This window comes from Lepidochelys olivacea (assembly GCF_965140295.1).
Source record: "Lepidochelys olivacea isolate rLepOli2 genome assembly, chromosome: 3".
Taxonomy (NCBI): Eukaryota; Metazoa; Chordata; order Testudines; family Cheloniidae; genus Lepidochelys; species Lepidochelys olivacea.
In genome coordinates this window covers 1,074,828-1,199,414 of record NC_140413.1, presented here as the reverse complement: position 1 = coordinate 1,199,414, position 124,587 = coordinate 1,074,828, and the positions used below count along the sequence as shown (strand labels likewise).

At 59.1% G+C, this 124,587-nt stretch overlaps 1 protein-coding gene across 5 annotated transcripts; it reads left to right on the top strand.

The window, feature by feature from the left end:
- The first annotated feature begins 11,490 nt into the window (after positions 1 to 11,490).
- Positions 11,491 to 94,789, top strand: CAD (carbamoyl-phosphate synthetase 2, aspartate transcarbamylase, and dihydroorotase). Of its 5 annotated transcripts, none has more exons than XM_084622773.1 (49): positions 11,491 to 11,658; positions 13,006 to 13,145; positions 13,980 to 14,109; positions 14,493 to 14,635; positions 16,295 to 16,436; positions 16,687 to 16,858; positions 17,408 to 17,593; positions 17,825 to 17,937; positions 18,563 to 18,705; positions 21,487 to 21,618; positions 21,826 to 22,059; positions 22,569 to 22,790; positions 23,117 to 23,305; positions 23,722 to 23,846; positions 24,371 to 24,504; positions 24,714 to 24,826; positions 25,017 to 25,267; positions 25,940 to 26,186; positions 26,282 to 26,380; positions 26,767 to 26,991; positions 27,265 to 27,447; positions 28,075 to 28,293; positions 28,863 to 29,030; positions 29,111 to 29,293; positions 30,505 to 30,609; positions 31,106 to 31,354; positions 31,906 to 31,987; positions 32,699 to 32,865; positions 33,231 to 33,395; positions 34,127 to 34,258; positions 35,736 to 35,937; positions 36,330 to 36,520; positions 36,906 to 37,046; positions 37,176 to 37,271; positions 37,534 to 37,675; positions 38,366 to 38,410; positions 38,847 to 39,001; positions 39,115 to 39,189; positions 39,452 to 39,664; positions 39,944 to 40,069; positions 40,307 to 40,462; positions 40,556 to 40,657; positions 47,744 to 47,831; positions 77,268 to 77,383; positions 87,493 to 87,585; positions 88,302 to 88,397; positions 91,023 to 91,055; positions 91,509 to 91,561; positions 93,749 to 94,789. In XM_084622773.1, exons 1-49 carry the CDS (start codon positions 11,577 to 11,579, stop codon positions 93,816 to 93,818), a joined length of 7,068 nt encoding a protein of 2,355 aa, XP_084478899.1. In that variant the 5' UTR covers positions 11,491 to 11,576; the 3' UTR covers positions 93,819 to 94,789. The 5 variants fall into 5 exon arrangements, with proteins under 5 accessions (XP_084478899.1, XP_084478901.1, XP_084478900.1 ...); XM_084622775.1 differs by lacking the exon at positions 93,749 to 94,789 and adding an exon at positions 92,033 to 92,132; XM_084622774.1 differs by lacking the exon at positions 91,023 to 91,055.
- The last annotated feature ends 29,798 nt before the right edge of the window (positions 94,790 to 124,587 follow it).

The window sequence follows — 124,587 nt, the reverse complement described above, 5'->3', positions numbered from 1 at the left end:
CCCTGTGTCCTTGCCCCCCCCCTCCTGCCTGGAGGCACAACACCGCAATGCAGGGGGCAAGCACAGGGGCTCTGCCCAGGGCGCTCAGTGCTGCAAGCTCCCGGAGCAGGTGCCAGGGCTGGCTGCACTTGGCATTTCTTGATGCTTCTAAGTAGCACGAAACCCCAGGCTGAGAACTTCTCCCCAGACACGATGGCAGCTGGGCCCCCTGCCCTGGGACACCCGTCAGCCCCCCACTCCACTGCTGGCTGTTGCAAAGGGCCTGGCTCCGGGAGTGCTCTGCCCCACAGGCCCACTCAGCTGATGTGCCATGGACCCGGCTACACAGAAAGCAAGGCCCTGTATCGCGCTAGCTCTCTGGGAAACCCGGCTCAGCCCCTCCCCGACCCCTGGGAAGAGAGTCCAACGGGCAGTGCCCAGCAGCAGGCTGTGCCCGCCAGCCCACCAAGAGAGCTGGCCTGGCAGCATGGCCCGACAGCCAGGAGCCTGTGGCAATTTCACACTGGGGGGCAGGGCAAGGCCCAGCTCTTGGCCCCTCCAGGAGAATGGGGGCCAGCAGCTCTCGCGGTCACCCTGCTCCCCAGGAGCTGCAGAGCTGGGCCAAGGCACCTCTCCAGGAGGCAGGCTCCAGGCCACCCAGCTGTGGAAGTGGAAACATCTGCTAGAAATCCCGCGTCCACATTTCCCTGCGCACGGCATTTCCTCTTCGTGCATGCACGGCATGGGGCTGGTGGCACGGGCCCAGGCTTCACCCCCGCATGCAGGCCGCTGGCTGGATCCTCAGCTTCCCGGCCCAGGCAGGGACACATGAACGCTCATCCACGCCCCCGCCCGCACTGCAGCCCCAGGGCAGGGAAAGGGACCAGGCTGGCGCTCACCTGTAGAAAGCTGGCCCACTGCAAAGCTTCAATGCAGATGCTGCCTCAGCTGCGGGGCCGCTCCCCGGCCGTGGGCAGCCCCCGCCCCAGGCAGGAGCTCCGGCCTTGGCAGAATTCTCCCCTCCAGCGAGCGCCGGCCCAGCTCCCCCCACCCCGTGCTGCTGCCCCCAGCCCAGCGCACGTCTCCGGCCCAGGCAGGCATGGGACCTCTCTCATAAGAACGGCCTGATGGAGTCAGACCAAAGATCCATCGAGCCCAGTATCCTGTCTGCCGACAGTGGCCCATGCCAGGTGCCCCAGCGGGAGTGAACAGAACAGGGAATGGTCTAGTGATCTCTCTCCTGCCATCCATCTCCACCCTCGGACAAACAGAGGCTACGGACACCATTCCTTACCCATCCTGGCTAATAGCCATTAATGGACTTAACCTCCATGAATTTATCCATTCTCTTTTAAACCCTGTTATAGTCCCAGTCTTCACAACCTCCTCAGGTAGGGAGTTCCACAGGTTGACTGTGCGCTGAGCGAAGAAGAAGGTCCTTTTATTTGTTTTAAACCTGCTACCCATTAATTTCGTTTGGTGGCCCCTCGTTCTTATATTATGGGAACAAGCAAATAACTTTTCCTTATTCACTTTCTCCACACCACTCATGACTTTATAGACCTCAATCCTATCCTCCCTTAGTCTCCTCTTTTCCAAGCTGAAAAGTCCTAACCTCTTTAATCTCTCCTCGTATGGGAACCGTTCCAAACCCCTAATCATTTTAGTTGCCCTTTTCTGAACCTTTTCTAATGCCAGTCTATCTTTTTTGAGATGAGGGGATCACATCTGTACGCAGTATTCAAGATGTGAGCGTACCATGGATTTATATAGAGGCAATATGATATTCTCTGTCTTATTCTCTATCCCTTTTTTAATGATTCCTAACATCCCGTTTGCTTTTTTGACTGCCGCTGCCCACTGCATGGACGACTTCAGAGAACTATCCACGATGACTCCAAGATCTTTCTCCTGATTAGTTGTAGCTAAATTAGCCCCCCATCATATTGTATGTATAGTTGGGGTTATTTTTTCCAATGTGCATTACTTTACATTTATCCACATTAAATTTCATTTGCCATTTTGTTGCCCAATCACTTAGTTTTGTGAGATCTTTTTGATGTTCTTCACAGTCTGCTTTGGTCTTAACTATCTTGAGCAGTTTAGTATCATCTGCAAACTTTGCCACCTCACTGTTTACCCCTTTCTCCAGATCATTTATGAATAAGTGGAAGATGATTGGTCCTACTACTGACCCTGGGGGACACCGCTATTTACCTCTCTCCATTCTGAAAATTTACCATTTATTCCTACCCTTTGTTCCCTGTCTTTTAACCAGTTCTCAATCCATGAAAGGATCTTCCCTCTTATCCCATGACAACTTAATTTACATAAGAGCCTTTGGTGAGGGACCTTGTCAAAGGCTTTCTGGAATCTAAGAACACTATGTCCACTGGATCCCCCTTGGCCACATGTTGGTTGACCCCCTCAAAGAGCTTGAATAGATCAGTAAGACATGATCTCCCTTTACAGAAACCATGTTGACTTTTGCACAGCAATTTATGTTCTTCTGTGTCTCTGACAATTTTGTCCTTTACTATTGTCTCAACTAATTTGCCCGGTACTGACGTTAGACTTACCAGTCTGTAATTGCTGGGATCTCCTGTCGAGCCCTTCTTAAATATTAGCCTTACATTCGCTATCTCCCAGTCACTGGGTGCAGAAGCTGATGTAAAGGACAGGTTACAAACCATCGTTAATAGTTCCGCAATTTCACATTCGAGTTCTTTCAGAGCTCTTGGGTGATGCCGTCTGGGCCCGGTGACTTGTTACTGTTCAGTTTCTCAATTCATTCCAAAAACTCCTCCAGTGACACATCAGTCTGTGACAATTCCTCAGATTTGTCACCTACAAAAGACGGCTCAGGTTTTGGAATCTCCCTCACATCCTCAGCCGTGAAGACTGAAGCAAAGAATTCATTTAGTTTCTCTGCAATGACTTTATCTTCTTTAAGTGCTCCTTTTGTATCTCGATTGTCCAGGGGCCCCCCTGGTTGTTTAGCAGGCTTCCTGCTTCTGATGTACTTGAAAAACATTTTGTTATTACCTGTTGAGTTTTTGGCTAGCTGTTCTTCAAACTCCTTTTTGGCTTTTCTTGTTATGTTTTTACACTTAATTGTCAGTGTTTATGCTCCCTTCTATTTACCTCACTAGGATCTGACTTCCACTTTTTAAAAGATGCCTTTTTATCTCTCACTGCTTCTTTTACAAAAAAAAAAGGCGTACTTGTGGCACCTTAGAGACTAACCAATTTATTTGAGCATAAGCTTTCGTGAGCTACAGCTCACTTCATCGGATGTGAGCTGTAGCTCACGAAAGCTCATGCTCAAATAAATTGGTTAGTCTCTAAGGTGCCACAAGTCCTCCTTTTCTTTTTCCGAATACAGACTAACACGGCTGCTACTCTGAAACCTGCTTCTTTTACATGGTTGTTAAGCCACGGTGGCTCTTTTTTAGTTCTTTTACTGTGTTTTTTAATTTGGGGTATACATTTAAGTTGAGGCCTCTATTATGGTGTCCTTGAAAAGTGTCCATGCAGCTTGCAGGGATTTCACTCTAGTCACTGAACCTTTTAATTTCTGTGTAACTAACCTCCTCGTTTTTGCATAGTTCCCCTTTCTGAAATTAAAGGCCACAGTGTTGGGCTGTTGTGGTGTTCTTCCCACCACAGGAATGTTAAATGTTATTATATTATGGTCACTATTTCCAAGCGGTCCTGTTCTAGTTACCTCTTGGACCAGATCCTGCGCTCCACTCAGGACTAGATTGAGAGTTGCCTCTCCCCTTGTGGGTTCCTGTACCAGGTGCTCCAAGAAGCACTCATTGAAAGTATTAAGAAATTTTGTCTCTGTATTTCATCCTGAGGTGACATGTCCATATGGGGATAATTGAAATCCCCCCACCATTATTGTCCATTGTCTTCTCTCCAGGTAAACAGGGTTGCCTGGGCCTCCTCTCCCCTCTTCTGTCCTCTGGCTGGAACCGGCTGGTCAGGTCACCGGGGTCCCCTCTTTGCAGCCCATTGTCCTCCCGCTGGCCAGAACCGGCTGGGACTCCTGAGCTGGGCCTCCTGGTCGCCAGGTCACCAGTCACTGGGGTCTCCATTCTCCAGGCCATTGGCTGGGGTCCCAAGTTCCCTCGCCAGTCCTGTGTCCCAACAAACTTCCTCTCCCATCACCTCGTTAAACCTGTAACAACCAGGGAAACTGAGTGTCACCCCCTCTGCATGCAAACCATTGGAAAACAAGGAAAAAACAAGAAAATCCCCCACTTTGTCACACCCAGTAAAAGAAAAAAGGTTCTCTCGATCCCAAAGGACCAAGCCCCAGACCCAGGTCAATATACAAATCTTACCCACAAATCACACTGTTGCCAATCCTTTAGAATCTAAAATCTAAAGGTTTATTCATAAAAGGGAAAAGATAGAGACGAGAGCTAGAGTTGGTGAAATGGAATCAATGACACACAGCAATGGCAAAGTTCTTGGTTCAGGCTTGCAGCAGTGATGGAATAAATGGCAGGTTCAAATCAAGTCTCTGGAGAACATCCCCAGCTGGGAGGGGTCATTCAGTCCTTGGTTCAAAGCTTCAGGGTAGCCAAGTCCCTCCAGAGGTAAGAAACAGGATTGAAGACAAAATGGAGGGGATTCCAGGGTCTTTTATATTCTCTGCCATGTGGAAGGACCCCTTTGTTCTTACTGTGGAAAATCACAGCAGCAAGATGGAGCTTGGATTCACATGGGCAAGTCACATGTCCATGCATGACTCAGTTTGCAGGCCAACGCTATTGTTTACATGTTAGTTTGAAGGTTCCCAGGAAAGCTCAGATGTGGATTGGCATCTCCCAAAGTCCATTGTCAGTTAAGTGTTTCTTGTTTGGGCGCTTACTGAGAACAGTCCTTTCTCAAGAAGCTGACCAAATGCTTCACTGAGGCTCCTTGGAATCAAATACATTTGAGATACAAATACATAGCCCATATTCATAACTTCACATACAAAAAAGATATACACATACAGATGGCATAATCCTAACCAGCAAACCATCACCTTGTCATAGACACCTCACATGACAACTTTTGTACAATATTTGCTGCAAATATATAACAGTGGCTGCAACAATGCTGTATACGGTTACAGTTTATGTCAATAACATCAGTTGTATATTAGGAAACACTATTTCACTAGGAGGTTGGTGAAGCACTGGAATGCGTTACCTAGGGAGGTGGTGGAATCTCCTTCCTTAGAGGTTTTTAAGGTCAGGCTTGACAAAGCCCTGGCTGGGCTGATTTAGTTGGGGGTTGGTCCTGCGTTGAGCAGGGGGTTGGACTAGATGACCTCCTGAGGTCCCTTCCAACACTGATCTTCTATGATTCTATTTAGTTGCCTTAAAAGTCTTTGCTGAGGGTCCTTGTTTCCATTTTTGCTGACACCCACAAAAATTTTTACTAGGTTGCTGGGGCACAATTCCCCTTTACAAAAGCTGTGTTGACTCTTCCCCAGCAAATCGTGTTAATCTGTGTGCCTGATAATTCTGTTCTTTAATATAATTTCTCCCAATCTGCCTTAAACTGAAGTTAGATTTACCCGCCTGTAATTGTCAAGATCACCTCTTTTTCAAACTGGCGTTACATTAGCTACCTTCCCAGTCATCTGGGACAGATGTGAGTTTCAGTGTTTGGTTACACACCACAGCTAGTAGCCCTACAATTTCAGATTTGAGTTCCTGCCAAATTCTGAGGTGAATCCCATCTGGTCCTTGTAACTAAATTAGTGTCTAATTTAGTAATTTGTTCTATAATCTCTTCTACTGACACATGTGTGGGGCTGTACTTCAGATGTGTCACCCAGAAAGAACAGCTCTGATGTGGGGAATCTCCCCCACATCCTCTGCAGTGAAGACTGCTGCAAAGAATTAATTTCACTTCCCTGTAATGGCCTTGTCGTCCTTGAGTGCTCCTCTAACACCTTCGTCATCTAGTGGCCCCACTGCCTGTACTTAAAAAAAACCTTACTGTTAGTTTTTTGTCTTTAGCAAGTTCCTTCATGGCCTGCCATACTATACTTTCAAACTTACCTGTCAGAGTTTGCTTTCCCTCTTATTAGCCTCACTAGGATTTGACTTCCAGACTTGAAAGGATGCTCTTTTTTTGCTTCTAGTGGCCTCTACTACCCATCTGTTAAGCCATGGTCACATTCTTCTGGTCCTCTCATTGTCTTTGCTGATTTGGGGTACACGTTTAGTCTGAGCTGTTACTACGGCGTTTGTAAATAGTCCCCAAGCTGCTTGCCGGCAAGCAACCCTTGTGAACAGTGCCTTTTTACTTCTAACAGCCTTCCTAAGTATCAGGGGGCAGCTGCGTTAGTCTGTATCCTCAAAAACCACAGGGAGTCCGGTGGCACCTTAAAGACTAACAGATTTATTTGGGCACAAGCTTTCATGGGTAAAAAACGTTTTTTACCCACGAAAGCTGGTGCCCAAATAAATCTGTTAGTCTTTAAGGTGCCGCCAGACTCCCTGTACCCTTCCTAAGTTTTGTATTGTTCCCCTTTTCCAAGTGAAGTGTTACCATACTGGAGTTTTTGTATTATTTGCAATACAAGGAGGTTAAATTTAATTACATTGTGGTTGCTTTTACCTTGTAGTTCAGTTATAGTCACTTTTTGGTCCAGATCCTGTGCTCTACTTAGGACTAAATCAAGAATTGCCTCGTCCCTTAGGGGTTGCAGGACAGGCTGCTCCAAGAAACAGGCCTTTATGGGGTCTAGAAATGTTCTCTCTGCGACACGCCCTGAGATAACATTTACTCAGTCATTATGAGGATAGTTGAAATCACCCATTATTATTGCACTTTCTGCTTTTGCAGCCTCTTGGACCACTCCCTTTGGCTCTCACCATGCAAGTTGGAAGATGGCCTGTCCAAAAATGCTGTCTCACCTCGTAGCTGGTAGGCATTCTGGCCCCTGCTTTTGGTATAAGACAGAGCAGAACTGGACTGCATCATTTGTGGTGGGGGGCTGTGTTTGCATTTCCCCCCAGCATTTGGTCAAGGGAAGAAAGAGAAAGCTGGCTTCTTGCAGCAGTCCCTCTGCATGCTCTCCCATCCTCAATGTAATTGTATTGGTTTTCTTTCTCGTGGTAGATGGGTGGTGTTTCGATGTGCACAATAAAATCTTTACCATAAATGACCTGGGGAAAAAAATAGCATGTACAGCCAAAAAATGGGGCAGGACGGCCTAGGAAGGGGCACTGCAGCAGAGAATCGAAGGCTTAGAGTGGCTCCCAAACGAAGTATGAGTCTACAATGCAATACTGTTGCGAAAAAAGCAAACGCTGTTCTGGGATTGTTAGCAGGAGTGTTGTAAGCGAAACCTGGGAAGTAATTCTTCCCCGCTTCTCCATGCTGATAAGGCTGGAGTATTGTGTCCAGTTGTGGGCACATTACAGAAAAGATCTGGAGAAGTTGGAGAAAGTCCAGAGAAGAGCAACAAAACCCATTAAAGGTCTCAAACCCATGACCTCTGGGGGAAGATTGAAAACATTGGGTTTGTTTCATCTGGAGATGACGGAGGGTGGCATGGTAACAGATTTAAAGTGTGTAAGAAGTTTTTGTAATGCCAACAGATGCCAGTGGGTGGGATTGAACCTAGGACTTCTGCAGCTAAATGCATGAGCCTCTACAGCAGGGGTGGGCAAACTTTTTGGCCCGAGGGCCACATCGGGGTGCGAAACTATATGGAGGGCCGGGCAGAGAATGCTGCGCCTCCCCAAACAGCCTGGCCCCTGCCCCTATCTACCCCCTCCCACTTCCCACACCCTGACTGCCCCCCTCAGAACCCCTGACCCATCCACCCCCCCGCTCCTTGTCCCCTGACCACCCCCTCCCGGGACCCCCCACCCCTAACCACCCCTCCCTCCTTGTCCCCTGACCACCCCCTCCCAGGACCTCCCACCCCTAACCACCCCCCCGGACTCCACCCCCTATCCAACCACCCCCTCCCCAGAACCTCTGCCCCACCCAACTGCCCCCCAGGACCCCTTGCCCCTATCCAACACCCGCCCCCTTACCATGCAGCTGAGAGCAGCAGGAGCTCGCGGTCCTGCCGCCCAGAGCCAGCCGCACTGCCCATGCAGCGATGTAGCTGCAGGGGAGGGGCCGGGGTAGCCTCCCCGGCCAGGAGCTCAAGGGCTGGGCAGGATGGTCCTGAGGGCTGGATGTGGCCTGTGGGCCGTAGTTTGCCCACCTCTGCTCTACTGCATGAGCTAAAAGCTGTGGCAGACTCATTACTCTCTAGTGCTCTGGGTGCCCCAGCACCATGCCAGGAGGTGTGTGGTTACACTTTGAAGAGGAGGAGGATAAATTGTTCTCCTTAACCACTGAGGACAGGATCAAAGGCCATGGGTTCAATTGCAGCCAGGGCGGTTTCGGTTGGACCCCAGAAAAGCGTCCTGCCCGGGGGGTGACACAGTGGGACGGATTGCCCAGGGAGGCCGTGGAGCCCCCGTCCCCACTGGAGGTTCCCCAGAGCCGGCTGGACACCCCCCCGTCAGGGCTGCCCAGACAGTCCGTGGTCCTGCCTCGCTGCGGGGGACAGGAGCAGATGCCCCTGCAGGGCCCGTCCAGCCCTAGGGTGCTGAGAGCCTCTGGGAGACGCTGTAATGCACTGGCCCCGACGGGCCTGCCAGGGGATGCCCACTGCCCAGCCTGGAGCCCCCTCCCGCACTCCGAACCCCTCAGCCCCAGCCTGGAGCCCCCTCCCGCACCCCAAATCCCTCACCCACAGCCCCGCACCAGAGCCCTCACCCCCCTCCGCACCCCAACCCTCAGCCTGGAGCCCCCTCCCGCACCCCAAATCCCTCACCCACAGCCCCGCACCAGAGCCCTCACCCCCCTCCGCACCCCAACCCTCAGCCCCAGCCTGGAGCCCCCTCCTGCACCCCAAATCCCTCACCCACAGCCCCGCACCAGAGCCCTCACCCCCCTCCGCACCCCAACCCTCAGCCCCAGCCTGGAGCCTCCTCCCGCACCCCAAATCCCTCACCCACAGCCCCGCACCAGAGCCCTCACCCCCCTCCGCACCCCAACCCTCAGCCCCAGCCTGGAGCCCCCTCCCGCACCCCAAATCCCTCACCCACAGCCCCGCACCAGAGCCCTCACCCCCCTCCGCACCCCAACCCTCAGCCCCAGCCTGGAGCCCCCTCCCGCACCCTGAACCCCTCACTTCTGGCCCCACCCCCGAGCCTGCACCCCCAGCTGAGCCAGCCGGGTGAAACTAAGCCAGTCAGTGGGGGGGGAGGGCGAGCGATGGGGGCATGGCGGGTGGGCCCTCGGAGGAGGGGCGGGCAGGGGTGTCTGGTCTGAGCAGAGAGTTGGGGGAGGGCAGAGCCAACAAGGCTCCCCCGGCACCACTGGGCTCCGGCAAAGCAACGTGGCCTCGCCCGCGGGCCCTGGGAACTCCCGCCGTGCCCGGCAAGGCGAGCTCGGAGCCGGGGCGGGGCTCGCTCGGGGCGGGCTCGGAGTCGGGGGCGGGGCTCGCTCGGGGCGGGCTCGGAGTCGGGGGCGGGGCGGGGCTCGCTCGGGGCGGGCTCGGGGGCTCGGAGCCGGGGCGGGGCTCGCTCGGGGCGGGCTCGGAGGCTCGGAGTCGGGGGCGGGGCTCGCTCGGGGCGGGCTCGGGGGCTCGGAGCCGGGGCGGGGCTCGCTCGGGGCGGGCTCGGAGGCTCGGAGTCGGGGGCGGGGCTCGCTCGGGGCGGGCTCGGGAGCTCGGAGTCGGGGGCGGGGCTCGCTCGGGGCGGGCTCGGGAGCTCGGAGGCGGGGCGGGGCTCGCTCGGGGCGGGCTCGGGAGCTCGGAGGCGGGGCGGGGCTCGCTCGGGGCGGGCTCGGGAGCTCGGAGCCGGGGCGGGGCTCGCTCGGGGCGGGCTCGGGAGCTCGGAGCCGGGGCGGGGCTCGCTCGGGGCGGGCTCGGGGGCTCGGAGTCGGGGGCGGGGCTCGCTCGGGGCGGGCTCGGGGGCTCGGAGCCGGGGCGGGGCTCGCTCGGGGCGGGCTCGGGAGCTCGGAGGCGGGGCGGGGCTCGCTCGGGGCGGGCTCGGGGGCTCGGAGCCGGGGCGGGGCTCGCTCGGGGCGGGCTCGGGGGCTCGGAGTCGGGGGCGGGGCTCGCTCGGGGCGGGCTCGGGAGCTCGGAGCCGGGGCGGGGCTCGCTCGGGGCGGGCTCGGGAGCTCGGAGGCGGGGCGGGGCTCGCTCGGGGCGGGCTCGGGGGCTCGGAGCCGGGGCGGGGCTCGCTCGGGGCGGGCTCGGGAGCTCGGAGCCGGGGCGGGGCTCGCTCGGGGCGGGCTCGGGGGCTCGGAGTCGGGGGCGGGGCTCGCTCGGGGCGGGCTCGGGGGCTCGGAGCCGGGGCGGGGCTCGCTCGGGGCGGGCTCGGGAGCTCGGAGGCGGGGCGGGGCTCGCTCGGGGCGGGCTCGGGGGCTCGGAGCCGGGGCGGGGCTCGCTCGGGGCGGGCTCGGGGGCTCGGAGTCGGGGGCGGGGCTCGCTCGGGGCGGGCTCGGGAGCTCGGAGCCGGGGCGGGGCTCGCTCGGGGCGGGCTCGGGAGCTCGGAGGCGGGGCGGGGCTCGCTCGGGGCGGGCTCGGGGGCTCGGAGCCGGGGCGGGGCTCGCTCGGGGCGGGCTCGGGGGCTCGGAGTCGGGGGCGGGGCTCGCTCGGGGCGGGCTCGGGAGCTCGGAGCCGGGGCGGGGCTCGCTCGGGGCGGGCTCGGGAGCTCGGAGCCGGGGCGGGGCTCGCTCGGGGCGGGCTCGGGAGCTCGGAGCCGGGGCGGGGCTCGCTCGGGGCGGGCTCGGGGGCTCGGAGTCGGGGGCGGGGCTCGCTCGGGGCGGGCTCGGGGGCTCGGAGCCGGGGCGGGGCTCGCTCGGGGCGGGCTCGGGAGCTCGGAGGCGGGGCGGGGCTCGCTCGGGGCGGGCTCGGGAGCTCGGAGGCGGGGCGGGGCTCGCTCGGGGCGGGCTCGGGAGCTCGGAGCCGGGGCGGGGCTCGCTCGGGGCGGGCTCGGGAGCTCGGAGCCGGGGCGGGGCTCGCTCGGGGCGGGCTCGGGGGCTCGGAGTCGGGGGCGGGGCTCGCTCGGGGCGGGCTCGGGGGCTCGGAGCCGGGGCGGGGCTCGCTCGGGGCGGGGCTCGCTCGGGGCGGGCTCGGGAGCTCGGAGGCGGGGCGGGGCTCGCTCGGGGCGGGCTCGGGAGCTCGGAGCCGGGGCGGGGCTCGCTCGGGGCGGGCTCGGGAGCTCGGAGCCGGGGCGGGGCTCGCTCGGGGCGGGCTCGGGAGCTCGGAGCCGGGGCGGGGCTCGCTCGGGGCGGGCTCGGGGGCTCGGAGTCGGGGGCGGGGCTCGCTCGGGGCGGGCTCGGAGCCGGGGCGGGGCTCGCTCGGGGCGGGCTCGGGAGCTCGGAGTCGGGGGCGGGGCTCGCTCGGGGCGGGCTCGGGGGCTCGGAGTCGGGGGCGGGGCTCGCTCGGGGCGGGCTCGCCCAGTCCGCATCCGGCCCCTCCCGCGCAGGCCGGCGTAGTCCCCGCACGCGTCCCCGCAGCCGCCGCAGCCTCCCCGCCCCGCGCCCACGTGCCCGGCCCCGCCATGGGCTGCCTGGTGCTGCAGGACGGGGCCGTTCTGCGGGGCCGCCCCTTCGGGGCTGCGCGCTCCGCCGCCGGGGAAGTGGGTGAGTGGGGCGGGGGCGGCCTGGCGGACCCCGGGGGGATGCGGGAATGGGGGGCAGGCCCTGGCGGAGCCCGGGGGGGGTCAGAGCCGGGTGGGGGGAAGGAAATGGGGGGCAGGCCCTGGCCGAGCCGGTGGGGGGATGCGGGAATGGGGGGCAGGCCCGGTGGGGGGATGCGGGAATGGGGGGCAGGCGGGAATGGGGGGCAGGCCCGGTGGGGGGATGCGGGAATGGGGGGCAGGCCCTGGCGGAGCCCGGGGGGGGTCAGAGCCGGGTGGGGGGAAGGAAATGGGGGGCAGGCCCGGTGGGGGGCAGGCGGGAATGGGGGGCAGGCCCGGTGGGGGGCAGGCGGGAATGGGGGGCAGGCCCGGTGGGGGGCAGGCGGGAATGGGGGGCAGGCCCGGTGGGGGGCAGGCGGGAATGGGGGGCAGGCCCTGGCCGAGCTGGTGGGGGGCAGGCGGGAATGGGGGGCAGGCCCCGGCGGAGCCCGGGGGGTCGGAAAGGCTCCATTCGATCCTGTGCCCAGCCCCGCACTGCTCCCCCCAGCACTGCAGTGTGCCCCAGCGGCGCAGGGTCTCTCCTCTCCCCAGGCCGGGTGCGGGGGGTGCCCCGTGCCTGGGGCAGGGTGCCCAGCGGAGGGGGCAGCTCTAGAGCCCAGGGGAGGGGGTTCCTGGTGCTAGGCTGCAGCCTTTGGCAGCATGCTCCAGTCGCTGGGGACGCTTCGTTTGCTGTGCCCACCCTGGCAGAGCCGTGCTGTGCCAATACGGCCGGGGGGGGGTACGGTGCTGTGCTCCGGGGCCCTGCCCACCCTTGCAGAGCCGTGCTGTGCCAATACGGCCGGGGGGGGTACGGTGCCGTGCTCCGGGGCCCTGCCCACCCTGGCAGAGCCGTGCTGTGCCAATACGGCCGGGGGGGGGTACGGTGCCGTGCTCCGGGGCCCTGCCCACCCTGGCAGAGCCGTGCTGTGCCAATACGGCCGGGGGGGGTACGGTGCCGTGCTCCGGGGCCCTGCCCACCCTGGCAGAGCCGTGCTGTGCCAATACGGCCGGGGGGGTGTGCGGTGCCGTGCTCCGGGGCCCTGCCCACCCTGGCAGAGCCGTGCTGTGCCAATACGGCCGGAGGGGGGTACGGTGCCGTGCTCCGGGGCCCTGCCCACCCTGGCAGAGCCGTGCTGTGCCAATACGGCCGGAGGGGGGTACGGTGCCGTGCTCCGGGGCCCTGCCCACCCTGGCAGAGCCGTGCTGTGCCAATAGGGCCGGGGGGGGTGCGGTGCCGTGCTCCGGGCCCTGCCCACCCTGGCAGAGCCGTGCTGTGCTGAGTGCAGTTTCTCCTTCCTCCCCTGGGCTGCAGTCTTCCAGACCGGCATGGTGGGTTACCTCGAGGCCTTGACAGACCCCTCCTACAAATCCCAGATCCTGGTGCTGACCTACCCTCTGATTGGGAACTACGGCGTCCCGCAGGATGAGCCCGACCAGTGCGGCCTCAGCCGGGTGAGCGCCGGGCCAGGGGTGGGGCGCGGGGACGGTTGGCACCTGGGGGCTGCTGCAGGTGCCTGGATGAAGCTGCGGGGTGGGTGGAAGTTGCTGAGGGCCGGGCAGCAGCCATGCCCACAGCCATAGGGCAGAGCAGTCCTGAATCCCACTGGGGCCCCGTGGCAGCCGGCACAGCCGACTTCCCCTGCGCTGAGCGGTGGGGCTGGGGGCTGGCGAGGCCCCGGACTCTCCCGGGACAGGCGGGTGGCTAGCGTCTTGCGGGGGGGTAGGTGCTGTAGCAACTGAGCCTGGCGGGTGGGGCTTGTGGGCGCCCTGTGCCCATGCTGTGCCGGGGCCCAGAGCAGCCTGCTGCTAAGGAGAGGCTGGGGCCCCAGGGGAAGGGCCTGGGCAGCCCAAGTCCCCGCCCATGGCTGTCTGCCTTGCAGCTCTGCGACAGCAGGGCCCTGCCCGTCTCCCATGGGGCCACCAAGACAGAACATGGGCCTGGGGCAGCCCCGCATCCAGAGCGCCCTCTGGCAGGGGGCTAGGGCCAGCCTGCATCTCTGTAGTGTGCCAGGCGTGGGGAGGGGTTCCCAGAGGCTGCCATGGCCAGCATGCAGGGGCAGGTGGGTGGGAGCCCCCCCGTGACCCGGTGTTCTCCCTCCCCGGGGCACTCACCCCAGCTGGCGGCCCCCTGTGAGGTGGGAGTGGGGCCTGTGGGTGACAGGGAGTACTCGGTAACGGCAGCCCTTGCCTGGGGTGGGGGCAGCCCCCTGCATGCTCGGGCATTCGCTGGGGTCCCGCAGAGCTCGCCCTGGCTCCCACCTAGCTCACCCCTCTCTGCGCCCGCAGTGGTTCGAGTCCAGCAAGATCCACGTGTCGGCGCTGATCGTGGGCGAGTGCTCGCAGATCCCCAGCCACTGGAGTGCCGCGTGCTCGCTGGACCAGTGGCTGAAGGAGCAGAACATTCCCGGGCTGGAAGGTGGGGAGCAGGAGGGGGCGAGGGCTGGGGCTGAGCGGGTGGGCGGGCTGGGGGCTGGGAAGGGGGTGAGATGGGAGCTTTGGGGTGGATGGTGAGGGGGCAGGGGCTCTAGGTTGGAGGAGGGGGGGGGTTGGGGACAGGAGGCAGGGGCTCCTGGCTGGAGGAGGGGCCAGGCTGGGGGAGGGGGTGGTGGGAGGAGGGGCTCCCGGCTGGGGAGTGGGGGCAGGGGCTGGGGGGAGGGGCTCCCGGCTGGGGAGTGGGGGCAGGGGCTGGGGGGAGGGGCTGGGGAGAGCGGGGGCAGGGGCTGGGGGAGGGGCTCCCGGCTGGGGGGCTGGGGGAGGGGCTGGGGAGGGCTCTGGCACTCACGCTGGGATCCCTGCCAGGGGTGGACACCAGGGCTCTGACGAAGAGGATCCGGGAGAAGGGGACGCTGCTGGGCAGGCTGGTGCTGGATGGGGGCCAAGAGAGGAGCCTGCCCTTCGAGGACCCCAACAAGCGGCACCTGGTGCAGGAGGTGTCATTGAAGGTACAGCTGGGCCCGCCCCATCGCCCCTCCCTGCATGGGGCTGGGTCTTGGGGCACTGGGCTGGCCGGGGGAAGGCGATGGATGGGGGCAGGGCTGAGCCTAGCCTTGGGGGGGGCGTGGGGTGTCCAGTGTAGGAGCCAAGGACTTCCCCCCGCCGGGGGTGCCGATGTGGCGGTTTTCTGTAACGCCTGCCGGCCTCGCCCAGGGCTGGCCTGTGCTGGGGCTGGCCGTGGGCCGAGGTATGGCGCTTGTTGCGGGGGGGAGGGTGTTACTGGGAGTTGGACGAAGCCCCCCACCCCTCGATGGCTGCGCTGGTACAGACGTGCCCTCCGTTCCCCTGCGGGGTGCGTCATGTTGGCTCCTGGGGCCACGCAGGACGCCAGGGGCGGGGGGCTTCGTCCAACACCCGGTAACACCCTCCCCCCCGCAACAAGCTGGGGGGGCCGTGGTGAATGGGGTCCGCTGGCACGTGCTGCGAGTGACCCCGTGGCTGCGGGGAACCCGCCGTAGGAGACGCTGGAAAGCCCCGGTGACCTGGACACGCATGGCCCTGGAGGAAGGTCCCTCCCCCTGCCCCCCCCCCAGCGGGCGCCTGAGTAAAGCCCCCTCCCCCGGAGAGAAGGAAGGGCTGAGGGAGTGTCTGTGCTTCACACGGGGTGGTGCTTTCCCCTCGGTCTGGCCAAGCCACTGCCCGACAGGCAGGAGCAGGGCCGGATTGACCTCGTGTGGGTCTCGGTCCCCTCCCTCTGCCCCGCCGTGCTGCGCCCCGAGGCCCTGCCTGCTGCTTGTGGGGGTGGGGGGTTGGTGGTGGAGAGCAGTGGGGTGGGCGGGGCCACGGAAGAGGCTGAGCGGGGGCGGGGTTTCAGTGTGGGCCAGGGCCCCGGTCTGGGGGCCAGGGCCCTTCTGAGTCTGGCCCGGGCACCACGGTGCCATGGGCACCATTGCAAACCCAGTGCTGGCTGGGAGGGAGAAGCCTTTCGCTGTCTGCGCGGGCGGCTGGGTCGGCAGAGCTGCGTCTCTGGGTTTTCCACGCCCCGAGAGACGCCGCTCCGCCCAGGGACGTTCCTAGTGCAGACCAGGCCAGGCAGGGACTGAAGAGGGGGATGCCAGAGGAAGTGGGCACTGAAGCAGGTGTCCGAGGGAGAGAGGGGGGGCCCCAAGCAGAGTCCCTCCCGTTTGGCTGGCGGGTGGCTCTGGCTGGACCAGAATGGACCGGTTTTAACCTTGGTTTCTCCAGACTAAGCTGAGACCTGCTGATGCTGCTTCCGGGCGGCGAATAAACCCTGCTTGGTTTGCAAAGTGCCCGGTGGTGTCATTCCAAGTCCTGGCTGGGTGTCCCTGAGGAGTGGGCAGGTCTCTCCCAGGCGTCTGGGTCACGCGGGCTCAGCTCCCGGGGGCTGGAGCCAGGGAGGCCGCGTGGCCGACCCTCAGGAAGAGTGGGACCCTGGGGGCTCTGGCCCATTGAGGGGGTCCCCTAAGAGACTGTTCCCAAGCTGGGGCGTAGTATCTGTCCTGTGGATCTGTGACACTGGGCTCCTCCCCTCACCCCATCCCCTTCTCCCCTCCGCTCTGGGGTGGGGCATGGAGTGCGCGGGCAGTGGTTGCTGTGGGGCTCTTGGCTGGCCTGCCAATGGCCTCCTTTGTCCCATCTCCCCGCAGGAGCCCAGAGTGTTCAACCCTGGCGGCTCGGTCAGGATCACAGCTGTGGATTGTGGCCTGAAGTACAACCAGATCCGATGTCTGTGCCAGCGGGGGGCGGCTGTGACCGTGGTGCCCTGGGACCACCCCTTGGACAGCGCAGGTGAGGGGCACCAGTGGGAGCAGCTGAGAGCGGCGTGCCCAGTGCGGGGCGCCAGGGCGGCGTGCCCGGCATGCGTGGGGTGCTGGGGATGGCTGAGGGTGGGGTCCCTAGTGCTGAAGGGGCAGGGAGCTGCTGAGGCAGGGGCAGGCGGGGGCTGGGGCGCTGTGGGGGAATGCGGGAGTTGGGATATCAGGGAGGCTGCGGGGGACCATGGGTGCTGCCCTGCTGCTGACCCGTCCTGTCCCTGCAGAGTTTGACGGGCTGTTCATCAGCAATGGGCCTGGGGACCCACTCTCGTGCCAGAAGACCATCGCCAGCCTGCGCCGGCTGCTGGGCGAGCCCCAGCCCAAGCCCGTCTTCGGGATCTGCCTGGGGCACCAGCTGCTCGCGCTGGCCATCGGCGCCAAGACCTACAAGATGAAGTGAGTGTGTGGGGGTTGGGCCCCGCAGGCAGCCCTGCCCCCGCCCCACAGCGCGCCCGGCGTGGAGCTCCCCTGCTCGTGCCAGCTGGGGCTGCTGGAGCAAGGTGGGCTTGGCAGAGCTGCCGTACACGGAGGCAGAGCTGGGCCAAGGCCCGCACAGCGAGTCCCTGTGAACGGAAGGGTGTCGGATGGTGGGGGGGGGGGGTCTCCCGTGGGCTTCCGCAGGGGTCTGTTTTTGTGTAACAGCTCTGCCCGTGCCCCGGATGTAGGAATAGGGCATCCCGGGGGAGAGCTGTCGCAGCACCAGACTCTGGCACGGAGCGCCGTCTCCGGTCTGCCCCGGACACTGTACCCAGCCCGTGGGGTCACTCGGCGGGGGGAGGCTCCATCGCGCCCCTTGCTCCCTGGGCGGAGCCTCGGGCGAGCTGCCCATTCCTGAGGGCAGGGGGCTGTCGCCAGCTAGTCGTGAGCTCCCTAGGGCAGGGGCCGTGTCTCCACAGCCCATGGTGGGGCCTGGGCCCTCGCTGACCCCTCCCCTCCCGCCCCCAGGTATGGGAACCGAGGCCACAACCAGCCCTGCATCCACGAGGACTCCCGGCGCTGCTTCATCACCTCACAGAACCATGGCTTCGCGGTGGAGCCGGGCAGCCTGCCCCCGGGCTGGGCCGCGCTCTTCACCAACGCCAACGACCACTCCAACGAGGGCCTGGTGCATGACACCCAGCCCTTCTTCAGGTGGGAGTGCCGGGGGGGACCCTGGGTGCCCCAGGGGAAGGTGTCAGGCCCAGCTGTGCCTGGGGGCCCCCCCAGCGATGTCAGAGAACAGAGGGGGCTGGTTGTGGCATGGCTTGGGGTGCCGCGTGGCAGGGTTTTATCAAGGGCAGGGCAGTGCATGTCTGGCCCAGGGGGGTGGGGGGATGGGGCGGTGCATGTCTGACCCGGGCTGGTACTCTTACTCCCTTGCAGCGTTCAGTTTCACCCAGAGCACCGGGCTGGCCCCACAGACCTCGTGGGCCTCTTTGATGTCTTCCTGGAGACTGTGCAGGACCTGAGCACGGGCAGCCAGAACTCCAGAACAGGTGGGAGCTTGGCCTGGCTCTGGGGGGCGGCTGTGGCTGGTCAGTGCCCTTGGTGCTCTGAGCTGGGTGCTGGCCCATGGGCTGTGCCCTGGGAGGAGACTCCCCCAGGCTTTGCGGCCCAGCCAGTCTCGGGTGGTTCGTGTCGGAGCAGTGCGGGGAGGGTGCTGCCCCCATGGGTGTTGCTATGCCATGCCACCCTCTGAGGCAAGAGCAGGCTCCAGATGAGGGGCCTCTGGAAGTGACTAGAGCCACGTGGGCACCTCTAGGGAATGTCTTTCTGAGCCCCTCGTGATGCCATGGGCAAAGGCACCAGATGCCCCCCTGGGCTGCTTGCCCCGGGGAGCCAGACCCAGCTCCATGGCGGTTCCTGGCCTCTCCGCCTCATCAGAAGCACTAGTCTCAGGCTGCGGCGTGTCTGCCCCATCTTCCCCGCTGGGTGGCACCATCAGGGGGTGTGGTGATGCTAGCAGGGGGGAGAGCCCAGCGCGAGGGGCCTGGAGGGAGGCTGGGTGCTGCCCAAGCTGGGTGTCCACAGTGGGAGTGTGGCCCGAGCCTTGGCCATGCTGAGGATGCGCCTGATCCACTGGCCAGGCTAACGGCAGCCGGGCCTGGCTTTTCTCCCCAGTGCGTGAGAGACTGCGGGAGTGGCTGGCCTACAAGGAGCCCCCAGCGGACGGGGACACAGCCCGGCCCCGCAAGGTGCTTATCCTGGGCTCGGGGGGCCTCTCCATTGGGCAGGCCGGGGAGTTTGACTACTCGGGCTCGCAGGTGAGTCCCCTGGCTGCTCCCAGCCCCTGGGTCATGGCCTTGCTTGGGCCCCAGGCACGGAGAGATGGTGCAGGGACACAGTGGGGTGGCAGAGGGATATGAGAGCAGAGGGGTTAGTGCAAAGGGGGCGGGGGTGCTGTGACACCCCCAGAGTACAAACTAGACTGGAACTGCTGTGTCCCCCTAGCCCTCTAGCCCATGCCGGTTCTACTGCTGCTCTCCTAGTGACCAGCAGTCCCTCCAGGCTTTGCTCTCGAGCCATCTGCATGGAGAGGCTCCCCAGTGAAGTGCCGCTCATGACCAGTATACGGGGAGACGCCCATAAACCCCTCCAGCCTTGCACCCCAGAAATGTGCGTCTCCACTGCTCAATGCGGGCGCATTAATTAGTCTGTCCCAGAGCAATGGATATTCCCCTGCTCACGCTGTTTTTGATCAAACGTTGAACCAAGCGTATTAACTGGGGCCCGATAGCGGGGAAGTGATTATGAGCAGTATACGGAGTCCCTGGGCGATGCTCTGGAACTGCTCCCCATGAAGCCAGGCAGGACTCTGGGGCAGTTGCCTTTCTGTGAGCAGCCTGTCTGCAGGACACACAGCTCACACAGCTTCCACCTTCCTGGGTCTGACCTCGGAGCATTCAGCATCTCCTCTTCACACCGTGCACTTCCCCCAGCGAGTCCGCTCAGGCGGGGCTCCTGGGGAAGCCAGAGGGTCCTGCACCCCAACTTCGCAGACAGACGTGACTCTCAGCCAGCCAGTAAAACAGAAGCTTTATTAGATGACAGGAACATGGTCTAAAACAGAGCTTGCAGGTGCAGAGAACGGGACCCCTCAGCTGGGTCCATTTTGGGGGGCAGTGAGCCAGACAACCACGTCTGCACTTCACTCCATGTCCCAGCCAGGCCCCAAACTGAAAAACCCCCTCCAGCCCCTCCTCCTCTGGGCTTTGTTCCTTTCCCGGGCCAGGTGATCACCTGATTCCTTTGTTCTCCAACCCTTCAGCTTTCACCTTGCAAGGGGGGAAGGGCCCAGGCCATCAGTTGCCAGGAAACAGGGTGTTGGCCATTCTCTGTGTCCAGACCCCTGCACACACCTGCCCTCTAGGGCTCTGCAATGATCATACACCCTTACCCCACCCCCTAGATACTTAAGAACTGCATAGGGGAAACTGAGGCACCCCCACAATATTTGGAGGAAACATTAAGAACAGGCCCACTTCGTCACAGGGCCTAGAAGGTCGGAAGTGGTTACAACAAGAATAGAAGCCAGAGCTGCGATCTAGTTCTCACGCTTTGCCAAGGCGAGTCATTGGAAGAGCAGAACAAGCTGCTTCACCGTACGCTGCGATGTCTCCTTTTGGCCCGGGACCCCTCCCACCCCGTTCAGCATTAGCTCTTTGCCTTTCCGGGGTCACATGGCCTGGGCAGAGATTCCCCCATTTCTACTCTGACGCTTTGTCCTGGAAAAGTCTCCGCTGGGTCATAGGGCCAGGCAGTGCTGTGGCCTGCGTGAGCTGCCAAGTGTCCTTCAGGGGAATAGTCAATTTCTTGTTTCCAGATCCCCTGCTGGTGGCTCTCTGGTTAAGCAAAAAGAACAGGAGGACTCGTGGCACCTTAGAGACTAACAGATTTGAGCATAAGCTTTCGTGAGCTACAGCTCACTTCATCGGATGCATCTAATGCTCATGCTCAAATAAATGTTAGTCTCTAAGGTGCCACAAGTCCTCCTGTTCTTTTTGCGGATGCAGACTAACACGGCTGCTACTCTGAAACCTGATTAAGCAGTTCAGTTTCTCAACACCTGCGTTCAGTCCCTTTGTTTGTCAGGGGCTAGTCAGCGTCCCTTCCCCAGACTCACAACACGGGTCAGTAACAGAGCGGATTTCACAACTTCATAGATGATGCTGATACCCACGTATTAGCAGGACAGTGACTCTCAACAGATCAGGTCTTCTCAAATCATGCCTCGTGAGGCATGATTTGTGCAACACACACAATCGTATACAAGTGGTGAACCATGGGGATTAGAGGGGGTTATTTTGAGGTACAGTGTGTCACGGAGTTAGTGCAAAGGGGGGAGAGGGGATAGGTGCAAAGGGGCAGAAGGTGGCGGAAGGATATTGGAACAGAAGGATTGGGGCGAAGGGGAAGAGGGTGGTGGAGGGATACTAGGGCAGTAGGGTTGGGGTGAAGGGGCAGAGGGTGGTGGAGGGATACTAGGGCAGTAGGGTTGGGGTGAAGGGGCAGAGAGTGGTGGAGGGATACTAGGGCAGTAGGGTTGGGGTGAAGGGGCAGAGGGTGGTGGAGGGATACTAGGGCAGTAGGGTTGGGGTGAAGGGGCAGAGGGATATGGGCGGAGGGTTGGGGCGGGTGGCGGAGAGATACGGGATGGAGGGTTGGGGGGAAGGGGCAGAGGGATACAGGGCGGAAAGTTGGTGGAAGGGGTAGAGGGTGATGGAGGGATACGGGGCGGAAAGTTGGGGGAAGGGGCAGAGGGATGTGGGTTGGGGCAGGAGGGCAGAGACACATGGTGTTGCGGCAGAGAGTGGCGGACCGATATGGGGCGGGAGGGTTGGGGCAGAGGGTGTCGGAGGGTTATGGGACAGGAAGGGTGGTGCGAAGGGACAGAGGGTGGCGGAGGGATATGGGGCAGAAGGTTGGGCAAAGGGGCAGAGGGTGGCGGAGGGATGTGGCGGCAGGAGCGTTGGTGTGATGGGGTGAAGGGTTACGGGGGGCGGAATACTATGGGCTGTCACGGTGCTCTCCTCCCCCCTGGCCAGGCCATCAAAGCGCTGAAGGAGGAGAACATCCAGACGGTGCTGATCAACCCCAACATCGCCACGGTGCAGACCTCCAAGGGGCTGGCCGACAAGGTGTACTTCCTGCCCATCACGCCGGAGTACGTCACGCAGGTGAGCCCCAGCCTCGTGGGGAGACTTGTGCACTGGCCTGGGGCTGATGGGAGCCGCCCTGTGGGGTGCAGGGTGTGGCCAGGAGTCCGCGGCTTCCCGAAAACCATTTGGCACACCGCCCATGAGGAGCTGCCCTGAGGTCAGGGGGCTGGGAGGGATGCTGGCTCTGGGCCGGGCCCCCAATCACAGCCCCTCCCTTGCACCCAGGTGATAAAGAACGAGCGGCCGGACGGCATCCTGCTGACCTTCGGGGGCCAGACAGCACTGAACTGTGGGGTGGCACTGACCCAGGGCGGGGTACTGGCCCGGTACCGGGTGCAGGTGCTGGGCACGCCCATGGCCTCCATCGAGATGACGGAGGATCGCAAGGTCTTTGTGGAGAAGATGGAGGAGATCAACGAGCACGTGGCACCCAGTGAGGCAGCCTCCTCCCTGGAGCAGGTATGGGGGGTCCCTCCCCGGAGGGGCGGTTGTTGGGGATCCCTGCTGTGCTCCAGCTTTCAGACAGTCCCTCGGAGGAACCCTCCAGTGAGCTAGCCCCCAGGGGGTCCCCCTGTCCCTTTGGGGCTAGCTCCCCAATGACTCTGAGCCCCTGGGCTCCTGCCTCACCCTGTGAGCTCTGCCTAGCGAGTCCAGCTGAGCAGACTCACGGCCCCCCTGCCCCCCTCCCCGCCATTGGCTCCCCCATCCCCCCCCACCGTCCCCAAGACCCCCCACTGCCACTGGCTTCCCTGTCCCCCCCATAGCACAACCCTGACACCCTCTGCTCCCCCATCCTCCCCGAGCACCTCTTTTCCCCCCCCCCCGCAGCACAGCCCCCACCCTCACTGTTCCCCCATCCCCAGTGCCCCTTGCTCCCCCACAGTGCAGCCCTGGCCCTGCTGCTGCCCTGTGTGGCCCGGCCCGAGCCCTAGTCGGCCCCCCTGACTCCTTGGTTGTGGTCCTGGCAGGCTCAGGCCGCGGCCTCGAGGCTGGGCTACCCGGTGCTGGTGCGCTCGGCCTACGCCCTCGGGGGCCTGGGCTCCGGCTTTGCCAACAGCAAGGAGGAGCTGACGGCGCTGGTGAGCCAGGCCTTCGCGCACACCTCCCAGGTGCTGGTGGACAAGTCCCTGAAGGGCTGGAAGGAGATCGAGTACGAGGTGGTGCGCGACGCCTACAACAACTGCATCACCGTAAGGAGGGGGGCAGGGGGCGCTGCGGTGGGGAGGGAGTTGGCGCGTCCCTAATGCGCCCAGCGGGGAGCTCAGGGTTACAGACGCCCCTGGGCTGGGGAGCCGCCCTGCCCCTTGCAGTGCCCCCCATGCCCAGTGTGCTGGGGCTGTGGGCGTCAGAGGAAGGCAAAGGCCCCAGAGTGCACTGGGCTGCTCGCGGCCAGCGGCCCTTGGAGACCAGCCTGGGGCTGGGGCCCTGCGGCTCTGGCCCAGTCTACGCCAGGCTGGGGCGGGTGGGCAGCCTCCCCGCAGCAAGGGGCAGTGGGGTGAAACGCTCCCTCCGGCAGGTCTGTAACATGGAGAACCTGGACCCGCTGGGCATTCACACGGGCGAGTCCATCGTGGTGGCTCCCAGCCAGACGCTGAACGACCGAGAGTACAATATGCTGCGCCACACGGCCATCAAGGTGGTCCAGCACCTGGGCATCGTGGGCGAGTGCAACATCCAGTACGCGCTGAACCCCGAGTCGGAGCAGGTGAGAGCTGGCCAGCAGGCCCCAGCATGCACGGCCTGGGGCACGGCATTCTGGGACAGCCCCAGCCAGCTGCCTGTGGACCGCCCCGCTCTGGCAGAGCGCCCCAGCATCCTTGGCCCGGCTCTGTGCCAGGAGCGGCCGAAACTTCCTAAAAGTGGGGGCCATTGGTGCCTGAACTGAGGCCCTGCCCCCGGGACCCCTTCCCCTGAGGCCCTGCCCTCTCCTTGCTCCTCTCCGCTCCTCCCCCATCACTGCTCCTTGCCGGTAAAAAGTGGGAGGGCATAGCCCCCTGACCCTCCCCCCATTCCAGTGCCCCTGCTCTGTGCCCCTGCCCGGCACCGCAGACGGAGGGCAGCTGGAGGAGCCGGGGTCTGGCCAGCTGTAGCAGCTTCTCATGCCCTTCTCTTCGCCCGCAGTATTACATCATTGAGGTAAACGCCCGGCTCTCGCGGAGCTCTGCCTTGGCCAGCAAGGCGACCGGCTACCCACTGGCCTATGTGGCAGCCAAACTGGCTCTGGGCATCCCCCTGCCCGTCCTCAGGTAATGGCTTTGGGGTGGGGCCTGTGGGCCAGCTGCTGAGCGTGACATCCCCTGGCAGGGCGTGGTGCAGACTCCAGAAGGCTCCCGGCCTGCGGGGTGGGCGCTGCTCTCCTGGCTTGCGAGCAGAGCAGCAGCCGGGCCGTGAGCCACTGTAGCCAGGCCCTGGGTCCAGGCCTCCTCAGGGGGTGCTGGGAGGGTCAACCAGGCAGCGGGGGACACGCCTCAGGCAGTCACTGCCCCTTCCAGACCGTGACCACCCCCAAAGCCCCGGGCTTGGTAAGTTTCCTCTCCTGGGGCTTTGACCAGTTCAGCTTCAGATGGTACCAGCCGTTGGGCTACCCCTGCTGGACCCGTCTCCCGGAGAGTCATCCTGGGTCCCCGGGCTCAGTTGCCCTGCCCCTCCCACAGCGAGGTCTCCATCTCCCTTTTCCCCCCGGGGGTTTGCCCCATCCTGGGTGTCTGGCCCCTGGGGTGCCCGCTGGTGGGGGCTGGCTGCTGAACCTGCTCTGTCCCCAACCCCACAGGAACTCTGTCACCAATTCCACCACGGCCAACTTTGAGCCCAGCCTGGATTACTGCGTGGTGAAGATCCCGCGCTGGGACCTCAGCAAGTTCCTGCGTGTCAGCACCAAGATCGGCAGCTCCATGAAGAGCGTGGGTGCGTGGCACAGCAGGCCCCGTGGACCCAGAGACGCCAGGGCCTCCTGGGACCCCACCCCGACCCAAGGCGCCTTCCCCGCGGCCTTTCCGGCTCGGGCGGTGCCTTGGGGGCTTCCCTCCCTTCCCGCCGGGGGGCGGCTTGCTGAGGATTGCCCCCTCGCAGAGGCCGGGCCCTGGCCGCTCACTCTGTCCCCTCTCCTCCCGCAGGGGAGGTCATGGCCATCGGGCGGAACTTCGAGGAGGCCTTCCAGAAGGCGCTGCGCATGGTGGATGAGAACTGCGTCGGCTTTGACCACACCGTGAAGCCAGCCTCTGACGTGGTGAGTGGGGGCGCTGGGGGGGGCTCTGGGGCGTGGGGCGCTCCCATGAGCTCTGGGGGCAGGAGGCATGTCTCCAGCTGATGCTGCCTGAGCGGCTCCCCGTGCTGTCCTGAGTGCCCTGGGGTCCCAGGCTGGGCCCCCCATCAGGGCTGGGGTCTTGGATCCTGACGAAGCTGCTCCCTCCCGGCAGGAGCTGGAGACGCCCACTGACAAACGGATCTTCGTGCTGGCGGCCGCCCTGCGAGCCGGCTACCCCATTGAGCGGCTCTACGAGCTGACCAAGATCGACCGCTGGTTCCTGCACAAGATGAAGAACATCACGGACCACGCGGTGCGGCTGGAGTCCTACCGCGAGGGGCAGAGCCCCATGCCCCCCGACGTGCTCAAGAAAGCCAAGCAGCTGGGCTTCTCCGACAAGCAGGTGGCCTTGGCCGTGCTCAGGTAATGCCTGGGGCAGGGCAGCGGGAGTCAGCCTGGCACTGAGGGAGGGGGCAGGGCATGGTGGCGACCTCCAGCAGCTGCTTCTCTGAGTGGGCACAAGCTGATGGCAGCCGACAGCTCCCAGGATGCGCTGTGGCCTGCTTGGCAGGATCCGCTGGGTGCCAGGTGTCCGGTCGAAAGGGGACCTGTTCGGTATCTGCTCTGGTGTACTGACCGGACACCAAACCGCCCAGTGGGGGCGGTGGTGCTGGGTCATCAACCGGCGCCAGTCCCTGCTCGGCCAGGGCTGCCTCCGACCCACATCTTGTGGTTAGGCACCAGGCTCTGCCTCAGGCTGCAGCCCCTGTCCCAGGCCAGCAGCAGAGGGAGCCCACTGGGGGGGGCAGGGGATGGAGGTGGAGAGTGGAAGGGGGGAAGGGAGAGAGCAGTGGGGGGGAGGGGTGTGAGGGGGGGGCCGGGGCCTGGAGGAGCATGGGCGTGGAGGGCCCTAGAGTGGAGTGAGCGGGGGGGCGAGGGCTGGAGGGGCGTGGGGGGGCCATGGGGGGTGGGGCGGGGCTCCTGCTGCAACGTCTGGCGTTCAGAAACAAGAGAGCTGCTGCCCCGGACATGCGTGCCGGGGTCGTGGTCTCTCGGGGCTGTCTCTGCCTGCTCTCAGCCCTGCCCTCCCTGCAGCACGGAGCTGGCCGTGAGGAAGATGCGGCACGACCTGAAGATCCTGCCCGTGGTGAAGCAGATCGACACGGTGGCGGCAGAGTGGCCGGCGCAGACCAACTACCTGTACCTGACGTACAACGGGACGGAGCACGACCTGGCCTTCCGCGAGCCCCACGTCATGGTGATCGGCTCCGGCGTCTACCGCATCGGCAGCAGCGTGGAGTTCGACTGGTGCGCCGTGGGCTGCATCCAGGAGCTGCGCAAGGTCAGGGGGCAGGGCGGGCTGGCCCTGGGCTCCTCGCACCCTGGTCCCCTGCCCCCATCCTGGCCTCGCCGGCTCAGGGCTCCCCTCTCTTGCAGATGGGCTTCAAGACCATCATGGTGAACTACAACCCGGAGACCGTGAGCACCGACTACGACATGTGCGACCGCCTCTACTTCGACGAGATCTCCTTCGAGGTGAGCACAGCCGGGGCCAGGCCGAGTGCGTGCTGGGGTCCTCGGGCCTGGGCGGAGGCTGGGGGCCTGGGTCAGAGGGGCCTGTGTGGTCAAGGAGACGGGGGGGCCCAGATGGTTGGGGGGGCGCCCCATGAAGCCCTGCTGCCTTTGCTGGCCGGACTGCCATGCAGTGGGGGGCCCCGTGCTGCTGGGAGGGGCCTGTCTGGCCGGGTGCCTGTGTCATCTGGGGCTGGTGCCTTTGGGGGCAGGGGGGCAGCCGGGAGGGGCCTATGCTGTTGGTGGGCCCGTGCAGCCGGGGGGGGTTGGCGAGCCGGGAGAGGGCCGTGCAGCCAGGAGGCCTGCCTCGGCTCCCCGCCCGCTGGCTGCACGGCCCCTGGCCCCGGCAGGTGGTGATGGATATCTACGAGCTGGAGAGCCCCGAGGGCGTGATCCTGTCCATGGGGGGGCAGCTGCCCAACAACATTGCCATGGCCCTGCACCGGCAACAGTGCCATGTCCTGGGGACCTCCCCCGAGGCCATCGACTCGGCCGAGAACCGGTTCAAGTTCTCCCGTCTGCTGGACACCATCGGCATCAGCCAGCCCCTCTGGAAGGAGCTCTCCGACATGGAGGTGAGTGGGGCCGTCACCCTCCCGGGGTGTGTTGTGGGCCGGGCTGCAGGGCCTCCTCCCCGTGTGCGCTGTGGGGCAGGGCGGGGGCTGTGTGTGTGTGTTGAGGGGCGAACGGGGAAGGGGCTGCCCAGTGCCCTCTGCACGTGCCATGGGGCAGGGTGGGGTTACTTGCCCCGAGCATGCTGTGGGGCGGCGGAGGGGTTGCCCGGGCCCCGGCCCCACGTGCGCCATGGGGCGGCGGAGGGGTTGCCCAGCCTGTCTCTCTGCCCGCAGTCGGCCCAGCAGTTCTGCTGCAAGGTGGGCTATCCGTGCGTGGTGCGCCCCTCCTACGTGCTGAGCGGGGCCGCCATGAACGTGGCCTACTCCGACGGCGACCTGGAGAAGTTTCTGTGCAGCGCTGTGGCCGTGTCCAAGGAGCAGCCCGTCGTCATTTCCAAGTTCATCCAGGAGGCCAAGGTCGGTGTGGGCCCCGGCTCCGTGGGGGGGGTCGGCCGCAAGGGGCCGCCTCCTGGGCAGCCGCTGGCAGAGCTTCACCCTGGGGTGTGGGGCCGGCACACCCCCCTCCGCTCCCCCGGGGCCCAGTCCCAGGTCACGCTGAGGGGGACGCCCGACTGTCCCCTCCGGAGCTGCTGGGCTCTGGCTCCAGCCCGGGCAGGGTGCCTGTCTGGCTCTTTGTGCTGCGGGGACTGGCTAGAGCCTGGAGGGGTGGGGGTCAGGCGCTGCCTGGCAGGTGGGGACCACTCAGGTTTGCAGTGGGGGGCTGGGTGGGTGAGGTGGTGCTGGGGGGCACCGGGGTGTGGGGGTGGTACCGGCAGGGAGGGGCGCTGGGGGGCACTGGGGTGTGGGGGTGGCACCGGCAGGGAGGGGGCTGGGGGGGGCTGGGTTGGGGCACACTCTGGTGTGGCCTGTGCAGTAGGGGGTGGTGGGGTGGTACTGGCTGGGGGGCGCACTGCGGTGCAGTCTGTGCACGGGGGGGTTGGAGTGAGGAGGGCAGTACCGGCAGGGAGAGCAGGCTGGGGCAGGTGCACTCTGGTGCAGTGGGGGCTGAGGGCACTCAGGGGTCCGGTCATCCCCCCCCTCCAGGAGATCGACGTGGACGCCGTGGCCTGTGACGGCACGGTGGTGGCCATTGCCATCTCGGAGCACGTTGAGAACGCAGGCGTGCACTCGGGGGACGCCACGCTGGTCACGCCGCCCCAGGACATCACGCCCAAGACCCTGGAGCGGATCCAGGCCATTGTGCACGCCATCGGGCAGGAGCTGCAGGTCACGGGGCCCTTCAACCTGCAGCTCATCGCCAAGGTACTGCCAGGGGGTGGGGGCAAGCCGGCGGGCAGCAGGGACCCGGGGAGCAGTCAGCCTCAATGCCCTGGGTCATGGGGTCATTGTGGGGGGCTGCACCCCTTCCCCGGCTGATAGCGTTGGGCTCTGCAGCGTCTCCTGCAGCCAGGCCCGCGTCACATCCAGGCCAGAGTTGCCTGGGGCAGGCCCATGGGGGCTGGGCCCTGGACGCGGTGGGAGAGCGGGAGCAGCGTGCTGGGGTTTATGGGGGCCTGGCCCTGCCCCTGCCTCTCTGGGTGCTTAGTGCCCTGGGAAGGGCAAAGCGAGCCAGGGGCAGAGCCCTGGTGCTCCATATATCTCACTTGCTGATTCCCTGCTCAGTTCGTTCCCTTTGGGGTAACTGCACTGGCCACTGGGAAGACAGGGGAGTGGGCTAGAGGGACCTTTGCTCTGACCCAGCCTGGCCGTTCTGATCCTGGAGGATAGGTCCGGCAGGGGCTGTTAGCCAGGATGGGCAGGGCTGGTTTGGTTCACCAGGCATTGGGAATGGGCTCCGGGATGGGTCACCCCACACTCCTGTCTTTCTGCAGGACGACCAGCTGAAGGTGATCGAGTGCAACGTGCGCGTCTCCCGCTCCTTCCCCTTTGTCTCCAAGACGCTGGGGGTGGACATGGTGGCCCTGGCCACCCAGGTGATCATGGGTGAGGAGGTGGAGTCGGTGGGGCTGATGACAGGCACTGGAGTCGTCGGTGTCAAGGTGAGTGGGTGGGGAGCGGTGGATGGGGTGGTCTTGGCTGTCTGGCTTGCTGAGCCTCACCCTGCTCTCTGCACCCCCAGGTTCCCCAGTTCTCCTTCTCGCGGCTGGCGGGGGCGGACGTGGTGCTGGGCGTGGAGATGACCAGCACGGGTGAGGTGGCCTGCTTTGGGGAGAACCGCTGCGAGGCCTACCTGAAAGCCATGCTGAGCACTGGCTTCAAGATCCCCAAGAAGAACATTCTGCTGACCATCGGCAGCTACAAGGTGAGGATGGGGCAGGCCGTGGCAGGTGCTCGGAGACTCTGGATGCGAAGGTTAAATCCTCTCGCTGCATGGCTGCAACGCAGCATGACTTGCTCTGAGAATCCAGAACGCTAACATGCAGCAGCCAAAAGCAGCAGGAGACGAAGCAGGCTGCTCCTGGGCAGGGAGGCCCAAGCCCTGCACCTTGCTCTAGGCTGGCTTCTCACAGACTGACTTGGTCCAGGTCCCTTGTCACACTGGTGATGGGCAGGCACCTCTGTCCTGGACTCTCAGGGCTGGGCTATGCCCCAGCCTGGGAACAGTCTCTGGGAGGAACCCTTCAGTGACCCAGACTCCCCGGGGTCTCACTCTTTCCCCCAGGGTGAGCCACGCGGCCTCGCCGCCTCCTGAGACTGGGCCCCTGGGGCTGCAGACCCCTGCCCCACCCCGGGAGTTCCGGGCAGCGAGTCTCGGACAGACCCTGGGGGAGACGTGTCCCATCTGGGGGAGCAGCACACCCCCCAAACCCCCCCCGCCACCAGTTTCTGCGGGGATACCCAGCCAGCGCGGGCAGACAGGCGGGTGTATCTGTGGCCTGGCACACGGCACAGGCAGCCCTGGGGTCCCCCAGAGAAGTGGTTCCAGCAGAGTCTGTTCTGGGCGCCCAGCCTAGCTGCAGTGACCCCCTGGGTTCAAGCTCTGTCCCTGCGTCTGTCCGATCTCCTTTGTCAGACTCCAGGGTGCCCCTGAGTGCTCCCCACAGCCCATACTTAACCCCACCCCAGGCCTTTGTTCCCAAGCTGGGGGATACGGCTCAGCCCCCTGCGGAGGGGTGGGACCATCCATGATGGTTGGTTGCCAGGTGTCCACATCCCGGCCATGGATCTGCCCTTCTCTTCTCAAGAGCTGCATGGAGATGGGACCTAAGGGTCCAGGCCGCCAGGCACCATCCACACCTGTGTTTTCGCCTGCCCCTAGAGCCCCCAGACCTTCTCACCTGTTGGGAAACAGTGCCGCACACAGGGGAAACTGAGGCACGCACTGGACCCCAAAAAGCTTTAATAACAATTCCCACTGTGTCCCAGCCCTCTAGGCTGCGAGCAGGCCCAGGAATCCCCACTCTGAGTGACAGCTAAGTACAGCAGGGTCCTGCGGATGGAGGGGTCCTGGGGAAGGGGGGTGCTGGGCTGCCCAGGCCTGGCCTGCTCTGACCCCTCTTGTGGCTGTTGCAGAACAAGAGCGAGCTGCTGCCCACAGTGCGGACGCTGGAGAGCCTGGGCTACAACCTGTACGCCAGCCTGGGCACCGCCGACTTCTACACCGAGCACGGCATCAAGGTAGCGGTCCGGGGCAGTCTGTGCTGCTGTGCCCGGCACAGGGCGGGTGGGGGATCTGCAATGAGGGGGGCCCCAGCCACTCCTGAAGCCGCGCGGCTGGGGGGCAGGTTTCAGGTTGGGGTGAGGCTCCCTGGCCTGTGTCCCAGGCTGCTGGACTTGCACCAGAGGCGTGGGCTAGTGGGGCCAATGCCCAGGCTGCTGGCATGGGGTGACATCCCTTCCGTGCTGGGTCCTGGGAGCAGGGCCACCATTCCCTTGCTTCCCGGTTCGTCTCCAGGTTCCTGGAGCTAGGAAACCCCCCGCCCTGCTCCCAGTCTGGGCTGGACCCCGAGAGCAGGGCCACCCCTCCTCTGCCCCCCCACATCCATCCCCGGGTCCCTGGAGTGAGGAACCGCTTTCCCCGCCCCCAGTCTGGGCTGGACCCCGGGAGCAGGGCCACCCCTGCCCCGGTTCATGCCCAGGTCACAGGAGTGGGGCTCTTGTGCCCTCCGGGCAGGTGATGGCCGTGGACTGGCACTTCGAGGAGGCGGACAGCAGCGAGGTCGGGGCCAAGGAGACACAGCGCAGCATCATGGACTACTTGGCCGAGAACCACTTTGAGCTGGTCATTAACCTCTCCATGCGCAATGCTGGGGGGCGCCGGCTCTCGTCCTTCGTCACCAAGGGCTACCGCACCCGGCGCCTGGCCGTCGACTACTCCGTGCCCCTCATCATCGACATCAAGTGCACCAAGCTCTTCGTGGAGGTGGCGTGGGGGCTGGCCAGCTGGGGAGGGCGTGTGGTGGGGGGGCTGCCTGGCTGTTTGGGGGCAGGGACTGGCCAGGAGGGGGCTGCCTGGCTGCTGGTGGGGGGCTGCCTGGCTGTTTGGGGGCAGGGACTGGCCAGGAGGGGGCTGCCTTGCCGCTAGTGTGGGGCTGCCTGGCTGTTTGGGGGCAGGGACTGGTCAGGAGGGGGCTGCCTGGCTGCTGGTGGGGGGCTGCCTGGCTGTTTGGGGGCAGGGACTGGCCAGGAGGGGGCTGCCTGGCTGCTGGTGAGGAGTGGCCTGGCCATGTGTGGGCACGACACTGGTTGGGGGAGGCTGCCTGGCCTGGGGGCTCCTGGAGAGGCACCGATTGCCCAGAGGAGCGTGTCCTGGCTCCGGGGAGCTGTGGGGCTCTGGGCCCTGGGGAAAGGGCAGCACGGGCGCCTGGGTGCTGCTCCAGGGAAACCCAGCCCCAGAGCTAGCTGTCCTGTCCCAGCCCCCTGCCCCGCTTGGCTGGGTCTCTGCTCTCCCCAGCTGAGCTGCCTCCCCCGCAGGCCCTGGGCCAGATCGGGACGGCCCCCCCGCTGAAGATGCACGTGGACTGCATGACCTCCCAGAAGCTCATCCGCCTGCCAGGTACCGGGGCTCCTGGCAAGAGGAGGGGGCGGCTGGGGGCTCTGCCCCTGGCAGGGAAGCAGTGGGGAGGGGCAGGAAGGTGTGTTTCCCCCCTTCTAGCAGGGAGATGTGGTGGCTCTGGGCAGGGCCCTTCAGATCCTGGGTAAATCCAGGCAGGGTGGGGAGGTGTCTGCCCCCCCCCCCAGACAGTGAGGGTCCCTGGCCTGAACCATCTGCGCAGCCAGGGCCCTGTGGGCCGGGGACTGGGCCCCACCTGTCGGCTCCGGCAGATTCAGGCCCGTCCTGCCCTGGGGTGCTGCTGGCTGGTGTTGCCACAGAGCCCTGTGCACTCGGTCGCTGGGCTGCTTGGCCCCCTGGGATCCCCACCGCATCCCTGCGCCATGGAGTGGGGGGTCAAAGCCAGCCTGGCCGGGCTCGGGCTCCCACAGGCACAGTTACCTAGGGTGGTACTAACGCACCCCAGGGTACCGGGCTTTCTGGTGAAACACGCCACGGCTCTCCCCCCCCCGGGGTGACCCCCCCCGCCCGCCGGCGTGACCTCCCGCGTCCGGTGTGCGCGAGGGGGCGACCACACAGCCCGCAGACAAAGCCGAGAGAAGCGGGACTGTCTGGCTTCACGCTGCCCCTTGGCCTGCTCCCGTTGACTCCTGAGGCCGGCGGCCGCGGCCAGGGGCTCTGTGGCCCCTGCTCTGATCCCTCTTTTCCCCCCAGGGCTGATCGACGTGCACGTACACCTGCGGGAGCCGGGCGGCACCCACAAGGAGGACTTCGCCTCGGGCACAGCGGCCGCCCTGGCGGGGGGCGTCACCATGGTGTGCGCCATGCCCAACACCCGCCCTGCCGTTGTTGACGCCAGCTCCTTTGCCCTGGTGCAGAAGGTGAATGCCCCTGCCCCCCCGAGCTGCTGTGCAGAGCCCCCCCCTTGACAGCCCCCTCATACTCCCCAGGGCTGCCGCAAAGAGACCCCCGGCTCCCCCAAAAGCTGCCAAGCCGAGACCCCTCCCTCGGCCGCACCGAGTCCCCCCGATGCCCCAGCCCACACACCCTCCCCGCCCTGGCAGGCTCCACTCAGAGACGCTCCCGGGCGCGGAGCTGGCAGCTCCCGGCTTTGCGCCAGGCCAGCCTCAGCCCCTTGGGCACTGCTTAGGCAGCACGGGCCCTGCGGCTGCTGGAGGATCTGGGGGTGGCCCCGGCCCGGCTTGGCACCCCTGTCGCGGGCCTGTCTGAGCCTGTCTCCCTGCAGCTGGCAGAGGCGAGTGCGCGCTGTGACTTCGCCCTGTACCTGGGGGCCGCGTCGGACAACGCCGGCTCCTTGGGCCCCGTGGCTAACGCAGCCGCTGGGCTCAAGATGTACCTGAACGACACCTTCTCCGAGCTGAAGATGGACAATGTCTCGCTGTGGATGGAGGTGGGTCCTGTGGGACGGGCTGCCCCCCTCCCCGCCCCCCCAGTGTCGCTATCTGTCCGGCCATGTTCCTGGCGCCAGCCTGCCCTCTGCATCTGCGGTGGGGACGCCCTCCTCCCCCAGCCTGCATTGCAGCCCGTCTCTCCTGCCCCCCTTCCCATGTGCTGTGCTCTGCCCCCCGACCCTCCCCTGGCACTGCTGTCTGTCTGTCCTGCCCCCTCCCCACCCCCGATGTGCTGTGCTCTGCCCCCCGCCCCTCCCCTGGCACTGCTGTCCGTCTGTCCTGTCCCCTCCCCCGGCACCGCTGTCTGTCTGTCCTGCCCCCACCCGGGCTTCCATGTGCTGTGCTCTGCCCCCCGACCCTCCCCTGGCACTGCTGTCCGTCTGTCCTGTCCCCTCCCCCGGCACCGCTGTCTGTCTGTCCTGCCCCCACCCGGGCTTCCATGTGCTGTGCTCTGCCCCCCGACCCTCCCCTGGCACTGCTGTCCGTCTGTCCTGTCCCCTCCCCCGGCACCGCTGTCTGTCTGTCCTGCCCCCACCCGGGCTTCCATGTGCTGTGCTCTGCCCCCCCAACCCTCCCCCGGCACCGCTGTCCGTCTGTCCTGTCCCCTCCCTGCCCCTCCCCGCTGTGCTCTGCCCCCCCGACCCTCCCCCAGCACCGCTGTCCGTCTGTCCTGTCCCCCCACCCCATGCCAGGCTCTGCCCCTGCCCCCAGCACTGCTCTCCCCTCGCAGCACTTCGAGCAGTGGCCGAGGCACCTGCCCATCGTGGCGCACGCGGAGAAGCAGACGGTGGCGGCGATTCTCATGGTGGCCCAGCTGTATCAGCGTCCCGTGCACATCTGCCACGTGGCTCGCAAGGAGGAGGTGGGGCGACCTGGCTCTGGGCTGCAGGCAGGGTGGGGGGCGGTGTCGTCATCCTCTGTGCTGGGGGGCTGGGGGAGGTTCTAGGAAAAGGGCCAGGTGGGCAAAGGCAGGTCTTAGCAGCACAGCGAACCTCAGGGTGAATTTTGTGAGCCCCCCCCACCCCCGCCCTCTGCCATGGCTCCTCGTCTGCCCCGCAAGGCCCCAGCTGTGCGGCTGCAGCACTCCCGTGCCGTTGCGCCCCCCCCCCCCCCCCCGGGCTCAGCAGTCTGCCCCCAGCAACTCAATGGCGAGATGGGGGGGTGTTTCTCTGCCCCGCTTGGCGGGGGGGTATTACACCCCTCGTGACAGAGTTAAACCGACCCAGTGTCCTTGTGTGGCCTGGGGAAAGCCCCAGAGAGCTCTCGGCGCTGGCTGGGCGGGTTTTCGAGCGACTCCCCACTCGCTGCAGAGACGCTGGGACCCCCCGTGTGTTTGCTCATGTGGAAATGGCAAACGCCTGGCGGAGGTGCCAGGGAGAAACGTTGAGCGAAAGGCAGCACGCCTGGCGTAGCGTGGGCTGCAGCACAGAGGGGCACGGGGGGACGGTGTTTCCCCTTGGCCTGGGCCCTGTGGGGGCTGCGCAGGGGGCAAGGGGGTGTCATGGACTCACAGGACTCGTGCTTTCTCTCGGCTCTGTGTGGCCCCTGGGAGTAACCCCCTCAGCGTGACAGCCTTCCGGGTAGGTTGCACGCTCTTGCCGAGGCTAGGCCCTCTGGCCCTGCACCTCCAGCACGCCTGGCTCTGCCAGGGAGCCCCCTGGCTCCGGGCCCCCGGGGCCTCCACCCCAAGGGAGGAATCCCTCCCCTGCCCCCCCAGATCTGTAGCCTGCAGTGACTCTCAGCCAGTGTCACACTGGAGATTTATTGAGCTTCTGAGCCCAGCCCAGGCCGGTCTCAGGGGCCTTGGGCCTGGCCAGTCTCGGCACAGAACATCTAGCTCTTTCCTGCCTCCTGGGGGGCTCAGGCTGCTCTCTTCCCCCCAGTCCCCTCCTCCCCTCCTTCCAGCTGAGCCCCCTATATCCCCTCCCCCAACCGCTCCTCCCCTGTCCTTCGCCTTCGGTCCCAGGTAAACAGGCCACCTGAGCCTCCTCCTTTGTCCCCTGGCTGGCTGGGACTGGTCCCCGGCCCCTCTCTCCTCAGCCATGGTCCTCCTGCTGGCCAGACCGGCTGGTTCCCAAGCTGGGCTGGGTCACCAGTCACTGGGTCCCCAAGTTCCAGACTGTGTCCGGGGTCCTGGCTGCTAGGCGAGGTCACACCTGGTCCTCCGCACCCCCCCATTCCACTCCCTCGTTACACACGCAGCACCCAGAGAAACTGAGGCACACAGTGTTCATGCAAAACACTAAGAAAATCCCCAACTTTGTCACAGGGAGTCTGAGCAGGGAGGAGCGGGGTCTGGGATGGGGGGACGGTGTCTCACCCTCAGCTTGGGCCTGCAGATCCTGATCATCAAGGCCGCCAAGCAGAAGGGCATCCAGGTGACTTGTGAGGTCGTGCCGCACCACCTCTTCCTGTGCCAGGATGACATAGGACGCATCGGGGAGGGGCGTGCGCAGGTGCGGCCCATGCTGGGCACCCGTGAGGACCTGGAGGCGCTGTGGGAGAACATGGACACCATCGACTGCTTCGCCACAGACCATGGTGAGGGGGGGCCCTGGCACCCGAGGGACCTGGGATCCAGGGCCTGTCCCTGCTAGGGGGCACCGGCTCCCATCTGGCCCCAGGGCAGGGACTGGCTCAGGCGGGTGGGGAATGGGACACGGGGCCTGTCCCCGCTCTAGGGGTGGGAAATGGGATCTGGCGCCTTGGGCCGGTACCAGGTGGGTCCGTTGGTCCCTCCTAGCTGATGCTGATGGAGCAGGTGGATGTCTGGGCAGAGGCCTGGCTGGCCCCTCTCGCCTCGGGGCCCTGGGGGAGCTGGCCCTGCAGGGGGTTCCCAGCTCCCTCAGCCTTGCCCCGTGGAGCCCTCCCTGGGGGGCAGCAGAGTGGGAGAGAGGGGCCGGGCCCCCTGAGCACCGCCTTTGTGCCCATAGCCCCCCACACGGTGGAGGAGAAGCAAGGGAAGGAGCCCCCCCCGGGCTACCCCGGCCTGGAGACCATGCTGCCCCTGCTGCTGACGGCCGTCTCCGAGGGGCGCCTCGCCATCGAGGACGTGGTCAAGCGCCTCTACGAGAACCCCCGCAAGATCTTCTCCCTGCCTGTGCAGGACGACACCTACATCGAGGTGAGGGCGGGGGGAGGCGTGCCCAATGGGGGGTTGTGCCCCATGGGAACGGTGCTGGGCTGGCATAGCCGGGCCCTGGGGGAGCTGAGGAGCAAATGGCTGGGCCTGTCGAACAGCAGCCAGACATGAGCGCCCAGCCGGAGCCTAGACCTGGCCTGGTGCAGCTGCCCCCCCTGCCCTGCCACCTGCCCCGCCCCACCCGCCCTCCTGGGCCTGGCCCCAATGTTCTGCCCGCCTTCCCTGGGCCCAGCCCCACCCCGAACAGCTGCCAGACATGAGCGCCTGCGAGTTCCCAGCCAGAGCCCGGACCTGACCCTGACTTGCCACCCACTGTCTCTGGGCCTGCTCCCCACCCCAGCCTGACCTGCTCTGCCCCCCTGGCCAGGTGGACCTGGAGCACGAGTGGATCATCCCCAGCCACACGGCCTTCAGCAAGTGCCAGTGGACGCCGTTTGAGGGCACAAAGGTGAAGGGGACGGTGCGGAAGGTGATCCTGCGTGGGGAGGTTGCCTACATCGATGGGCAGGTAAGGGCGGGGGGCCTCTGGGGTGACCTGAGACACTGGGCTGGGGGGGCGAGCTAGCTGGTGCAGAGCCCGACCCCCCCCTCAGCCCAGGTCTCGGCTCCCTCCCCGCTGAGTGTCTGCATCCTGCAGGTGCTGGTGCCCCCTGGCTACGGCCAGGACGTGAGGAAATGGCCCACGGGGGCAGTGACCGTCCCAGCTCCTGCCCCAGCCAAGGAGACTCTGAAGGTACGGGGGGGGGCGGGGGCTGCCTGGCTGTCATTCACCATCTCCCTGTGCAGGGGAGGAGCCTGCCGGTGCCCTGATCCTGTCAGCATGGTGATGGGCATGGGCCTGGCGGCACCGTGTGCCGAGGAGTGGGGGGCGGAATGGCCAGGGCCCCGGGAGGGTGCCGCACATGGGGCTGGGGTGGGAGAGGTGGGGCGGTGCCGGGGGGGCGTTCCCACTGCTAGCAGAGCTGACCTCTCCCCACCGTCCCACGGCGTTGCAGACTCCCGAGCGCCCCCGGCACACGGTGCAGAGTGAGACCCTGCGTAGCCGAGCGTCCAGCCCCCGGCGAGCGGGGCCCATGGGAGACGGGCGTTTCCACCTGCCGCCCCGCATCCACCGGGCCTCGGACCCCGGCCTTCCAGGTGAGGCACATGCAGGGCCAGAGCCGCGGGGCCAGGCGTTTCCCCGGCCCCAGGGCCCTTGCTCGGCAGAGGGCTGAGGGCCCCCTGTGCGAATCCAGCTGGCCGGTGGCTCATCCCAGCCCCGCCCCAGCAGCCACATGGAATGTGCTGGGGTGGGGCCTGCCCGGAGTGACTTGAGCAGCAACCAATGCGTGTGCGTGTCCCATCTGCCCCCCCAGCCCCAGGGTGTCCATGGGGAGGGGGGGTGGTCACAGAGCTTCAGCACCTCTTCATGCTGCAGCCGTTCCTGCTCCCACGGGATCCAGGGGGAGGTGGCAGAGACGGGGCAGTTCGTTGTGCCCACGTCCCTGATCGAGCTCTGCCCCAGCACCTCGCAGCCTCCCCTCCCTGGACAGCGAGGAGGGGCCCTCAGCACTGGGCCAGCCCCTGTGTGGGTGTCCCCCCGGCAGGGAGGCTGGGCGGCTCCTGTTGGCGCACACAGACACACACACACAGTCCTGCATGGAGCCAGCTGGGCCAGAGCACGCAAGCTTCGGCGTCGCCAGGACACCCGCCCCCTCCCCCTGGCTAGAGAAGGGTGGGGCCCCTGGGAGACTCCCTGCCCCTTGTCGGCCTGTCTGTGTGGGGAGCTGCGGCACTCGTGGCCGGCGTGTCTAACCGTGTTGTGTGTCCCCGCACGCCTGTCACCAGCTGAGGACGTGAGAGAAAAGGCCACCAAGAAGGCCACTGAGCCAGGTTTGTCCCGTCCCGCGTGGGGTCTGGGGACCGAGGTCCAGCGGGGTGGTGCCAGGCTGGGGCCCCTAGGGCCAGGGAGAGAGGGTCTGAAACATCTCCTGCCCAGGGACCTGCGTGGGTCGCCAGATGCTGCTCTCAGGGGGCCAGGGCAGCTGTGGCTGTCCCTGGGAATGTGCTTCGGGTGTCACAAGGCCCCCTCCCCCACACCAGGCTGCAATTGGTGACGGTCTCATGCAGCTCCCCACTGGCCGGGGCCACCCCTGGCTTGGCGGAGCGGAGGAGGCCCCAGGAGCTGGGCAGGTGGGAGCTGCGGGCCATGCTCTGGGATGGGGGTGTGGGTGGGAGCCCCAAGCTGTGCCATGGGGCGGGGGTAGGGGATGTCTCCCTCCTGCCCCATGGCCCTGGTGCTTGCTGATGCCTGCGCTTGGTGCTGCAGATCTGGCTGTGACCCAGGACAGCTGCTGCTACCCGCTGGGGCTGCTGCCCAGACAGACGTCACCCCCGAGCGCACCCCACCCGCAGACCTCCCCGCTGCTGCACCCGCTCGTTGGGCAGCACGTCCTCTCCGTCAAGCAGTTCACCAAGGAGCAGGTACTGTGCAGTGAGGGGCGGCGGGGGTCTCTCCCCTGGGAGCAGAGGGGCTGGGGCAGGGCCTGGGGGGGCGGAGTGCGTGCGGCCCCCGGCTGAAGGCTGTCTCGTTCCAGATGTCCCACCTCTTTAACGTGGCACACAGCCTGCGCATGCTGCTGCAGAAGGAGCGGAGCCTGGACATCCTCAAGGTGAGCTGGGGCCGGCTGGGCACTGCAGGGGGAGGGATCTGGGCAGGGCTGGAAAAGGCAGGGAAGGGGATCCTGGCCTCACTGCGGGGCAGGATCAGGGTGGGTGCTGGGGGCGATTGGGGTCCCACTGTGGGGGGAAAGCTGGGATCGGGACCCTGCCGTGATGGGGGCTGGGGTGGAGGATAGGGAGCTGGGGGGATCGGAGCACTGGCATGGGGGGGATTGGGGCCTCGCCATGCTCACGGTCTCCCCTCCCCTGCAGGGGAAGGTCATGGCCTCCATGTTCTACGAGGTGAGCACCAGGACCAGCAGCTCCTTCGCGGCGGCCATGTACCGCCTGGGGGGCTCCGTCCTGGCCTTGTCCGAGTCCACGTCCTCGGCCCAGAAGGGCGAGTCCCTGGCCGACTCGGTGCAGACCATGTGCTGTTACGCTGATGTGCTGGTGCTCCGCCACCCCCGGCCGGGGGCTGTGGAGGTGAGGGGCCCCAGGGGTCAGCTCTGTGGGGCGGGGCCAGGGGGCTGGGTTAGGCTGTGCTTGGCCCTGTGGGGCGGGGTTAGGTTGCGCTGTGCCCCGTGGGGTGGGGGGCTGGCCCGTGGCTGCGCTGTGCCCCGTGGGGTGGGAGCAGGGGGCGGGGGGCTGGCCCGTGGCTGCGCTGGGCCCTGTGGGGCGGGGGGCTGGCCCGTGGCTGCGCTGGGCCCCGTGGGGCGGGGTGTGAGCTGGCCCCCCTGTGCCCAGCCCGTGTGTTGTTTGCAGCTGGCTGCCAAGCAGTGCCGGAAGCCGGTGATCAATGCCGGGGACGGCGTCGGGGAGCACCCCACGCAGGCCCTGCTGGACATCTTCACCATCCGCGAGGAGCTGGGCACCGTCAACGGCATGACGGTAAGGGGGCCGGGCCGGGCCCACTCACGCTGCGCCGCGTCTCGGGCCTGGCTCCAGGGCCGTGCAGCCGGGGGATGGGGGGCTGTCGCTGCGCTGGCCCCCGGCTCTGACGCTGGCCCCAGACCCCGCCAGAGTCGCGTGCAGCCCTGTGAGCGGGTGGGGCGAGGCCGCCCCCTGCTGGCCGGGCGAGGCCGCCCCCTGCTGGCCGGGCTCCAGCGTGCTGCTGTCTCTCCCCAGATCACCATGGTGGGGGACCTGAAGCACGGGCGCACCGTGCACTCTCTGGCCTGCCTCCTGACGCAGTACCGCGTCACCCTGCGCTACGTCACGCCCCGCGGCCTCGGCATGCCCGCCGACATCATCCACTTCGTAGCCTCCAAGGGCATCAAGCAGGTGAGCCGCTGCGTGCCAGGGCCCCCGGGCCCGGGCCCAGCAATGCCCCCCGCCCTGCCCCCGGGCCCCGCGCTAACGCCCTGCCCTCCCCAGGAGGAGTTTGACAGCATCGAGGAGGCTCTCCCTGACACAGATGTGCTGTATGTCACCCGCATCCAGAAGGAGCGATTCGACTCCGTGCAGGAGTATGAGGCAGTAAGTGCGGCCGCTGCCCCGGGGGGCCTGCGAGCTGCTTCCTGGGGCTGCTCTGGCCCTGGCAAGGCCTCGAGGTTTAGGGGCGTGGGGGGGCGGGGGGCTTGGCTGCAGGAGCCTTGCTGTGTCTCTAGGCCCCCTTCACTGCTGTCCAGGGGATTGCAACGTGTGGAGCAATGTAACAGTGCCCTGAGGGTGACCAGGCCCCAGGGGTGGCAGGGCAGGGTGTGGGGTGAACAGGTTGTGGGGTGGGGGGGGTGACTGGGTGGGGTGCAAGCATATTTCCACCAGGCTGAGAACAGGGGCAGTAGGGTGACCAGGTGGGGAGTCCCAGGGGGTGGGGGGTGGCCAGGCATCTGGACCCCAGGAGGGCAACTAGGTGGGGGGAGTGAGGTGGCAAGGCCCTGGGTGTGGTAGGGTGGCTATGCCAGGCAGGAGCAGTGATGCCCATGGTCCTGCCCATCCTTGGGGTGCTAACAGCCTCTCCCCCCGGCCAGTGCTTCGGGCAGTTTATCCTCACCCCGCACATTATGACCAGAGCCAAGAAGAGGATGGTGGTCATGCACCCGCTGCCTCGCGTCAATGAGATCAGGTGAGGGGCTCTGGGCTGGGGGTTGTGACTCCAGGGTCCCTTCACCCCAGCGGGGGCTTCCAAGCGCCTAGCAGTGACTCTCCCCTTGCTCCCTAGTGTGGAGGTGGACTCGGACCCCCGAGCAGCATATTTCCGCCAGGCTGAGAACGGCATGTACATCCGGATGGCTCTGCTGGCCACGGTGCTGGGTAGATACTAGAGCCCCCAGCCTGGGCAGTGCAGCTGCGGCAGGAACCCCAGTGCTCCAGACCTGGTCAGCGATGGACGGACTCACGGACGGACCCAGCTCCTCTCCCCCCTCCCCGGGCAGCAGGGCCTGCACTGAGCAAGGCCTCCTGCTGACCCACTGCTTGCCAGGGCAGCTGGGGCTGGGCAGGGGCAGCAGCGTGCCAGCTGGCTGGCTGAGGCTCAGAACAGGTCATACTTGTATCATTCCAGGGGGCAGATCAGCCTGCATGTGCTGTGGGGAGGGAGTGGTGTGGGGTGTACTGCCCTGGGGCATTAAAACCTCAGGGGCGCCCCATCCCCTTCCCAGACTCTGGGGCTCGCAAGCTCCTTGGTATCTGGGTTGGGGTGGCGCCTGCTGGCTTGCCTGGTACCTGTCGTGGGGGCTGGGGCTGGCTCCCCACAGGGTCTCCGGCGACGGCTGCTCCCTAGCCCTCCTCGGCCACGGTTCATTGTGACGGTTCCTAGCCCGGCCTGGGATCATCTCCCTTCCCAGCAGGGGCGTGCCCTCTGGCTCCAGCTGCCCCGGGCCCCTTTCGGCCTCCTCTGCCCCTCCTGCTTCAGCCCCCAAGGCTGTGGCTCGCCAGTCAGAGGGGTCATGGAGAAGGGGGGGGAGCTCTTTTCTCCAGGTCTGTCTCCCTCCCCCTTTCCTCCACTTGCCGAGCAGCCCCAGCCTCTTTAGCAGGAGTTTAGTCCCCCCCAATGCTGTGACTCTGCCCTCAAGCACAGTGCAGGGGCAGAGCCTGTTCCGCCCTGGGCACTGCTGGCCCCATAGCAAGGGGGCGAGGGGCACCTGTAGAGCGACTTCTCTACACACGTCACTGTGAACTGACCGGCTTTCCTCGGTTTGAATAAACTGACCTGGATGCACCCTTGGCCCGTGTCGTCTGTCCAGAGCGGCCGCTGTGGGGCGGTGCTCGACCGCTGCCCCCTCAGTCGTGTTCCTGCGCCTGGAGCCTGCTGCGCGTGGGCTGAGCACGACGCCAGGAGTGCTGTGGGTAACCTCGTGGCTGCTCGCGAGGCAGCTGGCTCTGGCCAAGAAAAGGCCCTGGGGTGAATGCACCCCCCTGTGGCGTACAAGGGGCAGGGGCCAGGGAAATATTTATTCACAGAGGGATGGATGGAGAAAAGCACCGGGGTGAAGGGGCAGGGTGCGGTGACATGGGGTTACATCCACCACGGGGCCCCCAAGCCCAGCAGTACCACAGGGGGCCAGGGCAGCCCCCGAGCAACGTCTCTGAACCCAGAGTGCAGGAGTCCCAGGCCCCGTGCCAGTCGAGCAGTGAGGCTTGGGTGCTGGTAGCTCCCGCCAGTGATCCTCGCCTACCTCTGCTCTTGCCCTGTAACTTTCCACAACCCCGGCCTGCTCCTACCCTGCAACCCCCCCACCTGCCCCTGCCCTGCAAAAACCCCCCCCCCACAAACCCCCTAACCTCCCCAGCCTGCTCCTGCCCTGCAATCCCCCCCCCCTGCAAACCCCCTAACCTCCCCGGCCTGCTCCTGCCCTGCAAACCCCCCCAACCCCCCCTGCAAACCCCCTAACCTCCCCGGCCTGCTCCTGCCCTGCAAACCCCCCCAACCCCCCCTGCAAACCCCCTAACCTCCCCGGCCTGCTCCTGCCCTGCAATCCCCCCCCAACCCCCCCTGCAAACCCCCTAACCTCCCCGGCCTGCTCCTGCCCTGCAAACCCCCCAACCCCCCCTGGCCTGCTCCTGCCCTGCAATCCCCCCCCCCCAACCTCCCCGGCCTGCTCCTGCCCTGCAATCCCCCCCCAACCCCCCCTGCCTGCTCCTGCCCTGCAATCCCCCCCCCCAACCTCCCCGGCCTGCTCCTGCCCTGCAATCCCCCCCCAACCCCCCCTGCCTGCTCCTGCCCTGCAATCCCCCCCCCAACCCCCCCGGCCTGCTCCTGCCCTGCAATCCCCCCCCAACCTCCCCGGCCTGCTCCTGCCCTGCAATCCCCCCCAACCCCCCCTGCAAACCCCCTAACCTCCCTGGCCTGCTCCTGCCCTGCAATCCCCCCCCCCAACCTCCCCGGCCTGCTCCTGCCCTGCAATCCCCCCCCAACCCCCCCTGCCTGCTCCTGCCCTGCAATCCCCCCCCCCCCAACCTCCCCGGCCTGCTCCTGCCCTGCAATCCCCCCCCAACCCCCCCTGCCTGCTCCTGCCCTGCAATCCCCCCCCCAACCCCCCCGGCCTGCTCCTGCCCTGCAATCCCCCCCCAACCCCCCCGGCCTGCTCCTGCCCTGCAAACCCCCCCAACCCCCCCTGCAAACCCCCTTAACCTCCCCGGCCTGCTCCTGCCCTGCAAACCCCCCAACCTCCCCGGCCTGCTCCTGCCCTGCAAACCCCCCCAACCCCCCCTGCATACCCCCCCAACCTCCCCGGCCTGCTCCTGCCCTGCAAACCCCCCCAACCCCCCCTGCAAACCCCCTAACCTCCCCGGCCTGCTCCTGCCCTCTCCTGCCCTGCAATCCCCCCCCGGCCTGTTTCTGCCCCGCGACCCCCCCCGCCCCCGGAGCTCGCTGCCCGCCCTCTCCCAGGGCGGCTCCCGGCCCCGCAGGGCTCTGGGCGGCGGGGGCGGGGGCGGGGCCGGCGGGGGGCCCCCCGGGGGGGTGACGTTGCCGGGGGGGCCAGCCCCGCCCCCCCCGGGGTCCCGCCCCGCGGCCAGATCCGGAGCCCGGCGGGGCGGGAGCGTCAGAGGGTCGCGCGCCCCCGGCAGGTGGGGGCGGGGCTCCGCTCAGCCCCGTGTGCGGGGGGGCCGGTCCCTGCGTGTCACGTGACGTATGAGGCCCGCCCACTTGTGCATGTGACCGGAAGTCATCGGGCTCTTGGGCCCGAGTAACCGGAAGTGTGCGTGGACGTCGCTTCCCGCTGCGCCAATAGGCTGCGGAGGGGCGGGCTGGAGGCGGCGGCACAGGTACGGGGGGATGGGCGGTGTTAATGACGTCACCGGGCGTTATTCTCACCAGGGGACCCGGCCCCCGGGGGTGTCAGCGGGGCGGGTCACGTGGGGCGCAGGCACAGCTGGGGGGGTGGGGTCAGGTCACGTGGGGGGGGTCAGTCACATCTGGAGGGGGGGGTCACAGGGGGCAGTGGGGGGTCAGGTCACATGAGGCAGTAGGGGGTGGGGTCAGGTCACGGGGGGGGGCTGTCACAGCCGGGGGTCGGGTCACGGGTCAGGTCACATGGGGGGCTGTCACAGCTGGGGGGTGGGGTCACAGGGGGCAGTGGGGGGTCAGGTCACGGGGGGGGGGCTGTCACAGCCGGGGGTCGGGTCACGGGTCAGGTCACATGGGGGCTGTCACAGCGGGGGGGTGGGGTCACAGGGGGCAGTGGGGGGTCAGGTCACGGGGGGGGGGGCTGTCACAGCCGGGGGTCGGGTCACGGGTCAGGTCACATGGGGGGCTGTCACAGCTGGGGGGTGGGGTCACAGGGGGCAGTGGGGGGTCAGGTCATGGGGCAGTAGGGGGTGGGGTCAGGTCACTGGGGGCTGTCACAGCTGGGGGGTGGGGTCAGGTCATGTGGGAGTCAGGTCACTGGGGGCTGTCAGCTGGGGGGTCAGGTCACATGGGGGCTGTCACAGCTGGGGGGTGGGGTCAAGTCACAGGGGGCAGTAGGGGGTGGTGTCAGGTCACGGGGCTGTCACAGCTGGGGGGTGGGGTCAGGTCACGTGGGAGGGTCAGGTCACATGAGGCAGTAGGGGGTGGGGTCAGGTCACGTGAGGGTCAGGTCATGTGTGGGGGGTCAGGTCACGGGGGGGGGGGGCTGTCACAGCCGGGGGTCGGGTCACGGGTCAGGTCACATGGGGGGCTGTCACAGCTGGGGGGTGGGGTCACAGGGGACAGTGGGGGGTCAGGTCATGGGGCAGTAGGGGGTGGGGTCAGGTCACATGGGGGCTGTCACAGCGGGGGGGTGGGGTCAAGTCACAGGGGGCAGTAGGGGGTGGTGTCAGGTCATGGGGGAGCTGTCACAGCTGGGGGGGTGGGTTCAGGTCACGTGGGGGGGCTGTCACAGCTTGGGGGTGGCACTCCAGGGGGGCTGGTCTCCGAGCTTTCCGTGAGCTGGGGGGTCCAGCTGGGAATGAGGTCCTGGGAGCTGAGCGCAGCACCCCAGCGCCGGGGAGCAGGACTGGCCCCAACGCCCCGAGTCTGCACCCCTCCCTGGGGTCCCGTAGCTGCCCAGAGACCGGGACAGCTCAGAAAGTGCCTCCTCTCAGTGGCCCCGCTTCCCTCGTAGGGTGTCCTCGGCCAGTGACAGCGGGCCGGGGCGCTGGGTGTGTCTGTGCAGGAGATGGGGCAGCACCTGCCCCAGAGCGCCAGGGGGCCCAGCACTGGGCTCAGCATGCGCCAGGCACGAGGGGCCTGGCCTCTTCCTGGTAGGCGCTGGCGCTCTCAGAGAGGAGAGACCAGGTGAAGTCTGGCAACCCCACACCGCCTAGGGCCAGCCCTTCATCCGGGGGTGAGAGGTGTCTGTGCTGGGCCCATGTAACGAGCTTCAGGCAGGGGGTGCAGTTTAAGGCCAGTCACCTGGACACTTTCCCATTAAGAGCTTGAAAAGAAAATCCTCTTCCCTGGCTTCTCCCGCCCCTGACCAGCCCCCAGCACTGGGGCATGCAGGCCGGGAGGGGAGTGAGGAGAGACCAGCGAAGAGCATTTCGGCTCTCATTAAATCTCTGCTAGAGGGTCCCCAGCAGCCAGGGCAGCCAGCCTGGGCAAGTGCCTTGCTGGGTGGATTTGTTGCCTGCAGCCACAGCTCTTGGACTCAGAGACTTTAGGGCCAGACAGGCCAGTTGTGATCATCTAGCCTGACCTCCTGCATATGGCAGGCCACAGAACCTCACCCCCCTCCCCTGTGGTACACCCAGAGCCTCTGGCTGAGTCACTGACGTCCTCAAATCAGGATTTAAAGACTTCACGTGACAGAGACGCCACCATTCACAATAGTTCAAACCAGTGAGTGACCAGGGTCCCAGGCTGCAGAGGGAGGCGAGACCCCCCCAGGGTCCCTGCCAAGCTGACCCGGGGAAAATTCCTTCCCCGCCCTAAATCCAGGGATCAGTTAGACCCTGGGCACGTGGGTGAGACCCACTAGCCAGACACCTGGGAAAGAATTCTCTGCAGCAACTCAGAGCCCTTCCCCCCCAGTGCCCCATCACCGGCCGTTGGGGAGATTTGCTGCTAGCGGTCGCAGATCAGCTCCATGCCATCGCAGGCAGCCCCATCATACCACCCCCTCCATAAACTGATCACGCTGAGGCTGGAAGCCAGTTCGGGGTTTTGCCCCCACTGCTCCCCTTGGGCGGCTGCTCCAGAACTTCACTCCTCTGGTGGTGAGAAACCTCCATCTAATTGCAAGTCTGAACGTGCTGATGGCTAGTCTCTAGCCGTGTGTTCCTGTGCCCACCTGGGCACTTTGCTTCAATAACCCCTCCCCCAGCCTGGTGTTGATCCCTGGGGTGGATTTGGAGAGAGCAATCCCATCTCCCCTCGGCCTGCGTCTGGTCAGGCTAAACAAGCCGGGCTCGTTGAGTCTCCTCCCGTAAGGCAGGTTCTCCATTCCTCCGATCAGCCTCGTCGCCCTTCTCTGCACCTCTTCCAGTCTGAATTCATCGTCCTTCCCCGTGGCAGAGCAGCCCTGCCCACAGTGCTCCGCTGAGGGCTCACCAGTGCCTGGTAGAGTGATACTAACTCTGCCCGTCTCTCCGGGAAATCCCTCGCCTGATGCACCCTAGGACTGTGTTAGCCTTTTTCACGGCCGCATCACGCTGGCGGCTCATAGTCCCCCTGTGATCGACCCCTACACCCGGGTCTTTCCTCCTCCCTTGCTTCCAAGGGAGACGTCCGCAGCTTAGAGCAGGGATTCTGGTTGTTAGTCCCCAAGTGTGTGACCTGGCACCTTGGCATGGATATCTCTGCTCTCCACCCTTGGTTTGGGCCTGCTTGGCACTGGGCTGGGGGAGCAGGTGGTGCTGGAGATGAGTGTGTCCTGGGGCAGTTACCCACCTGTGCCCAGCGTGGTGCTGTGAGCACTGGCCTACAGGAGGACACAGGACTGAAGCCTGACCTGGTGTACATGTGGGCCCTGCCCTAGGCGCTCTCACACTGGCGGGGGGCTGATTCTCCTCCACTTCCTGCCCCAGGAGTCTGTGCCACCGTTAAACAGACACAGTCTCTCACTTGCCATGCCGGCCACTGGGAAGACTGCAGAGGGGACTGCTGGGCGAGGAGGGGGAACAGGGCAGTGTGACTTACCTCTGTCTTCTCTTATCCAGCTGGCTGCAGGCAGGATGGCAGCGCTGTGGAGGTCGTACCAGCGGCTCATGGCCCAGCACCCCTGGAAGGTGCAGATCCTCACAGCTGGTAAGAGCCTCTGGCTGTTCCTTCGAGTGGCTCTGTCTGGGGCTTTCTTGGAGGAGAGTTGCTATGAGGCTGAGCACGGGGCAGGCCCCAGGCCCAGGAACTGCAGGGTGGAGTGAGGCAAAGGTGCGTGGAGTGAGCTGGGTCTCATGCTCCGGAACTGGGACCCTTCTAGCAGCTGTCTGCGCTCAGGTCTGGGGACAGAGAATGCTGCGCCCCAGGGGCTTGAGAGGTGGGCAGGGGGACAGGCTGAGTGCCGCTGCTGGGCAGCTGGCTGTAGCCAGGGGCACGGGCAGGCAAGAGGCCTACCTAGGCTGGGCTGGCCCAGCTCCTTACCCTTGATGCCCTGGTATTACCAGGACCTGGCTGAACGTGCAGAGTTGCTGCTTCGGGGCCGAGAGCAAAGCTGGTGGATGGCTAGGAGCAGCCATTTGGGTCGTCCCCTCGCCAGTAAGTGAGCCAGGGCCTTCCCCCCATGCCTCCCCTCTGCTTGGGTTGCTGGGGAAGGTGCTAGTTCCAAGTCTGACATGTGAGCCAGCCCCGGGAGGGGCTGCAGGTATGCATGGCTCACACACGTGTCTGTCCTGTGTGCGTCTGTCACTCACCCAGCCCAGCCCTGACTGCAGCTTCAGCGGTGACTGCTGGGCTGTGTTGGGGAGGGTGGGGGGCTCAGGGACCCTTTCAGTAGGCTCACAAGCCTCCTGCAGGTGCTGGGCCCCCCACCCTCCCTAAGGATCCCCACACCTGAGCCAGTCTGTTTACATGACAAATCTGAGGAACTGTCCCAGACTGTGGTGTTAGCAGAGGAGGTCTGGGAACAAATTGATAAATTACACAGCAATACGTCCCCAGGACCAGAAGGTATCACCCAAGGGTTCTGAAGGAACTCAAATATGAAATTGCAGAACTGCCAGCTGAGGTGTCCTATCGCTTAAATCAGCCTCTGGACCAGATGACTGAGAGCTAATGTGATGCCAATTTTTAAAAAGGTTTCAGAGGAGCAGCCGTGTTAGTCTGTATCCGCAAAAAGAACAGGAGGACTTGTGGCACCTTAGAGACTAACCAATTTATTTGAGAATAAGCTTTCGTGAGCTACAGCTCACTTCATCGGATGCATAGAATGGAACATAGAGTAAGAAGATATATATATTCATACAGAGAAGGTGGAAGTTGCCAATAAACTGTAAGAGGCTAATTAATTAAGATGAGCTATTATCAGAGGCGATCCTGGCAATTACAGGCTTACTTGGAGTCCTTGTGGATAATTCTCTGAAAATATCCACTCAGTATGCAGCGGCAGTCAAAAAAGAGAACAATGTTAGGAACTGTTGGAAAGGGATAGATAATAAGACAATGAATAACATAATGTCACTCTAGAAATCTGCGGGCAGTTCTGGTCGCCCCATCTCAAAAACGATACATTAGAATTGGAAAAACAAAGAGAGAGGCAACAAAAATGATTAGGGGGATGGAACAGCTTCCATATGAGGAGAGATTAAAAAGACCAGGACTGTTCAGTTTAAGGGCTCCAGAGGCAGTTACAGGCCGGTAAGCCAGACTTAACTGCTGGGCAAGCTGGTTGAAACTATAGTAAAGAACAGAATTGTCAGACATATAGATGAACATGATATGTTGGGGAAGAGTCAACATGGTTTTTGTGAAGGGAAATCATGCCTCACCAATCTGCTAGAATTCTTTGAGGGAGCATGTGGACAAGGGGGATCCAGTGGATATAGTGTTCTTAGATTTCCAGAAAGCCTTTGACAAGGTCCTTCACCAAAGGCCCTTAAGCAAAGTAAGGAGTCATGGGATAAGAGGGAAGGTCCTCTCATGGATTGGTAACTGGTTAAAAGACCAGAAACAAAGGGTAGGAATAAATGGTCAGTTTTCAGAATGGAGAGAGGTAAATAGTGGTGTCCCCCAGGGGTCTGTTCTGGGCCCAGTCCTATTCAACCTATTCATAGATGATCTGGAAAAAGGGGTAAACAGTGAGGTGGCAAAATTTGCAGATGATACAAAACTACTCAAGATAGTTAAGTCCCAGGCAGACTGCGAAGAGCTACAAAAGGATCTCACAAAACTGGGTAACTGGGCTACAAAATGGCAGGTGAAATTCAATGTTGATAAATGCAGAGTAATGCACAGTGGGAAATATAATCCCAGCTATACGTATACAATGATGGGGTCTAAATTAGCTGTTACCACTCAAGAAAGAGATCTTGGAGTCACTGTAGATAGTTCTCTGAAAACATCCACTCGATGTGCAGCAGCAGTCAAAAAAGCAAACAGAACGTTGGGAATTGTTAAGAAAGAGATAGATAAGAAGACAGAAAATATCATATTGCCTCTATATAAATCCATGGGATGTCCACATCTTGAATACTGCGTGCAGATGTGGTCACCCCATCTCAAAAAAAATATTTTGGATTTGGAAAAGGTTCAGAAAAGGGCAACAAAAATTATTAGGGGTTTGGAGCAGCTTCCATATGAGGAGAGATTAATAAGACTGGGACTTTTCAGTTTGGAAAAGAGACGACTAAGGGGGGATATGATAGAGGTCTATAAAATCATGACTGGGCAGGGATGGTGTCCCTAGCCTCTGTTTGCCGGAAGCTGGGAATGGACGACAGGGGGTGGATCACTTGATGATTCCCTGTTCTGTTCATTCCCTCTGGGGCCCCTGGCACTGCCCGCTGGTGGCAGACAGGACAGCGGGGGAGGCTGGCATCACCCGTACCCGTTGGAGCCCATCCAGTTCTCTCCCATGTAGGTAGGAGGCAAAGGCTCCCGCTGCCCCAGAGCAGAATGCGCTGGTCAGGGGCTATGGGGCGGGTGAGCCCTGAGAAGGAGCCTGGCTTCAGGGCAGGGGTGTCCCCTTCCCATGCAGCTGCTCTGTGGGGAAGTGGGTGGAGCTTGTGGCTGTGTGGGTGGGGATGTTTGCGTGTGCATCTGTCTGTGTGTGTGCGCGTCTTGCGGTGGGTGGGGTGGGGTGCGAGTGTCTCTGTGCGTGCGTGTGTCCGTGTTTGCACGTGTGTGTGTGCGTGTGTCTCTGTGTGTGCGTGTGTCTGTGTTTGCACGTGTGTGTGCGCGTGTCTCTGTGCGTGTGCGTGTGTGTGCGTGTCTCTGTGCGTGTGTGACTTTGGATGGAGACTTGTGTGTTCGCGTGTCTGTGTGTGTGTGTGTGACTTTGGGTGGAGACGTGTGTGTGCGTGTGTGTGTGTGTGTGACTTTGGGTGGACGTGTGTGTGCGTGTGTCTCTGTGCGTGTGTGTGTGTGACTTTGGGTGGACGTGTGTGTGCGTGTGTCTCTGTGTGTGTGTGTGCGCGTGTGCGTGTGTGTGACTGGGTGGAGACGTGTGTGTGCGTGTCTGTGTGTGTGTGTGCGCGTCTCTGTGTGTGTGTGCGTGTGTGTCTCTGTGTGTGTGTGCGCGTGTGCGTGACTGGGTGGAGACGTGTGTGCGCGTCTCTGTGTGTGTGTGTGCGCGTCTCTGTGTGTGTGTGCGTGTGTCTCTGTGTGTGTGTGCGCGTGTGCGTGTGTGTGACTGGGTGGAGACGTGTGTGCGCGTGTGTCTGTGTGTGTGTGTGCGCGTCTCTGTGTGTGTGTGCGTGTGTGTCTCTGTGTGTGTGCGTGTGTGACTTTGGGTGGAGATGTGTGTGTCTCTGTGTGTGTGCGTGTGTGTCTCTGTGCGCGCGTGTGTGTGTGCGTGTGACTGGGTGGAGACGTGTGTGTGCGCGTGTCTCTGTGCATGTGTGTGTGTGCGTGTGTGTCTCTGTGCGTGTGCGTGTGTGTGTTCTACTTAAAGTCCTGCACAGGCTCTTTTCGGGGGAATAAGGCCAAGCGCCGCATTTATTGGTGACCGATGCATCAATCAACACTGTGCCGTAGGCACATGGCCGATATCACACTCCTGCGCCCACACAGAAGCACGCTCTGCTTGTTACTGGTACCAACTAGTTGCTCCCCTTAACTTCACTGGCCAGGTGAGTTGGACGCGGGAGGGGTGGAGCCGGGCTTCTGCCGATCTGGGTCGATGCTCCGATGTTGAGAAGACGAGACCCGGGGCCCCTGCAGGACAGCTCACATTTATAGCCGCTTCCCTCCCATGCAGATCTAGCCCAGATTCAAAATCTGAGTGTGTGTCAGCTGGTCAGCTGTGGCGCCTCCTTCTGGGTGTTGTCTTCATGCCGCCACGTTTATTTTCAAAGAGGGTGTTTTCAAGAGAAGGTGCTCGCGTCTCACCCCCAAGGCCGTCGATGCGTCTGAACTTTAGCGAGCCCGCTTGACAAGTTTCATTGTTTTGGGGTCCGGCTCCCATCCCCTCTCCACCTGTTGCAGTGGTCTGGAGGTGCTGCCTTCCACGCCTTCCTCATTCACACCTCCTTCATTCAACAGGGCAATGGATTAAAAGGGGGGAGATCTTATTCTACTCCTAGCAAAAAGACGTTTCTTCTAATTCAGCTATCCTTAGGGCTATCACATTATACCAAGGCTCAATAGAATCATAGAATCATAGAATATCAGGGTTGGAAGGGACCCCTGAAGGTCATCTAGTCCAACCCCCTGCTCGAAGCAGGACCAATTCCCAGTTAAATCATCCCAGCCAGGGCTTTGTCAAGCCTGACCTTAAAAACCTCTAAGGAAGGAGATTCTACCACCTCCCTAGGTAACACATTCCAATGTTTCACCACCCTCTTAGTGAAAAAGTTTTTCCTAATATCCAATCTAAACCTCCCCTACTGCAACTTGAGACCATTACTCCTTGTCCTGTCCTCTTCTACCACTGAGAATAGTCTAGAACCATTCTCTGTGGAACCACCTCTCAGGTAGTTGAAAGCAGCTATCAAATCCCCCCTCATTCTTCTCTTCTGCAGGCTAAACAATCCCAGCTCCCTCAGCCTCTCCTCATAAGTCATGTGTTCTAGACCCCTAATCATTTTTGTTGCCCTCCACTGGACTCTCTCCAATTTATCCACATCCTTCTTGTAGTGTGGGGCCCAAAACTGGACACAGTACTCCAGATGAGGCCTCACCAATGTCGAATAGAGGGGAACGATCACGTCCCTCGATCTGCTCGCTATGCCCCTACTTATACATCCCAAAATGCCATTGGCCTTCTTGGCAACAAGGGCACACTGCTGACTCATATCCAGCTTCTCGTCCACTGTCACCCCTAGGTCCTTTTCCGCAGAACTGCTGCCTAGCCATTCGGTCCCTAGTCTGTAGCTGTGCATTGGGTTCTTCCGTCCTAAGTGCAGGACCCTGCACTTATCCTTATTGAACCTCATCAGATTTCTTTTGGCCCAATCCTCCAATTTGTCTAGGTCCCTCTGTATCCTATCCGTGCCCTCCAGCGTATCTACCACTCCTCCCAGTTTAGTATCATCCGCAAATTTGCTGAGAGTGCAATCCACACCATCCTCCAGATCATTTATGAAGATATTGAACAAAACCGGCCCCAGGACTGACCCTTGGGGCACTCCACTTGATACCGGCTGCCAACTAGACATGGAGCCATTGATCACTACCCGTTGAGCCCGACAATCTAGCCAGCTTTCTACCCACCTTATAGTGCATTCATCCAGCCCATACTTCCTTAACGTGCTGACAAGAATACTATGGGAGACCGTGTCAAAAGCTTTGCTAAAGTCAAGAAACAATACATCCACTGCTTTCCCTTCATCCACAGAACCAGTAATCTCATCATAAAAGGCGATTAGATTAGTCAGGCATGACCTTCCCTTGGTGAATCCATGCTGGCTGTTCCTGATCACTTTCCTCTCATGCAAGTGCATCAGGATTGATTCTTTGAGGACCTGCTCCATGATTTTTCCAGGGACTGAGGTGAGGCTGACTGGCCTGTAGTTCCCAGGATCCTCCTTCTTCCCTTTTTTAAAGACTGGCACTACATTAGCCTTTTTCCAGTCATCCGGGACTTCCCCGGTTCGCCACGAGTTTTCAAAGATAATGGCCAATGGCTCTGCAATCACAGCCGCCAATTCCTTCAGCACTCTCGGATGCAACTCGTCCGGCCCCATGGACTTGTGCACGTCCAGCTTTTCTAAATAGTCCCTAACCACCTCTATCTCCACAGAGGGCTGGCCATCTATTCCCCATGTTGTGATGCCTATCGCAGCAGTCTGGGAGCTGACCTTGTTAGTGAAGACAGAGGCAAAAAAAGCATTGAGTACATTAGCTTTTTCCACATCCTCTGTCACTAGGTTGCCTCCCTCATTCAGTAAGGGGCCCACACTTTCCTTGGCTTTCTTCTTGTTGCCAACATACCTGAAGAAACCCTTCTTGTTACTCTTGACATCTCTGGCTAGCTGCAACTCCAGGTGCGATTTGGCCCTCCTGATATCATTCCTACATGCCCGAGCAATATTTTTATACTCTTCCCTGGTCATATGTCCAACCTTACACTTCTTGTAAGCTTCTTTTTTATGTTTAAGATCCGCTAGGATTTCACCATTAAGCCAAGCTGGTCGCCTGCCATATTTACTATTCTTTCGACTCATTGGGATGGTTTGTCCCTGTAACCTCAACAGGGATTCCTTGAAATACAGCCAGCTCTCCTGGACTCCTTTCCCCTTTAAGTTAGTCCCCCAGGGGATCCTGGCCATCCGTTCCCTGAGGGAGTCGAAGTCTGCTTTCCTGAAGTCCAGGGTCCGTATCCTGCTGCTTACCTTTCTTCCCTGCGTCAGGATCCTGAATACAAAGTTTCTATCATAGAATCATAGAATATCAGGGTTGGAAGGGACCCCAGAAGGTCATCTAGTCCAACCCCCTGCTCAAAGCAGGACCAATTCCCAGTTAAATAATCCCAGCCAGGGCTTTGTCAAGCCTGACCTTAAAAACCTCTAAGGAAGGAGATTCTACCACCTCCCTAGGTAACGCATTCCAGTGTTTCTATATAAGGGTTTGATGCCAAGTTCCTATATCAAAGGACTAGATACAAAGTTGTATGAAAATAGAGGTTATATATGAAAAGACTAATACAAGGTTATATGAAGAGGCATAATACAAAGTCATATGAAAGTTCTGCGAAGACGCCTAGTGCAGAGATTTATCTGCACGTGCGTTAGTGTGTTGCTGGTGTGGGGATGCGTGCGGGTGTCTCTGTGTGGGGGGGTGTTGCTGTGGGTGCAGACGTGGGGCTGGGGTGCTGGAAGTGCTCTGCCGGAGGCTGCGCTGGGCTGGGGGTTGGAGGCCGTGCCCAGTGGGGCCTGGCATGCTCTGGGGTGGGGAGGTTGCAGGGGCTGCAGCCCCACGCAAAGAGGAGCCCCCAGCTGCATGTGTCAGTGAGCAGGGCAGGGAGTCACTTTCTGGTGGGTGTTTGGCTCTGGCATGAGCCTCGGTGCCCTGGCGGATTCGCATTCCCCCCACCCCTGCTTGAGTGGCAGGGGCGGGGCGCTGAGGTGGGCAGCAGCTTCGGCCAGTCACAGGTGTCCCCTCCCTGCCAGCCCCAGCACCCCACTGTTCCTCCCTTAAGCACCCCAGGCCAGGCCTGAGCTGTCGGGCTGCAGCCAGGAGAGGGCAGCACACACTCAGGTTGAGGCGCCCTCCAGGGCTGAGCTCGTGTCTAAAGGGGTCTCTGGCATCTAAGGGGGTCTCGGGCTCCGTCTGGTACAGGCCAGGCACTGCCTGCTCTCCCTGCCCTTCCTCAGAGCTCAGCTGCTGTGCTGGGGCTGCAGCTATCTACAGGGGTCACTCCTGTCCTGCAGCTCCCCAGGGATGTGCGCCGGGCAGGCTCGGGCTCGGCCCCGAGGCAGGCTGGGTGGCCCAGACTACGTGCACAAGACTGTTCCAAGCTAGGCCCAAGACAGCCTGGCTAGGCTGGGCACTGTCCCACCCGGAGATCTGCCAGGCTGGTCCCTGGAGCTCTCTGCTCCCCTTTACGCAGTGCTGTGCCCTCAACTTGGCTCTGAATCTGTGCCCACCTGGAAGAGCAGCCCTGGCCCCTTTCACCAGCCCTCCTGCTGCTCCTGGGTCTGTCCTGAGCGGGGTCAAGTCGGGCAGCCCCTGCAGAGAAACAGGCTCCTGCCCAGAGCTGCAGCCCTGGGTCCCCAGTCCCTGCCAAGTCTGGGGGCAGGGACCTTGAGTGAGTATGAGGAACTGGAGGACGATAAGGGACAGGCTCCAGGAGCCCCGAGTGGGCTAGCGGAGGGGCAGCCTGGCACTGGGGGGGGGGGCAGGCACCCACCCTGGCAGCTGGCTCGGAGCACCAGGGGCCTCCAGCAGGGAGCAGAGTGAGGCTGTGTGCCTGGGACAAGCTTGGGTGTTACTGGCACCGGGCGCAGGGTTCCCTGGCCACCCTGGATTAACCCCTTTGTGCCGCGGAACAGGAGCAGGGCTTGGGGCAAGATGCCGACACCAGGCCATTGGCCAAAGCCACCTGGAGCATCAGGGGGGCGTCTCTTTGCGGCTCTGCAACAGCCGATGGGGCCAGAAAGTGGACTTGGAACCAGACTGCCCCTTCTTACCCATTCAGCACAGCCGTTCAGATTCCTGCCCCCGGGCACTCCCCTGCTGCCAAGGTCAGCTCAGTGGGCTGACCTTGCACAGACCAGGCAGGGCCTGTAACCTCTGAGACAACCCCTCCTCCCCACCCGGCACACAGGAGGCCATGGGGGGCTTGGTTGTTCATGCGTAAGAAGACTCAGTCCCTGCTTTAGTGCAGATCTTGGCAGCTCCCTGAGCAGTGACGGACCCGCCGGTGTGGTGAGCAGGATGCTCCGTGCCCTGTTGCCTGTTTGTTGGAGCAGGTGGGTGTGTGGCAGGGGTTGGGTCTGCTGGATGCCCAAGCTGGAGTGGGTTTTCCGCCTCCTGGCAGGAGTGGGGGGGCATCTCTGGACTCGAGGCTAAGGTGTGATGTGCCCCTCTTCCCACAGCGGCCTGGTCTGTGTGGATGCAGCGGGCATGAACTGGACAAGCACAGGCTGGGTAGCTTACCCAGGAGATGGCTAGGGGGTGATTTTGTACCTACGTGGGGAGAGGGCCTTGCAGCCAGAGGCAGAACAAGGGCCAGCGGCTCGCAATCTTTCCAGACGACTGTGCCCCTCTCCCCAGGCTGGTTTGTCTCGTGTACGCCAAGGTTCACCTCACTTACAAACCACTTGCTAATAAAATCAGACATAAAAATCCAGGAGTGTCTCAGCCACACTGTTACTGACAAATTACCGACGTCTCACTGTCACCACGGAACAATAACCAACTGGAACAGAACTCCCGTACTTACGGGTCAGTGTCTAGTGTCCATAGAGCAGTAGAAACGAGCCATTGGCTGGAGGAAATGTTAGTTTGTGCTGACTTGGCTAGTGCTTTTTATGCAGCCTGTTGTAAGACCATGGCGATATCTAAAGGAGTTCAAGTACCCACTGGCGAGCGCTGGGTACCCCCAGGGTGCGCATCCCCCCCGGGTCGAGAAGCACGGAGCTAGAGAACTCCAGACTGGAAAGAGGGCGCAGAGGTCTCACCGTGGGGGTAATTCCAGCACTTGGGGTCTTTACATCCGGCCTGGCTGGCTCTGCCTCCCGCTCAGCTCTGGCTCGCCAGCAGGGCTGGGCTGGACCCAGGGCTGCTGCAGGAGGCTCCCTGGCCTGGGCCATGCAGGAGAGCAGGCAGGCCGGTCACAATTGCCCCTTATGGCCTTCAGATGTATGACTGCCCTCTGCTGAGGCTGCATTGGCAGCGATCCTGGGGGGCGAAAGGCTCCCTCCCGTCTCCTAGGCCACGGAGCCAGTGGGAGCCCGGGGCTCAGAGTGCCAAGGGGCAGGGGCCGACCACAAGACCTGGGAGAGCAGCAGCTGCCCCCTGGGGCGGGCTCCTCATTAGTGTTACCGGAGCGCCCGGGACCCGCTGTGGGCACTGCACAAGTGAGGCCCAAGAGACAGACAGACAGACGGACAGCTGGGCAGTGTCTCTGCACACCGCCAGCCTGGCTGCTGGGTCTCTGGAGGCCTCGTGGCAAAGTGAATGGGGGGGCAGGGAGGGTCTAGGAGCCGCCCCACGCATGGGGGCAGCCGGGGGGAGCACTGAAAGCCTGTTAGAAATGTCACAGGTGGGCAGTGGAGCTGGCCTCAGGGAGCAGCCCTTCGATGGTAGGCGTGGGACTAGGCTGAGTGGGGACAGGCTGCACCGGGCCGTGGCCGTGATGTCTGAGGCGTTAGCGAGGAGGGATCCTGATGCGCTCGGAGTGCAGGGCTAGGACCGCGATCTTCCAGCAGCACCCTGTCTGCTGCTCAGCCGTCCCGGCCGGGGCTCGCGGGGGGTTTCCTGGTTCGAGGTCGGGGTCCTGCGTTTTCCCAAATATTTTCCTTTCCCAGGAGGAGAGTTGGGGCCGGTGTGTTGGCTGTGATGCCTGGTGCCATGCTCCCCCAGCACCTGGGGTTGGCAGTTTGTTGTGCCTGGCCGGGGGGTCTTTGTGCATTTCCTGCTCTCGTGCCTGGGCTTGTGGCCTCCCAGCTCCAGGAGGGTTTGGGCCAGAGCCTGGCCGGACAGCAGCACCCCCTCCCCCAACACCAGTTATTGGCAGGGCACATTCGCTGGGGGGAGCTGGGTGACGGGAGCCATGTTAGCACAGAGACAGGGTCTGCTCCCACTCCAGCCGTTCCAGCCTTGGGGTCTACAGCGCCCGTCCCTTGGCTTTCACCTGCCTTGAGGGCAAGGCTGGCCAGGTGCCAGGCTTTGGGGCAGCACAGGGTCCTGCCTCTTGCTGCTGTGCAGGCAAGGTGAGTCTGCCGGGGAGCGGGACCAGGGGTGTGCCTGGGGGCGGGCGCTGCAAGGCAGCACAGGGCCCGCGGTGAAGGTGATGCTGCAGCCCAGCTACTCTCTGGCTAGAGGGACCAGCCCTTGGACCCGGCAGACATTTCCAGTGGGCTGGGTTTGAAGCCCCCGTGACTGAGCCTGTTTGACTCACAGAATCACAGAGTTGGAAGGGACCTCTGGAGGCCATCTAGTCCAACCCCCTGCCCAAGAGCACAGCTCATCGGGGCAGAGCCCTGCTGCCCTGGCACATAAGGACCAATAAAACATGATTCCCTCTGCAGTGACCAACTCAGGTTACAAACTGCTGCTCTCCTCAGAGGAGACGATCAGTGAACTCCTCCTCAGGAAAACACGCTGCTCACTTAGAGTCGGCACTTTGAGACCCTGGACAAGAATTGGGGGAATTGTCATGTACACATTTTGTTTGGTCTCCTGTGGAAGCAGGCGAAAATCTGTCAACTACTGCAAAGGCTTCTGTACTGTCGAGTTCTTCCTATGCCCGCACCAGATTCTTCATATCCCCGGCTGGGAAGAATACTATTGGACTGACTCGCTGCCTTATGCCTCACTGTGTAACTCCCGGGGCATGAACCCCAAAGGGTGTGGGTGACTCGGCTGCCCATCCGGGTGCAGAGTTAGGAGGCATTCCTAGACCGTCAGGTCCACTCCCGCTCATCTGCAGCGCTGGGACAAGAGCCCTGTTCTAATGGGCTGAAGAGGAGCTGGCTCCTAGCAGCGTCCTCCAAACAAGCCCTCATGGCGTCTCTAAGCTAGAGTCTGCTGCCCAGGGCCGCCTGCTGGCTGGGCATGGCAGGATCCCCAGCCTGTAGCACGGTGACAAAATGCAGCTGTGAGTCAGGCCTGTGCTTTCTGTTCTCTGAGCATCCCTGGGGCTTTCCCCCCGCTCAGTCTCCTCTCCTAGCTCTGGCAGTGCGAAGCGCCAGACAGCCAGCCTGTGTCCTGAGTGGGGCCCCGTGAGCCCCTCCTGCTCTGGCTGTCAGGGTGAGTCAGCAAAGCGGCTCCACCCTGCTCCTGGCACTAGCCCATCACGTGGCAGAGGCAGTGAGGTGCAGGGGTAGGGAGCCCTGTGTTCTACCCCAGCTCTCCTACTGACCTGCTCTGCGACCTGCTTCCCCTCCCTGCCCCCTTTGGCTGACATGGCTGTGAGGGGCAGGGCTGGCTCTCACCCACATGTACTGTGCCCGGCAGGGGCAACACATTGGAGGGACACAAAGTGGAGCACCAGCTAAGGGGGGGCACATGTCCCCCCATGTGGCCTGCACGTGAAGGACAGCTACATTATTCAGGTGCTTCTGTCCCATTGGTTCCTGGAGATAATTTTTAAGTCTTCTGAAGCTGGTGAATGAGTTCAGGATGATACAGGCACAATGAGAAGGATTCTTATACCTCTGCAATGCTCTGGAAAGATAGTGCTTCCAAAGTACTGAAAATGAGTCCAGGAGCTCTTTCTTGGTGGATAACAGCTAATAAACCTGTCATCATTTTGTATGTATAGAATCATGAAAGGTCAGGGCTGGAAGGGACCTCAGGAGGTCATCGAGTCCCACCCCCTGCTCAAAGCAGGACCAGCCCCAACTAAATCATCCCAGCCAGGGCTCTGTCAAGCTGGGCCTTACAAACTCCTAAGGAAGGAGATTCCACCCCCTCCCCAGATAACCCCTTCCCGTGCTTCACCACGCTCCTAGTGAAATAGTGTGTCCTAATGCAGGCAGCCCTCGGCTTTACGACGTTCGGGTTACGGCGCGTGACACTTATGCCGTTTATACTTGGGCACCCCGTTCTGACCAACTTTGACTTGGTGATGCTCGAGTTGGCACCACAGCACGCCCGTGCACAAGCTCACACGCGCACTGGCATTCCGCCCCGCCGCTCTCCCTGACTCAAGACTCTCCGTAGCTGTTCCGACGCCGTTTTCACACGCTGATTCTCTGTGCTGCCACACTTTTTCTTAAACGTTAGTGTTTCTTTGCCCATAATAATGGCAGAAAAGCAAAAATCTGGTGCAAGTGATGTTTCTTCTTCTACAAAACATAGAATAAGTACTATGGAAACAAAAATGGAAATAATTAACAGGTCCAAGAAAGGTGAGATGCCAACTGAAATTGGTAAAGCTTTGGATATCCCCCGAACAACTATCGTGACCATCCTGAAAGACCAGGTACGAATTCAGGAACATGTTAAGGGCTCGGCTCCTATGCAATCAACTGTGATAACTAAGCCACACATTGGACTTATCGTCCAAGTTGAGAAACTGTTAACTATTTGGCTGGAAGATCAAAATGAATGCCGGGCTCCGGTGAGTTCAGGCAGAATTCAGGAGAAGGCCGGAAGTCTTTACGATGATCTAAAGATACAACGGGGAGAGTTCCAATGCTGAGCCTTTTAATGCCAGTAGGGGCTGGTTTATGCGGTTTAAAGCCAGGGCCAATTTGCACAACATCAAGGGCTCAGGTGAAGCAGCTGATGGGGAGGCAGCTTGTGTTTTTCCTGAAACATTGGCTGAGAGCATTGAAGGGGGCTGGGGAGGATTGTGCTCAGCAAGTTTTGAATGTTGATGAAACTAGGCTCTTTTGGGGAAAAAAATGCCACCGAGAACCGACATGGCCAAAGAGGAGAAATCTGTGCCAGGGGACAAAGCTGCTAAAGAGAAGCTCACTCTTTTCCTTGGTGCAAATGCTGCAGTTGACTTCAAACTTAACCTTTTGCTTGGGTACCATTCGGAAAACCCCAGGGCTTTCAAGGGATAGTCCAAGGCGTTTCTCCCAGCGATATGGAAATCCGACCCTAAGGCTTGGGTCAATCGGAACATTTTTGAGGATTGGTTTAATCATCATTTTGTGCCAAGCGTCGGGGATTATTGCAGCAAAAACCATCTTGCATTTAACGCATTGTTAATCCTTGACAATGCTCCTGGTCATCCAACCATCCTTGATGACCTGCATCCTGACATCAAAGTGGTGTTTCTGCCCCCCAACACCACCTCACTGTTGCAACCCATGGACCAGAGGGTAATTGCATCCTTCAAGGCCCACTATCTCAGGAGCACATTTGCCCAGTGTGATGAAGTGGGAATGTTCTTAATGTTTTCTCTGAATACTGTGTGAGTGCCTCCGTTTCCCCTATGCAGTTCTTAAGTATCTAGGTGGTGGGATAAGCTGGGTGATCGTGGCAGAGCCCTAGAGGGCCAGTGTGATGGTGTCTGCACAGAGAATGGCCGACACCCTGTCTCCTGGCCACTGATGGCCTGGCCGCCTCCTCTGCAAGGTGCCAACTGAAGGTGTTGGAGAACAAAGAGATCAGGTGGCCTCCTGGCCTGGGAAAGAGACAAAGGCTGGAGGAGGGGTGGGAGAGTTGAAGTTTGGAGCTGGCTGGGGAAATGGAGGGAGGCCCAGATGGGGCTCTGGCCTCCCTGGCCCCGAAGACAGACCTGACTGAGGGGTCCTGTTCTCTGCACCTACAAGCTCTGTTTTAGACCATGTTCCTGTCTTCTAATAAACCTTCTGTTTTACTGGCTGGCTAAGAGTCCCGTCTGACTACAGAATTGGGGTACAGGGCCCTCTGGCTTCCCCAGGAGCCCCACAGGCGTGGACTCGCTGTGGGAAGTGCACGGTGTGAAGAGGAGATGCTGAATGCTCCGAGGTCAGACCCAGGAAGGTTGAAGCTGTGTGAGCTTCTTGCCCTGGACACAGTCTGCTCACAGAGAGGAGGCTCCCCCAGAGTCCTGACTGGCTTCGTATGGAGTAGTTCCAGAGCATCGCCCGGTGACTCTGTGACACCCAGGCCATCAGGGCAAATGAGAGGAAGGTGGACCAACTCTGAAGGAATTCTGGAAGGGCTTCAACATTTACCATGCAGTTAAGAACACTGGTGAGGCATGGAATGTAGTCAAACAATCCAATTTGAATGGTGTTTGGAGAAAATTGTGACCTGATTTTGTGTCGGACTTCCAAGGATTCACAAACACTGTTGAGCAGGTGACCAACACTGTTGCTGAAATGGGCAAAGAACTCAACTTAGACATTGCACCAGAGGATATTGATGAGTTGCTAGCATCACATTCTGAAGAGTTAACTAATGAGGACCTCATTGCTTTGGAACAGCAAAAAGTGGCAGAAGAAGATGCACCCACTTTTGAAGAGACTCCTCCTCGTAAAGTCTTGACAACAAAAGTGTTGGCTGAGGCATTTCAGCATTTGGAAGCTGCCATGTCCTTGTTTGAGGAACACGACCCGAACATTGAGTGCAGTGCATCTGTGAATAGGAGCATATCCAACATGTACAGGAAAGGAGGAGAACATCTTTCCACACTTCTTTGGACACTGTAGTCAGGTCGAAGACTCACCGGTGCGGCACCTCCTACTGCTCATCGGGGAACTAGCTCTTTTCCAGCGTACCGAGCGCCCTCTGCAGGCCGGCGTCTTGCCTGCGCTGGCCCCGTGTCCCTCCCGGACCCCAGTGCCCTTTTCCTCAGGGTTCTGCCCTAGCAGTACCCCCACCCTATTTCAGGCTGCCCCTCTGCAGCCCCAGTACCTTTCGTAGGCCTTCAAGGCCTGCGGCCTGGGGGTTTACCAGGCTGGAGCTCCCCAGCTCTCTTTGCCCTTCCGCAGCCCTGCTCCGCTTCAGGTACCTTGCTCCCAGGCAGCTAGCCCTTGACCTGGGGGCGCTGTGCTGCAGGGAGAGGGGCAGGGACTGATCTGGGGGCGCTGTCCTCTCATGGTCAGTGTTGGCCTTGCCTTCTGCCTGAGAGCTCAAGATACAGGGCTAGAGTGAGACTCCTTCAACTCCTGGCCCCCAGCCCTCTTATCAGGGCCAGCTGGGCCCGAATTTGCTGGCCACACCTGTGGTCAGCTACTCCCTCAGCTTCCCCCAACTGTTCTCACTCCATTTCCCAGCCGCAGCCCTCTCCAGGGCTGCTTTTAACACCCTGTTCTGCAGGAGTGGGGCAGCCGCCCCACTACAGACACTTACTTTTAGTCCTTCCAAATCACCTCAAAAACCCCACCCAATTAGACCCACCCATGAGCTCAGAAGAAGGTGTCCCATCTCCTTCTTCATTCCTTCTGTAGGCTTCTTAAACTACAAATCAAATGACAGGATCAGCAATGCCCAGGAACCAATTGTGTCGTAAGTCCCAGGACTGCCTGTACTATATTTCTTTATGTATGTTTAGCTTATTGTGTGATTGTTTTATGTCAGCATGATTGCTATTTACAATATAAACACATTGCTGTAGCTATATTACTCGTGTACAATTGATTGAGTACAAAAATCTGGGTTATTTTGGTGAAAATAGTGTATTGGGCCTTGGTTCCATGACCCAGTTATAACACTGGTTCCTATGGGAAATCGGTTCCGAGTTACGATCTTTTGACTTAAGATGCAATTTTCAGGAACCAGTTGTGTCGTCAGTCTGAGGACTCCCTGCCTGTATCCAGCCTAGACCTCCCCCACTGCAACTTGAGACCATTGCTCCTTGTTCTGTCATCTGCCACCACCGAGAACAGTCTAGATCCATCCTCTTTGGAACCCCCTTTCAGGTAGTTGAAAGCAGCTATCAAATCCCCCCTCACTCTTCTCTTCTGCAGACTAAATAACCCCAGTTCCCTCAGCCTCTCCTCATAAGTCATGTGCCCCAGCCCCCTAATCATTTTCGTTGCCCTCCGCTGGACTCTCTCCAATTTGTCCACATCCCTTCTGTAGTGGGGGCCCCACCAGTTCGGACTGTATTTTGCCATGTGCATTACTTTGCATTTAACATTGAATTTCACCTGCTATTTTGTTGCTAAGTCACCCAGTTCTGTGAGTCCCTTTGTAGCTCTTCGCAGTCTGCCTGGGACTTAACTATCTTGAGTAGTTTTGTAGCATCTGCAAACTTTGCCCCCTCACTGTTCACCCCTTTTTGAGGACCATTCATGAGTATGCTGAACAGCCCTGGTCCCAGTGCAGACCCCTGGGGACACCCCTATTTACTTCTCTCCATTCTGAAAATGGACCATTATTCCTGCCCTTTGTTTCCTGTCTTTTAACTGGAGGGCCTGGGAATGCTTTCAGGATCAACTCAGGATCCTTAATTTAATTTAATGACCAGCCTTTTGTTATCTTAATCACCCTGCCTCTGTTTATACACAAATGCTCTGCACCAAGGGTGGAAGTTTTCCCAGCACAGAACTCTATGTTCCACACTCAAGCTCTGACTCCAGGGTGCTGCTGGGCCCTTGCCTCTTCCAGGCGATTGGGGAGGGGCATGTGACCCTTAGCCCCCCCCCCCCGCATCTCCCTGCCCCAGGCAGATGGGGCTTGTGCTCTGTGGATTCTGCTATGTACGGCAGGTGCTAAGAGCTCTGCCCAGGTCTAGCCAGATCCCCCCCGACAGCACCTGGGCTGGCTCCTGCCATGCACCACCACACATAGGCTTGTTTGGCCAAAGTGCCCAGGCTGGGGGCACCGGTCAGCCAGCGATGAGCCAGACCCCCATGCCATGTGCTGGGGGGGGGGCTGGCAGGCACATGTGCCCTGCAGAGGTGCAGCCTGTGTGGGGCCCATGGGGCTGTTCCTGGGGGGCAGGCTGGGCTCCCCTGGCAGTGCTGCCCTGCGGTGGTTTTGCTCAGCTGTTCCCTGGGATGCAGCGATTTAATCTGCCTAAAAGGGTTGGTGACGTGTTGTTTGCTGAGGGGGGAGGTGGCATAAATCCTGGCGCGAGCCTGGCACTGGGCCATGTTTACCCAGCGCAATCCTGCAAATGGCTCCTTGGCCTCAAGGACGCTCTGCCACCCACCCCTTGCGCTGCCATCAGCTGCTTTGGGAGGCGGCAGGATGTGTGTGAGAGCTGCTGCTGTCAGTAGGGCCCGTTAGCCTGGCTCCTTCGGGAGGGCACGGCAGCCACCAGAGCACCTGCCACGTTCCCCAGCAGCCTGCCTGGGGAGTGCAGGGCCCAGACCACTGGCCCGTGGCTGCAGAGGGCACCCACACTCGTCGAGAGGGGTCTGTGTGTGCATGCGAGCGAGTGTGAGGCGCCCCAGAGGGCTCACACACACACACACGCACACACGCACACCCTGAGGGTGTGAGCGAGTGTGAGCTGGCTAAGAGACCTCAGCTGCTCATGGGTGTGCTGGCCACTCTGGCTGGTCTCTGCTGGTGGCTGTGCTTCCCCGCCCTCCATCTCCCATGCCATGCAGCTGCCACTGTGGTCAGCTGTTTTTTACCTGGTTTATTTTTCTCCTGTGTGTGTGGTGGGGAGCAGTGTGTTCACCAGGCTGGGGGGGTGGGGAAGGGCGGGCTGACTGGGTAGGGGAGCAGTGGGCAGGGGCAGGTCAGGCAGGTTGGACCAGGGCGCATGGGAAGTGGTGGATGGGGAGCGGTGGGCCGGGGCAGGGCAGGCGGGTTGGACCAGGGCATGTGGGAGGTGGTGGATGGGGAGCGGTGGACGGGGCAGGCCAGGCGGGTTGGACCAGGGTGGGTGGGATGTGGCGGGTGGGGAGCAGTGGGCCGGGGCAGGGCAGGCGGGTTGGACCAGGGCACGTGGGAAGTGGTGGATGGGGGGCGGTGGGCCGGGGCAGGGCAGGCGGGTTGGACCAGGGCGCGTGGGAAGTGGTGGATGGGGGGCGGTGGGCTGGAGCAGGGCAGGCGGGTTGGACCAGGGCACGTGGGAAGTGGTGGATGGGGGGCGGTGGGCCGGGGCAGGGCAGGCGGGTTGGACCAGGGCACGTGGGAAGTGGTGGATGGGGGGCGGTGGGCCGGGGCAGGGCAGGCGGGTTGGACCAGGGCATGTGGGAGGTGGTGGATGGGGAGCGGTGGACGGGGCAGGCCAGGCGGGTTGGACCAGGGCACGTGGGAAGTGGTGGATGGGGGGCGGTGGGCCGGGGCAGGGCAGGCGGGTTGGACCAGGGCATGTGGGAGGTGGTGGATGGGGAGCGGTGGACGGGGCAGGCCAGGCGGGTTGGACCAGGGCACGTGGGAAGTGGTGGATGGGGGGCGGTGGGCCGGGGCAGGGCAGGCGGGTTGGACCAGGGCACGTGGGAAGTGGTGGATGGGGGGCGGTGGGCCGGGGCAGGGCAGGCGGGTTGGACCAGGGCACGTGGGAAGTGGTGGATGGGGAGCGGTGGGCTGGAGCAGGGCAGGCGGGTTGGACCAGGGCACGTGGGAAGTGGTGGATGGGGGGCGGTGGGCCGGGGCAGGGCAGGCGGGTTGGACCAGGGCACGTGGGAAGTGGTGGATGGGGGGCGGTGGGCCGGGGCAGGGCAGGCGGGTTGGACCAGGGCACGTGGGAAGTGGTGGATGGGGGGCGGTGGGCCGGGGCAGGGCAGGCGGGTTGGACCAGGGCACGTGGGAAGTGGTGGATGGGGAGCGGTGGGCTGGAGCAGGGCAGGCGGGTTGGACCAGGGCACGTGGGAAGTGGTGGATGGGGGGCGGTGGGCCGGGGCAGGGCAGGCGGGTTGGACCAGGGCACGTGGGAAGTGGTGGATGGGGGGCGGTGGGCCGGGGCAGGGCAGGCGGGTTGGACCAGGGCACGTGGGAAGTGGTGGATGGGGGGCGGTGGGCCGGGGCAGGGCAGGCGGGTTGGACCAGGGCGCTTGGGAAGTGGTGGATGGGGGGCGGTGGGCCGGGGCAGGGCAGGCGGGTTGGACCAGGGCACGTGGGAAGTGGTGGATGGGGGGTGGTGGGCTGGAGCAGGGCAGGCGGGTTGGACCAGGGCACGTGGGAAGTGGTGGATGGGGGGCGGTGGGCCGGGGCAGGGCAGGCGGGTTGGACTGGGGCGCGTGGGAAGTGGTGGATGGGGCGTGGTGGGCTGGAGCAGGCCAGGGGGGTCGGACCAGGGCGGGTGGGAAGTGGCGGGCTGGGGCGAGTGGGGAGTGTCAGGCCAGGAGGAGGAGACGGGAGGGGGAGTGGCATGCTGAGGAGGCCAGCCAGGCTGAGGTAGGGGAGGAGTGGGATGCAGCGCTGGGGAAGCAGTGTGCCAGCCATGTGAGAGGAGACATGGTGGGCGTGGGGTGCTGGATAGGCCAGGTTGGAGAGGGCAGGGCAGGGGACGTGGCTGGCTAGGGAGGGCATGTCATGGTGTGGGGCCAGCCAAGGAGAGTGGGTTGGGGGGTGCGTCCGGGACGAGATTTGGTCTCTTCAGTAGACTCGGGATTCCCTAGTTCATCCCAGCTGGACTCGGGTAGATTCCCTGATCCTGGCTCGTTCCTTTCCTAGGCTGCATCTGCACTTCCCGCTCTGCTGACACCCTGCAGAGTCATGGCCCCAGGCAGGTGTCCTGCAGGGCGAGGGGGCTGGGCACAGAGCACCGACTTGTCTGGGACCCAGAAGAAACGGGTTCAGTTTCCAGCTCTGCTACAAAGTCCCCATGTGGCCTTGGACAAGGGACGTCAGCTCACTGCATCTTACTCGTAAGAGGGGCCTGGGCTTCCTCACCTCGCAGGGGTGCTGCGGCGTTAGAGCGGTGTGCGTGTGAGGTGCTCAGACACTCCGGGGATGGGGTCACAGCGAGCAGGCAGCAGTACCTAAGGGGCTGTTTAGCCAGAGAGACCAGGGCAAGCACTAGCCGTGTGCACAGCATGGAGAGGATTGCCCCGCAGCTAGCATTTCACCTGCGGTCGCTAACGGCATCTCTCCCTAACGTTGCCGAGCAGAGCTGGGTTGGGCCTCCAAGGGGTGAATGAGAAAACGGCCGGGGGAAGGACACCCGCCAGGCTCTCCCAGGGCAGTGGGATGAGCAGTGGGGCCGGAAGGTCATCGCTGCCATGTTCCGCGGCTGTGATGCGGGCGGCCAGAGGAGGAGGCGGCTGCATCAGGGAGTGAGTGGCCCTGGAAGGATTTTAGAGGCAGAGCGGGAAGCGGCAGAGACAGGGGAGAGGGCAGAGAGGGGAAAAGGGGAGGAGGTGGGGGAAGCCTACGGGACAAAGGGGCACTTAGGTTTCTGCCAGTAGGCGCAATTAGCTCTCTGCTGCCATCTACTGATGAACTGGGGGAAAGAATTCCTGAGCAGAGCTCGTTAGCAGAGACGCTCGTTGGGCCAGGGCGATGGGTTACATCCACTCGTCTGGGCTGTGGGGTGACGAGCGGTTACTGCCGGTGTCGTGTGCTGTGCTGTTGTAACCTCCCTGCTGAGCGTGGAGGCCAGGCACTGGCGGCCTACGGGAGTTTGCCACGTGCAGACAGGACCCTGCCAGTGGGGTGCTAAGGAGACATTTGTCCCCAGGAAGGTGGGAAACTGAGGCAGAGGCTGTGGGCCGGGGGCTGTGGGGTGGAGGGGAGCTGTGGTGGCTGTGGTCCCGCTGTCAGTCTCACAGGACCCAGTGCTGGTGAGGGGAGATCTCCGGCCAGGTTTCTGGGTGGGGCCAGGCCGGTTTTGTCCGTAATCTTAAGTGGAATCCATGGCGATGGCTCTGCCCGGCCCTGGGGGCTGTTGACACGCCCAGCAAAGGGTCACTTCGTGCACAGCAGCGTGTCCCGCAGCGCCAGCAGCAGCTCCTGGCTGGCCCCGGCCCGGGCTCTCTGCTGAGCCCCACAGGCAGAGGGCAGAGCGGGGGCCTGTGGCTGCAGCCACGCTGCTCCCTGCCCTTGGACGGGAGCCTTCGGAGGCAGGAGTGTAATTTGTAAATGGATCGTGTAATTATGGATTAATAGCCACGCAGGAACCCCAGACACTGTAGCCTACTTAGACTTGGGCCTGTTTCAAAGTCCCAAGGCGAGGATGAAAAGCAGCCTGCAAGCTCAGCCAGTCAGCCAGCTAGCCAGCCCCAGCCTGCCCACCTACCCCAGCTAGCCAGCCTGTCCCGGCCAGCCAGCTGGGCCCTGTACTTCTGGCTCACCCTCTGCTGGGGTAGGAAGGAGGGCACCGAAGCCAGCTCCGTGGCCGACGGCCTGAACCGTCTCGCTAGCCCATCCTGCCACACGAGAAGCCCCTGGGAGTCCTAGCTCTTGGGTCAGTCTGGACATGTAGGGCTGCCCCAGGGCCATTGCTTCCGGGGTCCCTGAGCCCCGGCCTGACAGCCCGAAGCTGGGGAAGTGCTGGGCAGGCTGCAGTGCCTGTGGGCCCTGGCCCCCCGCAGTCGGGCTCCCACGTGGCAGGGAGCAGCACTGGTTGCTCTCCGCACTGCCCTTCAGGAGACCCCCAGGGGTGCCGCAGGCTGGCACGTGGCCCCACGGGTTTGGCGCCAGGCATGCAGTGCTCGAGTGAGGCTGGGCCCAGCCTGCATCCGTGCTGCTAGCGCATGTATGTGGCCTGGTGTCCTGAGCAGGGGTGTGCGCAGCCCATGAGAGGCCGGCCTGCTGCGCCTCCAGACCGTGTGCTGGGCCCGAGTTCCTGGGGCTGGGCCATCGCTCGGGGTTATGGCCCAGCCCCTGGGGAGGGGAGCGGACCCGAGCGCTAACGGGGATGGCAGCTGCCCAAGTGAAGTCATCGCGGGGGAAGATTAATCTAATCTCCCCGGGGACGCAGGCTGCTTCCTGGCACAGGGACCTGCTCATCCTATTACACTTGGCAGGTGCTGGCGGGGTGAGATGCTTTGTCACTCACTCGAGTCGGGCCGGCTCCCGCAGGCTGGGCAGGGGGCCCAGCTGCTCTAGGGAATGAATCAATGAAACCTGCCGGGGCAGCGCTGAATGGCTGCACATTTGTCAATGGAGGGATGGAAAGGAGCTGTCGGAAGCTCTGCCCAGGGAGACGCAGCCAGGTGGGATCTGCTAGCCCAAGCCCTCCTGTGACTTGGGCCTCCCGCCCCGGCCATCCTCAGGGACACACACACAAGTCTGGCTGCTCCCCTTAGCATCACCCGCGGGGGACCAGCTTCCCTGTCGCCCACGGCACGCCCAGCTCATCCCTCGTCCATGCACTGGCACCGTGTTTCCCTTACTCGTGTGCCAGGCTGGCTCAGGTGGGCGAGTGATGTGCAGTCCCCAGTGCATCTGCAGAGCCTGCGTGTCGCTGGGGGCTGGCCTGAGAGTCCTGGGCGGGGGCTGCAAGGGTCCCTAGGGCCTCAACCTTTGCTGCTCCCCTCCTCAGGGGTCTGCGTCAGAGCCACAGCTCGTGGGATGGGGCAGCTGACCCAGTGCCCGACCCGGAAGTGGGGCCCCCATCGGGCTGGGCACAGCGCAGACTCCACCTGGGAGCAGGGCCCCCATCTGGCCTCAGAGACACAGCAGTTCTCACCTCCGTCTGACACACAGAGACTGAGGCAAGATGGTTCCTACAGCAGCTCGGCTGGCTCCTCGCGCTGGCTTGCCTGGGCTGGCCCACGGTTCCGCCTTGGCCTCTCAGGGCTAGGGGCTGGCAGACACGGTAGGCAGTGGCTGATCCATGGTTCCCGTGTTTGGCCAAGGGGCCAGGTCACTGCAGATCCACCCCGGGAGCACCTGGATGGGGCACAGGAAAAGCTCCTGCAGGGGCCACACAGACAGACTGGGGTTGCTGGGGCTGAAGGCCCAGTCTCGGCATCACGGAGGCCGTGGGCCTGCCCCTGTGGAAGTGGGGAGGAAGCCCAAAGGGGTTGCTCCCAAGGGATTGGTCACAGTCTGGGCATAGACCAGCCCCAGCAGATCAGTGACACACGGCTTTGTCCTGGGGCTGGGGACAGCACCATGACCCCATGTCCTGGGCCAGGCTGGCATTGGGACCCCATGTGCAGGGCTGGTCTGGCACCGGGACCCCACGTCCCGGGCTGGCACCGGGACCCCACGTCCTGGGCTGGCCTGGCCGGGCACTGTGCTGCCCCCTTGTGTTGGGGTTCTGGCCACAAGGCACCGAGGCCGGGAGTGGCTCATTCTGGGCCATGCCCAGGGGACAAGGGTGAGAGAGGCTTCTGCTGGCCGGCCTTTCCCCAGTCCCCTTCCACACGTCCTGGTTCTTGAGCCAGCCAGGCTGCCAGAGTCCCAGCGTGTCTCTCCTCGAGCAGTGGGGCTCCAGGAGGGCTAGGGAAGGGGTGGCTCTGCTGGAGGCCGGAGCCCAGAGCCGAGCTCCTGGCCCCAGGTCTGCAGCAGTGCAGGCTGTCTCCCCACCATCTGCCCCAGCCGGGTCTGGGACCCTGGCTCCACATGTCACAAGGCCTTGGAGGGAGCCTGTGGCTTTCTCTGGAAGCTAAGGGCTGCTCTGCCTACTCCAGGGCCCACAGGAAAGCCAGAGCCCGGCTGGCTGAGGCCTTGCTGGTCCTTCGGGGGGAGGGGCAGGAAACATCTGCCCCAGCTGTTCCCCAGGTGCTGATTGCTGCTGGTGCGGCGGGGTGTGCCTCTCCGGGCTGTTCTCCGGGCAGTCTCCTGCTTTGGCAGAACAGAATGGGTGAGCCGAACCCCTGGGTTAGTGGGGCTGGTGCCGGGAGCCTCCCTGGAGCGGCTGCCTGAGCCAGGCCACCTCAGGCCTGGCCATCTGAGCCCCTGGGGAGCCTGCACGGAGCACTAAGGCCCCACTCGTGGGACCGGGGTCCTATCTGCCGCTCTCCACGCCCCTAGCACCAATCCGCAGGCCTCAGCAGCTGGACCGGGGCTCGGGGCTGGGCACTAACCGCATGGTGCCAATGGGAGCCCGCTCCCCGCGTGGCACAGGCCCGAGCCGCAGACGGTGTGAAAGAAGCAGCAGTTCTGGGAAAGGAGCCTGTCCCGAGCTGCCAAAGGCAGTGACCTCTTTTAGAGGCTCAGGTTTTGGAAGCCAAATGACGCCGCAGGCTCTTCCGGGCCCGCAGGGCAGTTGGCCCAGCTCAGCGAGCCGGTGCCAGCTGAGCGAGAGGAGACGCACGGTCTGACATCAGCAGAGGCTGCGGCAGAGCCCGGGCAGCGTGGCCCCAGGGGCTCCGGAACCTGGGCACTCGGGGCTACGGCAGGGAGGGGGCAGAGTCTGCCCACCAGCTCATGCCCTTGGGGTACTCCCGAGTGGGACCCGCAGGCTGCTGGCTGCTGCTCAGGCCTATGGCTGGAGTTGGCGCATGGGCTGCTGTAGGGTCAGCAGGCAGGAGGGGAGCACAGTGGGGCGCTGAGAGCGGGCCCTGAGAACACCAGCGCTCCCCCTCAAAGTCAGGCTGGGGACCTGCGCAGTCTGGGGCCAGAGCTGCCTCCGGCCTGGCACATCCCCAGCAGAGGTGTGCTCCCACGCTGTGTTTGAGCCACGAATGAGCCCTCGCTGGCTCAGGCCTTCCAGGGCTGCTCCACGGCTTTGAAGGTGGAGTCATCACCCACTGGGCTTGAGCCAGGAGCCCCCGGCCGCTCTTGGGGTACTTTGGCACGGCAATAAAAGCCCCCTGGCCTGGGTCCAACAATGCCTGTATGGCCGTTAGCCTGAGCGCCAGGAGCCTCCAGCCTTGCGGACACACACGTCTGTCCCTCGTCCCCTCTGGGGGGCGGCAGGGCTTGCTACGGTTTGCCTTTGATCTGCCCATGACGTGCTGGGGTGACTGCCAGGCAGAGCTTGGAGGGTGCTGTACGCGCAGCCGCTGGGACCCTGAGCCTGGATCTGGTGTTAAAGGAACATGGGCAACATCCAAGAGCCACCCGGCAGCCCTTGTGACTAGCAGCCCTGCTCTGGCCCCCAAGGGCTGCTTTGCTCTGCTGGCCTCACGGTGCATGGGCAGTGCTCGCTGCAGAGCGGGCCAACGGGTGTGTGGATGTTGATTGCACTTGCTTCCTCATGCTGTGGGTTACTGCACTGCAGGGAGCAGCGGGGTCTCAGCAGGGAGTGCTCTCCCCAGCAGTCAGTGCTGGCCCACTGCCCCAGCGTAGCACTACAGGGTCTGTGAACATAAGAACGACCAGACTGGGTCAGACCAAAGGTCCATCCAGCCCAGTGTCCTGTCTTCCGACAGTGGCCCATGCCAGGTGCCCCAGAGGGAATGAACAGAACAGGGAATCACCAAGTGATCTGTCCCCTGTCGCCCATTCTCAGCTCCTAGCAAACAGAGGCTAGGGACGCCATCGATGGACCTATCCTCCATGAACTTATCTAGTTCTTTTTTGAACCCTATTATAGTCTTGGCCTTCACAACATCTTCTGGCAGGGAGTTCCACAGGTTGACTGTGCATTGTGTGGAGAAATACTTCCTTGTGTTCATTTTAAACCTGCTGCCTAGTAATTTCACTAGGTGACCCCTAGTTCTTATGGTGTGAGGAGTAAATCACACTTCCTTAGTTACTTTCTCCACCCCCGTCATGATTTTATAGACCTCTGTCATATCCCCCCCTTAGTCGTCTGTTTGCCAGGCTGAACAGTCCCAGTCTTATTAATCTCTCCTCATATGGCAGCTGTTCCATCCCCTAATCATTTTATTGCCCTTCTCTGAACCTTTTCCAATTCCAATATCTCTTTTATGAGATGCAGCAATCACGTCTGCGTGCAACATTCCCGGTGTGGGCGTCCCAGGGACTTATATAGTGGCAACATATTTTCTGTCTTATTATCGATAATGGTTCCTAATGTTTTGTTAGGTTTTTTTGGGGGTTTTTTTTGGCTGCCGCTGCACATTGAGTGGATGTTTTCAGAGAACTATCCACAGTGACTTCAAGATCTTTCTTGATTGGAAACAGCTAATTTAGACCCCGTCATTATATATGTCTAGTTGGGATTATGTTTTCTTGTGACGCAGCAGGGAGTGGGGCGGCTTGACCTGGGAATGTTGCAGGGGAGGTTTACTGAAACTGTCTGCATTGGGGATGGGATAGCAGGGGGTGACTTGACTTGAGGGACTAACCTGAGCCAGGAGGGGGCTGGGGCCAGGTGACAACTTTGCCCGGGAAACTGGACAAAGGCTTGAGGAGGAGCTGGGGGGAGAGGGAGAGAGGCTGCTGGAGGGGGTTTGTTTTCAGTTTGGACTGGCTGGTGAAACTCAGGGAACCCCAAGGCTGGGGTCTAAGCTCCCTGCCCTCCAGAAGGACTTGACTGAGGGGTCCTGGTTGTGCCTACAAAATTTGTTTGGGACTGTGTTCCTGTCGTCCGTTTTACTGGCTGGCTGAGAGTCACGGTGAATCCCAGGAAGAGGGGTGCAGGGCCCTGACTCCCCCACACTCTGTGACATTTCTAATGTGCATTACTTTGCATTTATCAACATTGAATTTCACATGCTATTTCTTGCCCAGTGACCCAGTTTTGTGAGATCCCTTTGTAGCTCTTCACAGTCTGCGGGAAGTAACTATCTTGAGTAGTTTTGTATCATCTGCAAATTTTGCCCTCTCACTGTCTACCCACTTTTCCAGAACGTTTATGAATATGTTGAACAGCACTGGTCCCAATACAGAGCCCTGGGGGACCCTGCTTTTTACCTTTCTCCACTATGAAAACAGACCATTAATTCCTACCTTTTGTTTCCTGTCTTTTAACCAGTTACTGATCCAGGAGAGGACCTTCCCTCTTATCTCATAACAGTTTACTTTGCCTCTGGTGAGGGACCTTGTCAAAGGCCTTCTGAAAGTCCAAGTTATCCACTGGATCCCCCTTGTCCACAGGCTTGTTGACCCCCCTCACAGAATTCTAATAGACTGGTGAGGCAGGATTTCCCTTTACAAAAGCTGGGTTGACTCTTCCCCAACAAATCATGTCCATCTGTGTGTCTGATAATCTGTTCTTTACTGTGTTCCAACCATTTTGCCCAGTACTGAAGTTAGCTTTACTGGCCTGTAATTGTCAGGGTCGCCTCTGGAGAGCTTTTGTAAATATGAGCATTACGTTAGCTACCTTTTAGTCATCTGGTACAGAGGCCTCTTTGGGAAAAGGTCCTCAGCCGCAGGACGCCAGCCCAGAGCCAGGCTGGGGCGCTGGCGGGCTGGGGCTGCAGGGAGCAGGCTAGCAGGGAAGGCAGTTGCTGAGAAGCTAGATGATTTCTTTGCATTAGTCTGCAGGGAGGAGGCTGGGGGGACATCCTGGTCCCAGAGCTGCTCCGTTCTGCTAGGAAAGACGAGGCGCTGTCAGAGAATGAGGGGTCAGGAGAAGGGGCCAGGCCTGTCTGCTCCATTCCCCAGGGCTGAGGTGTGGGGTGGACGAGTGGCTAGCAGAATTATCCAAATGCTCGTTAAACGCAGCTCTGTTGCAGAGCCCTGGAGAGGAGCCAGTGTTGTACCTGTACTGAAAAAGGCTCCGGGGTGAGCCCGGGGAGCTGTTGAAACGATCAGTAAAACAGAGCAGCAACCCCCCAAAAGATCAGGGTCTGAGAGGCTCCACCCATTCCGCTTCTGGACATGCAGTCTTAGCGTACGCCCAGCGTGCCTCAGGTGGCGTGTGAGCAGGATTCATCCCCAAATTGGGCCCCTTGGCTGGACCATTCGCTTCCCTACCCAGGCCAGGTACTGACAGGGGCCCGCCATGAATGCTGCTTCGTGCCCCCCGGCGTGTCAGTAGCGTCGGGATAAAGGAGAACTGGTTGACAGGATCACGTCAGCCTTTCAAACTTGGACAAGGGCCTGCTGTAGAGGCTCCTGAGGTATCCAGGGGGCGAGAGGCCAAGGGCTGTCACAGAGCAGAGCCTGGCTAGGAGACAGTGAAACGGCCAGTGTTCATTGTGGCTGAAGGCTGACAGCATGGGGTGGACTGGATCCCATCGCGGGTCGTGTGGTGGTTAATGATCTGGGAAGGGGCAGCTCGTGGTTTGTCAGGACCAGAGGCCTGCAAGGCCCTGAGCGGGATTGAACCAAGCTAGGGGACTGAGCCATACACCAGCGAATGAAATTCAGTGTCGGTAAATGCAGAGTAATGGAGGGAAACATTTCAACTGGCCGTTCATCTCCCAGGCTCTGCACAAACTCCAGGCCAGGGCCGTGTGCTGGGCACCTCGGCTCTGGGCAGAAACACGACTGCAAGGTCCGGATGCACAAGGATGGGGTAGAGATGGTGGAGAATATTCTCCAGAGGCGCCAGCCCATCTGGACACTGCACAGTGCCAGGCCCCATCTCACCTAGGATAGTGCAGAGCTGGAGGGAGTTTGGAGACCTGGAAAGCTGTCCTGTGCAGAGAGAGTGATGAGATTGCGATTGTTACCGTGGAAAGGAGCTGAATGAGGGATCTGTAGAACTCACTGCCACAGCAAGTCATTGAGGTCAAGAAGATTAGCAGGATTCAGAAAGGGGCTGGTCCTTTCTGTGGGTCACAGAAACATCCAGAGTGATGGTTAATGATACAACGTCAGGCAAGGAGACTAAACCTCCTGCTTCAGGCTTACGCTACGTGGGTGTGTCTACACTGCAGGAAGAGACCCGCCCCTGGCCCCGCTCAGCTGGCTTGGGGGCTTGGGCTCCCAGGGTTCAGCCTGTGGGGCTATAATAGATGTTTGGGCTCCAATAGATGTTTGGGCTCCAGCCCGAGCCAGCTGACCTGCCAGCCGCAGTTGTGCCGCTGGTCGTTTACTGTGATGTAGCCCTACCCTGAGAGACCAGCAGCAGATGTGTGGGGGGGTCAGATTATCCCACCTCTGTGACTGTGGGATTCGCAGACCTGCTTCTCATCTGGTGCTGCCACTGTCAGAGATGGGACACGGGGATGGATGGGCCAGGGGCCTGACCCAGCTGTGGGCACTGGGGGGGCAGCAGGGGTCTGCGCTCCCGACCCAGCTGTGGGCACTGGGAAAGGGGGCGCGGGGGGGTAGCAGGGGTCTGCGCTCCCGACCCAGCTGTGGGCACTGGGGAAGGGGGTGGGGAGGGCAGCAGGGGTCCGCGCTCCTGACCCAGCTGGGGGCTGCTTTGCGCAGGGTCCCTGGTGGGAGTCGGAGACGTGATCTCTCAGCAGCTGGTGGAGAGAAGGGGCCTGAGTGGGCACAGCAGCCGCAGGACGCTGAAGATGATGGCCATTGGCTTCTGCTTTGTGGTGAGTGCTGCCCCCTGCCCGTCCCCCCCAGGGCCCCTTGGGAGCAGAGCGGGGGACCCATGGCAGCAGGCTGCGCGCACGCCAGCATGCAGAGCTGGTCTCGCGCCGGGCATGCGAGGAGCAGAGCCGGGAGCAGGCAGCGGCTGTAGAATTCTACCCCTGGGGCTGGCAGGCTCCTTGGACTGTCAGTGCCTCCTGGCAGGCAGCCATGGGACTCTGCCATGCTGGGGGGAGAGCCCAGGGCAGGGGGCATCAGTGTAGCACAGCCGCTCACTGCCTAGGCCCTGGCCCTCGGAGCTGGTCCCCGGCCCTGCAGTCTGCGCCACGGCAGGCGAAGTGCTGAGTGGTGCCGGAACCGGCCAGGAGCCAATTCCAGTATGTGGCACTTGGCCGCTGTGCCGCTCCCATGCCCTTGTGTTGAACAGCTCCTGGCTTGAGTCCTAGCGCCGAGGAGCCTGGGAGAGGGAGCAGCTCCCTGGGACGGGCTCAGCAAGGCTGGTGGGTGAGGGTCACCAGCACTCAGATCCCTGCCTGCCCCCACCAGCTGCTCCCACTCAGCCTGCAGTTCTCACTCCGGAGCTCGGCCTCCGCCAGCCAGCGCGGGCAGACAGGCGGGTGTATCCTTGGCCTGGCACACGGCACAGGCAGCTCTGGGGTTGCCCAGAGAAGTGAAGGTTCCAGCAGAGTCCGTTCTGGGCAGCCGGCGCCAAGCCCAGCTGCAGCGACCCCCAGGGTTCAAGCTCTGTCCCCCCGTCTATCTGATCTCCTTTGTCAGACTCCCGGGGTGCCTCCAACTGCTCCCCACAACCCACACTTAGAGCTCCCCCACCACAGCCTTTGCTCCCGAGCTGGGGGATGGGGCTCAGCGCCCTGCAGAGGGGCAGGGAATCTGCATTTCTCTGGGTCGCTGGTCGCCAGGTGTCCACGTCCTGGCCATGGATCTGCCCTTCTCTTCTCAAGAGCTGCATGGAGAGGGGACCTAAGGGCTGAGGCCACCAGGCGCCATCCACACCTGTGTCTTCACCTGCCCCAGAGCCCCCAGACCTTCCCACCTGCTGGGGAACTGTGCCTCACACAGGGGAAACTGAGACTCTCACTTGCAGCCTGTGCTGGCCCCAAGGCCCTGGGGGCGCTGTGCTGCAGGGAGAGGGGCAGGGACTCAGCTGGGGGCACTGTCCTCTCATGGTCAGTGTTGGCCTTGCCTTCTGCCTGAGAGCTCAACATACTGCATAAGCTCCCCTGCTCCCCAGCCAGGAGCTCAGTCAGGTTCAGGTGGGAAAACTGAGGCACAGAGAAAGCTGGGGATTCTCTCAAGGCCTATAGCGGCAGACAGTGATGGAGCGATAAAAGGACCTTGGCACCCTGGCATCCAGCTCTGTCTCTCCCATTTGTGTTTGTTTCAAGAGCCCCGGGGATCTGTATTGGTCGCAGCTGCCAGGGCCTGGTGCCCTCCGCAGGGTTCCTCCTTGCCCTGCTGGCTCCCGGGGAAGATGCCTCTGGCTCTCTGGCTGCACTGTGGGGTGGAGGTCTGTGCCAAGCCCTGGCTGCAGCATGAGTTCTCAGGGCACCTAGAAGGCTAACGGCATTTTGGGCTGTATAAGTAGGGGCATTGCCAGCAGATTGAGGGACGTGATCGTTCCCCTCTATTCGACACTGGTGAGGCCTCATCTGGAGTACTGTGTCCAGTTTTGGGCCCCACACTACAAGAAGGTGTGACGGAGCAGGGAGTGGGGCGGATTGACCTGGGAATGTCGCAGGGGAGGTTTACTGGGACTGTCTGCATTGGGGGTGGGATAGCAGGGCGGGGCTTCACTGGAGGGACGATAGATACCTGAGCCTGTCACCTGAGCCAGGAGGGGGGTTGGGGCCAGGTGACACCTTTGGCCCGGGAAGCTGGACAAAGGCTGGAGGAGGAGCCGGGGGAAGGCTGTGGGAGTCGACTGGAGGGGGTTTTGAGTTGGGAGTAGACTGGGGAAACGGGTGGAGGGGGTTTTGAGTTGGGAGTAGACTGGGGAAACGGAGAGAACCCCAAGGCCGGGGTCTAAGCTTCCTGCCCCCCAGAAGGACCTGTCTGAGGGGTCCTGGTTGTACCAAGAAGCTCTGTTTGGGATGTTAGGGGGCTTATTCCTTCACCTGCTTACTTCCCTGGTCCTTTTCGAATGAACAGAGAGCAACAATACCAGAAGTCCAAAGGTGCAAACAATTCAATGTTGATTGGGGTGAACTTCCAGCAAGCATGACTCCAGTTTCCTTCCTTAGTGTCCCCCTTCCCAGCTCTTACACCACAGAGCCTTACACCTGTGTCCCTGTTCCCATTCCCCCCCTTAGCAAAGCATGATTCCAATTTCCCCACCCCCATTCCCTGTTCCCATTCCCCCCCTTACTTCCTGATTGACTGCAGACTATGTAGTAAAACTTGCGTTCTGAACTAATCACTCCTAACATATTGTAACATGATTATGTAACCAATTATATCCCACCACCTTAATTAGTTTACACCCAGCAAAATTAATTATACAGCAGACAGAAACAATCACAGAACCAGACAGAGATTATACAGACAAACAATGGGGAAATGGGGACTACAGTGATAGAACAACACAGAAATGAGGATTTCACATCCCAGCTATGGATAAGTGAGTTCTTGCCAGACAGGATGCTATCAAACTAAGTTTCCTTTTACATCTTCTAGGCACTTCCCTTTCTCTGGAGGCAATAGGCACTATCAGGACAGGATTGTATCCTAATAGCCCAATAGCACCTTCTGTCAATGTGACTAGTGTGGAATGTGAGGAGGTGACCGTTCGCTTCCCAGCTTATGGCTGCCTCTGCTGCTTAGCCAAAGGCCTTAGCCTAAGACAGTGATTTTGATTCTTTTCTTTTATACCTCTAGAACTAGCCAAATGATAAGAATACGCCTAAACTCTTAGAGTCTGGGCCTTTACAGACAGGCCTGAATATCTATATCCTAACATGGGACTGTATTCTTGTCATCCAATAAACCTTCCATTTTACTGGCTGGCTGAGAGCCTCAGTGAATCCCAGGAAGAGGGGTGCAGGGCCCCGACTCTCCCGCACTCCATGACAACTGGTGGCAGAGGTGGGATCTACTGCACCCTGTGGACGGCGCTTCCTGCAGTGAGTGACTGGGGAGCAGTAAAACGAAGGGGGATTGATGGGGACCAGGCGTGCTGAAGAGTCGAAGAGGAGCGGTTTCGGGGGGCAGAGGAGCTACGCTTAACCCCTGGGAGTGTGAGACCAGCGAGAAGGACTGTTGCAGGTCCCCCTGAGAACTGCGGTGAGCAGTCTCAGGGGTGGAGGAGTCTGCGGCTTGACCCTGGGAGAGAGGTGGTGACCTGGAGAAGGGCTGACACACTAGGGGTTCCTCCTGGAAACTGCACAGGCCCGGGAGTGGCCAGCAGGAAGATGTATGCAAAGTGCCTTAAGAGCGACCTGGTGGAGCTGTGCAGGCAGAGGGGGCTGCGCAGTGGGAAGTGCACCAAAGAACAGCTGATTGCCCAGCTGGAGGAGGAGGATCGCTTGAATGAACCGATCCCTGTCTCTGAGGGAAGCAGCCCGGCAGATGCAGGGCGGGCACCAGTATCTGTCCCAGCTGGGAGTGGTCAGACGGCTGCCAAGGGCATCCTGGGACCCCTCCTACCTATGCCTCAGGGAGGGGCTGGGAGGAGCCCAGCGAATACCGAGGGCACCCTGACCCCGGCACCCAGCAGGGGATCCTCCCAGTGGAGCTCCCCATCCCTGGAGCTGAGGCGGCTGGAATGGGAGAGGGAGATGAAACTGAAAGAGCTAGAGCTGAGGCAGCAGGAAGTAAAGGAGGAGCCGGAAGAACAAGAGAAGCAGAGACAGCACAAGCTGGAGCTGGCCAGGCTGAGGAGCAGCGAGCCCCCGGCTGCGGTGAGTGAGGGGGGACCCAGGACTGCATGGAGCTTTGATAAGTGCTTCCTGGCCCAGCGTAAGGAGTGGGAGGACATAGATGACTTCCTGATTGCCTTTGAGAACACCTGCGAGCTGCACAGGGTTGACCCAGCAGACAGATTCCAGTTTCTCACCCACTTACTAGACCCCAAAGCCGTGGGTATGTACAGCTGAATGAAAGGGGCGGAGACAGGGGACTATAAACTGTTCAAAAAAGCCCTGCTACACGAGTTTGGTCTGACTTCCGAGATGTACCGGAAAAGGTTCCAGAGTCAGCGTAAAACCCCTAGGTCACATATCTAGAACTGGCCCTCTGGATGAAGGGGTATGCCCACAAGTGGGCAGATGGGGCCCAAACTAAGGAGGACCTGCTTGATCTCGTGGTACTGGAGCAACTGTATGAACAGTGCCCATCTGACCTGAGGCTGTGGTTGGTGGACAAAAAGCCAGAGGCCCCGCGATGCAAAGGGCAGCTGGCCAACGAGTTTGTGAAAAGTTGGTTAGGGGGTGGCGGGGAGGAGTCCGAAAGGAACAGGCCCACCATGATGCAGAGGGAGAGTTACCCTAGGACTTTCCAAAGGGGGAACATGGAGAACCCCCTCCCAAGGGGAACATCCGGCGTCAGGACCAACTGCCCAGCTCGAGGGGACCAACGGGACAACCCCTGACTGGCTTCATAGGGAGCAGTTCCAGAGCATTGCCTGGGGACTCCGTGACAGGCCCCTGGACCTGATGAGAGATGAATGGGAGGGGAAGGCCACTCCCGATGAGGAGTCAGTGGTGGAATATGTCTTGACCTTCTGAGAAAGACTTGCTGAGCTCATGGGCCTGGCCAGGCCAGGGCTGGGCTGACTGTAAAAGCAGAGAAGTGCAAGGTGGGGATGGCTGAAGTATCTTACCTGGGGCATCGGGTGGGGAGTGGCTGCCTAAAGCCAGAACCAGCTAAAGTGGAGGTGATCAGAGACTGGCCTGCTCCCCACACCAAAAAGAAAGTCCAAGCCTTTATTGGGATGGTGGGTACTATCGAAGATTTGTGCCCCACTTTAGTACCATCGCCGCCCTCATCACCGAGCTATGCAAGAAGGGGAAGCCAGACAAGGTGGTCTGAACCGAACAGTGCCAGGAGGCTTTCTGGGCACTGAAGGAGGCTCTGGTCCGTGACCCAGTTCTGGCAAACCCAGACTTTGACAAGCCCTTTGTGGTGTTCACCGACGCCTCAGACATGGGACTGGGGGCGGTGTTAATGCAGGAGGATGAAAAGGGGGAGAGACACCCCATCCTGTACCTGAGCAAGGAGTTGTTATCCCGGGAGCAAAACTATGCGGCCATCGAGAAGGAGTGCCTGGCCATGGTGTGGGCCCTTACGAAGCTAGAGCCATATCTCTTCGGGCGACATTTCACCGTCTACACCGACCACTCTCCCCTGACCTGGCTGCACCAGATGAAAGGAGCCAACGCCAAGCTCCTGAGATGGAGCCTGCTCCTGCAGGATTACGACATGGACGTGGTCCACGTGAAGGGAAGGGCTAACCTGATAGCGGATGCGCTGTCCCGGAGAGGGGGCCCCGAACTTCCCCAGGTCACTGGTCAGCGTGACCCCGCTCAGTTCAGTATGAAAGGGGGGAGAGATGTGACACAGAAGGGAGTGGGGCAGATTGACCTGGGAATGTCGCAGGGGAGTTTTACTGGGACTGTCTGCATTGGGGATGGGATAGCAGGGGGTGGCTTCACTGGAAGGAGGATACCTGAGCCTGTAACCTGAGCCCAGGAGGGGGGTTGAGTCCAGATGACACCTTTTGCCTGGGAAGCTGGACAAAGGCTGGAGGAGGAGCCAGGGGCAGGCTGGGTGAGTCAGCTGGAGGGGGTTTTGAGTTGGGAGTGGACTGGGGAAATGGAGGGAACCCCAAGGCCGGGGTTTAAGCTCCCTGTTCCCCAGAAGGACCTGTCTGAGGGGTTCTGGTATCGAGAAGCTCTGTTTGGGACTGTGTTCCTGTCATCCACTAAACCTTCCATTTTACTGGCTGGCTGAGAGTCACGGTGAACCCCAGGAAGAGGGGTGCAGGGCCCTGACTCCCCCACACTCCGTGTCAACAAGATGTGGAAAAATTGGAAAGTGTCCAGCGGAGGGCAACAAAAATGATTAGCGGACTGGAACACATGACTTATGAGGAGAGGCTGAGGGAACTGGGATTGTTTAGTCCGCAATGATTTAGTTGGGGATTGGTCCTGCTTTGAGCAGGGGGTTGGACTAGATGACCTCCTGAGGTCCCTTCCAACCCTGATATTCTATGGGTCTGTGATTCTCCCAAGGCCATAGAATCCCCAATTAAATCATCCCAGCCAGGGCTTTGTCAAGCCTGACCTTAAAAACTTCTAAGGAAGGAGATTCCACCACCTCCCTAGGTAACGCATTCCAGTGTTTCACCACCCTCCTAGTGAAATAGTTTTTCCTAATATCCAACCTAAAGCTCCCCCACTGCAACTTGAGACCATTGCTCCTTGTTCTGTCATCTGCTACTTCTGAGAACAGCCGAGCTCCATCCTCTTTGGAACTCCCCTTCAGGTAGTTGAAAGCAGCTATCAAATCCCCCCTCATTCTTCTCTTCTGTAGACTAAACATCCCCAGTTCCCTCAGCCTCTCCTCATAAGTCATGTGTTCCAGTCCCCTAATCATTTTTGTTGCCCTCTGCTGGACTCTTTCCAATTTTTCCACATCCTTCTTGTAGTGTGGGCCCAAAACTGGACACAGTACTCCAGATGAGACCTCACCAGTGTCGAATAGAGGGGAACGATCACGTCCCTCTATCTGCTGGCAATGCCCCTACTTATACATCCCAAAATGCCATTGGCCTTCTTGGCAACAAGGGCACACTGTTGACTCATATCCAGCTTCTCGTCCACTGTAAACCCTAGGTCCTTTTCTGCAGAACTGCTGCCGAGCCATTCGGTCCCTAGTCTGTAGCGGTGCATTGGGTTCTTCCATCCTAAGTGCAGGACCCTGCACTTATCCTTATTGAACCTCATCAGATTTCTTTTGGCCCAATCCTCCAATTTGTCTAGGTCCCTCTGTATCCTATCCGTGCCCTCCAGCGTATCTACCTCTCCTCCCAGTTTAGTGTCATCTGCAAACTTGCTGAGGGTGCAATCCTCACCATCCTCCAGATCACTTACGAAGATATTGAACTAAACCAGCCTGAGGATCAACCCTTGGGGCACTCCACTTGATACCGGCTGCCAACTAGACATGGAGCCATTGATCACTACCTGTTGAGCCCAACAATCTAGCTAGCTTTCTATCCACCTTATAGTCCATTCATCCAGCCCGTACTTCCTTAACTTGCTAGCAAGAATACTGTGGGAGACCATGGCAAAAACTTTGCTAAAGTCAAGGAACAACACGTCCACCGCTTTCCCTTCATCCACAGAGCCAGTTATCTCATCATAGAAAGCAATTAGATTAGTCAGGCATGACTTGCCCTTGGTGAATCCATGCTGACTGTTCCTGATCACTTTCCTCTCCTCTAAGTGCTTCAGAATTGATTCCTTGAGGACCTGCTCCATGATTTTTCCAGGGACTGAGGTGAGGCTGACTGGCCTGTAGTTCCCCAGATCCTCCTTCTTCCCTTTTTTAAAGATGGCCACTACATTAGCCTTTTTCCAGTCGTCCGGGGCTTCCCCTGATCGCCATGAGTTTTCAAAGATAATGGCCAATGGCTCTGCAATCAAATCCGCCAACTCCTTTAGCACCCTCGGATGCAGCGCATCCGGCCCCATGGAATTGTGCTCGTCCAGCTTTTCTAAATAGTCCCGAACCACTTCTTTCTCCACAGAAGGCTGGTCACCTCCTCCGCATGCTGTGCTGCCCAGTGCAGCAGTCTGGGAGCTGACCTTGTTCGTGAAGACAGAGGCAGAAAAAGCATTGAGTACATTAGCTTTTTCCACATCCTCTGTCACTAGGTTGCCTCCCTCATTTAGTAAGGGGCCCACACTCTCCTTGACTTTCTTCTTGTTGCCAACATATCTGAAGAAACCCTTCTTGTTACTCTTAACCTCTGTTGCTAGCTGCAACTCCAGGTGGGATTTGGCCTTTCTGATTTCACTCCTGCATGCCTGAGCAATATTTTTATACTCATCCCTGGTCATTTGTCCAATCTTCCACTTCTTGTAAGCTTCTTTTTTATGTTTAAGATCAGCAAGGATTTCACTGTGAAGCCAAGCTGGTCGCCTACCATATTTACTGTTCTTTCTACACATTGGGATGGTTTGTCCCTATAACCTCAATAAAGATTCTTTAAAATACAGCCAGCTCTGCTGGACTCCTTTCCCCCTCATGTTATTCTCCCAGGGGATCTTGCCCATCAGTTCCCTGAGGGAGTCAAAGTCTGCTTTTCTGAAGTCCAGGGTCCGTATTCTGCTGCTTTCCTTTCTTCCTTGTGTCAGGATCCTGAACTCGACCATCTCATGGTCACTGCCTCCCAGGTTCCCATTCACTTTTGCCATCATGGGGGTCGTTGTCTCCTCAGCGCCCGCAGATGAATAAGACTTTGCTGGCTCTCCTGTGGATCTCCTGCCAGGCTGTGGACCTACACTGGGCCCCAGGGTCTGGATCCAGACCCTCCATACCGGCCTGTCACTCTCACCTCCAGATCACTGCCTGAGTTCTCAGCGCCCGCCAGGCCGTCTCCCACGTTGGGTCTCGGCCTTATGCTCAGAGAGACGAGGGCTCCATTCCCAGCCACTTGCTTGCAGTGTAGCCATGCACAGCCTCCCCCAATTCTCTGTGCCTCGGTTTCCCCTCTGCACCAGGGCAGAATGGCCTGACCCTCCTGCAGGTTCAGGGGAGGCATTTTCTGGCTGTTGGGAGCTCTGTGATGCCCATCAGGGGGTACTGGCACAGGACAGCTTCCCCTCCCCCCGCACTGTAGGGAGCATGTGTAGGGAAGGTCCATCCATCTGGCTGTATGTGGGGCACGGTGGATGCAGAACACAAGCAATAGTCTTGAACCCAATGCTCTCTGCAATCCCATCTGAGCCCAGGAGGTGGCGTTCCAGGGACCACAGCAGGCCCCTCCTGAGCTGACCCCGTGACAGGATCCTGGGACTGGAGTAGCGCTTTGCCCGCTTAACTCTCCAGCCTGGGCTGTCCCTCACAAGGCTTTGCTAGTGACAAGCAGCAACCCCCTCCAGGCACTGTGATTACTCAGCACAACCACAGCCCCACTCCCAGCTAGGTTGCATGAATGCTTCCACTCATGAATCACACAGAGAAAGGCACCTGCCGAATCCGCACCAGCTCCCAGCCTTGTACCTCAGAGCTGTACCATCCTGCCCTGGTCAGAAGCCTGATGAGTGTAAGTGCATTATCTGGTGTACCCATACCTTGATGTGGAGAGGACACACACTAGCCTTTGTAACCTGAGCTGAGGTTTCCTAAACTCTTCAAGCAACACACACTGTTTAAGGTAAAATCTAAAACAGGTTTATTAACTACAGACAGATGTTAAGTGATTATAAGTGGTTGGCACCAAAGGTCAGAGAGAGTTACCAGAGAAAAGAAAAGGTGAGCACACAGTCTAAATTAGTTTTCTCACTTCACTGGATGTTACAGTTCTTGATACACAGGCTTCCCCTTAAGCCTGGGACCAGTCTCCTTAGTCAAAGTCTTTGTCTTCTCAGCATTCTTGTTGCTTCCAGTATAGGCGGGGGAGAAGAAAGGCCAAAGCACGATCTCACTGTCCCTTATTTTATACCCTCAGTCCATGTGCCTGGAAAACTTTAGCCCAGACATGTCGTGGTGGTCTTTGCTGAGTCACGGAGCTGAGCAATCCCCTGTTGGATGATGCTTGGGCAGCCATCTTACAGCATTGTAAATCCCTTGTCTACAACTCCCCTGCTGATTAATGGGTATTTAACGTCCTCCTGAGTGGGGATGTGTTGTCACTAGCAAACTTACAGCATATTTCAGTAACAACAATAAGCATATCTCATAACTTCTTACACATGAACGATATCTGTATTTGGACAGAACAATGGGTTTCAGCAGATCGTGACCTTTCCTATGATATCTTACGTGGCCTGCTTTGTATGAAATATAATTATATGACAAGGGTGAATATGGGGGTTCCAGGGTGCTGCTTTGAGGTACAGGGTGCCAGACCCCCTTTCTTCTACAGGGCCCTGTGGTGGGAGGCTGGTACCAGCTCCTGGACCGACTTATCCCGGGAAACACCAGGATGGTGGCGTTGAAGAAGATGGTGCTGGATCAGGTCTGTGAAGGAAGCGTTTCTGGGCAAGGACTTTGGGGACTGGGTGTGCGGAGAGGATGTACCTGGGGGGCACATGAGGTTAAGTGTCCGAGAGGGAATGGTGGGTGGGGCTGCGAGAGGTGGGTGCCCAGGAGGTGGGGTGAGGGACGGGGCTGCAGGAGATGGGTCCCCATGGGGACAGGGGTATATCTGTGCCCTCGCAGCCGGGTGCATTTACACATGCATTTCCTGGGCTGAGGCCTGCCTGCACTCCAGCGCTGCCTGGGGCTTCCCGCCCCCAGATCCCCCGCAGGCTCTCCTGCCCACAGCTGGTGCCAGCCGAAGGAAGGTGTTTCCCAGGCCGTGGGAACAGGCCAAGGGCACACCTTCGCCTTGGCTGCGCCATGAACAATGGGTCCCAGCATGCATTGTTCCATGCTCGGAGCAGCCCTCCTGCATTGCATGCTGGGGCTGGGGTCTCCCGGGGCGGTTCTGCCGCAGAGATGGGGGCAGGCTGGGCTGGAGCCCTCCAAGGAGCTGCATTTGGGCAAAGAGGTGCAGCCCCTCACCTCCTGCCCCCTCAGAACTCAGGCCAGAGCCCCCGGCCCCTGTCCAGGGACTGGCCAGGCTGAGCCACGGGTTTTCAGCAAGGCCAAGTTATCGAGTGGGCCCAGCCTGGGTGCAGAGAGCTGCCTGAGGGGGGTGCTGCAGGACACTCACTCCTGGCTCCCTTTCAGGCGGGGTTTGCACCTTGCTTCCTGGGCTGTTTCTTGGCCATTGCCGGGGCACTCAACGGCCTGTCCACCGAGGAGAGCTGGGCCAAGGTCCGACGGGTGAGTCCCAAGCTGTTCCGGGGGCAATACAGCCCCTGGGAACTGCAGCTTGTGCTGCGTTTTGCTCCCCAATGCCCTTGTGCCACTTCCTGTCCCAAACTGTGGGGGTGCTGCCTGGCAGGAGGTGGGGGAGCAGGGGAGGAGGGGCTGTTACTGGAGGCGCCCGGCAGGAGCCGGGGGGGTTCGCTGGGGGCCCGGGTGTCACGGGGTAGTTGCTCGGGCAGGGGAAGCTGAGGCAGGGGGGGTCTGGGCTGGGGAGGGGCAGCCCACATGGATGTGTCCCTGTCTCCCTGGTGCTGGGGCGCAATGCAGGCACCTCCTTCGGGCTCCGGCTCCTGGCAAGACACCCGGAGGGCCCATGTGGCACGAGGGTGCCGAGACCCCGTCTGTTGGCGGGGCGGGGGTGGGGGAACCTGTCTGCGTTGGCAGCTCCCTAAAGCCATTAGCAGGTGGCTTGTCCACATCGTGGTCTCAGACCAGCGCAAGCGGCTGAGTCAGCAAGGGCTGAGTGTGAATCACCCGGCGAGCCGGTGCCCCAGCCCTTCCCCAGCGCCCTGCGCGGCTCCCCGGCTGTGAGTCAGCGCGCAGCCCAGCCCCCTCCATGAGTCACCACAGCCGGGAACGGGGCCAGCCACGCCGGGGAGGGGCTGCTCCCCCACTTGGCAGCATGCTCCGGCTCTTGGCTGAGCCAAGCGGGGCCGCTGGGACCCCTCTGCCCGGCATATGGGGCCCAGCAGGGCTCCCAGCCCCTCTGCAGGGAGCCCTGAGGGCACACGGAGACTCTGCCCGGGCTGTTTCCTCCTTCAGAAGCAAATGCTTCTTGTTGATCCATGCCGCTGCCCCGGGGGCACCAGGCCACATGCCTGCTGCTTGCCCTGGGTCCCAGGCACAGAGCCCCATCCCTTCTATGCGGCAATGGCGAGGTTGCTGAAAGAGGCCTGGAGGGAGCCAAGCTCCGTGTGGGGGGGACCGGGGGACCCCTCTCCCCTCCCAGCGCTCCCAGGCTGGGCTCTGAGCCTGCAGCCCCTGCTCCTGCTGGCTGGCACATTCCCTCAGCAGCCGCATGCCCGGTGCCCAGTGCTGTGAGCGTGCCTGGGTGCAGAGGGGGCCTGGCCAGGGGGATCCATCCCTAAACGGCCTTCCTTGCCCCAGGGCTCACCCTGCCCTGGCCCCTCACTGGCCGCCTGGCTGTGCCGCCCAGCACCCCGGCTCGGTGGGAACTCCAGCCACGTCAGGCCCATGTGGAGGTCCGGCCTTTGGTTGCCATGGGCCAGGGCAAGCTTTCTGGTGTGTGTCAGGGAGCTTGCGGCCCCCCTGGCTGGCACGACCATAACTGCTCCCTGCTGGGCATCCCTGCCCAGGGCAGAAGAGCTCCTTGCGGGCACCGGCCTTGGCTGCTGGCCTGGCAGGGGCACAGCCCGATGCTGCCTAGCACTGGGCAGGTCCCTGGCATGGCACACAGCCTCCCACACACCCTGGGGGATCCGCTCCAGAGCCTGGTGTGGCCCAGCGAGGGGCAGGTGGCTGATCTGTGCCCGCACGCCAGGATATAAATAGCCTGACAAAAATACACTCCAAGCCCAGCCAGAAAAGTGACAGCGGAACCTCCCCCTGCCCGGGTGACATCAGCAGCTTCGTGCTCCACAGCCATTGCTTCTCCTTGAGCCCGCGCCAAAGGTCACCTGGGAGCGCACGGGTACCAGGCCAGGGGAGTGGGGCGTGCCCAGCCCGCGTGCCCAGGCAGGAGAGTGGGGCGTGCCCAGCCCGCGTGCCCAGGCCAGGGGAGTGGGGCGTGCCCAGCCCGCTTGCCCAGGCCAGGGCAGTGGGGCGTGCCCAGCCCGTGTGCCCAGGCCAGGGGAGTGGGGCGTGCCCAGCCCGCTTGCCCAGGCCAGGGCAGTGGGGTGTGCCCAGCCCGTGTGCCCAGGCCAGGGGAGTGGGGCGTGCCCAGCCCGTGTGCCCAGGCCAGGGGAGTGGGGCGTGCCCAGCCCGCTTGCCCAGGCCAGGGCAGTGGGGCGTGCCCAGCCCGTGTGCCCAGGCCAGGGGAGTGGGGTGCGCAGCCCTTGTGCCCAGGCAGGAGAGTGGGGCATGCGCAGCCTGTGTGCCCAGGCCAGAGGAGTGGGGCGTGCCCAGGCCAGGGCAGTGGGGTGTGCCCAGCCCGTGTGCCCAGGCCAGGGCAGTGGGGCGTGCCCAGCCCGTGTGCCCAGGCCAGGGCAGTGGGGCGTGCCCAGCCCGTGTGCCCAGGCCAGGGCAGTGGGGTGTGCCCAGCCCACGTGCCCAGGCCAGGGGAGTGGGGCGTGCCCAGCCCGTGTGCCCAGGCCAGGGGAGTGGGGCGTGCCCAGCCCGTGTGCCCAGGCCAGGGCAGTGGGGCGTGCCCAGCCCGTGTGCCCTGGCCAGGGCAGTGGGGCGTGCCCAGCCCGTGTGCCCAGGCCAGGGCAGTGGGGCGTGCCCAGCCCACGTGCCCAGGCCAGGGGAGTGGGGTGTGCCCAGCCCACGTGCCCAGGCCAGGGAAGTGGGGTGTGCCCAGCCCGCGTGCCCAGGCCAGGCAGGGGGGCGTGCCCAGCCCATGTCCCCTGATGCCTGGCTGGGGGCACCCTGTGAATAACTGGCCTTGTTCACTCCCTGCAGGATTACCCGGATGCCCTGCTCACCAACTATTACGTAAGTGCAGGGGCTGCACCAGTGCCATGAGCCGGTTCCCCAAGGCGCTCAGAGTCCCTGACCCAGAGACGTGCTCCAGGGCCGGCCCTGCAGGCTGGGGCTTTCCCTCTGCCCCGCACCCATGCTTTGCTAATGAGCTGGCAGAGCATCTCCTGTGGGGGCCCCACCCCACTGTCTGCATGGCCGTGCCCTGCACCAGGGCCTTGCCAACTGGCCAGCCAGCGTTCCTGCCCCACGTGGGGCAAGGGGGGACTGGGGTTGCCCAGGGCTCCACCTCCCCCTATTATCTATTGACCCACCAGGAACTTGGGTGAATTTTAGTTAGCCAAGTGTCCCAACCCCTGTGGGTGCCCCCAGTGCCAGGGGCTGGGGGGAGGGCTGAGGCAGTGCTGTAGGGTCCCCATCAGCATGTGCCTAAGGGGCCCTCACCCTGCCCTGTCTTCTCTCTTTCAGCTCTGGCCAGCAGTGCAGATTGCCAACTTCTACTTCATCCCCCTGAACCACAGGTCAGTCCCTGCCCTGCCCCCAACTGCCCTGGGACCCCACCCCCACCTGCCCCCCACCCTCTTGGGTGCCCCAGTGCCCCCTTACCCTGTCCTCTGCCTGTGCCATGGCTCCCATCTGCCCCACCCCTGCCCTGCTCCCTCTCCGCCTGTTGGGTGACCAGATAGGAAGTGTTTCAGAGTAGCAGCCGTGTTAGTCTGTATTCGCAAAAAGAAAAGGAGGACTTGTGGCACCTTAGAGACTAACCAATTTATTTGAGCATGAGCTTTCCTGAGCTACAGCTCACTTCATCGGATGCATGGAAATTGACTGTAAGTGAGGACTGGCCTGTCTCCCAAGGTCTGTGAGAATGAGGGATCGTCCTTCAGGATAGGTTGTAGATCCTTGATGATGCGTTGGAGAGGTTTTAGTTGGAGGCTGAAGGTGATGGCTAGTGGAGTTCTGTTATTTTCTTTGTTACGCCTGTCCTGTAGGTGACTTCTGGAAACCTACTGACCGCTATTCCTACCTACATGCCTCCAGCTTTCACCCAGACCACACCACACGATCCATTGTCTACAGCCAAGCTCTACGATACAACCGCATTTGCTCCAACCCCTCAGACAGAGACAAACACCTACAAGAGCTCTATCAAACGTTCTTACAACTACAATATCCACCTGCTGAAGTGAAGAAACAGACTGACAGAGCCAGAAGAGTTCCCAGAAGTCACCTACTAAAGGACAGGCCCAACAAAGAAAATAACAGAACGCCACTAGCCGTCACCTTCAGCCCCCAACTAAAACCTCTCCAACGCATCATCAAGGATCTACAACCTATCCTGAAGGATGACCCATCACTCTCACAGATCTTGGGAGACAGGCCAGGCCCTGCTTACAGACAGCCCCCCAACCTGAAGCAAATACTCACCAGCAACCACACACCACACAACAGAACCACTAACCCAGGAACCAAACCCTGCAACAAGTCCCTGTGCCAACTCTGTCCGCATATCTATTCAAGGGACATCAGCCACCCTATCAGGGGCTCGTTCCCCTGCACATCTACCAATGTGATAGATGCCATCATGGGCCAGCAATGCCCCTCTGCCATGTACATTGGTCAAACCGGACAGTCTCTACGCAAAAGAATCAATGGACAGAAATCAGACGTCAAGAATTATAACATTCAAAAACCACCCGGAGAACACTTGAATTTCTCTGGTTACTTGATTACAGACCTAAAAGTGGCAATTCTTCAACAAAAAAACTTCAGAAACAGACTCCAAGGAGACACTCCTGAATTGGAATTAATTTGCAAACTGGATACAATTAACTTAGGCTTGAATAGAGACGGGGAGTGGATGGGTCATTACACAAAGTAAAACTATTTCCCCATGTTTATTCCCCCACCCCCCACTGTTCCTCAGACCTTCTTGTCAATTGCTGGAAATGGCCCACCTTGATTATCACTACAAAAGGTTCCCCCCACTCTCCTGCTGGTAATAGCTCAGCTTAAGTGATCACTCTGGTTACTGTGTGTATGGTAACACCCATTGTTTCATGTTCTCTGTGTATATAAATCTCCCCACTGTATTTTCCACTGAATGCATCCGATGAAGTGAGCTCTAGCTCACAAAAGCTTATGCTCTAATCAATGTGTTTGTCTCTAAGGTGCCACAAGTCCTCCTGTTCTTTTTGCAGATAGGAAGTGTGAAAAATCGGGACGGGCTGGGGAGCAATAGGCGCCTATATCAGAAAAAGCCCAGAATATCGGGACTGTCCCTATAAAATCAGGGCATCTGGTCACCCTACTGCCTGCCCCACCTGCTCTGGTTCCCTGTCCCCACCTTCCCCCCACACCTGTGCCATCCCTCCCAACTGCCCCAATATCCCTGCCTGCACCTGTCCCGGCCCAGGGAGGCTCTGTGCTGGGGCACAGGGGGGGCTGGGACACCGAGTGGGGCGTGCAGCTTGGGGTTTCCCCTGCTGGGGCCACAGCCGCTGCCCAGGGAGGAAGGGGCCTGGCCAGGAGCCTCCAGCCAGCCCCGGACACAGGGCCCAGCTCCACCCCAGGCTAATGGGAGCTGCAAGGCAGCGTGGCCTGAGGCATGGGGGCTGCCCAGCAAGGGGCAGAGCCTCGCCTGGCCGCTGTGCCATGTGCGCGTCAGGCCTAGCCCGTCGCTGACCCGGCTCCCGCCTCTGTCCCAGGCTGGCTGTCGTGCAGGTGGTGGCTGTCATCTGGAATTCCTACCTGTCCTGGAAGGCGAACCAGCTGTGAGGCCATGGGGCTGGCACCCCTCCCAACCAGGTCTCCCTGAGCCCTCCACCCAGCCTGCCCCCCCCGCGCCACACCCTCCACTGCGACTGCCATAGCAAATGGCCGTGGGGCAGGCCCCCCTCCCCGTTCCCCCCACCCAGCCGCAGGGCTCCCCCCCTTGTCGCACCCTCCTCTGCGACTGCCATAGGGAATAGCCGTGGGGCCGGATCCCCTTCCCATGCCCCTGACTCAGCTGCAGCCCCCCCCCCGCCACACCCTCCACTGCGACTGCCATAGCAAATGGCCATGGGGCCAGCCCCGTTCCCCCTACCCAGCCTCAGGGCCCTCCCCATGTCGTACCCTCCTCTGTGACTGCCATAGGGAATGGCCGTGGGGCCGGACCCCCTTCCCATTCCCCCTACCCAGCCGCAGGGCCCCCCGCGCCACACCTCCACTGCGACTGCCATAGGAAATGGCCATGGGGCTGGCCCCGTTCCCCCTACCCAGCTGCAGGGCCCCCCCCATGTCGCACCCTCCTCTGTGACTGCCATAGCGAATGGCTGTGGGGCCGGCTCAGCAGTGGCTTTTGGGGGAGCTCCAGGGGGCCACATCACACAGCAACCATCAAGCTGGCCCCCCTGGGCAGCCTCAGCAAGGGAACCACTGATACGTGGTGCTGGGGGTTCTGAGCCATGCCCCATGGTTGTCCGCAGCAAAGGGGGAGATTGATTCCTGCCCCATGGCTATCCACAGGGTGACTGAGCCATGCCCCATGGTGGTCCCTGGCCCTGGGATAGACCAAGCCGTGCCCATGGATGCCTGCAGTGCTGGGGGGTGATTGAGCCATGCCCCATGGCTACTCCTGGCACTGGGGGGAGACTGAGCCACACCCCTGGTTGGAAAGCCCCTGCCCTCACGGGCCCCTCTGAGCCACCGCCTATGGAGCCCAGACACGCTGGGAAGGAACCGGAGAAATAAACTCAGTGACTGGCCTTGCCGTGGCCCTGCTGTTGGGGATGGGGCTGGGGCCTCCTGGGGGGAACCTTGTTCCAGGGGCTGGGATGGGGTCCGCAAGAGCCGAGGGCAGCTGACAGGAGCTGCTCCCCGGCAACCAGGCTTGGCACTGGCAGGTCCCCATGGTCATAACCCACAGCGCAGGCAGGGCCGATGGGATGCAGCCTTCCTGCAGAGCCTGCTCCTCACGGGGCAGCTGGGGCCTTGGCCAGATCACAGAGTGCCCACCTGGCAATGCCCCTGGGCTGGCCCATCACACGCTGCCACCTGCGCGTGGGCAGCACTGACCCGAGGGGCTGCACCAAGGGGTTTCCAGCCAGCCCCCTTGGCTCTAAGCGCTGGGACCCTCCCACCTCACAGGGTGTCACGGAGTCCCTGGGCGATGCTCTGGAACTGCTCCCCATGAAGCCAGTCAGGACTCTGGGGCAGTCTCCTTTCTGTGAGCAGCCTGTCTGCAGGACACACAGCTCACCCAGCTTCCACCTTCCTGGGTCTGACCTCGGAGCATTCAGCATCCTCTGCCCCTCCGTGCGCTTCCCCCCAGCGAGTCCGCTCAGGTGGGGCTCCTGGGGAAGCCAGAGGGTCCTGCCCCCCAACTTCGCAGTCAGACGTGACTCTCAGCCAGCCAGTAAAACAGAAGGTTTATTAGACGACAGGAACATGGTCTAAAACAGAGCTTGCAGGTGCAGAGAACGGGACCCCTCAGCTGGGTCCATTTTGGGGGGCAGTGAGCCAGACAACCACGCCTGCACTTCACTCCATGTCCCAGCCAGCCCCAAACTGAAACTCCCTCCAGCCCCTCCTCCTCTGGGCTTTGTTCCTTTCCCCGGGCCAGGAGGGCACCTGATTCCTTTGTTCTCCAACCCTTCAGCTCTCACCTTGCAGGGGGGGAAAGGCCCAGGCCATCAGTTGCCAGGAAACAGGGTGTCGGCCATTCTCTGTGTCCAGACCCCTGCGCACACCTGCCCTCTAGGGCTCTGCAATGATCATACACCCTTACTCCACCCCCTAGATACTTAAGAACTGCCTAGGGGAAACTGAGGCACCCCCACACTATTCAGAGGAAACATTAAGAACAGTCCCACTTCGTCACACAGGGTCCTCGAGCCCGAGCTCCAGCTCGTGCCCGAACATCTCTCCCGCAGTGAAGAAGCCCTGCAGCCAGAACCCGGGCTGTGAACTCTGTGTGGATGTACCCCGGGTGACCACGCGGGTCCCTCCGGGTTTGGGGATCTCGCATTGCAGCCTGGGTCCCTGTACCAGCCTTGGCAGACAGCTGGTTGCCAGCCCAGGCTGGAGCCCCACGTCTCTGCTCTCATTGCTAGCTATGCTCGTGCCGTTCGCGCCAGCAGGAGGGTGCCAGTCCCTGCTACCCTCAGCCTGGTTGGGCTGGGGCCAGCCATGCCGTGTGAGAGCTACACCTCCCACCACCCCACGCACAAGGTCTTGGGCAGGGACGTGCAAAGCATATCTCTGCTGGGTGCCTCAGTTTCCCCCTGAAGCAGGACTACTGATGCTAAGCTGGAGCGGCCCTGGGCAGTGCCCGCGTGGGCAGAGGCTGCGCTCTGGCCTCTCCGCTCTGGGCAGAGTGAGCGCGTTAACTCGTCAGGATGTCAGTGTGTGGGTGAGTCTGCAGAACCACTGCTGCGGCAGCTGGTGCCTGGCAGCTCGCACGTGGCATTAGCTGGATCCTGGCAGGAGGTGGGCCTGACGGGTGGCGTGGTGAGTGTGGGGCAAGTGGGCCAGGTCCAACCCTTGGGGCCCCACTGCTGCTGCCAACACTGCAACAGGAATGTTACCTCCGTGCCCTGCCAGCTCCCGGGGGCAAAGGACGTCTGTCACGGATCCCCAGGCCTGGTGCCCTTGCACGGCTCTGGCCTAGTCCCTGGGAGGGCCCCTTCAGTGTGTCAGCCCGTCAGGGTCACACACTCACTGGGGTGAGCCCCTTGGCTTCCCCACCTCCCACGACCAAACCTCAGAGCCTTCAGCATCCCTGGGTCACGCCTCAAGCCCCAGCAGTGAGTCCACCTGAGCTGGACTCGAGGGAGACTTGTACCCACAGAAGGAGCAGTGCACCCCCACATTCTGTACCCTGTGTCGTGGAGTCCCCAGGCGATGCTCTGGAACTGCTCCATTTGAAGCCATCCTGGACTCTGAGGGAGCCTCCTCTCTGGGAGCAGACTGTCTCCAGGGCAAGAAGCTCACACGGCTTCCACCTTCCTGGGTCTGACCTCGGGGCATTCAGCCTCCTCTGCCCCTCCGTGCGCTTCCCACAGCAAGTCTGCACAGGCGGGCTCCTGGGGAAGCCAGAGGGCCCTGCACCTGAATTCTGCAGCCAGATGTGACTCTCAGCCAGGCAGTAAAACAGAGGTTTATTAGACGACAGGAACATGGTCTAAAACAGAGCTTGTGGGTGCAGAGAACAGGACCCCACAGTCAGGTCTGTCTTGGGGGCCAGGGAGGCCAGAGCCCCATCTGGGCCTCCCTCCATTTCCCCAGCCAGCTCCAAACTGAAACTCTCCAGCCCCTCCTCTCCTTTGTCTCTTTCCCGGGCCAGGAGGCCACCTGATCTCTTTGTTCCCCAACTCCTTCAGTCGGCACCTTGCAGGGGAGGGCCCCAGGCCATCAGGGGCCAGGAGACGGGGTGTCGGCCATTCTCTGTGCAGACACCATCACGCTGGCCCCCTAGGGTTCTGACACAATCTCACCCCCTGCTCCCCCCACCTGGATACTTAAGAAAGGCATAGGGGAAACTGAGGCACCCACACACTATTCACAGAGAACGTTCCCACTTCATCACATACTGCAGTGACTCCCAGCCAGCGGGGTAATAGCAGGAGGGTTATTAGATGTTTGGACCATAGCGTAGAAAGTCCTTAGTTACCATGGAGAACAGAAAGTTACCGCCTGGTCCATCTGGGTCAGTCCAGAGCCCTCTGGCCCCTATGTGGTCCCAGTACCCAGAAGCCTCTTCTTCCAGCAGCCCCCATGTAACAACCCCACCTGGCCCCTCCTTGGTCCTTTGTCCTCGTTCCTGGGCAAACACTGTCACCTGGCCCCTCCTTAGCTCGTTATTGTCCAGTGGGTCACACCCAGCTGGCGCCCAGCAGAAGGAGGCATCCCTGGCATTAGTTGGGTGCCAACTGTCCAGGCAATGAGTGGCTATTGTCTTCTGGGCCGGATCCCAGGCAGCTAGGCATCAGTCACACCTGGATCTCCCCACCTTTTCCCACCACCAACCATAGGGGAAACTGAGGCTCACACAATAGCCATACAAAACATTATGAAAAATTCCCACTTGGTCACAGCTTCCCAGAGGGAATCCAGGCCCTGGCCTTCCCACCCGCGGGTGGCTCTGCATACGGGGCTGGGCGCAGTCTCTGACCTAGAGGGGGGTGGCCAGGGATAGGTAGGTCTGGGGCATAGAGCCAGATGTGGGCAGGGAGCGAGAGGCTACTCCCACCCAGGGCAATGTCACACAGTCAGGAGCCAGTGTATCCCATTGCAAGGGCCCGGAGCCCTGTGTGCTCTGTATGGGGTGCAGCCAGATTATGAGGGGTCAGTAAGCATGTGGATGAGGGGGATCCAGTGGATATAGTGTACACAGATTTTCAGAAAGCCTTTGACAAGGTCCCTCACCAAAGGCTCTTAAGCAAAGTAAGCTGTCATGGGATAAGAAGGAAGGTCCTCTCATGGATTGGTAAGTGGTTAAAAGATAGGAAACAAAGGGTAGGAATAAATGGTCAGTTTTCAGACTGGAGAGAGGTAAATAGTGGTGTTCCCCAGGGATCTGTTCTGGGCCCAGTCCTATTTAACATATTCATAAACTATCTGGAAAAAAGGGGTAAACAGTGAGGTGGTAAAATTTGCAGATGATACAAAACTACTCAAGATAGTTAAGTCCCAGGCAGACTGTGAAGAGCTACAAAGGGACTCACAAAACTGGGTGACTGGGCAGCAAAATGGCAGATGAAATTTAATGTTGATCAATGCAAAGTAAAGCACATTGGAAAACATAATCCCACCTATATATATACAGTGATGGGGTCTAAATTAGCTGTTACCACTCAAGAAAGAGATCTTGGAGTCACTGTGGATAGTTCTCTGAAAACAACCACTCAATGTGCAGCGGCAGTCAAAAAAGCGAACAGAACGTTGGGAATAATTAAGAAAGGGATAGATAATAAGACAGAAAATATCATGTTGCCTCTATATAAATCCATGCTATGCCCACACCTTGAATACTGCATGCTGATGTGGTCGCCCCATCTCAAAAAAGATATATTGAATTTGGAAAAAGTACAGAAAAGGGTAACAAAAATTATTAGGTGTATGGAACGGCTTCCGTATAGGAGAGATTAATAAGTCTGGGAGTGTTCAGGTTGGAAAAGGGACAACTAAGTGGGGATATGATTGAGGTCTATAAAATCATGACAGGTGTGGAGAAAGTAAATAAGGAAGTGTTATTTACTCCTTCTCATAACACAAGAACTAGGGGCCACCAGATGAAATTAGTAGGCAGTAGGTTTAAAACAAACAAAAGGAAGTATTTCGTCTCACAATGCACAGTCAACCTGTGGAACTCCTTGCCAGAGGATGTTGTGAAGGCCAAGACTATAACAGGGTTCAAAAAAGAACAAGATAAGTTTATGGAGGATTTGTCTATCAATGGTTATTAGCCAGGATGGGCAGGGATGGTGTCCCTAGCCTCTGTTTGCTAGGAGCTGGGAATGGGTGACGGGATGGATCACTTGGTGATTCCCTGTTCTGTTCATTCCCTCTGGGGCACCTGGCACTGGCCACTGTCGGAAGAGAGGATACTGGGCTGGATGGACCTTTGGTCTGACTAAGTGTGGCCATTCTTATGGACTCCTCAGAGCAGAGCCAGGGGCCCTGTATGGGCCCGAGCCAGACTGTCAGCTCCCCAGGACAGAGCCCTGCTCTCAGTTCATAGAATCATAGAATATCAGGGTTGGAAGGGACCTCAGGAGGTCATCTAATCCAACCCCCTGCTCAAAGCAGGACCAGTACCCAACTAAATCATCCCAGCCAGGGCTTTGTCAAGCCTGACCTTAAAAACCTCAAAGGAAGGAGATTCCATCACCTCCCTAGGTAACCCATTCCAGTGCATCACCACCTTCCTAGTGAAAATTTTTTTCCTAACATCTAACCTAAACCTCCCCCACTGCAACCTGAGACCATTACTCCTTGTTCGGTCACCTGCTACCACTGAGAACAGTCTAGATCCATCCTCTTTGGAACCCCCTTTCAGGTAGTTGAAAGCAGCTTCCAAATCCCCCCTCATTCTTCTCTTCCGCAGACTAAACAATCCCAGTTCCCTCAGCCTCTCCTCGTAAGTCATGTGTTCCCAGCCCCCTGATCATTTTTGTTGCCCTCCGCTGGATGTTTCCCAATTTTTCCACATCCTTCTTGTAGTGTGGGGCCCAAAACTGGACACCGTACTCCAGATGAGGCCTCACCAATGTTGAATAGAGGGGGACGATCACGTCCCTCGATCTGCTGTCAATGCTCCTACTTATACATCCCAAAATGCTGTTAGCTTTCTCGGCAACAAGGGAACACTGTTGACTCATATCCAGCTTCTCGTCCACTGTAACCCCTAGGTCCTTTTCTGCAGAACTGCTGCCGAGCCATTCGGTCCCTAGTCTGTAGCAGTGCATGGGATTCTTCTGTCCTAAGTGCAGGACTCTGCACTTGTCCTTGTTGAACTTCATCAGATTTCTTTTGGACCAATCCTCCAATTTGTCTAGGTCCCTCTATATCTTAATGGGCCATCAAGCAGGCTTGGCAGAGCTGACACCGACTTGTCTGGGGTGTCACCCAGAAGCATAGCACAAGTTTGAACTTCAGACAGTACAGAGCCAATACTTATAACTTTAAATACAAAAATGATACGCACATATAGACAGCATAATAATAACCAGCAAACCATAACCTTGTCTGAGACACCTTATTTGCCCCCCCTTTGTACAAGATTTGGTGCCACTGCAGGACCTTGGTTGCAACCATGTGCTATACGATCCCAGTTCAAGTCAATAATGTCACACCTTGTTCTTGAAGACAAAGGCAAAAAAAGCATTGAGTACATTAGCTTTTTCCACATCCTCTGTCACTAGGTTGCCTCCCTTATTCAGTAAGGGGCCCACACTTTCCTTGACTTTCTTCTTGTTGCTAACATACCTGAAGAAACCCTTCTTGTTACTCTTAACATCTCTTGCTAGCTGCAACTCCAAGTGTGATTTGGCCTTCCTGATTTCACTCCTGCATGCCTGAGCAATAGTTTTATACTCTTCCCTGGTCATTTGTCCAATCTTCCACTTCTTGTAAGCTTCTTTTTTGTGTTTAAGATCAGCAAGGATTTCATTGTTAAGCCAAGCTGGTCGCCTGCCATATTTACTATTCTTTCTACACATCGGGATGGTTTGTCCCTGTAACGATAATATGGATTCTTTAAAATACAGCCAGCTCTCCTGGACTCCTTTCCCCCTCATGTTATTCTCCTAGGGGAATCCTGCCCATCAGTTCCCTGAGGGAGCCAAAGTCTGGTTTTCTGAAGTCCAGGGTCTGTATTCTGCTGCTCTTCTTTCTTCCCTGTGTCAGGATCCTGAACTCGACCATCTCATGGTCACTGCCTCCCAGGTTCCCATCCACTTTTGCTTCCCCTACTAATTCTTCCCGGTTTGTGAGCAGTAGGTCAAGAACTCTGCCCCTAGTTGGTTCCTCCAGCACTTGCACCAGGAAATTGTCCCCTACGCTTTCCAAAAAGTTCCTGGATTGTCTGTGCACCGCTGTATTGCTCTCCCAGCAGATATCAGGGTGATTGAGGTCTCCCATGAGAACCAGGGCCTGTGATCTAGTAACTTCTGGTCTGGTGGTCGGGTAGTGTAGACAAGCCCTTAGTTTTACCAAAAAATGTAGTGTTACCCACAGATGTTTTTACAAAGTTCTGGGTTTCTTTTTCCAAGTTGCCTGAAAGCCTTTGAATGGACAGCATTGTTAACACAATGTAGATATTAATACCTTATAGAACATAGGTGTTTGGCATTTAGCCACCAATGCCATGAGCTGGTGTGCCTCCATTTTTCCTTCAACCCAGCAGTCTAGATTTGTTAGGCTTTCTCTGCTGTGCCAGCTCTAAGCCTGTTCACAGGTACTAGCTGAGAAGCAGTATTCTTACAGGATGTCCTTCTTACCACTCCTAGCCCATGCAAAAGTTTCTTCCAAAAATCATGCATGTTACACATTTTTAAAGGATTTACCAAATTCTTTGTCTCAACCCATAGGTAATGAATGAAGAGGCATAAAATTACCAGTAAATTCATGACAGGGCAGCACTTCCAAGTCTGATGATCATACCATGGCTTCTGTTTAGACAGTCCAGTTTGTTCAGCATTCATTGCATTTTCCAACCTCTTCCTGTACCATTGTATGTGCTCAGATACAGGTTTTCTCTTCCCTTTAGTACAGGTTCTTAATTCTTGCATATCTTTGGGGCGTTGGTGAGGAAAGGGTGTAAGGAGACCTTGCATGTTACTGGCCCTCCCCCTGTGGAATTTGCATTTCATCTCCAGGGCTAAACCCATGAGAAGAATCCCCCCGCCCAGTGTGTCTTTGTGTTTCTCACTCCCATTACTCAGCAACCTATGCTTAGCTGTTGGGAGGAATTTACCTGCCTGGGAAATGGATGCCTCCTCCCCTTTGTCAGGTGGGTCATTAGCATTTTCACTGACACACCATTTCTTATGAGACTTGGAGTGGCTAAGTCATTATGCAAGGTAGCCTGTTTCCTCTTGTTTTTTCCTACCCCCCCCCCCCAGATGTTCTGGTTTAACTTGGATTTTAACTTGAAGAGTGGTCAGTTTGGATGAGCTATTACCAGCAGGAGAGTGAGTTTGTGTGTGTATGGGGGTGGGGGGATGTGAGAACCTGGATTTATGCAGGAAATAGCCCAGCTTGATTGTCATGCACATTGTGTAAAGAGTTGTCACTTTGGATGGGCTATCACCAGCAGGAGAGTGAATTTGTGTGGGGGGGTGGAGGGTGAGAAAACCTGGATTTGTGCTGGAAATCACTTTAGATAAGCTATTACCAGCAGGACAGTGGGGTGGGAATAGGTATTGTTTCATATTCTCTGTGTATATATAAAGCCTGCTGCAGTTTCCACGATATGCATCTGAGGAAGTGAGCTGTACCTCACGAAAGCTTATGCTCTAATAAATTGGTTAGTCTCTAAGGTGCCACAAGTCCTCCTTTTCTTTTTGCGAATACAGACTAACACGGCTGCTACTCTGAAACCTGTCATTTCTTAGAAAGACCCTCATCCTGCCTTAAAGAGACAGAGTTAGTTTTCATAAATGCATCAGGAACAACATTTTGCAAAAGTGGGAACTGGATTGGAGTACTCTCTGAGACTCTTCTCTCTGTCCCTGAGAGGTCTGTTGTGTGACGGCTCCCCTCCAGGAGGTCAGTTACACAGTTCCCTCTGAAGACCTGAGCCACCGGTAGGGTGCCTGGGAGCATGGGTGCCAATCCAGCAAATTTCTCCTGGGTAAATCCTCCCATGTAATCAGTGAGGAGACATTCCAGTACTTGCTCACATCCCTTGCTAACTTCCTTCTCTGGGCCCCCCTCTAAGGCACACATCTCTGTGCTCTTTAGAGTGGGGTTTAGCCCCTACTCAGCCATGAGCTCACCGCTAACAGCTGGATCAGTCCGTTCACTGGTAAGCACTGTACCCTCCTCCCTCTTCGAATGGGTCTGCCTCTGGGTACAGAGCCCAGGGAAGTTTCTAGATTCCACCACCCTCCTTTGGGCTTTCTGTAGGACACATCTCCCTCTGCATTCTAGAGCAGGGGTCTCAAACTCAAATGACCACGAGGGCCACATGAGGACTAGTACATTGGCCTGAGGGCTGCATCACTGACACCCCCCCGCTGCCCTGGCCCTGCCCCCACTCCACCCCTTCCATTAGCCCCGCCCCTGCCCCACCTCTTCCCAGCCCCCATTCCAACCCCTTCCCCGTGCTCCCCCCCTACTCCCAACCCACCCCCCATGGTGAGGGAGAACTGTTATGCTGCCCTGGCAACGAGCGATGAGGAATCACCCCCGGAGGAGGAGGAGGAGAAGAAGCCATGTACCCCCAAGTCTGGGAGGATCACAGCTGCCACCCCCAGGAGGAAACGTAGGGTAGTGGTGGTTGGTGACTCTCTTCTGAGGGGGATGGAAGCACTCATCTGTTGCCCTGACATGGCATCCCAGGAGGTATGCTGCCTGCCAGGGCCCATATCTGAGATGTTACGGAGGGATTGTCGAGGATCATCCAGCCTTCTGACTACTAACCCTGCTACTCATCCATGTGGGCATTAATGATACTGTGAGGTCTGACCCCCAGCGGATCAAAAGGGACTGCAGGGCTCTGGGAGTAAGGGTGAGGGAGTTGGGAGCGCAGGTAGTGTTCTCTGTGATCTTCAGTCAAGGATAGGGGTCACAGCAGAGACAGATGCATCCTGGAGCTGAATGTCTGGCTGGGAGGATGGGTGTCTAAGGGAATTGCTTGTATGACTTCTGGTTACCCAGTGGAGTAAAACCAAAGTCCTCTCTGTCTGGCTGGTTGGGTGTGCCTTAATAGTAAAGGAAACTCAGCCTGGGGCTATAACTGCCCTGCTCTAAGCAATTTGTCCTGAATTAATACTCTGAGTTGTGTCCCACCAGAAGCAGCATGGTTACACCGGGGAATTACAGACCAGTCAGCTTAACTTCAGTACCTGGAAAGATAATGGAGCAAATAATTGAGCCATCAATTTGCAAATACCTAGAAAATAATGAGATGGTAAGTAACAGTCAGCATGGATTTGTCAAGAACAAATCATGTCAAACCAACCTGATAGCTTTCTTTGACAGGGTAACAAGCCTTGTAGATGGAAGGAAGTGGTAGATGTGGTATATCTTGACTTTAGTAAGGCTTTTGATACTGTCTTGCATGACCTTTTCATAAACAAACCAGGGAAATACAACCTAGATAGAGCTATGAGGTGGGTGCAAAACTGGTTGGAAAACCATTCCCAGGGAGTAGTTATTAGTGGTTCACAGTCAGGCTAGAAAAGCATATCAAGTGGAGTCCCACAGGGATCTGTCCTGGGTCTGGGTCTATTCAGTATCTTCATAAATGATTTGGATAATGGCACAGAGAGTACACTTATAAAGTCTGCAGATGATACCAAACTGGGAGAGGTTGCAAGTGCTTTGGAGGATAGGATTAAAATTCAAAAGGATCTTGACACACTGGAGAATTGGTCTGAAATTAAAGGGATGAAATTCAATAAGGACAAATGCAAAGTACTCCACTTAGGAAGGAACAATCAGTTGCATACATACAAAATGGGAAATGACTGCCTAGGAAGGAGTACTGCGGGAAGGGATCTGGGGGTCATAGTGGATCACAAGCTAAATATGAATCAACAGTGTAACACTGTTGCAAGAAAAGCAAACATCATTCTGGGATGTATTAGCAGGAGTATTGTAAGCAAGACACAAGAAGTAATTCTTCCGTTCTACTCTGCGCTGATTAAGCCTCAACTGGAGTATTGCGTCCAGTTCTGGGCACCACATTTCAGGAAAGATGTGGACAAACTGGAGAAAGTCCAGAGAAGAGCAACAAAAATGATTAAAGGTCTAGAAAACGTGACTATGAGGGAAGATTGAAAAAACTGGGTTTGTTTAGTCTGGAGAAAAGAAGTCTGAGAGGGGACATGATAACAGTTTTCAAGTACATAAAAGGTTGTTACAAGGAGGAGGGAGAAAAATTGTTCTCGTTAACCTCTGAGGACAGGACAAGAAGCAATGGGCTTAAATTGCAGTGAGGGCAGTTTAGGTTGGAGATTAGGAAAACCTTTCTAACTGTCAGGGTGGTTCAGCACTGGAATAAATTGCCTAGGGAGGTTGTGGAATCTCCACCATTGGGGATTTTTAAGAGCAAGTTGGACAAACACCTGTCAGGGATGGTCTAGAACAGATAATACTTAGTCCTGCCATGAGTGCAGGGGATGGGACTAGATGACCTCTCAAGGTCCCTTCCAGTTCTTTGATTCTATGATAATCTCATGGAGCACACAGCCTCTCAGAGGTGATGAAATATTCAGCAATGTCCCCAGACTCGCTGTAAGCAGGACACACCCACTCGCACTTGTGGATTTTTGGAGAGCTGGGGCCCCCTGGTGTTGGGTTCTGGTTCCGCTTCTCTATCAAGGAGTCACAGAGTGTGGGGGGAGTCAGAGCCCTGCACCCCACACTTCCTGAGATTCACTGTGACTCTCAGCCAGCCAGTAAAACAGAAGGTTTATTAGATGACAGGAACACAGTCTAAAACAGAGCTTGTAGGTACAGGAAACAGGACCCCTCGGTCAGGTCCATCCTGGGGGGTGGGGAGCCCAGACCCAGATTCTGGGCCTCCCCCCGTCTCCCCAGCCAGCTCCAAACTGAAACTCCCTCCAGCCATCTCACCCAGCCACACACCCCAGCTCCTCCTCCAGGTGTCACGTGGCCCCAACCCCCTCTTGGGCTCAGGTTACGCAGGGCAACCACCATCCTTTAGATGCTGGCCATCAAGTGTCACCCCCTCAGTGAAGTCAGACCCTTATTTCCCATCACCATCTAGCGTTAATACAGACAGTAAACTAGTAAAACTCCCATGCAACATTACCAGGTTAATACTCCATACTCTGTCACACAAGGCCAGTTCATGCTTGTGATGCTCTGTACCTTGGGGGAACACCCAGCAACCACATGTTCATCCTTGTAAAATGATTGTGTGGTATCCAATGCAAGGTTTGTCATGTCTGGTGTCTTCGGAAGGCTCACGATGCACTGAGCATTGTTGTTATAGTGATGTTATAGGTTATAATTTCATGTATGTAGTTATGAGGCTGAAAATGTATCCTCATGGCTTAAAGCAAGCCCAGGCAAATACTCTCCAAGAACAGAGAGGCAGTTCACACCTCATCAGGGCATGGATGGGACAAACTCAGCCTAACCTCACAGGAACAAAGGACACTGGCCTAGGCAGCAATAAAGGATCTGTTGGCCTCTCGAGGGAGTCACCCCCCTTCCCTTGGTCAGTTTGGGACTGTGATGAGGTAATGCTCACCTGACTTTGAGGGGGGGGGGGCAAAGCCAAGAGGGAAGAAAGAACATGATAAAAGGGAGAGACGTTTGCCATGCTCTCTCTTGCTTCCACCTACATCTACAGACACCACCACCAAGTGACTGAAGCGCTGATCAAAGGGGAGAGCCTGGCTGAAGGGCAACCAGCCAGCCTGTGGTGAGAAGCATCTAAGTTTGTAAGGGCACTGAAAGTGTTAAGATCAGCTTAGAATGCGTTTTACTTTTATTTCATTTGACCAGATCTGACTTGTTAGGTTTGACATATAATCACTTAAAATCTATCTTTATAGTTAATAAATTATTTTTTTTATTCTACCTGAAGCAGTGTGTTTGGTTTGAAGTGTGTCAGAGGCTCCCCTTGGGATAACAAGCCTGGTACATATCAATTTCTTTGTTAAATTGACCAAGTCATATAAGCTTGCTGCATCTAGGAGGCATAACTGGACACTGCAAGATGGAGGTTCCTAGGGTTGTGTCTGGGACCGGAGATATTGGCTAGTGTCATTTGCTTGCAAGTAGCTAGGAGCAGCTTACATGCCAGAGGCTGTGCGTGAACAGCCCAGGAGTGGGGGTCTCACAGCAGAGCAGGGTCAGGCTGGCTCCCAGAGTCAAGGATTGGAGTGACCTAGCAGATCACTGGTCCAGATAACACCAGAGAGGAATGTCACAATGCTGTCTCACTTTTTCTCTCTCCTTCATTTCTTTGGCTTGCAGTTCCAGGGCAGCTTTTTGCCTGGCTGCTTCTTCTTTGGCTTGTAGCTCCATGGCTTGCTTCTGGGCTTCCATGGCCCTCTTGCAGGCTGCTTTTTGTCTGGCTTCTTCTGCTTCCTGTTCTTTTATCTGCAATTGTCTAAATTCCACCTGTCTCTGGTGCATCTTTTCATTTTCTTTCCTGAAATCTGTAGAGCTCCAGCTCTTTGGTAGCTTCACTTTCACTCATTTTTCTGCTCCTACTTCCCTTGCCCAAAATAAGCAAACAGAAAATAACCTGGAAACACTTTGTCTGTTCTCTAGCCAACACACTTAAAACTCATTTAAAATCACCATCAATGTCTCAAAGCAATAAGTGGTGCACATTACTGTCACGGAGTCCCCGGGCGATGCTCTGGAACTGCTCCCCATGAAGCCAGTCAGGACTCTGGGGAAGTCTCCTTTCTGTGAGTAGACTGTCTGCAGGACACACAGCTCACACAGCTTCCACCTTCCTGGGTCTGACCTCAGAGCATTCAGCATCCTCTGCCCCTCCGTGCGCTTCCCCCAGTGAGTCCGCTCAGGCGGGGCTCCTGGGGAAGCCAGAGGGTCCTGCCCCCCAACTCCGCAGTCAGACGTGACTCTCAGCCAGCTAGTAAAACAGAAGGTTTATTAGATGACAGGAACATGGTCTAACACAGAGCTTGTAGGTGCAGAGAACAGGACCCCTCAGCTGGGTCCATTTTGGGGGGCAGTGAGCCAGACAACCCCGTCTGCACTTCACTCCATGTCCCAGCCAGCCCCAAACTGAAACTCCCTCCAGCCCCTCCTCCTCTGGGCTTTGTCCCTTTCCCGAGCCAGGAGGTCACCAGATTCCTTTGTTTTCCAACCCTTTAGCTCTCGCTTTGCAGGGGGGAAGGACCAGGCCATCAGCTGCCAGGAAACAGGGTGTCGGCCATTCTCTGTGTCCAGATCCCTGCACACACCTGCCCTCTAGGGTTCTGCAATGATCATACACCCTTATCCTACCCCCTAAATACTTAAGAACTTCATAGGGGAAACTGAGGCACCCCCACAATATTCAGAGGAAACATTAAGAACAGCAGTGGCTGCAGAACTTTTGCATGAGGAAAGCCACATCCATGGGACTGTGTAATGAGCTTGCCCCAGTGGTGATTGCACTGTGGAAACTGGCTACGCCAGACTGCTACCGATCAGTTGCTAACCAATTCGGAGTGGGAAAGTCAACCTTTAGAGTCATAGAATCATAGAATCATAGAATATCAGGGTTGGAAGGGACCCCTGAAGGTCATCTAGTCCAACCCCCTGCTCGAAGCAGGACCAATTCCCAGTTAAATCATCCCAGCCAGGGCTTTGTCAAGCCTGACCTTAAAAACCTCTAAGGAAGGAGATTCTACCACCTCCCTAGGTAACGCATTCCAGTGTTTCACCACCCTCTTAGTGAAAAAGTTTTTCCTAATATCCAATCTAAACCTCCCCCACTGCAACTTGAGACCATTACTCCTCATTCTGTCATCTGCTACCATTGAGAACAGTCTAGAGCCATCCTCTTTGGAACCCCCTTTCAGGTAGTTGAAAGCAGCTATCAAATCCCCCCTCATTCTTCTCTTCTGCAGGCTAAACAATCTCAGCTCCCTCAGCCTCTCCTCATAAGTCATGTGTTCTAGACCCCTAATAATTTTTGTTGCCCTTCGCTGGACTCTCTCCAATTTATCCACATCCTTCTTGTAGTGTGGGGCCCAAAACTGGACACAGCACTCCAGATGAGGCCTCACCAATGTTGAATAGAGGGGAACGATCACGTCCCTCGATCTGCTCGCTATGCCCCTACTTATACATCCCAAAATGCCATTGGCCTTCTTGGCAACAAGGGCACACTGCTGACTCATATCCAGCTTCTCGTCCACTGTCACCCCTAGGTCCTTTTCCGCAGAACTGCTGCCTAGCCATTCGGTCCCTAGTCTGTAGCGGTGCATTGGATTCTTCCATCCTAAGTGCAGGACCCTGCACTTATCCTTATTGAACCTCATCAGATTTCTTTTGGCCCAATCCTCCAATTTGTCTAGGTCCTTCTGTATCCTATCCCTCCCCTCCAGCGTATCTACCACTCCTCCCAGTTTAGTATCATCCGCAGTCATCATCAGTCATAGAATCATAGAATCATAGAATATCAGGGTTGGAAGGGACCCCAGAAGGTCATCTAGTCCAACCCCCTGCTCAAAGCAGGACCAATTCCCAGTTAAATCATCCCAGCCAGGGCTTTGTCAAGCCTGACCTTAAAAACCTCTAATGAAGGAGATTTGATGGAAGTGTGCAGGGCCATTAATCGCATCCTGCTCCGAAAGACTGTGACTCTGGGCAACGTGCTTGACATTGTCGATGGCTTTGGACAAATGGGCTTCCCTAATTGCGGAGGGGTGATAGATGGGATGCATATTCCAATTCTGACACCAGACCACCTAGCCTCTGAGTATATTAATCAGAAGAGGTATTTCTCAATGCTTCTCCAGGAGCTTGTGGCTCACCATGGGCATTTCACGGACATTAATGCAGGCTGGTCCGGAAAGGTGCATGACGCATCTTTCGGAACACTGGCCTGTTCAGGAAGCTGCAAGCAGGGACTTTCTTCCCGCACCAGAAGATCACCATAGGGGAAGTTGAAATGCCCACTGTGATCCTGGGAGACCCCGCCTACCCCTTAATGCCATCGCTTATGAAGCTATACACAGGGCACCTTAATAGCAGCAAGGAGCGGTTCAACAACAGGCTGAGCAAGTGCAGAATGACTGTTGAGTGTGCTTTTGGCTATTTAAAGGCCCGCTGGTGCTGTCTCTATGGGAAGCTGGAGCTGGCTGATGACAATATTCCTATGCTTATAGCTGTGTGCTGTATGCTCCATAATATTTGTGAAGGGAAGGGTGAAATTTTCACTCAGGGCTGGACTGCAGAGTCTCAGCACCTGGAGGCTGAGTTTGAACAGCCAGAGACCAGGGCTATTAGAGGGGTGCAGCAGGGGCCATAAGGAACAGGGATGCCTTGAGGCAGCAATTTGAAGCTGATAGCCACTGATATTTGTTGCTATGCTCAGGAGTGCAGTGCTTGTAATGCTAGGAGGTGATAGTGATTGGTGCAGATGATGCACTAGAAAAGTTTAAGAAAATTGCCTGTTGCTTTGCAGGGCTCAGTTTGCTTTCAAACCAACACAATTCTTTTATTAAAAAACAACAACCGGAGGAGAGAGACAAACAAAAAAACACATGAGCAGGGAGGGGGATGGAGAAAGGGAGAGTCCCAGGAGGAGGTGGGGGTCCTGGGACAGTTAAAGATTTGTGTATGACCAGGTATCATAGCCAACATTCTCCTTTGGAGTACAGTGCAGTGGGTCTGTACTTCATCAGGACTAAACTGGAGAGGGAAGGATGTTGAGTGCAGTGGGCAGTGGGAGTCTGCAGGGCTGGACTGTGATGGGGCAGGAGTGGACTGCAGCGGGTACGGACTGGAGCCAGTAGGTTGGTAAGAGAGTGTTGGCGGTGTGCATAGGGGGTGCATAGAAAAAAGTTTTGTGACAGTGGCTGTAGGGGAGGGCAGGCACGGAACTGCTTGGTTTGCAGAGCTAGTGTCACCTGGAGTGGGTCTGCTTGGCGCTCCATAATGTTTAAGAGCCGCTCCTTGACTTTGTTCTGGCACGCCATGTTCTCCTTTGAGTCCCTCTTCTCACTGTCCCACCACTCCTTCAATTCCTGTTTTCCGGCCGTGGAGTGCATCACGACATCACACAGAAGGTCCTCCGTGGCCACTTTCTAATTCTGTGCAGCCGCTCAGCTGGGCGATAACAAAGAGGGAGGCTGGGCACCTCAGGTCATCTCTGTGAAGCCAAAATGCAACATTTTACAGAAGCAGTATTGTTTGCAACACAGAGACCACTGATTCAGTGATTTAAAACACAGCCACTAGTCACATAGCTGTCACTAACTGGCTGACTCCAGGCACACATGAGCCACACATGGGCCATAAGACCCCCAAAATGGTGAGTAACCACAGGGGCAGAGGAAATCAATGTTCCAGGACCATACTGTATACTGGGCACATGGCTCTTGGGGAGAGCCAATATTGTGGGGGGGGGCTTATAATCATTCCTGTCCCCATATTTTCCACAAGCTGTGTTCATTATGGAAGATATCTTGCTGCTGAGGGTGTGCAGGGAATCAATGGAGGGTCTTCTCCAAGACTGCGGCTTCCTCCTTGGCTCTTATGCGGCTCACCAGTGTGCATCAATGGTCCCCCCCAACATTGATGGCAGAGTGGTGCAGGAAAGTTACCCTTAATGGGGCACGAAACAAAGCAGCTCTGCCAAAGAACCTGCGGCAGCAGATTGCCCAGTATTTCCATGAGAGTTTCCTGGAGATCTCTGAGGGAGATTCCCATGAAGTGAGGGATTCAATCAACAGCCTGTTCCACCACTCAGACTAGGCATGTGGTGGTATGCGCATCAGACAGACACAAGCCTGCTTTCTGCAACCCACCTGTCCCCAACAACTTGCTTCGGTGATTTCCAAAATCAGATCCACTTACCGGGGGCCTCCTCTCCTGTTTGCGCTTTGCCAAGCCCCGATGGCTGTGACTAGCTAGCCTCCTCCAGGGAAGAGAAGAGGTCCTGGCTGCATGCATCTCTGACCTCCGAGTCGTCCTCTGCCTCTGGTCCCCCTCCCCCTCCACATCCTCGTCCAAGATTTCCTCCTCCTGGCTCGGTCCACTCTCAGCTGGCATGTGAACCACCAAATTATCCACAGGCGCTTTCGCAGTGGAGGTGGGGTCACCACCGAGTATCCCGTCCAGCTCTTTGTAGAACTGGCAGCTCATGGGCGCAGCACCGGAGCGGCGGTTTGCCTCCTACGCATTGTGGTAGGCATTCTGCAGCTCCTTCACTTTGACCCTGCACTGCAGCATGTCCCGGTCATAGCCCCTTTCTGTCATGCATTGTGAAATCTGTCTGTAGGTATCCTAATTCTGACGGCTGGAGCGCAGCGGGGACTGGACAGCCTCCTCTCCCCAAATGCTGATGAGGTCCAGCGCTCGGCATTGCTCCAAGCGGGGGATCGCCTGATGCGTGGAGCAGGCGTGGCCACCTGGAAAGATGCACTGAGATCACTGCATGTGTCACCAAGCAAACAGGAAGGGGACTTCCAAAATTCTCAAGGAATTTACAGGGTGGGGATGATGATTGGTCATGTGAGGGCAGGGCAGTAGAGTTCAACCAATGACCAGAGAGGCAAGAACAGGCACTGTGGGACACCTACCCGGAGGCCAATCACAGCACTGTAATCGACCAGGGTGTCTACACTAGCAGTGCGGCACTGAACTCCCAGTGCAGAAAGCTGTCCGCCTCTCGTTGGGTGGTTTTTTTACAGCGCTACAACTGCGCAGTTACACCACAGAAAACTGCTTTACTGCTCAGAAACTTGCCAGTGTAGACAAGGCCTGAATGAACACTACCCTGATAGCTAGCTGGGAGGGGGAGAGACTTTGGGTGTGTTTATGTAAATACAGTTTGCTCCTGCTCTACTTATATATTCAGCAGAGACAGTGCTGTCAAAGTGATCAGTTTTGGCCTGTGTTGGGTACAAATCATTTTATTACTGAATGCAGGGGAATGAAATGCTGTTACCAAAACGTTGTAATTATTGTAGAGAAGCAGAACTGTGCTTAATCTGTCCCAACTGAAGGGGGTCACCTTCAGCTGAAAGGACCTCGTTAAGCCAGGGGCTCGAATGCCAGCGTACTGTGAAAATAAGAGGCTGGGAACAGATGTCCCAGCTGGGAGTTTAGTGGCTGGCCTCTGCCTGGGGTGCCCAGGCTGGTTTGATCTGTCCCCCCTCCACTGTTCAAAGACAGAGCTAAATAAGTTTCATTGGGAGCCTCTTTTGTTATTTTAAATGCTCTATCACTGAGAGCTGAAATCACTTGAGATGGGGCCATGTCTCTGCCCCTCCTGCAAAGAGCCAAAAATCACTAAGAGATGGATGTGCAGAGGTCGCGGCAGGTGGCTGGTGAATGAGTGGCCAGCTAGCTGTCAGGGGAGCATTCATTCAGACCCATGCTGTCTCACCGCATGGGATAATGGGAAGTCAGACATGCAGGTGCTCACCACCAGACACTGGACTCTATGATGAACTGTTACTGAAACCAGTTTCATCACATATAGGGGCCTCTAATCCCAAGAGAGCAGCCACTGAGCCAGGTCAATAGATAGCTCAGATCTGCCCCAGTAACCACACTGCTGCCACGCCTGTAGTCACTAAATGCTACAGGGTTAATATAAAATGCAAGAAGAGCGCTACTAATAGTTAACATGCTATAAAGCCCATCATTGCAAAGTCCTTGCAGCAGTGACGGAATAGCCTGCTGGCTGGTAATGTCTCACTGATATCTCCCAAAAGATGAGAAGGTCCTCAGTCTGTAGTTCAAAATGCTCCATTTAGCTGTAAATCCACAGTCCAGAGAATCAGGGCAGTAAATGGGGCCAAACGGAGATCTCTTAGGGGTCTTTCATACCCTCTGCCATGTGCCTGGAAATTCACTGTCTCAAACAAGCCCACAGCCCAGGGGCATGAAAGGTTACTGGCCCAAGCTGGAGTCCAGGGCCACATGGGCACATCATAGAATCATAGAATATCAGGGTTGGAAGGGACTTCAGGAGGTCATCTAGTCCAACCCCCTGCTCAAAGCAGGACCAATCCCCAACTAAATCATCCCAGCCTGACCTTAAAAACTTCTAAGGAAGGAGATTCTACCACCTCCCTAGGTAACCCATTCCACTGTTTCACCACCCTCCTAGTGAAATAGTTTTTCCTAATATCCAACCTAAACCTCCCCCACTGCAACCTGAGACCATTACTCCTCGTTCTGTCATCTGCTACCACTGAGAACAGTCAAGATCCATCCTCTTTGGAACCCCCTTTCAGGTAGTTGAAAGCAGCTATCAAATCCCCCCTCATTCTTCTCTTCCTCAGACTAAACAATCCCAGTTCCCTCAGCCTCTCCTCATAAGTCATGTGCTCCAGTCCCCTAATCATTTTTGTTGCCCTCCGCTGGACTCTCCAATTTTTCCACATCCTTCTTGTACTGTGGGGCCCAAAACTGGACACAGTACTCCAGACGAGGCCTCACCAATGTCGAATGGGGGGAACGATCACGTCCCTCGATCTGCTGGCAATGCCCCTACTTATACAAAATGCCATTGGCCTTCTTGGCAACAAGGGCACACTGTTGACTCATATCCAGCTTCTCGTCCACTGTAAACCCTAGGTCCTTTTCTGCAGAACTGCTGCCGAGCCATTCGGTCCCTAGTCTGTAGCCATGCATGGGATTCTTCCGTCCTAAGTGCAGGACTCTGCACTTGTCCTTTTTGAACCTCATCAGATTTCTTTTGGCCCAATCCTCCAATTTGTCTAGGTCTCTCTGTATCCTATCCCTACCCTCCAGCGTATCTACCACGCGTCCCAGTTTAGTGTCATCTGCAAACTTGCTGAGGGTGCAATCCACACCATTCTCCCTGATCATTTATGAAGATATTGAACAAAACCAGCCAGAGGACCAACCCTTGGGGCACTCCACTTGATACCGGCTGCCAACTAGACATGGAGCCATTGATCACTACCCGTTGAACCCAACAATCTAGCCAGCTTTCTATCCACCTTATAGTCCATTCATCCAGCCCATACTTCTTTAACTTGCTGACAAGAATACTGTGGGAGACCATGTCAGAAGCTTTGCTAAAGTCAAGGAACAACATGTCCACTGCTTTCCCCTCATCCACAGAGCCATTTATCTCATCATAGAAGGCAATTAGATTAGTCAGGCTTGACTTGCCCTTCGTGAATCAATGCTGACTGTTCCTGATCACTTTCCTCTCCTCTAAGTGCTTCAGAATTGATTCCTTGAGGACCTGCTCCATGATTTTTCCAGGGACTGAGGAGAGGCTGACGGACCTGTAGTTCCCCGGATTCTCCTTCTTCCCTTTTTTTAAAGATGGCCAGTACATTAACCTTTTTCCATTCGTCCAGGACTTCCCCCAATTCCCATGAGTTTTCAAAGATAATGGCCAATGGCTCTGCAATCACATCTGCCAACTCCTTTAGCACTCTTGGATGCAGCACATCCGGCCCCATGGACTAGTGCTCGTCCAGCTTTTCTAAATAGTCCCGAACCACTTCTTTCTTCACAGAGAGCTGATCACCTCTTCCCCATGCTGTGCTGCCCAGTGCAGCAGTCTGGGAGCTGACCTTGTTCGTGAAGACAGAGGCAAAAAAAGCATTGAGTACATTAGCTTTTTCCACATCCTCTGTCACTAGGTTGCCTCCCTCATTCATTAAGGGGCCCACATGCTCCTTGACTTTCTTCTTGTTGCTAACATACCTGAAGAAACCCTTCTTGTTACTCTTAACATCTCTTGCTAGCTGCAACTCCAGGTGGGATTTGGCCTTCCTGATTTCACTCCTGCATGCCCGAGCAATATTTTTATACTCTTCCCTGGTCATTTGTCCAATCTTCCACTTCTTGTAAGCTTCTTTTTTGTGTTTAAGAACAGCAAGGATTTCACTGTTAAGCCAAGCTGGTCGCCTGCCATATTTACTATTCTTTCTACACATCGGGTTGGTTTGTCCCTGTAACCTCAATAAGGATTCTTTAAAATACAGCCAGCTCTCCTGGACTCCTTTCCCCCTCATGTTATTCTCCCAGGGGATCTTGCCCATCAGTTCCCTGAGGGAGTCAAAGTCTGCTTTTCTGAAGTCCAGGGTCCGTATTCTGCTGTTCCCCTTTCTTCAGGATCCTGAACTCGACCATCTCATGGTCACTGCCTCCCAGGTTCCCATCCACTTTTGCTTCCCCTACTAATTCTTCCTGGTTTGTGAGCAGCAGGTCAAGAAGAGCTCTGCCCCTAGTTGGTTCCTTCAGCACTTGCACCAGGAAATTGTCCCCTATGCTTTCCAAAAACTTCCTGGATTGTCTGTGCACCGCTGTAGTGCTCTCCCAGCAGATATCAGGATGGATTAAAGTCGCCCATGAGAACCAGGGCGTGTGATCTAGTAACTTCCGTGAGTTGCCGGGAGAAAGCCTCGTCCACCTCATCCCCCTGGTCCGGTGGTCTATAGGAGACTCCCACCACGACATCACCCTTGTTGCTCACACTTCTAAACTTAATCCAGGGACACTCAGGTTTTTCTGCAGTTTCATACCGGAGCTCTGAGCAGTCATACTGCTCCCTTACATACAGTGCAACTCCCCCACCTTTTCTGTCCTTCCTGAACAGTTTATATCCATCCATGACAGTACTCCTGTCATGTGAGTTATCCCATCAAGTCTCTGTTATTCCAATCACATCATAATTCCATGTCCTTACATGCTTTGCTGACTCCCAGGGCAGCCCTTGCCCAGCTACCCACTGAGGTGCCCACAGGAAGGCTCACTGGGCAGGACAATGTTCTTTTCTGGCCCATGGTGAGCGTGAAGTGTCCTTAATGGGCTGGCAGCTGTCTGGCCTTGCTGTAATCTATCGGGTCTCACCCCGGAAGCCAACCCGTGTGTGATGCCAGGGCATTGCCAATACTCATCACTTCGGTTACAAGCTGCTGCATGCAGGATACTCGCACTCAGCCAGTCGTAACTTCTCCAGGGCCGCCGGCCGTGATGCGCTCTGTACCCGATTTGCTGCAGTTGTCGAACGCTGGCAGCATTCACTCACCCAGCATCGCAGCCTGTCTGCCATGGAGCCCGGCTGCTCGACGCCTGCTGGGGGGCTGGCAGTGGAGCTGCTCCTTGAGCTGAGGGCAGAATGGGGCAGGCAGAGGTGACGGGTGGGCGGTACCAGCTCCTGCAGGCGGGTGACTTCGTGGAGAGGCTGTGGGGAGAGGGGAGCAGGGGGCGGGAGGTCTGGGCACAAGGGGCGTGAGGCTGGTGCTGCGGGAGCGGGCGGCTCCTATGGGGCATGCTTGAGGGTCTTGCAGCAGGGAAGTGGGCAGGCTGTTTGTGGACCCCTCTGCCCCACGCCCTGTGCCCCACACACGTGGCCTGCTGGGGCGAGGCTGTGGCTGGCATGGGACCATGATTAACCCTTTCCTAGCTGAGCTGTTCTGTTTGAGAACTTTGTTCCCCTTGTTTTGTATGTGTGACAGATTCTCACGCGGGTAAATCATCATCCCCCTCTCACTCACCAGGGCTGATGGCATGAGCTGGGGGCAGGGGGCTCTGTGGGACTGGGCCAGGCCATTCTGTGGGTCACAGGACCCCCGCAGCTCACCCACGGCCTCCAGGGCTCCTGACTAGGAATGGGCTGAGCAGCTGAGCCCACATGGGAGGGTGGAATGACCGTTATGCCGCAGCCTCCGCTCAGCCCTGCAGCTGCAGGGCCCTGGGAGATCCCCCTCCCCAGAGCCAGCTGCAGGCACGTCGCGGCAAAGCAGCTGAGGCCTGAGCCGGGCCATGCAGACTTGGCCGTGTAGGCAGCACCGTGGTTCCTGGCAACAGCAGTGGGAGCTTCCATGGTCCTGATCCTCAGAGCCTCCAGCCACATCCGGCTTGGCCGCTGCACACCCTGGGTGAAGACCCCACAGGAGAGCTGAGGCACTGGGGTCCCGATGCACCCAGGGGCACCAAACCCTTTCCAGAGTCCTGAGAGTCCTGGGTCCTGCATGGGTGGCTCCTCCAAACCCAGAGCTTGTCCCAGAGCACAGAGCACAACCTGGGCACAACACCCACCGCCCCAGGGCATGGCCCCCCTATCCCGATCCTACACCCCTCCCCACCCCATCGTGTGGGTCCCACACCCCTCCCCACCCCATCACACAGATCCCTCCCCATCACACGGACCCCTCCCTGCCCCATCACACAGACCCCTCCCCTCCCCACCCAGCACAACACAGGCCATGGAACTTCCCCAAAATAATTCCCAGAACAGATGTGTTAGGAAAACATCCAGTCTTGACGGAAAAACGGCCAGTGCTGGAGAACCCCGCTGGCCCCTGTTCCGATGACTAATTACTCTCACAGTTACATTTACACCGTATTTACCGTCTGAAATTGTCTGGCTTCACCTTCCAGCCCTCGGCTCATGTCAGATCTTCCTCTGCTAGATTGAAGAGCCCAACAGCAAATATTTGTTCCCCATGTAGACACATATAGTCCATGGCTCTTCTCTGACCCCTCACCAAGTGACCAGCCTCCTCCCAGAATTGTGGCATCAGACATGGACGCAGGATCCCAGGGCAGGCACAACCTCTCGGCTCTGACTCAAGACTCCCATTTATCCGTCCCAGGATTGTGTTAGCTGGTTTGGCCACAGCATTGCTCTGGGAGCTCACGTTTATCTGCCATGCACACCAAAGCTTTTCCAGAGTCCCTGCTGCCCAGGATCGAGTCCCCCAGCCTGTACATATGGCCACATCCTTTGTTCCTAGATGAACACATTTACATCTGTTTGCTTAACTTAAAAATGGCCACACTGGGTCAGACCAAAGGTCCATCCAGCCCAGTGTCCTGCCTTCCGACAGCCGCCAGTGCCAGGTGCCCCAGAGGGAATGAACAGAACAGGGAATCACCAAGTGATCCATTCCCAGCTTCTGGCAAACAGAGGCTTAGGGACACCCAGAGGATGAGGTTGCATCCCTGCCCGTCTTGGCTAATAGCTATTAATGGCTCTATCCTTCAGGAATTTATCTAATTTTTGTTGAACCTTGTTATACTTTTGGCCCTCACAACGTCCCCTGGCAAAGAGTTCCCCAGACAGACTGTGCGTTCTGTGATGAAATACTTCCTTGTGTTTGTTTTCAACCTGCTGCCTGTTAATTTCATTGGGTGACCCATGGTTCTTGTGTTAAGTGAAGGGGTAAATAACACTTCCCAATTCACTTCTCCACATGATTCTCCACGCCTCTATCGCATTCCCCCTCAGGTAACTCTTTCCCAAGCTGAAAAGTCCCAATTTGTTTAATCTCTCCTCGTATGGCAGCTGTTCCATCCCCACAATCATTTTTGTTGCCCTTCTCTGAACTTTTTCCAATTCCAGTCTATCTTTTTTGAGATGGGGTAACCAGAACTGCATGCAGCATTCAAGCTGTGGACGTACCATGGATTTATATAGAGGCAACATGATATTTTCTGTCTTATTATTTATCCCTTTCCTAATGGTTCCCAACGTTCTGTTCGCTTTTTTGGCTGCCGCTGCACATTGAGTGGATGTTTTCCGAGAACTCTCCACAGTGACTCCAAGATCTCTTTCTTGAGTGGTAACACCTAATCTAGACCCCATTATTTTGTATGGATAGTTGGGATTATGTTTCCAATGAGCATTACTTTGCATTGATCAACACTGAATTTCACCTGCCATTTTGTTGCCCAGTCACCCAGTTTTGTGAGATCGCTTTGTAGCTCTTTGCAGGCTGCCTGGGACTTAACTATCTGGAGTAATTTTGAATCAACTGCAAAATTTCCCACCTCACTATTTATCCCTTTTTCCAGATCACTTATGTCTGTTGAACAGCACTGGTCCCAGTACACATACCTGGGGGACCCTGCAATTTACCTCTTTCCCCTATGAAAACTCACAGGTTTTTCCTACCTTTTGTTTCTTGTCTTTTAACCAGTTACTGATCCATGAGGGGACCTTCCCTCTTATCCCATGACAGCTTATGAGCCTTTGGTGAAAGATCCTGTCAAAGGTTTTCTGAAAGTCCAAATTACACTATATCCACTGACTCCCCCTTGTCCACAGGCTTGTTGACCCCCTCCCACACTGAATTCTAGATTGGTGAGGCAGGATTTCCCTTTACAAAAGCTGGGTTGATTCTTCCCCAACAAATCATGTTCGCCTTTGTGTCTGATCATCCTGTTCTTTACTCTAGTTTCAACCAATTGGTCCAGTACTGAAGTTAGGTTTAGCAGCCTGTAATTGCCAGGGTCATCTCTGAAGCCTTCTTTAAAAATCAGTGCCACATTAGCTATCCACAGTCATCTGGACCCGAGGCAGATTTAAGGGATAGGTTACATACCATAGTTAGCAGTTCTGCAGTTTCATACTTGCTTTCCTTCAGAACTCTTGGGTGAATCCCACCTGGTCCTGGGGACTTATTACTGTTTAGTTTACCCATTTGTTCCAAAACCTCTTCAAATGACATCTCTGAGGCATCCAATTTACCAAGCCATCCAGATCGCTCTGTGTCACTGACCTGGCCTCTTCATTATTTCTCACTCTCCCCCTGCCCCCCCATCTTTGTGTCATCGGCAAACTTTATCCCGAATGATTTCATGTTTTCTTCCAGGTGATTGATAAAAATGTGTAATAGTGCAAGGCCAAGAACTGAGCCTTGCGGGACCACTCTGGAAATACACCCACATGTTGACGAGTCTTTGTCTACAATTACAGGGCCCGACCAGTTCGCCAGTTTTTAATCCATTTACTGTGCATCCGAGGAAGTGAGCTGTAGCAAGTTGCAGTGGGGGAGGTTTAGATTGGATATTAGGAAAAACTTTTTCACTAAGAGGGTGGTGAAACACTGGAATGCGTTACCTAGGGAGGTGGTAGAATCTCCTTCCTTAGAGGTTTTTAAGGTCAGGCTTGACAAAGCCCTGGCTGGGATGATTTAACTGGGAATTGGTCCTGCTTTGAGCAGGGGGTTGGACTAGATGACCTTCTGGGGTCCCTTCCAACCCTGATATTCTATGATTCTATGATTCTATGCTCAAATAAATTGGTTAGTCTCTAAGGTGCCACAAGTCCTCCTTTTCTTTTTAGAGAAGTCTGAGTATTACATCCTCACTGTTACTAACGGCATTGGGTGGCCCCTGGTTCTTGTGTTATGTGAAGGAGTAAATCACACGTCCTGATTCACTTTCTTCACCACAGTCATGATTTTATAGACCTCAATCATATCCCCACTTAGTTGTCCCTTTTCCAACCTGAACACTCCCAGACTTATTAATCTCTCCTATATGGAAGTCGTTCCATACACCTAATAATTTTTGTTACCCTTTTCTGTACCTTTTCCAAATTCAATATATCTTTTTTGAGATGGGGTGACCACATCTGCATGCAGTATTCAAGGTGTGGGCATAGCATGGATTTATATAGAGGCAACATGATATTTTCTGACTTATTATCTATCCCTTTCTTAATTATTCCCAACTTTCTGTTCGTCTCTTTGCCATGCTAAACAGTCCCAGTCTTATTAATCTCTCCTCATACGGCAGCCATTCCAGACCCTTAATCATTTTTGTTGCCCTTTTCTGTACCTTCTCCAATTCCAATATCTCTTTTTTGGGATGGGGCGACCACATCCGCACGCAGTATTCAAGTTACACATTATAAATGGGACCAAGTCATGATCACTTGTACTTAAGCTACCAGTAATTTTTCGCTCTGTGATCGGTTCCCCTCTGTTAGGACCAGGTCTCATGTACAATCCCCCCATCAGCTGCAACCCTTTTGGAGGTGGGGAATTGCCATTGGTAATGCTCAGCCATTCCAAGGACATGTTCGCGCTGGCAGGACAAGACCTCCAGCATGTCACTCAGTGTGAAGTCCCCACTGGTCACAGCTTGTTTCCCTGCATGTTGTAGGTAGGTGCGTAAGGAGCCGGTCATCCTGGAGGGTGGGGGTCTGTAACAGACAGCAACTCACACCCCGCCGGGTGCTCTAGCTGCTAGGACATTGAGCCAGAAACATCCAAGATCATTTTCTTCTGAGTTATCCGTGACTTGGAACTGGGCAATGCCCCCTCCCCCCACCTTTGGCCCACCTGATCCTTCCTGGGTAGGGGACACTCCAGCTGTGCCATGCCTCTCACCGCCTCTGTCAAAACAACGAACACGCTCAGAAATGAGCAACCCCGACCCCTCCGGGGTGTTACCCTGCCTCCGTGCATTGGTGCCTCGGCACGTAGAGAATTCCTCCGGCTCCTTAACGGGTTGTGTTCTCAACAGCTCGATTCTGTGGGCAGCGCTCAGCTCTTCCCTCTTCTTACCACCCCCAGCCCCTCCAGCCAGCCCGTCCCAAGGAGAGTGCCCCCCCCTTGTGGAGGCCATGCAGCCCCCTCGCCCTGTAGAAGGGGGACCCATGTTCCACAGCCGCAAAGCCCTTCCCCTACACGCCTCACCTAGCCAGCAATTCCCCTCCTGCATCCTCTGGCTCCTTGCTCGAGGGACAGGAAGGCGCTCGGAGAAGAAGCCTGGCCATTCCTCATCACCAGGCTGCTGCATGCTCTGAAGTCTCCCCCTACCTGTGAGCCAGCCCGTCACACAGTGTCATTGGTGAACACAGGATCCATCCCGAGGGATCCCTGCCTGTGGCCTTCAGCCGCCCGCCCAATCTTCACACACGACTCCAGGGAGGGAGCACCCCTTGGTGCTTGGGGAGGATGTTGCATGTGTCTGCATTGCTGGGGGAGGGACTGTGTGGGGGTGGGATGCGCTGTGAGGGGGTGGGATGTGCTGCACTGTGCTGTGGGGGTGGGATGCGCTGTGAGGGGGTGGGATGTGCTGCACTGTGCTGTGGGGCGATGTGCTGTGTGGGGGTGGGATGCACCGTGAGGGGGTGGGATGTGCCATTAGGGGGTGGGATGTGCTGCACTGTGCTGTGGGGGCGGGATGCGCCATGAGGGGGTGGGATGTGCTGTGAGGGGGTGGGATGTGCTGCACTGTGCCGTGGGGCGATGTGCTGTGTGGGGGTGGGATGCGCTGTGAGGGGGTGGGATGTGCTGCACTGTGCTGTGGGGGTGGGATGCGCTGTGTGGGGGTGGGATGCGCTGCACTGTGCCGTGGGGCGATGTACTGTGTGGGGGTGGGATGTGCCATGAGGGGGTGGGATGTGCTGCACTGTGCTGTGGGGCAATGTGCTGTGTGGGGGTGGGATGCGCCATGAGGGGGTGGGATGTGCTGCACTGTGCTGTGTGGGGGTGGGATGCGCTGTGAGGGGGTGCGATGTGCCATCAGGGGGTGGGATATGCCATGAGGGGGTGGGATGTGCTGCACTGTGCTGTGGGGCAATGTGCTGTGTGGGGGTGGGATGCGCCATGAGGGTGTGGGATGTGCTGCACTGTGCTGTGGGGGCGGGATGCGCCACGAGGGGGTGGGATGCGCTGTGAGGGGGTGGGATGTGCTGCACTGTGCTGTGGGGGTGGGATGCGCTGTGTGGGGGTGGGATGCGCTGTGAGGGGGTGGGATGTGCTGCACTGTGCTGTGGGGGCGGGATGCGCCATGAGGGGGTGGGATGCGCTGTGAGGGGGTGGGATGTGCTGTGTGGGGGTGGGATGCGCTGTGAGGGGGTGGGATGTGCTGCACTGTGCTGTGGGGGTGGGATGCGCTGTGTGGGGGTGGGATGTGCTGTGATGGGGTGGGATGTGCTGCACTGTGCTGTGGGGCGATGTGCTGTGTGGGGGTGGGATGCACCGTGAGGGGGTGGGATGCGCCATGAGGGGGTGGGATGTGCTGCACTGTGCTGTGGGGGTGGGATGCGCTGTGTGGGGGTGGGATGCGCTGTGAGGGGGTGGGATGTGCTGCACTGTGCTGTGGGGGCGGGATGCGCCATGAGGGGGTGGGATGCGCCATGAGGGGGTGGGATGAGCTGCACTGTGCTGTGGGGGTGGGATGCGCCATGAGGGGGTGGGATGTGCTGCACTGTGCTGTGGGGCAATGTGCTGTGTGGGGGTGGGATGCACTGTGAGGGGGTGGGATGCGCCATGAGGGGGTGGGATGTGCTGCACTGTGCTGTGGGGGTGGGATGCGCTGTGAGGGGGTGGGATGTGCTGCACTGTGCTGTGGGGGCGGGATGCGCCATGAGGGGGTGGGATGTGCTGTGAGGGGGTGGGATGTGCTGCACTGTGCTGTGGGCCGATGT

Excerpts from the sequence above, each read along its gene's own strand:
- CAD (XM_084622773.1), top strand. The coding sequence starts at position 11,577 with ATGGGCTGCCTGGTGCTGCAGGACGGGGCCGTTCTGCGGGGCCGCCCC. Across the intron at positions 23,306-23,721 it reads TGAACCCCGAGTCGGAGCAG|TATTACATCATTGAGGTAAA; the intron begins GTGAGAGCTGGC and ends CTTCGCCCGCAG. Across the intron at positions 26,381-26,766 it reads TCGACGAGATCTCCTTCGAG|GTGGTGATGGATATCTACGA; the intron begins GTGAGCACAGCC and ends TGGCCCCGGCAG.